Below are 125,561 nucleotides of genomic sequence, written 5' to 3' on the forward strand. Positions count from 1 at the left end.
TCAGCCAAAAATCAGTCAATATGCTCAGATATCTAATTTTTTGGAAGTCTTTTTGCTCCAAAACAAACAAACAAACAAATAAATAAACACCAGAGGAATGGGGCACATTAATAATAGGAATCAAAAGAGGATGAGAGACTCAGCTAGTGTAATCTTTTCATATTCTACACACTGCAAATGAAAACACAAGACCACGATGGCCAGTGGTCCAGAATTCCCAAACACCAGATTTTCCATCTAACATGTATCATCTCTGGTTTAGGTCCATAGACACAGGGGATTCTGCGTTAGTCAGCTAGATATAAAATCTTATAACCCTCTTTGTTTGGTCACTGAATGCCAGTTTTCTGCGTGGGAACTTCAGAACTTCTTTATGAGATCTATGTAAATGTTTATTTAGCTTTAGTATAATTGTCTCCAGCTGTGACTGGGCAGGAAAGGGTCTATAATAAAAAGGAGTAATATTTCCACTTGTGCATATACTCACTGCTCCCAGATATCAACAGTTTAGGTTTTCCTGACCCAAACAGTGGCTGCAACCAGGCAATCATGTTTAATCATCATCGCTGTTTCTATCCTCTAGTTATCCACCTAACCCTCTTTTTAACCTATTTACAGTTTTGTAAAAAAATTCCAGTAATAATGAATTTTGCAACTGAGTATATACAAAAAGTACACCCTTTCATTCATTTAAATCTGTTGCCTAACAGCTTAAGGAAATTCTAGTTTTCTGTTATGGGAAACAGTAAATGTTTGTGATCTGCATACCATCTTCACATCATGTTGTGCATTAACAGTCATATTTCCCCTCAAACATCTCCCTTTGTAGACTGAAGAATTATAGTCCAATTTGTATCTTCTTACTGACAAGCTTTCCAGAGCTTCTGACCATCAATGTTACACTTCTCCATGTATTTCCAGAGCTGGGTATATCATCATTGAGAGGGCAGAGCCACAAGCACACATTCAAGATGAGAACCAATGGGTGGTGTAATGATGTTCTTAGCTTTGCTATCATTTCCTTTACTCATAATGCTTCAAAATCTATTTTATTGCTAGAAATGGACTGATTCTTTAGATAGATATCCAGAATGACTCCAAGATTTCTTCCCCAAACAATAAGAGAGGGTTTAGAGTCCACTGTTATGTATCTATATTTCAGTTTATTTTTCCCATGGGCATTAATTTTTGAATCACTAAATTTTACATTATTTTTTCTTTCAGTTAACCACTGTTGTGTTTCTGTTTTATTATTTCTTTCTTCCACTCCCCCATTTTTTGTTAATATCTCTGACATACCTTCTAAATCTTTTATGTATTTCAAATATAACCATATCTCTATATTCTTGTGACATGCACCCTCAAGTTTTACCAGGGAAACTACATTACATAATTAAGATAGTGAAACTGGTTTGACATTACCAAGAAGATGTTAAACTGGTTGTAATACAGCGTATTTAAAGTCAGGTTGGTTGTGATAATTTTCCTATTTAACAATTAGATAACCCTGTCAGTGCTTTCATCTACACCATTCTGCACCTCAGGTCAGGGATTCTGTGTACCTCACAGATATATACAGTGTCTATGTCTTTACGTAATGGATATTTTGAAAATATTTCCTGAAGTCTATTGCTCATTATCAGCACCATGTGGAATTATCAAGATTATTTGTAATGTGATTAGAAGGTCTTAAATACTGTTTTGTGTGATGAAGTTACACTATGACAATGTTTGAGTGGGTCCGATGAGTCACCCAGATTTTGATTGCATGAAAGCAGGACCGCATAACAAAGTGTGAGGCAGCAGTCTCATTGACAGTACAGTCACACACTGCCTCCCTCATTGAAAACACAGTCACATGCCATTATGCTACTTTTTATACCATATGATATCAACCTATTCAAGCAGCGTGTTGAATGCAAGTGGAATAAAGTATGGCTTGACTGCCCCTTGTGCTCTTTTAGAAAAACACTGAGTGAAAGCCAGTGCTTTTACAGACAATATGTTCAGGCAAAAGCATATTACTTTAGGATTCAGGAGTACTCTAACCTAGGCTGCATAGTTACCTAACAACTGCAACAACTAGAGATGTGCTGCTCAGTAGTACACATTTTTACTAACAAATAAATAAGAAAAAATCTAATATTTAGATCTCCATTGCATTTATTTTTAGTGAGTTTTTGACTTCATGTTTTTCAAGACAGTTGACCATCCCAATACGGTTAAAAGAATTCTGCTAAGTCTCATCAAATCATGGGAAATAATATAACCAAACACAGGGTATTTCATAGACTTTGAACATAGAATCATCACCATTAAGATAAAAAAATATTTCTTAAAAGCAAACACTTGCCTATTTTACTAGAGTTACAGCTGACTATTAAAAGGAATCTGAGGAAAATAAGGTTTTTTTTTCTGTACTTCAGTCCTAATGGTAATAAAAAGTATATCAGAATTCTTCTCTCTTGTACTTCAATGGATTATCCACTGCCTTTATCTCCAAGGAGCTCCTATCTCCAACTACAGGAAAAAAATATGGATCTGATACTTTTTTAAGATTATAGAAGTTGAATGTGTTTACCCAGATATGAATATAAAAGAAATGATAGGGCTGGAAGGGATAGTTGGGGGTCTCCTTGCCTCAAAGCAGGTTCAAATATCTCTATATCATAGAATCATAGAATCATAGAATCATAGAATCATAGAATATCCTGAGTTGGAAGGGACCCTTAAGGATCATCAAGTCCAACTCTTGACACCACACAGGTCTACCCAAAAGTTCAGACCATGTGACTAAGTGCACAGTCCAATCTCTTCTTAAATTCAGACAGGCTCGGTGCAGTGACCACTTCCCTGGGGAGCCTGTTCCAGTGTACAACCAACATATGACTCATGACAGATGCTTGTCTAGCATGTCCACAGATGAATATGGCATTAATTCTCCTGGAAATTTATTTCAGTTCTGGCACTTAAAATGTTTGTAGGGGAATGTTTTTGAGCTGAAGTAGAGAAAGTTGATAGGAGTGTAATATAGAGTTCAACATAACACTTCTCCTAGAAGCAAAGTCAGTACAGCTCTGTATCCTCCAGCAAAGCAGAAGACAAAAATCAAGAACATGCAAGTAAGAAGCATCAAAGCAGTTGTAACAAAGAAGACTTAAATTTGAGCCTAAGAATAAGCAACCAGAACAAATATATGCAGTTTGCTAAAGAAAGCTTAGAATGAATTTTGATAAGTAAATTAAACATATCAACAAGGAACAGAATCACTATGGATTCTAATTCCAGTCCTCAGAAACAAAAGAACGGTAAGTTTATACTACTCAGTTACCAGAAAGGTGACAATGACCATGAAGAGCATCTTCAAGGACAAAAAGCATAATTAATAATGGACAATTTCAACTACACTCAGGTAAACTGTATAGCTGGCAATATAGGTGATTCTGAGATAAAATTCTCAGCTAACAAAAACACCTGGTTTTCAGAGTAACTATCTGGGGACCCACAAGAAAAAAAAACTAACTCTTAAAACCCAGTTCTTGATTTCACACCTATGACCTTATTCAGAATATTGCTTTCAAAGGCTTAGCATTACAGAAGAGTCCCACAGTGTAGCAGGATATAACACAGAATAAAAGGAACCCAAAATTCCTTGTGCTGTGCTTAGTTTCAAAAAGGGAATTAAGAAGCAGCAGTCAAAACAGTTACATTTTTGAAAGTGGCAGATTATGCAACAGCATCAGCTGAAGCATGCAACCTATGGAAAAAAAAAAAAAAAAAAAAAAAAAAGCTTAAATAAGCTCAAAAAGGCCAATGTGGTTCAATAACTGCATCTATCAGAAACAAAAATACATGTTTCAAGTACTGCAAATGTTTCCAAGGACAGAAACAAGAAAAAGTATAACATCTAGCAAACTATATATAAATATGCTAAAAGGCAAACAAATGAAAAAGAAAAGATTTTGAGAACTTTTCTCAAGAAACAACTTGCAGAAGGCACTAAAACTAACAATAAATCTTTAAAGAATAGCCAAAGCATGTAGGCTATCAGTCTTTCTGCAGGACCAGCTGATAGCAGAGGCAAAAAGGGAGCATTCAGAGAGGATAATGCCATAGAAGAAAATCTAATAAAATACTATATCTGGGATATGTGCAGGCACTTCAACTCAACAGTGTTTGGATATATACTTTAGGGTTGGTTTTAAACTGTTGTGTTAAGAGAAGGGGACATCCAAAAATGGTGAAAGGATAAGACACGGAAGAGCTTTGTGAATCTTAAATATAATACTGCAGAACTGTTATACCAGCCACTTAAAATACTATTTGCACCAGAGGAGTGAAAGGTGGTAAATAGGAGCCAATAGGTGCCCAGTTTTTCAGAAAGTTTTGAGGGGATCTAGAAAATTACAGGTTGGTAAGTATATCTTCACCCAATCAAATCATATTATAATAATATAAGAAAATAGTAAATGCAGAATCGAATCTGTTATAATAAAAAAGAGACAACACTGATCTTGTACATGTAAACCACAGAAACTTGTTACAGTTCTCAGAAAGACAAGGACAAACCACTTAAATACTCTACTTGGATTTTCTAGAGGTTTTCGGTAGGAATTCTTAACAAAAGGTTCATAAAATGCCATGGGAATGTCTAGTTATGGATTAATAACAGATCAAAAGGAAAGGAAACTAAAGTAGGAATAAGTACTAAGATGACTGCCTTTAGGATTTTTTATAACTTATCTGGAGAAGTGCTAACAGGGATAGTAACATTTGTAAGTTATTGAAGGTAGTAAAAAGGCAAGCAAACTGCAAAGACTTGCAGAAGAGTTTCATGATATAGAATGATTAGTCAATAAACTTATAGACAAAATTAAGTGTCAATAAATGTAAAGTAACACATGGGGAAAAGTAGCCTTAACTATACATACTCCGTGACTGAGTCTAAATTAGCTTTTACCCCTCAAGAAAGTTATCTCAGAGTTATAACAGATAGCACTGTGAAAGCATCAGCTTGTTACTCAGAAGCATTTAAAAAGGTAAATAAAATGTTATGTATTATTAGAAAGGGAGAGAGAATAAAAGAAAAACACTATTATACCATTTTATAACTCCATAGAGATCCCCATGCTGCGTGAAATCTGATTAATCTTTCCCCATCTTGGAAAGCACCAAAGACGAGAGAAGGTACAGGGAGCTGCAGCGATGGTGATAAAGACTTTTCAGGATAGAGTCAACAATGGAGAGGAAATTCTGATATTTTGTGATTCCTATAAAGTAGAAAACCTAGGGGAGAGTAGAAATTCATTTTGGAAATGCCAGCATATGTTGATTCTGAAACACAATATGCTTCTTAGGATTCTGAGAGTCGTGACTGAAATTACAGTAAAACTGCTGTTCATGTGCTCTAGACATTTCAGAAAGGGGCAATGCCCCATCACTTAGTGCACCTCAATCCCTGAGTGTGCTAGCGAAGTCTCCACTCATGGGCTGCATGGAAGCCCTAGCCCTGACTACCCTGCACGGACGTGGTCTGCTCTGCTGCAGGAGCTTGAGCCTAAAAATTCCCACTGCAGTCTTGAACTGAGGTTCTGGAGAGCTCCATCTTACACAAGGATTTCCAGGGATCTCGCTCTCATGGCCCCAGACAGAAAAAATTAACTAAGGCTTTTACTTACTGTGCCTGTGCCTTTACATACTGTGTCTATGCCTTCATCCCTATCACGTATGCAGCCTCTGCTTGGAACTAACTCAGATTCATTTGTCAAACAATTCTCATAAAACAATTAAAATTTGAAAATCATTTTCCAGACAGCCTCTCTCTCCATATAGTTCAAAAGATATGGCCACAAAGAAAATATCTATTAGGACAGAAGAGCTCATATGTACATATAGATATGGACAAATTTAGAAAAGAAATTGAAGACCAACTTTAAATCCTTTTTAATCACCCAAGAAGCATGTTTAAAGTAGGTCATTATGTTACCTTGCTTAAGGTCAGAAACACCTGCAGTATTCGGTGAGATTAGATTAGCTTGGCAGCAGTTCAACAAAGGTTATTTAATATCTTTATTTCCCCATTTCCTGGAAGATATGCACTACTGCATAGAGAAATTAGTACTGTGACCTATGGTGTACAGGAGGTCAGACTGGACAATCAGAGTCCTCTTTTCTGCCTTTATAACCCGTGAACATATATATATATGTTGGGTGCTTCCTGGGTATAACCCGTCACAGGAAGCATCTCATATTTTTTAAACGAGTTCATTGAAAAAAATCCTCCTGTAGGAGACAGGAATTCCCATAGCTAATGCACCAGAACATAACTCTGAAAGCTTATAGCCTTTGCATCACTGTTTATGTATTTTTTTAAATACATTAAACTCATGACAGTGACCATTAGCTTAACAGACAAGACCACAAAGAGAGAAAACTATAATTTTCATTTTAAAAAGCTTGCACTTGATATGTTATAATTGTAAATGCTCTCATCTTCCTTACAAACATCTACTTCATTTCTCCTAATTCTATGATCTAAACTAAAGGTTAAAATGTGTTTCTTCTTTTTCTTAGGAGGAATGGAAAGTATCAGTGCTTGATTTACTTACCACATCCCATTTCTTTCTCTCACATATGCCTCTATCATACCCACACATTTTCATGCCTTTCCAAAACAATATGTTAGTCCTCACCATCTTGCCAATTTTGTTTCTAAAAAGAAAGCAAAACAACAGTACAAACTGTTATTAAAAAGCGGCCATTAACATACAACTTAATGAATGGAGACACTTCAGCTTGGAAAATTTAAGTCAAAATTGCATCCATTATCAGTTGGTAGCTGTCCTTTCTCTTACAGTTATATTTAGAGTTTGAACAAATCTCAGATTGGAACAGGAAGCTCAGCTGAAACCATCAAGTTTGAACAAAAACTTGATTTTGATCAAAGTGAGCTTGTGATTTCTGACCAAAATCCCAAACATCCTCGGCTTCTTGAAATTGCCTGAAATTCCTTCTTCTATTTCTACCCCATTTTAGGAAAATGAAACTAATCAGCCTCAAATTTCATAGATTTTATGAAATTCTCACACAGCTTTAATAGAAATAGTGGCAAAAAATTGAAGCCCAGACTAACACAGCACCTCCCTAGACTGATCCATAACCCAGTGTATGGTGTGGAATCCATTTGGAAATCTAAAATTTCTAGTTGATAAATAACATACTGCAGGTGAAACTCCAGCTCATTTGAAAGCAATGAGAATGTTGCCACAGGCTCAATTTGGACCAGAATATTTTTACATTTGTAAAAATAAAAATAAAAATGTTTGTTTTTTTTTTTTTTTAATTTCCTGTATATGTGAATTAAAACCATCCTATTAAACATTTTACAAATGCAAAACCAAAATAGCAACTTTATCATGGACATAGTAAACCTTCCTTTTATATATAGTTTGCAGCTACATTTCTCTAAGGTTCACTCCGTTAATGAGTAATTATTTCAACACGTTATAATCACTGGAGGTAGAGGGAAGCCTTAAAAGTGAGGTTGTGCTTCCTCTCACTTCACTGGATTCAATCAGCAGCTATCCTTTGAATTTGATACAGTTGGGTCAGACTCTGCCCGAACAATTGTAAGTATATATAGGTATACTTCAGAACAATATATACAGGCATACAGAACATGAATAACCTGCCCCTTACTCATGGGAATGACAGCTCTTCTCTCAGCTGAGCCAGACACATGAAATAGACTTAATCAGTTTCCTTCTTATCTCTCAATTTACAGAAATAACCTAAAGTTTCATGAATTAATGATCATATATCCATCAATGACAAATTGTGGTTAGCTACCTCATTAACTTTAATGTACCACCTATCTGGAAATCTCTAGTCAGAAAGGGTCAAAAACTGTTTTTTTACTAATGGACTTTTTTCTCTTTAGTAGTATGGCAAATTTAATAACTATTTTATTGTTGTTGCTATTGATGGGCATGATTTCAAGGAGTCCACAGGTAAGCTAACCATTTGTTTCAACATAAAATTAGACATATAGATATGCTATTATATTTCTTGAAAGAAAAGATGAATAAGGAAAATCATAGAAGAGTCTAGACAAATATTGGAAGTAAATATACTAGGAATAATCCTATTTGAGATACGTCAGGTATATATATAAAAGTATAAGTGCCATCAGAAGTAATTTAAAGTTGCATCATCAACAATGATTTCTTAAGCAATGCATAGCTCCATGGCCACAGGGACTAACAGGTTTCATCAATCCCATGACAACTGTCTTGCCTATCCTATGAGTGAACTTTCTGCTGTGCCAGCAGTAATCAGGGCATATAATTACAACATCTTTGAGAAAACTCATCCAAGGAACAGATAAGCTTGTTTAAAATAAATAAATAAATAAATAAGAAAGAAAAAGAAAACAACCTTCATATTGCCTTGACTTATAAATCTATGGTGCACTTAATTAAATTCAATAGGCAATTTTATGGAGAGAGAAACAAATTAAAGAAACTCTACTAAATGACAGGGAAAATTTCAAATAAATGTAATCCATTTTGAATTTTAATTCTAGCGTTGCTTGTCCTTGATAGGGCTGATACCTGCCTTACTCATCTTTTTTCTTCTTGAAAACAGTTCTCACATAATGATATTAAGGAAATATACTACAAATATATGTTGTTGGTGTTTTGTTGTTGGTGCTGTTTTTTGTTGTTTGTTTGTTGTTTTTTTTTTCTTTCTTTTTAAGTAGGTAATCCACCCTTCTTCCATGGGCCCATTGGAGAAGGCTGAAAAAGACAATCAGAATTTTTATTATGCCAAGGAGTTTTTCTTTAATGATTCTTCTCCTCCTAACCTCTCTGGAGAAGAGCAATTAGCATGCTGCTTGTCCAAATCCATCAAGAACGGCACATATAAAGCTGTAAATATGTCATGCATGTGTGAGATTTATTATGGTATCTTCTGGTCTGACAGATTTATACATTGTCTTTTTTCTTGTAAGGGGGAGAACTGTTATGTGAAATAAAGAACATAATTTTCAAGCAGCAGTCCTCAGCTGTGTGTAAGAGGCCATCGGAGTCTATCCAGATTCTCATGCTATCCCCATCACCTTGAAGTCCAAGTTTCCTACAATCAACCCCTAGAGAAGGCCATTTCTTCCTGTTGCTGTTGTGTCTCATCATATGTGTTCATCATTTTCCATATTTAACACAACTGGGGAATAAAAAACAATTAAAGCACAGGTTATGAATCCTGCTCAGGAGAGATCTTTCCCATGGGCTTTGCATCTGTGTGTCATGGAAAGTTTTCTCTGCACAGACTGAACCACTCCTCAAGTCTCTCAAGCCTGAGAAATAGCAGACACACTTCCCACCTCGCCTCTTCTCATGCCCACATTCTTCTTCACAGATTGTTCTCCCGAGCACCGAAAAGCCATGTTTTCCGCCACTCCTGCCCCTACTGCCCTGTTGAGTGCCGTGCAGAGTAAGCACAGTCCACAGGCAGGCAGGCAGGGGGATTTCTGTCACTGACAGCCCAGGGCTGCAACAACACACTGTGGCTGCTGGGGGGAGGCTGGAGGAGAGCAGAGAGAGCTAGCGACAAATAACAGAAAACATTTGCCTCCCACAACTGAAAAAGCAAAGGCGAAGAAATCTAAAGAAGCTGTCAGGTGGTAAATCATGAAATGTTTCATATGCATTTCTTTAAGATATAGGAAACCACCATGTGGTTCCCCCACGCACTGTTGTATAATAAATGCGTCTATCAGTGAAACAGGGAGCAAAGGATTTTATGTGTACTGCAGAAAAGTTATGCTAGTGCTTTTCAGCTCCTTGTCATTGGGCTTCTCTCACTCCACCCACTGAACCTGGAATAGCACCCTTGTTTCTCGAAGTCTGGCATCTTCTCTTCTCTCTCCTTTTTTCAGCTCGCAGTCAAGCACTCACCTCATCTCTCAGCTGTTTGCTCTTCTCCTCCCCGGGCCTCTGCCTCCTCTATAGACTCGTGGTAATATAAGACCTAATTAAACCGTGCAGCAAGTCATTCTTTCACAGCATCTTTCACCTTTTTTTTCTTTATCTTCCTAGTTTGTCTAAATTCTGCACCGATTAAGAGTACTTTCTTGAGGCTTCTGACATGACAGATGTCTGAAAAGGGCAAAGATATAAATATTTATAAATAAAAGTTGTGCTGAATATGGGCAGGGCCTGCAATGTTTAACAGGGAAGTCTATTTCTTCTTTAGATCATGCATTTTCCAAGGCCCATAAAACTTTTAAAAATGGGGCTGTAATTTCTTTTGCTTGACTCTGTATTTTGAACCTACAAAACATCTTAGAGTCTCCAAACACAAAAATGCAGCCTACTGATATGCATTATGAACAGGAAGCTTGTATGGATATGGAAAAGGCTGGATATTTTCTTATGAGACCAAAAGGGAGTAAGTCTGGAAGGGAAATAGCTATTCAGCCTTAAAGATATGAGAAATTTTGGTGCTGTTTTGAGCATGGGATGTTTTTGAGCCTGACCACAGAGCCAGACAAGCAATTTCAAGTAAATTACCAGTGCAATTTTTATCCTTTCTCCTTTTTCTACAAGTGTGTAACTAAAATACAGGAGGAAAAAAAAAAAAAAAAAAAAAAGTATAACATTAAGGAGAAACAAATGATTAATGCCTGCAAAAAGTATAAAATATACCAGCACTACTTTGGGTAGCATTGGTTCTGCTAAGTTGAGGTACAACATGTAGCTGGAGTGATACCTTGGATTTGATTCTTCCTGCATCACGAAGAGTTAATCTAGATCCTGGAGTGTTAATAGGAAACCTGACTGTTATTCAGTAGACAAGATTTTGCACTGTCACTCAAGTGGAGCTTTTGCAAGATCAGCTGAGCTACTGAAATTGCTCCCAGCCAGGATGCTGTGGCCATTTTCACTTCATGGAGAGCAGGCTTTCACAAGTTTAGATGCCAGCACAGTTGGGTTTTTGTCTAATAGGACCTCAGGCCCTATGGACCCATAGACCCCTATGGGAAGGATTCCAATGACTGTGAGATGCAAGGCTCAAATGTAATATATATATATTTTTATATATATATATATATATATATATATATATATATTTATATTTATATATTTATATATATATACATATGTATATATATATATGTATATATATATATACATATGTATATATATATATATCACATATAATATTTATTAGAGGCAGCAATGGAAAAGGTTGCAGCTACCTTATGTAAAATTACTTCTGAACTGAATAGAAAGCATCACAGTTCCCAGTGGTGGGATATTCAGCAGTTTCATAGTATAAAATTATTAATAAAATCCTTAAAATATAAGAAAGACCTCCATTTTAACCAGCCAGCCCCTAAGGCTATGGCTGAGTGAAATTCCAAAGGTCTGAAGAGCAGGAACGACTGCAGACTGTTATCTGAAGATACAGATAAACACAGGAGCGTGCAGTGCAGCAAAACATTTGTAAGAGCATGCTCTGAGATGCTACCTAGTGCTTCCTGGTTCACAGACCAGGAATATCAGATCTGCAGTCTCTTTCACTGTATTCTGAACTAGAGAAAAACTCTAAGGTAGGGCAGTCACTGTAAGTAACAGTTAAATGTCAGCACAGAGTACCTAAGTTTTTTAAATGACCTGCTTAACCCCACTGAGAAACCTCCTGCAATAATGCAACTGCATTAGGGCTGTGCAAACAGACCCAACATCACATAGCTGTTATACATTCCCTGGAAGCGTTCAGAAATCTTGAATATGTTTGGGAGAAAGTGCATTATGATTACACCTAAAGAATGTTAAATCACTGTCTGAATTAACCTTCAGAGAAATTGTGCAAGTGTTTTTTCACAAAATATCCCGATCAGCAAACTGGACCCACTCTTTGAGTGTTTCTCATCTGGAGTCAAAATCTACATTTGTGGTAGTGGTGTCTGACTCAGACAAATACATCTAAATTTTACCCTGAAATATTGAAGGGCTGAGATTTTAAATTCCAGCCAAATCCACCCGTTTGCTACCTATCCTTACTGTTTTGTGGAAAATTACTTTGAATCCTACAGCTCTCTGCCTTCTGTTCCTTAGAATAATTTCCTCCATATGATATTCGCTCTATGTGTGAAGAACAAATTTATCACCCAAAAGCATATATTTCCAATGGTCTCAAAGAACAGTGATTCAAACAGTGATTCAAATTTTCAGTAGCAGTAATACTACAGAGATTGGGGAAAAATATAAAAGAAAAAAAGAAAAAAGAAAAAAAAAAAAAGAAAACTCTAGAAATCGGAAGACTAACTGCAAACAATCCTTCATATGTGAAGCATGCAAAAAACTATTAGTGATGGAGACAAGTCTGCCATCCATTTAGACAGCTTAATTTACAAAGCTTGCCAAAATAATTAAAAGGAGTCCTACAATTTTTTCAACCCAAGTGGAAACCTCTTATTTAATGAGTTAAACAAATGACAAATGTCTTGATGAATGTGAATTTTAAATCCCTAGACACAACAACCTATTAAGACTCTTGCCCACACACAGTCTCGCACATGCACCATACAGTCTACTCCTTGCGCAAAGCAGGGACCTCTTCTTGTTCCTGGCTCTCAAATTCTAAGTATGGCACTCTTGTCACCATGGTAATTGATGGACCACCAAAATTTCAAATAGAAAACAAACCACAAACTCCTACTTGCCTCATTATGGACTGAGAAAGATAATTTTTCTTACTACTTTATGATGGTATTCTGAGAAAGCTAATGTGAAACATAGCCACTGCCATGTCAAAGTGGTAAAGAAATTCAAGACAACTGAGATCACTCATCCCTGGCAGCAAGCATTGCAACAGGTGACAATGGAGATAAAATGACATCTGGGAACACTGTAGCTAGGGCTGTGACACCAGGAGCTTCCAGGAATATTTTTGTCTACATTTGGGGACCTGAACCAAGAGCACAAAAGGATCAGGAGGCACCCCTGACTGATGTGGCTGTAGCATGGGTTACTTGTTAGAGGTTTGCTATCCACAGGCTCTCATCCTTTGGCCCTTTACAGTTGCAGGCAGTATCTTTCTCACTGGAGGCAATCCAACATATGTGCCAGAAGTGCAGCTGGCAGCTGAGAAGGAAACATAAGGTGTAGTTGCCATACATGTGCTGCACCAAAAGGCTTTTTCTCTAAGGAGTCAACACTTATGCAAAATGAGATAAAAGATTATACAACACTCATGACAGCTCCAAAGGCAGCAATGTAGCTGCCACTTGCAGGTCTCTGCTTCTCTTCATGGGGAGGGATCAGACCTTTAAATCAGTTCACTCCTGAGGGGGTCTCAGCAGCACGGCAGGGTTCACTGTATTAACAAGTGTGTACACATTTCTCTACTGTCCAAAGCTAAGAGATATTCACTGGGTAACCTGCTCGGCCAAGATATAGCCATATCCCAGCCTGAAGACCAGCAATGATGCCTGAATGTAGCAAATAGAGTAAAGCTCTTATCAACAGCCCTAAATCGATTTATATTCCCTCTTGTTCATGACTTATGTTGGTTTCAGTGGGTGGCAATTCTACTTCTCTGACAGTATTTTATAATAAGAGATCTATCTTAAGTAAAGAGGAAAATACATTCTGATTCCAACAGTGCACTCACAATGGAAACAGACCCCCAGCTGAAGACATTCTTGCAGATGTATTTTATTGGTTTGATAGAGCATTAGCAGTAAAAAAAATAAATACGTGGAATTTATCAATTAAGTGACATCAGCCTAAGACAAATCTTTAGCACCTCCTGACTTAGCCTGCAGCTGTAGCCTCCATCTGCAGTGCTGCTGGATGCACTCTGCTACCTATGCACTAGCTCTTTTCAAGCAGTTCTCATTGTTGTGAATGTAAATAATTTTATTCTCAATTCTTACTCACAAAGGTATTTAAGTGAGCAAAAGAAAAATATACAACATGCCAGGATGTACCTGCTTTATATTTCTATTTTTATGGCTTTTCCTTGTAATGCCAAAGTGCCATGTGTTCATTTGGTTTGACCCAATTAAGCAATACATGAAACCTACTTCTCTAAAGTTCACTGATGCCAGCCACTGCTGCTGCTGCAAATGACAAACACAAGGAGTTATGGGATTACTGCTGTACTCTGAAATGTAATCAAAGGCTGAAATGTGAAAACATATACTGAAAAATGCAGCTGTCCTTCAAAGAGAGCTTTCTTCTCTCTTTCCTAGCTCCTTCCCACTACTTCTTGCTAGTAGGCTAGCAAGTGGAAAAAACATTGATGTCACTTGAATGTTTTTTTCTGCAGAGTTCACAGGGACCATGAGGCTACTGCCCAAAGAGCAAACACATCTGCATTTACCTGCAGTTGTAAAACTGAAGCCTCCAAATGGCAAACTGTTTACTTTCACAAACAACAACAACAAAGTCTCCTCTAGGTGTCCTGTCCTGTGCCAGCCCATGCAAATCTCCATACTCCTCATTAATTTACCTCCAACCCTTTACTGTTAAGCTCCAAGGACTGTACCAGATGTGAACATGGCTGGTGATGTGACACACAAAGACTCACCACAGATCAATGCTGAACAGCACTAAATAAAAAGGAAGTTAGCTTGAAACAAAACTGCTGCAAGACAGCCGGTCTAAAGAGCAGCAACATATGCTTTGGCCTTAGCTATGCTTGTGCTGGGAGCAAACCTAAGTGTCCTCTCTTAAGAGATAGCGAAATTTTCCTGCTTTTTGAGCAGAGTGGTAGTGAAGGGAGAATGTGACTGGGGTACTGCAACTTGTACCTCACCTCTCAGTTTAGCCAGTGTAATGAATACAACCAAAAGATTAGGAGCATCCCAGAGCCTGGGATGCCAGAGCAGTGTGCCAGAGCTGTGGCATGCCACAGAGTACTGCATCATCTACCTGTGCTGCAGCTGTAAGCAAGCGGTAACTCTAGTGTTTCACACAGATTACACCCACAACAGTAAAAACATTATCCCCAGAGAAATAAGAGAGACACATTGCATCATTGCAGCAGAAACATGTTATTAAGCAGTGCAGTTTGCTGTTCCTTGCCTTTAAAACACTTAATGGTAAACTGTTTCAGTAAAACTAGGGCTCCTATCATCTGCTTCATTTGAAATTCTTTGTAGGAGGCATGAATCATGCAAGATATGACAACCAACATAGCTGGAGGAGTAGCTCTTGTCTTTCCAGCACTGAAAGTAATGATAAGATTATTGGCAAAGGCTACAAGCAGGCTTTTGGGACTATCTAAACTTGAAATGGGATTAGTGCCTGGCTGGTCTGTTCTCTCCTTTGTGTACATGTGGATTCATCACTTCAGAGACCATCCCCATTACCTGGCTGCTCCTGTTATTGATGTCAGAGTGGAAGCCAATCAAGAAGAATGCCTCAAAAGCCCTCCACAAATCAGTGGGGATCTCCCAGGGGATAAAACAGCATTATTGGTTTAAAGCACCAGGGATGTGCTTTCTGTTCCCCAAAGGGCACAGTCAAAGCAGATTGCAGATAAGGCAAGCGCTAAGCCATCTTAGGACTGCTCCATACACTGCTTTGTGAGTTTTGATTCAATGAAGGTGAACTGGATGCTATCTTTTGGCTAACAGCAATGCTGCGGCCAACACATGCCGGTATGCCTTGTGTGTGTGACCTGAAATCCCCCTGCTTCCCAAAGAGTCCTCAGGCACTCCTGCTGGCTGTTTTTTCTTCCACTGGTCCTGTGACTTGCTTATCAGCTGCTTTTCCAAGCAGCTCTAGAGACTGCTGACATGAACCACTGCTCCTGGACAGCAGCAAGAACAACCAACCCAAAGCCTTCAGGGAGGCTCAGCACCCACAGCTGCCACATCTATGGGGTTCCAAGGATCCTGCCAGCAACCCATCAGGTCTTGTGATCCATGCAAAAGGATCTTGCAGGGGGAGTGGAGAGGAGACATTTTAGTAAAATTATGTATTGCTGGAAATTGAGGAGAAAATCCTGGATAGATTTTTTTCATTATTTATTTAATTTTGTTAAAGTATTAATGTCCAGGGCATTTTACTTCTGAGAAAAGTTTGGTCCCACTATACTTTTATAACTTTACCTTGTAATGTCACAGTACTAAGCATTTATTTGGTTTGATCTAATTAAAAAAATATATGAAAGCTGACTTGTGTCATTTTAATTTGGGGTAGTTAAAAAAAATGCAAATAGAGATTCTTGTTTATCTGAAAATATTTAAATCTTATATTGCATGTTGCCACCAAAGCAAAAACTATGATCTGTGAACAGTATTTTCCTTTTTCTCCATCTTTATTTTTTTTTTGTACTGGCTTTCCAAGTAGTAAATGTACAATATTATGCCCCTGTCTTCAGTTGATAATGAACAATCTAGTAGATAGATATATAGCTGTCACTTTGCTTCTAGTATTCATGTCATATATTGAAAGGACATTACGGGGTTCCAGAATTGTGAGTTTGATATATGTAAATGTTTTTAAAGTTTTACTGACAATGAAAATTCATTCTGCGAGCTATACATCACTAGACTGATGTCAGAGAACATGATATTAACTTTCAGTCATTTTGGCATGCTGTTCTCCTAGTGATGTAGGAAAGAATTTGATAAGCAGTCAAGCAACTTCTAATTTAATTTGCAGCAGGTCCTTTGACAAAACAGCAAACTGAGCATATCCCAGTTAGAAATAGCAAATGAAAGTTCATTTCCCAGTTATTCTGGTGGCATACAGGAATATCATATAACAGGTTTCCTGATTCTGCTCTGGAATATATGTATCAATGTACTTCAACAGAAAAAAAAAAAAAGAAAAAAAGAAAAAAAAAAAAAAAAAAAAAAAAAGAAAGAAATTCAAAATCATATATTCATGATCTACTCTAAGATTCATCACAAATGCAAGTCTTAACTTATTAACCTTTATATCACAGCATATCTTGGTATCTTGGTGTTCTCCAGAATAATCCTGTCAGCTGTGCAAATTTGAATGACTTTATTTTCAAATGGCACTTATATCAAAATTTGCTAATTTCATCATCAAAAATAAAAGTCAGTAATTTCAGTCAGTCTTTGCTTTGTTCAAAATCACACTGACCAACTCTACGGCAAGGCTTTGTCTAGTGCTGATTATAACTTTGTGCAAAAAGAATCATACAATAGTAATCAGTCTCAGACTTTTCTGCTCCCCTAAACCTCTCCTGAAGAGCGTTAGGCAATTACCCTGCTATCACACTTGCTTTGTCTAACAGTAAAGCACAGCTTTCACTGGGAAAAAATGACAAAAACATCGCTGCCTGGACCAGACTCACAACTCTTGACAAATGGCCATGCAGCTTGAATTGCTGTAACCCAGAAGTGGAGCTGCTCTTGCCTGCTCATACAGCACTGCAGACAATACTGCGCACCATTCCACAGCTTGGGGTGCAGCAGCTGGGATAAGAGACTTCCTCTCCCCTCCTCAAGCCTCATCAATGTCCTGGGAAGAGCTTTAGGCACTGAGATGTACAATGAAAAAAGACCAGTTTCACAGCAGGATTTACACTGCTAACAGTATCCTAACTTGGACAATCAGCAACAACACAGATTTCAAGGAAGAGAAATGCCAGATGCTGCACCTGGGTGGAGTAACATCAGACGTGTAGAGGATGGGAGATGAGGGGCTGGAGAGCAGATCAGCAGAAAAGGCTCTAGGGATGCTGGTGACAGCAGGCTCGACATGAGCCAGCCCTAGCAGCCAAGAGAGGAAACTGCATTTTGAGGTGTATCAAACACAGCATAGCCAGCCAGTCAAAGGAGTTAATTCTCACACTATACTTAGTATAGTGTACTTACTAGTATAGTATACTTATACCTTGAATATTTTCTGCAGTGCTGGGCTCCACAAAATAAAAAGGATGTTAAGGTCCTTGAATGTGTCCAGAGGAGGGCAACAAAGCTGGTAAACGGGCTAGAAGGCCTGTCCTACCTACATGGTGAGGCTGAGGACTCCTGGGTTGTCTAGTCTGGAGGAAAGGAGGTTGAGAGGCTACCTCATGCTCTCTGCAGCTTCCTGAGGAGGTGAAGATATGGAAGTGCCAGTCGCTTCCCTCTGGTAACCAAGAACAAGACACGTGGGAATAGCAAAAAGCTTCGGGGTCAGACTGGACATTAAGAAATATTTCTTTACTGTGAGGGTAGTTAGATACTGGATCAGGCTTCCTAAAGAGATGGTTGATGCCCCCTGCCTGCCAGTGTTTCAGAAGCATTTGGACAATGCCCTGAATAATATGTTTTAACTTTTGGTTAGCCTTGAGGTGGTCAGGCTCTTGGATTTGATGATATTTGTGTGTCCCATCCAACTGAACTACTTCTATTCTATTCTATTCTATTCTATTCTATTCTATTCTATTCTATTCTATTCTATTCTATTCTATTCTATTCTATTCTATTCTATTCGGTTCCGTTCCGTTCCGTTCCGTTCCGTTCCGTTCCGTTCCGTTCCGTTCTGTTCCACTCTATTCTATTCTAAAAATAAAAGCAGCTTTAGGACAGGAGTTATCCGTAGTTTAAAATCACTGTTTGGAAAACCAGACCCAAGGCAAAACAGTCTGAGTTTCAGTGAGATCTTTAGCAAAAAAATCAGTAAATTGGAGCTAGGACATAAACCTATTAGCGGTGTAGATTCACATTCACTTGGATTTTAGGCTGTAAATGTCACAAAGCTCATGCAGTCATTAGTCATCCCTATGCACAGTACATACATACAGACAGACAGAAATGAATGTGGTTGCCAGCTTAAAGCAAAGAGCTCTTGTGAACACCTATCTTGAACATTAGCATGGATACAAGTATCATTAATAATATGGGATAGCAGCGTAAATTGGACCCAATATATATAGGAACCTCTCAAACCTATTTTTGTACAGCTGGGCTAGAACCTCTACTGACATTTATATAAATTCAATTATTATTTTTTAAATCTTGGTGGCTTTACTCTGTACTTGAGGACTCCAGATAAACAGCGACTGAATGCTGAGATGCTTTAAGAAAAGCAATTGAGTTAAGATTACCAGCCACAGGCTGAAGAATGAAAAGGGCTGGAACACCAGACAAGCATTCAGAAGTTAACTCACTGCCTGCATACACAGCTCCACTGGGCACAGAATTTGCCCACCAGTCCTGTGACTGCTGATCCGAATTGAACCATCCCCCTATGGTCTACTGCAGAAATTGTACTTTGTCGTTGCTTTTGCAAGCTCTTAGCTAAAAGTGAGATAAAAGCTCACACCAGACATCTTCACATTCCAGTTTATCTTCACAGCCAAAGCTGCACTGTTAGCTACTCCCTCTATCTGCCATGTCACATCTTCTTCCATAGCCTTTGCATATTAGCTGCCCCTTAAGTGACTAAAATACATCTCCATCTTGAAAGAACATATCCTTCTTTGTATTCATTCAAGGAGGATTAATAAACTGCCTGAGTCATTAGCATTTTTCACATGGTCTGGTCTTAATTTTTCAATACTCCAGTTTAGACAATATCCACTTGGAGGAGTTCTTTGCTCAGCAGAGGGAAAGAAAATAACTTGACTCCCTAATGAAAACCTCGAAAACATCCCAAGTACTAAAGGGTAATGAGACATGGCCTTGATGGATTGCCTAATAACCTTTATCTAGATACTAATGAATGTAATAAATTGTGGGATTTACGTGTAGCCCCTGCTCAGAGACCATCTTTTAAAGCACCTTCTTGGAGAACAGTAAGTTGTGATGTGACTTCGAGTTTCAGTTTCACCAGCAAAAAAAGGCTTTTTTAATGTGTAGACTTGAACTGATAATCAATCAGCTGAGATGTTACAGTGAAGCAGTCTAGGGGAATACATTTGCATTAAATAAGATTTGAGTATTATTGGGAGAAAACACATATTTAAAAGTTCGGGCATACTTTGGAAGTCACAAAAGCCAGCAAGAATGCCCTGTGATTTTATCATTACAATTATTTATTATAATATTTGGTAATTTATTAGTATCTTAAAATCAAGTCCCAGGCAGAAAATCTTTCTAGCATGTCAGAAGTAAGCGTAACATTTGCAACAAACAACAAACACACACATACACACACACACACACAGAAGAAAAAAAACAACACCTCAGTCAACTTGGAATAGTAAATCTGAGCTCCACAAGTTACAATTTCTTCAGTCCATGTTTCCAAAGGTATTTACATTACTTACATGCCAGCTTCCATGTAAATCAAAGTTCTGACTATGAGACCTTAAATCTGAAGTGTTTCTGATCTCACTCAGGCTTCCCAGATTTGGAAAGCAGGACTTTCAGGCTCACTGATCTTTGGTTGCCATTTAAACTCTTACCCTAATACTTTTGTTGTAGAAGAAAAATTGTCAGGGGGTCTGGGATAAAAGCAGGGTAAGCTATACTGAAACTTATAGTTGGATTGTCAGTGCCCATATTTAAGGGGAGAAACTGAGTTCTTACAATTTTTTGTGTTATTTGACATCTCCATGGCTATTTTGTTCCTACACTTCTATACTTCTATATACACTTCTATAATTTGTGGCCAGCCTAAAGATGCTTTTGTAGCTAAAGAGGACTTCTACACAAGGTGTGACGTATGCATTTCTCCAGTCCAGGTAAAACAGCCCAGCCCCAGTGTCAAACTGCAGATGATCACCATGCACATGCCAGGAAAGTGCAATGTAATCTCCCCTTGCTCAGGGACACCAGCCATTTCAGAGGAGTACCTGGAAGCTCCCTAAAGCGATGGGCTTGGATCCAGCCTCGTTAAGAAAGCCAGTGGGCAGGATGAATCCAGGGACAAAACTGGGTCCGAAATGCCTGGGGGTACTCTGATGGTGGCAAAGCAGTTCATGAGACAGTACAACCCACAGCTCTTGACGTGATATGCTAAGAGTGAGTGTAAACCCGTGATTGCTGTGGAAAGATTCATGGTATTTGGGGAACAGCTTTAACATCAGTGACTTCCAACTGATACCAGATATCACTTTCAGGATGCCCACTGCAAAAACAATTTTCCCATACTCTACAAACCTGAAACAAATCCTAAACAGCTCCCAGAAAACTGAAACATCTAAGATGAAGACAAGAACAGTGACATCTATAAGCCTATTTACTGCAGCACTTATGAATCATGAGGGCCTAATGCTCATTTTGATAGGGTGAATATTAATGGCCTCATTTCTTTTTATGTTAGTACTGGTTGCCACCCAAAATCAATGTCAATACTAATGAGAAATGAACAAGAGAAATTTGCCCATCAATGGGCAAATAATCAATGCCCATGATTATTAATATTAATAGACACAGGAAGAAAAAGAGCTTTAGTTTTACAAGGAAAATTGATCTTCCTGCAGAATTTACTAATCTGTATTATAGATCATCCAGTTTTTATTCTTAAAGAGAGAACATTTAACAAATCTTACCACATGATGCTCTCTGCTTGACCGCCCAGTGTTGGGAAGAACAGTTTCAGGTGCTTCGTGGGGTGCCAACAAACAATGCTGGCTCCAGACTGTAGAGGAAACAGCAACTGCTCTGTAGCAATGATTTATGAACCAAGTGGAGTCATGCAGTCTCACCAGAAAGCATCTCTCAATGTGCAATTCTGACGGTCTTTTAAAAAAGTATGCTGCTTGCACCATTTTTCCTGGTCACTAGAGAAGTTAACCTATGACTAATGCTGGGTTTGAATGCTGCCACTGCATGAAATGCTGCATGAAAATAACAGATGTGCCTCCAAGACAGGTCTCACCAGTGCAGCTGGAACAGGCAATATGTGAGAAAACCCAAAGCTAGTTTGTATCAGCAGAGTTACAAAAGAGACCTTGCTTAGGAAAGCAAAGCTCATCCATCACTTCTTTTAGCAAGCTGCACGCAAAGGCCCAATTTCTCCAATTTCCTTTCTCTTTTGAAACCCCTGAATAGAAAATAATCTTTGCAAGCTATGAAAATGTTTCCAAGAAGGAATCTCAGATATTGGTCCTAGTGAATAGCATTATTAATATTACTTCTAAAAATCCCATATAAACTGCTATTTCCATAACTGGCAACCTCAAGTTTTTTACTGGTCTATTCTCTGGAGGCATACATAATATACAAATTAAACAAATATACAAATTATAAACACTTGTTTACAGGTAAAAATAGAGCTAAGTTTCAAGTAATATTTGAGATGCAAATACTGTCTTCTCAGGACTACATCATTCCAAACCACAAAATGATCTTGTTTATATTTTCCTCAGTATGCAACATAGGGAGGAATAAGAAACACAGTGTAAACACAAATGTGCCACACGCTACAACTTCAATTTTATTATAACTTTGTTAAGCAATAGAACATTAAAATAGTTACACTAACTACTAGAATATGCCATAACTAGATCACCACATAATGCTACCAGAATAAATACCAACTCCTTCATCTTCACTCACCCTGTTTATGTTGCTATAGTCAAAATATATTCCACAATATCACCTTCCAATCTGAGGACTTTGCCTTTCTTTTATTTTCTATTAGCTCACTGGCTAGGAAATAAAAATGATAATAAAAATATACAAAGATATCATATTAAAAAATTAGATGTCCAATCAATTTTTAGTAAAGGGCATGGTAAACTTATTTTTATGCCATTGCTAAGTATTAGCATAAACAGGACATCTAAACTTCTCTGCATTCCTATTAAGTAATGTTCTATGTAAATGAAAGGAATTAAGGAAGCTATCCTGGTTTGTGTATTAAACTGAGATTCAGTCTTCTTGCTTCATCATATCTAAAATGATTGATTTAACCTTAACAGCAACCATTAACCATTAGGAAAGCGTTACTTTAACAATGGAGATGCACACGGGTGCCAGCTGCTCAGTGGCAGTATGTGCCCTGTGCAGATAACAGGTTCAGAGCTAGATTCATCAAAGGGAGACCCAGGAAGTTGTCTTGAAAGGGAGAGAGAAAATGAATTCAAGGAATCATGTAAGTGGCAGCCTACATCTTGAGGCAACAGTTCTGCATACTATAATCACTAACATGCTACATGTGGAGTTTCATCAGCAGGTGCAGAAGATGAGAAAGGAGCTCAGAAAGAGCTCATTGGTGGGCTCTCCACCTGGCAGGTCCAACTCAAGGCCCAGGAACTATTCCGAACCAGGCTGGGACAGCCCCATTGCAGGACTGTGAGTAAGGCACCACTGGGGGAAGGAAGGAAATACAGGACTGCAGGTAACACTTTATAAGGGTCACCATGTTACCACAAAACTGTTATTGAACCTCCCAAATTAATTTAGAGAATTCCTGTCACACGGTATTTGTGAAAAAATATGGTACTAGTCCAGCTAACACTGTTCACCTCTTCCTTCCTCTCTTTGAGGGACAGGGGCAAGCAGAAGAATTGGTCTCTGCCACCCATCTTACAGCACAGATTCCTTCATCATCCAGGCTGGGAGTCCTACCAGGATCACAGAATCACCGAATCATCTAGGTTGTAGGAGACCTCCAAGATCACCAAGTCCAACCTCTGACCTAACGCTAACAAGTCCTCCACTAAACCATATCACTAAGCTCTACATCTAAATGTCTTTAAAAGACCTCCAGGGATGGTGACTCAACCACTGGGCAGCCCATTCCAATGACTAACAACCCTTTCCGTAAAGAGATTCTTCTTAATATCCAACCTAAAACACCCCTGGCACAACTTTAGCCCATTTCCCCTTGTCCTGTCGCCAGGCACGTGGCAGAATAGACCAACCCCCACACCGTTATAGCCTCCTTTAAGGTACCTGTAGAGAGCGATAAGGTCGCCCCTAAACCTTCTCTTCTCCAGGCTCAACAAGCCCAGCTCCCTCAGACGCTCCTCGTAGGACTTGTTCTCCAGACCAGTCACCAGCTTCGTTGTCCTTTTCTGGACTTGCTCAAGCACCTCGATGTCCTTCTTGTAGCGAGGGGCCCAAAACTGAACACAGTACTCGAGGTGCAGCCTCACCAGAGCCGAGTACAGGCAATCACTTTCCTAGACCTACTGGCCACACTGTTTCTGATACAAGCCAGGATGCTCTTGGCCTTCTTGGCCACCTGAGCACACTGCTGGCTCATATTCAGCCAGCATTCAACCCAGGTCCTTCTCTGCCAGGCAGCTCTCCAACCACTCATCTCCCAGCCTGTAGCACTGCTTGGGGTTGTTGTGCCAAAGGTGCAGGACCTGGCACTTGGCCTTGTTGAACTTCATACAGTTGGCCTCAGCCCATCGGTGCAGCCTATCCAGATCCTCCTGCAGAGCCTTCCTACCCTCGAGCAGATTGACTAACTTTGTATTGTCTACAAACTTACTGAGGGTGCACTCGATCCCCTCATCCAGATCATCGATAAAGATATTAAAGAGGACCAGCCCCAGTACTGAGCCCTGGGGGACTCCAGTAGTGACCGGCCTCCAACTGGATTTGACTCCATTCACCATGACTCTTTGGGCCCAGCTACCCAGCCAGTTTCTAACCCAATGAAGTGTATGGCAGTCCAAGCCAAGAGCAGCCAGTTTCTTGAGGAGAATGCTGTGGGAAACAGTGCCAAAAGCCTTACTGAAGTCAAGGTAGACCACATCCACAGCCCTTCCCTTGTCCACCCAGCATGTCACTTTGTCATAGAAGGAGATTAGGTTCGTCAAGCAGGATCTGCCTTTCATAAACCCATGCGGACTGGGCCTGATCACCTGGTGGCCCTGCAAGTGCCGTGTGATGACACTCAAGATAATTTGCTCCATGAGCTTCCCTGGCACTGAGGCCAAACTAACAGGCCTATAGTTCCCCGGGTCAACCTTCTGGCCCTTCTTGTCAATGGGCATTTGCTAGCCACCAATCAAGTGGGACCTCCCCTGATAGCCAGGACTGCTGATAAATGATGGAAAGTGGCTTGGCCAGCTCCTCTGCCAGTTCTCTCAGTACCCTTGGGTGGATCCCATGCGGCCCCATCTACTTGTGCACATCCAAGTGCCATAGCAGGTCACCAACCATTTCTTCGTGGATAGTGAGGGCCACATCCTGCTCCCCATCCCCTTCCACCAGCTCAGGGTACTGGGTATCCAGAGAACAACTGCTCTTGCCACTAAAGACTGAGGCAAAGAAGGTATTAAGCACCTCAGCCTTCTCCTCATCTCTCATCACTGTTTCCCCTCGCATCCAGTAAAGGATGGAGATTCTCCTTAGTCCTCCTTTTCCAGTTAACGTATTTATAAAAACATTTTCTGTTGTCTTTAACAGCAGTAGCCAGACTGAGATCCAGATGAGCTTTGGCCTTTCTAATTTTGTCCCTACACATCCTTACAACATCCTCATAATCCTTCTGAGTGGCCTGCCCTCTTTTCCAACGATCATAAGCCCTATTTTTTTTTATTTTTTTTTTCCTTAAGCTCTAGCCAGAGGTTCAGCCAGCCTGGTCTTCTTCCATGCCAGCTGGTCTTTGGGCACATGGGGACAGACTGCTCCTGAGCTTTTAAGATTTCCCTCTTGAGGGGCGCCCAGACTTCCTGGACTCCTCTGCCCTTCAGAACTGCCTCCCAAGGGACTCTGCCAACCAGTGTCCTGAGCAGCACAAACTCTGCCCTCCAGAAGTCCAATACAGCAGTTTTACTGGTCCCCCTCCTGGCCTCGCCAAGAATAGAGAACTCTACCATTTTGTGGTCACTGTGCCTAAGACAGCTCTTGACCACCACATCTCCCACCAGTCCTTCTCTGTTTGTGAACAGAAGGTCCAGCAGAGCATCTCCCCTGCTCCCCTGGTAGGCTCATTAACCAGCTGCGTCAGGAAACTATCTTCCACACTCCCCAGAAACCTCCTAGTCTGCTTCCTCTGAGCTGTATTGCACGTCCAGAATATGTCTGGGAAGTTGAAGTCCCCCACAAGGACAAGAGCTGACGATTTCACAACTTTTGCCAGCTGCCTGTAGAATTCCTCATCCATCTCCTCATCCTGGTTTGGCAGTCTGTAACAGACCCACACCAGGATGTCTGCCTTGTTGGCCTTCCTACTGATCCTAACCCACAGGGACTCAACCTTATTCCCAGACTCAGCCTCAGGTTCCACAACATCAAAACACTCTCTAATGTAGAAAGCCACACCACCACCCCTTCTGTGCTTCCTGTCCCTTCTGAAGAGCCTATAGGCAGTCATTGCAGCACTCTGGTCATGGGAGTGGTCCCACCACATTTCAGTGATGGCCACCAAGTCATAGCTAGCCTTCTGCATGATGGCTTCCAGCTCCTCCTGTTTGTTGCCCATGCTGCATGCATAAGTGTAGATGCACTCAACTGGGCCATTGCTTGCTCCCCCAGCTCTGACATTGTTCCTCCTGGCACACCTCTAACAAACCTTATTCCCTCCCCATCCCCATCCCCCGTCCCCCTTCTAACATTCACTCACAGAACCCCCCAGCCCAAAACTAACCTGTGGGTTCTCACAGTAAGATAGGTATTTGGAGGCTCAAGTGTCACTGAGATAGCACGGCAATATTATCACATCACTGCTGGGGCCAATTGTGTCACACAAACAGCAAACACAGAGTGAATCCCCACTGCAGCTTCATGGATGATAATTTAGAAGCTACTCACACACTGAGTTATAATTACAAATGGCATTCACTGAATACATTCAAATTAATGAATGTGTTCATGAGTGCTTAAAGCTCTTTTACAGATCATTCACACACAGAAAGGGCTTCAGAAGCACCACAAGAACTTTTGGGAAATAGACTTGTACCATGAGTGCATTTCATAGTTCAAATTCTCATTGATACTTTGCGAAATTGAGAAGGGAATTTTCTCATGCAGATTTATATTATACACTAGGTCAGATTATCAGAGAGCCTAAATGAAGAGTGTGCTGTTGAAATGAATGGAAGAACACTGTGTTAGGTAAGTTTACCTTCTGGATCACTAGTGTGGTGACACTCTTAAGACAAAGCCTCAGATACAGGGGAAAAGGGTTTGCAACAGCCTCCCTCCACAAAACCTGGTTTAAGCAGCAGCAACTGTCTGTTTGGGGAAATTAGGTTCCATTCTGTTCTAATACTTTGAGATTCTGCAGCTGAAAATGAGTTGGGACAAAACTGTTTTCCAATGTAATGTCTAAATAGTATTGGTGGAGCAGACTTTGATATTGCAACCATCTTAGATTCTCGGTGGGGTAGAAATTTTAATTCATAAGGGATTCAAAGGTATACAACCTTTGGCACTACCAGGCATTTCATCCTGTTGTGCGCCTGGGAGGCTATGCACCATTCTGAGATATACACTCGCTCATAGAAATCCAGCATACTTTCTGGAATTGATTATGGTGAAGTATTGCACTGAGAACTAAATCAGAAAAGCTAAAGTAGCTGTAGCTGGTGCCAAGACAGAAAATGGAATCTCCCTCATCCTCGCATTTCCTTCTCTCCTCCTGCTACCCACAGGAAAGCAAGAACAATCAGAGGTCTTAGCATTTTCAAAGCTCTTCCAGGTGTATCTAAAGGCCAACTCTGCTTCAAATCATGAAGCAGAAGTATGCAGGATTAGAAAGGACCTTCTAGGTTATGAATTTCAGTTCCTCGCTCTTGCAAGAAATCTTGTCACCATAACACTCTCCCTTACATGATTTCAACAGCCAGGCTCACGTATGGAGGAGCTGGAGACAAGCCTGCACAGCTGGCTGTGCAATATTCTTCCACAGAAACCAAATGCAACCAAAAAGCTTCCTGCCCACAAAACTGTGTCAATGCTGACAGAAAGGCAATGCATACAGCTCACCTGAAAAAAAGAAAGTCACCTCTCAGAGACAATAGAATATATAACTATGCTAATATAGAAGATGCTAAGATAATCAAAAAATGAGATCAGTGGAAGTAAATTAGCATTATGGAAACTGAAAGATGCATGATTTTCTGATACAGATTTCAACAAAAACAAAACTGTAACTGTTCACACCCCTCCACCGCCAATCTGTCACTTCCTGATTGTTAAGGAACAATAAGAGCCATGCAAATTCATGGACCATGAGATATCAGCAAGTATATTTTACAAGAACCACATGACAGGAAATGGGATCACCTTCATTTGGAATGTGACTTCTTCACTCCCAACACAGAAAATTCTCATACATAAATTCCCATGAATTTTACAGCTCAATTTCTAATTATTGATATTTCATGCTAGCCTGCACAGTACTCTTGAAAGTTTAACAGATCGCAGAGACTTTCCACAGGCAAAGCAGTTGCTGCTGGACCCACAAATACAGAAGCTTTAATTTTAAACCATACGTTTGTCTTTTTAACTTAAACATCCCCTTTAGAGCAAAACAAAAGGGCTGTACAATATAGCTGACCTAGTTTTATTAAACTTCAGTGGGACATCTAGCCAGCCTGACTAGCTGATTTGACACTGGTTTGAACATAAAAGTATGTGGATGTATTGTATCTGGATCTAAAGGTGACTGTTTACTGTCACTGCCACAGAGATGAGAATGGACTGCCAGGGGGAGAATACATTATCTTGCAAACAATGTAATGACAAAAGCATTGCTGAAAAATATAGTGGACCATTTAGGTTACATTTAGGATGTTTGGTGAACCTACTGTTGAGTAAAATGGGCAAATTAGCAAAACAAAATTAAAAATGAAACACTGTGTCATCACGTGTTCAATTTTGGCATCTAAAACTGATTTAGCCAGTACTTATGAATGAGTCAGAACCGTTCTTCTCCAGGTTTCACAGGAATTGCAAGCTGATCCAATGCCATCTCAGATGCCTACAAAGGTCTGACATGAAATTCCTTATGCAAATAGAAGTATATTGCTAAAACTGGCCTAACTTTACATTACAAGGAAACCCATGAGAACTGCAGCACAAATTAGTGACAGGAAATGCAAATAGGGAAAAAAAAAAAAAAATCCATTTATCACCACTTCTAAAAATATTCATGAAAGAGAAGAGACAGTGAGTATTTTCACGTTCTTTCATTATTTTTTGAAGCTATTAACCCATCCCAGACCAGAAGACAACAATCAAGACCTCAAAAAAAGTACAAAGAGTACAAGATCATCTAGCACTATTATGCAGACACTTCTGCATTTATCAGATGATAATACAGTTCCACCAAACTGGAACTTCTCCCCAGGAGAGGCAAAGCAAGGGCAGCAGCACACCGAGGTGGCGGTAGCCTTCCCACTGCTCTGCCACATGACTCAGAGCAGGCACCAAGGGAGAAATGCTAACAAGGTGAGGTATCTTTGTCTCCTTCAGAAATCTGCTCTTGAGATTGAACTGAAATGTTTCTCAGGCCTGAAGAATTTGAAATATTAGAGAATGGTTTGCATATATCCACAAGTAATCACTGACCTGTAGGACAGAACATCAGATCCTTTTAGAGTGTAATTTAAAAATAGGTTTAACTGAAGAGAGAGGTATTACTGGGAAAAACAAGAGGGGAAAAAAAAAGAGAGAGAATCTAGATGGATAAGTGAATTTTGACTGTAAAGCACTGCAATTTTACAAGGATTCTGAGATTAAGATTTGGTTTAATCTGAGCTCTAAACAATAATAAATTACTCATGGATGTATAGTTAATTTCTGAGATTATTCTACCACACCGCTCTAGCTCTCTGCATACTCATGAGTATGATGACTGATCTTCCTCACTGATGCCAGTATGCATACTGTCCCTGGCAGTATGCATATGGGCCCAGGCAGTACATACTCATAGAGTACTACCAGTCAATGACCTTTCAATATCACAGAAATAACTGAGAGGAAACAAGCAATCATCTTTTCAACTGAAAGTTCCTCTGCAAGCTGTAATTTTGATATGAAAAAACACACATTTTTGGAAACCAGGAATAAGGAAGAACAACACCTACGGCATGGAAGCCATGATAACTACTTTTCAATTATTTGGTAAACACATTCCCAAGAACACTTACTATCATCTTTTTCCTCTTCATTTTACTGATGTTACAGAGTGTGGTAAAAGAAACACCTGTGAAAACAAAATCAAGAGTGATTGAATATTCAGTCAGAAAAAAGTTACATTTTGCCATCCTGCAAAATCAACTGCAATGAAAATTTAAACCAGAGTGTCATTATGGAATGACAGCTATTGCTGTTTGATTGGCAGAGCAACTATCTGTGTCAAATCACATAGTACATATCTCAGCCCACAGGTGACCACATCCTACAAATCTACCACCTAATTTGACAAGTTTGATGCTTTTCTCAACTTCAGATGCCTTGAAAAGATAGACTTAGAGCACCTTCACATATTTCTGTGTAGATTTACACATCTGTGTACCCTCCATCCTTTTCAAATCACCTCTTATGGACAATTTATTGATGACGATGAGGGGATGGTTTAGTAACATCTCTCAATCTTTGCAGACAGTCAGATGGGTAGGTATAGTGGCCAACCAGTTCTCAGCTCCTGCTCTTAAGTGAGCCCTTGACATGTCAAGAGTAAAGATCTGGAGAAAGAAAGCCTGTTATCTTTTCCCTCATATAGGATACCTCATCTCAGGATCTGAAAACATTGGATCATGATGGAAAATTCTATCAAAAATAAGATGTAGAAAACAATCAAATAAGGACAGTAATTTTCCAAAGGTCACGTCCAATTCTATCATGTCTTTCTAGATTAAATGGCAATATTTGTGCAAACCCTGAATTTAAATCCTGCCTTCTTCTTGGAGGAAATCATGACTACATGCAAAACTTCCCATGTTTTACCAGGAAGACAAAGACAAAAGTTGACCAGCATCTAAATGTTCCTTTATGTAAGAAAATCTGTGTATATACATTATGTCTGTTCCTTCATAGTTCTATTTTTTAACATTTAAAGCAAGTCCTTTCCAAGCCTTTGCCTTTTTGCTTTGCATTAGCTGAATTTAATTGTAGGTGCTAACTGAAAACTCTCAGAGTCTCTAAGCTCATCAGTGAAACATGCACCAAAAGAGTTAAGTAGGCAACTGACATGTTATCATCATCTTGTACCTTTAAGCTTATTTTAATGAGAACAGATCCACTTTTTTAGTAAATTCATAAATAATTTTCTTCATAATGAATTGACTCTCCATTAAATTTTAAGATGGATTTGAATTTGCCAGGAACAGGCTGATTTCCTTTGTAATTAACAAATGTATGTAATGTATGAAAAGGGATCATTTATAATGTCTGTGGTCAACATCAGTCAGAACTGTTAGAGGGCAGCACAGTAGGGCATGACTAATGAATACATGATGGAATCAAAACTGACAGACAGAAAAGTCATAAATCTTTAATTTGCATCCTGAATTTCACATTTGAAATTGACAGTTTGCATCAAAACAATGTGATTTGCAGACAAGCTACAAGCTCAAAGTCAATGTCAAATCTGAAACATGCAGACAACCATTTCCCTTTTCAGAAGGTGGCTGGAGAATTGAGCACTGATTCCCATAGTCTCCTTAGGTACCTATGTGAGCAGAAACGTGCACGCACCAGCACCTATTCCACTTCAATCAGCAGCTTCTCTAAAATGCCATGCTTCTCATGAGTGCCCCTGAAAATGGAAGTATCGATTACATAATATACTATAGTGCTGGGTGCTCTATAAATACCTAAGATCAATAGCATTCTTACCCTGCTTATCCTGGACAACAACAGTAGTCTGCACCTCCACTCCAAATATTGACTCTGCTCTTGTCTTAGCTCCTCTGCCTGACTCAATTTATTCCACCCCAGTAACTCTCTTACACTGTCCTCCATGCAACCACTCTCTAAGGCTGCTCAAGCATCTGTCACTCTTATTGCAAGTCCTAGCAACTCTCTTCAAAGTCTCCTAATTCCTCTATGAACGATTATGAACAGATTGTATTATCTCTTGGAAAATGAACATTAGCATTCACTCAACTCTGCTACTCCAGTTCAAGGAGGTTTTGTTCACAGAAGGTCTGTGGCCAGTACTCTGGAGGAAGTCAATCTGAAAGGCCACATCTGCCTTTGTAATGTTCCAGCACCAAAAGGGCTGAATCGTGCTGTAGCAGACATGAGATGACTGTGCAGTCACAGAGCGATGCCTATGTCACTTGGCCACATTGCTCTATTAAGCATTGGCTTAGTAGAGAAAAAGGAGCTGTAAATCTCCTGCTCTCTTCTTCAATTATCATCATGTTTTAAAAAAGTGATGGTTATTAGGCTGTGCATCTATTCCTTACTAATCAGCATGCAATAATAGCAGATGTATAAAGTTGCTGAGGTCCTTATATCCGTGCTATGCATATTCTAGGATGTTTCATCTGCTTCAGACTAGTTTTAGTCTGGTCCCCTGGACTGAAAACTCATTTGCACCTGGAGTACTCAGACACGGTTCCAGAGTATGTCTTCTAAGTTTTGATCCATCCAGAAGGTAAACAGTTCATGTGCTTCAAGACTGCATCCTGACACCAAAGTTCAGATAGAGGGATCACCAAAAAAGCTTCACTAGCTTTAAAACATTCTCCTGATCCAAATTAAAACCTCCAGTACATGCACATCAGCACATACTTGCCTCTCACCCAAAGATGCCATCAAAAGAGCAAGACAGGAACAATTTCACCTCCCCACAAGTAATGCCACCTAATGCAGTGGATATCAAATGGCCCAAGATCTGACATCAGTGCTAACATGGATGTTTGAATGCATTAAGCCCTGCCACGTGCATGGCCATTCCTTTGTCCAACAGAAGCCAAGAGACACGTTGCTGTGTTCATCCACGCTCTGACTTGCAGAGTGCAGCTCCCTAGTTCAGCAGCCATGGAGGCACACCCTGCAAACTCCTGCATCCAGAGTTGCAGACACAGCTTTAGGGGAAGGACAATGGGCATTAGAGATATGGATACACGTAATGGTAGGAAAAAAGGGGGACAAATATGGCCTCATCTTAACATCAGACCCCATAATTTTTATAGGTCCAATTACTCACTTGGATTTTAAGTATTTTAATACATATATTGTAGAAAAGTCCCTGCAACAATTCTTTTTGCTTTTAATACTTCTTACCCGTTATCCAACCTGATGATACATTCCTGTTTTTTCAGAATTTTGGCACAATGCAACCTTATTATCATAGTCAATATTACTATTAATAGCAGACCTGAGTAATATCTTTCTGGCATAAAAGTTGTTTCTAGGACCACATGGTGCTAGGCCTAGCCTACAAGCAGCTACAGAGCCTGGACAGAGATGTTTGGAGTTTACGCACCATATGGAATGAACAAAAATTATTCAGGAAGCACACAAAGGGGCTAGGAATGCTGCCAGTACTTAGAGAAGGCATTCCCTCAAGTTTGGGCCATGCAGCAAATGAAGGAGAAAGGATTTTTGTATCAGAGTCTTTTGTGTTATATAGAAAGGGCTTGTTTTGACTCTGCTTGTCTTAGAGGTAAAATTTTGGTTATGAGCAGACACTTCCTATTTAAAAAACAATTGTTCAAACACGGTCAAAAGGAAGGTGATTTCTACATATGGGTAGCAAAGCTCTCCCAACATAAGAATATATATATATGTAATATGTCAATGATATGACAATTCCACTGTGTCAATATCAACAAACTACCTTCAATATTAAGCAAAATTTACTCCTAATGATAGCAGCTTGTATACATGGCAGCATGCTGTATTTGCAAAGCTCTTTTACAAATATCCTCAATGGTTCCAAGCTGTGAGCAACCTAATAGAAATGTATTCTATGATCTACATGCTAAATCATCCTTCTGAAGGTCATGTTTTTCCACCTCATTGTGTTTGAGTCAGCTTCTGGTAGATGGCCATATTTCCTGAGACACAGTGCCACGGAGTGAAATAAGGGAATATTTTGGGCTATACTCAGAATATTTTTGCTTCCAGGGGTTTAAATGCTTTAGCATCTTCTTTGAATTTTGCATAGGGCAAGTAATAATGAGGCTTGTAAGGAGCATTCAAAAAATAAAAATATAACCAAAAAATAAAATATAATCAGAAATATTTGCTGCATTATTCTTCAGTAGGAGACCTTTTTACATCCTGTTATCAGTAATTCGAAGACTAGATCATTGTCAAGAAACTCAGCAACACTTTTGAAAAAAAGGGTGCATCTCTGCTCTTTTTTATCTCATTGTTATGAGCAGTCCCCTGCTGAGGGACAAAGAGAAAGAAAGGATTTTACGTTCCTGTATTTTATACTCATTTCATGGCACAGTACCTAAAACATTCTGTACTTCAAACTCAAATATATGTCATCTTAGGTTTAAGATAACAGATTTTCATTTGCAGTGTCTGTATTACTCATTGTATATCTTTATAATCTGTTTACCCTCATCTCCAAGAGTACATGATACATTGTGCGTAAGACCTAAGAGACATACTGATTCTTTTTTTTATTTTTTTAATATTTTCACCTTTTCAGCTTTAAAGAAAACAGAATGTTCCATTAAGGCTCTAACTCTAAGCCTCTGAGAGTCAATTAAAAAAAAAAAAAAAAAAAAAAAGCTCCATCTACAACTTGGAACAAAGAAACCTATTTGAAAAGTCAAGCTGAGTTAATCTAATTGTTTCAGTCCAAAAAGTGTTTTCATTTTTTTAAACTAGAAATATTTTTTCTAATGGTTCTTATGGTTTCAAAAAAATTGTCACGTGTACCAAAATTAAGCTTACATTTAATTGTAGGTGTTTGTTTTTTTTTTTTTTTTTTTAATTGTTTGTTTGTTTGCTTGCTTGCTTTCTATTAATGTTTTCCTGTATTTCAATCATTTTGCAAGCCAAAATAACAGTTTCTCATGTAGCTCAGGTTACATCTATCCTGAAGACACCCAAAAGAAAGATGTCTCCTTAGGAAAGAAGTCTCCTCACAAAACCATAATTAAATACTCACATGGCTGTCTGTGTGATCACTAAATCTAATACAATTTGATTTAATCAATTCTGACAGTAATTAATACCTCTTTCTTCACTCTCCAAAAAACAGTTCTTCAAACTGTACATTAGAAAATGTGCTCTAAGAATCGTAGAAACCTTGACTGGATTGTGTGAGAAACACTCCGTAGCCAATAACTTAGGCTCAGGCGAGGATCTCAGTGAAGTAGTAATTTATTCGCGATTGCAATGGCGGGCGCCCCACAAGCAGGAGAGAGCGCATCTACTAGTTCCAAAACACAGTTTATATACCTTCTGATGGCAGGACCCTCCCCTGTTTCCCCACTGAGTGGGTAATCCAGATTCACAATCTATCTGATGCTTCACAAACAATGCATGGCCTTCAGTTGCCGGCCTGTTAAATTTCAAATTTCTTTTGACATTTTTACTGCTTGAAGTGGTAATGTTTCTTCACTTATCTGACTTGACTTGACACCGTGATTTTCACCTAATTGTCCTAAGGAGTCTGATTGTCTGCATTTTACAAGGTCGCCTGCTAAACTTTCTTATCACTGTAAGCATATCTCAGTACCACATTCCCTCCTTCTAAACAATGTAACTCTGCAAAAACAACATTTCTATTCCCACAATTCCCCCCTTTTCTTTTTTTATAAACTGTTGATTTTTGCAAAAACTCTTTTTATTTTTATTTATTTATTTATTTTAAGTGTAATTTGGTAAATATCTTCCTCTTCTTCACTTTCTTTGCTCTCCATTTCCTCTAATATCATTTTATCTGAGTAGGGTGGTGGATCTATGGTCATTTGTTTCAATAATGTGGTTTCAATTAACCGCTGGACAAGTCCCCTTACACAGGGGATAATGCAACAGCCAATAGCTGTCAAAACTCCTGCTACTATAATTGAGGATGTAAATATGGACATTACCATCCCTTTCCATTTACCAAACCAAGATTTCAACCATCCTGTGATGGAAGTGTCTGCTCCCGAATTTTCTGCCAATTCATTGGCAAGGGTGGTAAGCCCTTGCAATGCTCTTGTTACTGTGCCATCCGGGGCAGTATTGTTACGGATAGAAGTACAATGGTTGCCCAGCATCACGCATACACCACCCTTCTCCACAAGCATCATATCTAATGCTATCCTGTTTTCCCAAGCCATTTTGCTGATGGCATCTAGTTGTTCAGCGATTCCTCTCATCGCATCCTTGGTATAATTGATGAATCTCTGCTGATTATAATAGAAATAATTAATCCAATCCACATTTTTATTGATTGTTACCCACCAGAACAGTAACTCAAACCCTGCAGCAATTTAATTTCTGGCTTTATGTTCATCCGGAACTCCTCTAGGTACCCCAATAGAATCTATGTATACTCTATCATCAAATGATATTCCTAAGCCTCCTTTACTTCTTCTGGGTATTTGTGATGTTTCTCTTTCAAATGCCAGGGTGAAGGGTATAGCTGATTGAACAAGTGCACAAGTGCCTTCCCAATTAGATGGTAGGGTGGACCGTAAGATCTTCCCTCCACCGTACTACCAGAGATCTGCCCTGGGGATCTCTAGTCTTGAGCAGTTTCCCATCAAGTCCTTGGTAGCACAAGGCAAATTCTCCCAGATGCCAGGTAGCACTCACACCCTGCTGTGAGAGGCAAGCTGTATGGTTACCTATAGCTGTAGAGAATGCAGGGGGAACTGTGATATTGTTATCATGCAAGAAACAGCAAAGAGAGACTTACAGGCCTCATTTCCCCAGGCAGTCTCCTCTTGGTACAATGCAATCATACATCGCATCCCTTGGGAGTCTTTGGCCCACCCCCATGGGAAGGGCACTATCTGGGCAATCGGTCATCCCGAGGCACAAGCATAGCAGTAGCTACAGTTGAGACTCTGGACAGTATATTTGACCCATTCTATCCAGGCATTCACATCCCCATACCCTGTTTCAATCTCAAATGTTTGAACTGCCACATTTCAGAGGGCCTCCTGTTTACTCTCCTGTTTTCTCCTTGAGTTTCTCCCTTTCTCTGATGGCAATAGAGGATTGTTTCCATACAGCTATTCTCAATCTGGCTGTTGTGTCTCTGCCAGTTATTTGTTCTTTCTGCTCAATTGTCATTGGGCATTTAAATCTCCACAAGCTAACACCTCGCAAGCATCAAACGTGACAGCTTGTGGTACATAACCCTCTATCACAGTCACTCATATTTTGATGGGGTATCCCGTTTTTGCTATTATCTGGTCATGCCTTTTCCAAGTTACCAATTGACCGAGGCCTTCTCTGAGGCCTAGAATCACTAAAAACAAAATTAGTAATCAATTTTTCCCTGTCATTATTTTTAAACCTTAGGTTTCCAAATAATTATCGATACAAAAAAAATAAGATGTACACTACTACTATAACAACCCCCCCTTGGGAGCACTGCAGTTCGCTATAGGTCTGTCCTTTCTCTCAATCACAAGTCACACTCGTTAGTTACCTGTGAAAATAAAAGGTTAGTTTACAATTGTAAGCTCTTATCCTGCTCAGAGTCCACTATGAGATTTTGCTCTTCAATTTCAACTTCCAACAAGTCTTTTGTAGGAACAGCTTCCCAGGTACTTAGCGTCGATGGATGCCTTCACTCGAGTATAGTGAGTCCAACCTTTTTCCGCAGTTCTTACGGCTGTTTCAGTGGTCAGTAATTGTCCTTCCCATTCAGGCCGGAGTTGACTCTTTCCAGGTCCGAATCAGGACCCAGTTTCCTGGGTGATGGTGGTGAATGGGGAATTCCAAAGGTGGGGTTTGAGCCAACAACCCACAGGTCCTGAGAGATGACAAAGAAGAAGACAACCCCAGAATACAGTTCTTAAGGAAACTCTCTTATTTTGAATTGTGGTATCTCATCCCTTCTGCCCAGATAGGGCAATCTGAACAGCATCTCATATGGTGAAATTCCTATATCCTTTCTTGGTGCTGTTTAAACCTGTAGGAGTAAGCATCTTACCCAAGGAAGTCGGGTTTCTAACACTAGTTTAGTTAATTGCTTCTTTAATGTCTGATTCATTCGCTCCACCTTCCCAGAAGAGGAGGGGTGCCAGGGGCTGTGAAAATCCCACTCAATCTCTAAGGCCTGCTTTAACCCTTGCAGTAAAGCTTACACCCATCTAGTCACGTGGTCAATTAGGACAAACAAGTAACTCAGTAAAGTTTACCTGTATACTTTGGAAAGGTCAAACCACTGGCTCCCGTCCCCCTCTAGATGGGTTACAGAACACCTTTTTATTTACCTTTTGACATATGGTACATCCTCTACATATGTGCTTCCCTAAAGTGTATATTCCTACACAGACATACTTTCTTAGCACAACATCACACATTGCTTGCACCTCCTAATGACTCTTCTGATGTAAAACAGTTAATATTTGCCTCATTATCCCTTTATTCAGCATTTCTCTCCCATCAGGGAGTATCGATTTTCCTTCAGACTTCATGGCTCCTGATTCCTTAAAAAAATCTTTCTTTTAAAACTTTTTAGTTCTTTCTTAATTTTCAACAATTCCCTGAATCCTCTCTGCATTTATTCTGTTTTCCTTCAGACATTAGATGCCTTAAATACCTGACTTCTCTTTCTCCATATTGTAATTTATTTATTTATTTATTTATTAATACTCCCAAGCCCTGCTTTCCCAGAAAGTTGAATAGCTTGTTAGTAGCTTCCTTCACAACTCTTTTCTCCTGTCCTGACAATAGAAAACGATCCACATATTTGTTAACATTAATACCTCCTTGGGAGGTTGTAATTGCTCCAAAATCTCTTTTTTTTTTTTTTTTTTTTTTTTTTTTAGATCTTACCCAAATAGATAGGTGTCCCTGTAAACCCCTGAGGTAAAATTGTCCACCTATATTGTTGCTTCCGCCCCCATTTCAGGGTCTTTCCAGTCAGAGGTGAATATACATATATGTTTGCTCTCAGGGCCAGAGAGCACTCCATTAATAACACTGTTATTCCAGTCTAACAATTTACTATTTGAATGCCCAATTTAATCATCAAATCCCTTCCCAACAACTTAGTCCTTGCCTTGGGTACATACAATAATTACCCAGTGATCATTTTATCCCCTAGTCTCAGCTTGGTATCCCCCCCAAAGTGGCACTGTTATCCCAGCCCCATCACTTTTTAGGGTTTCATTAGTTAATTTAATCCCTGATACTTTACAGGTCAGTAATGACCTAGCTGTTCCCCAGTGTATTGGGTTTGATGGCAAGGTTCGGGGGCTGTGAGTAGGGGGGTGGGAAACTGCAGTGGCAGCCCCCGTGAGAAAAAAACCCGGAAGCCTCCCCGTGGTAGATAAGGGACAATTTCATCTGGCCCTAAGGGGCCCACTGCTGCCCAGAGCCAAGCCATGAGCAATACAGTCCGTGCCTCTGTGAGAGCACATCCACGAAAACAAACAAACAAAGAAACAAACAAAAACCTGCTGCTCAACAGCAGTTGGGAGAGCGAGAAACCCCCCCGCAGACACCAAAGTCAGTGCAGAAGGAGGGGGAGGAGGCGCTCCAGGCGCTGGAGCCGAAGCCCCCCTGCGGCCGCTGGAGAGGCTCCTGGTGGAGCAGGCTGTTCCCCCCTCCCCGATGCTTGGGAAACTGACCAAACACCACAGCAAATATGCAAATATACCATAACTTCTAGACTGTTACTTAGATAATGCCTACATCCTCTTTCCCTGCTCATTCAACTTCAAACAGCTCTGTTAAATATTACATGCCACACCTTTAACACCTTCAGCAACTCTTTTAACACTTCCTTTATCTTTCTCCAGCCTGTACTTTTCTAATACCAGCACCAAAGGCTCAGTCAGGGTCCAACTTAATTCCATACCTTTTCCCTCCAAGATACTGAAACAACATATCAATATAGCATATTTCATCCCATATTCCTTCTTTCCTCCTTCTTCCACTCCAGATATTCCCATTCGAAGTGGCCAGCCTGGCCACGCTTAAAACATCTTATCAAAGCCTGTCTCTGCTAGGACTCGGGCCACAACACAGGCAGCCTTCTTTGCCTGCCATTCCTTCATCTCTCTTCCTCTCCTTTCCATCCTGGCCCTGACTCCCCCTGAAGATTTTCTTCATCTTTCTCCAACCCTCTGCCTCACTACCCGCTGCACTGTCAATACTATTAGTTTCGATCTCTTTTTTTTTTTTTTTTCCCTTCTTATCTCCCCTCCAGACACACCCCTCCAGGGCCTCCCGCAGGAGGGTCCCCCAGTGACTGTTTACTACATTCCCCCCACCTTCTGAAGCATTTTCTGCATATTTTGCCAGGCTTTAATCACACAATGAACTTTCAAGAGCCCTTGGGATACTGGGTCCTCAGGTCTCATCCCCAAGTACTTTCTCATTCTGACACTAAGTCTCTCATATAATTTCTGTGTTGCACACTATTATTATTCCAGCCAGGATTGGCAAGTGGGTATTTCTGCCCTGCCGGTATTACCCCTGGTCCTGGAGGATGAGCTCTTTCCCATTCTTGGATAGCAGCTCTCCTCCTGATCATTCCCATTTCTTTCCCTGTAAACAACATACTTATAGACATAATTCCCTCCCCCAAGAGTATAAATCAGGTCGTAGGAACTGGTCTAATTGTTCAGCTAGGCTGTTGGGGTCCTTGAATAAAGACTTCCTCTCCTTCTTAAAAAGTCCTAACCTCTCTGCTGGTAAGGAGGAGGGGGTAGTTCACCTAAGAGGATACACAGTTAGTGTTAGTACTGTTAGTATCAGGGAAGGCAAAATTCTCAACGTATCTTCTACCTTGTTCTAATTCTTGCCAGAGCCTAGAGTACAATCCTTCTTTAGGGACAGTGTTAATTACAGTCCCTGTCTCCCTTCCCGGAGTGACTGCTGCTGCCACCAGTTCAATATTAAGATTATAGGGAGCATAACTTGGCTCCTTCTCTGAAAAAGAAATCTTATTGTTTACACATAAATTTAAAGCCTGAATTTTCATCAGACCCATATTTTGGCCAAAATACTGCTGTTTCCTTAATTGATTCTTTTGTCCAGACTGATACATAATGTTTAACCTGTGGTTTTTTTTGTTTTTTTTTTTAATTACTTTTCTTTTACAATCCCTCTAATTTTGGGATTATGTTTCCAATTTCTTATCATTTTTCAGGAAGAACTATTAGTAGGCACTCCCCCAGGGATATCTCCCTGTCCCCTGGAACTCATATTTTCCCATTTTTCCTAACCCTCGCCAGTATGTGCTACAGAAATTTCCCTTCTGCAGTGTACCACACACCAACGTACTGAAAAATGGGGGTGTACCGCCAAGCACTTCCCCGTGCAAGCATTACCGCACACCTATGAGTTTACCAGATTCCCTGGAACTCGTACTTCCCATCTTTCCTAACCCTCGCCAGTATGTGCTACAGAAATTTTCCCTTCTGCAGTGTACCACACACCAACGTACTGAAAGATGGGGGTGTACCGCCAAGCACTTCCCCGTGCCAGCGTTACCGCACACCTGAGTTTACCAGATTCCCTGGTGTACTTCCAAGCACTTCCCCGTGCAAGGGCTTACCATACACCAGATCACCCGACCCCCAAGGCAATACTTAATATTTCTTACCTTGGTCTGTGCACAGAGTTACCGGATCGATTCTTAAAAACCCGGAGTGCCTACCTTCTTCCTTTCCCCACTACTTCACGGATCCTGCCTCTTTAACCAGTCTCAGGCCCTCTGTCAGCTTTCCGCAGAACCGCCACCGTCGATGCACAGGACCGCTGAAATCAGCGGGGCATGCCTTCCTGCTGCTGCGGCGGTGGGGCTCCCCAGTAGGTGACTGGATCCCAGACGAGCCCCCAAATTGTGAGAAACACTCCATAGCCAATAACTTAGGCTCAGGCGAGGATCTCAGTGAAGTAGTAATTTATTCGCGATTGCAATGGCGGGCGCCCCACAAGCAGGAGAGAGCGCATCTACTAGTTCCAAAACACAGTTTATATACCTTTTGATGGCAGGACCCTCCCCTGTTTCCCCACTGAGTGGGTAATCCAGATTCACAATCTATCTGATGCTTCACAAACAATGCATGGCCTTCAGTCGCCGGCCTGTTAAATTTCAAATTTCTTTTGACATTTTTACTGCTTGAAGTGGTAATGTTTCTTCACTTATCTGACTTGACTTGACACCGTGATTTTCACCTAATTGTCCTAAGGAGTCTGATTGTCTGCGTTTTACAAGGTCGGCTGCTAAACTTTCTTATCACTGTAAGCATATCTCAGTACCACATTCCCTCCTTCTAAACAATGTAACTCTGCAAAAACAACATGTCTATTCCCACAATTGGACCTCCAGAGGGCTCCTTGTCTATGCCAGAAGCCTGATGCTCTCTGCCAAGCATGGGGCTGCTCATTGCAATGAGCTGTTCATGGGTGATATTACAGACAACAACAAACAAAATGAGGTTAAGTTGCTAGAGAAGGCTACTAGAAAAACACAGCAGTGAATGCAACCTTCAGGAGATGAGCTTGTCTTACTATGGAACACCTGAAGGTGCATTTACATCTCTGTCCATTTTGCAGTTATGATTATGGTATCAGTGTGCTGTAGATATATACCAGGTTGTAGCTAGCTCAGGTAGCAATATCAGTCAGCCTCTCTGGCAGGTTTTGTGTGGTTGGTACCAAAGCATGGTCTTCCCTGCTCTGGAAAAACATGGCATCTCATTTGAAGCTACCTCAGGTATGCCTACAAATACTCAGGCCCACATGCACCCCACTTTTCTACAGATTTACGTACGTGATCAGTTAATAATAAATTAATAACTCTGATGCTTTTCATGCAGTTCCAAAGGTTATTACCCATTTACCATCTGTGATTCATTTTGCTTCTTAATTCAATAATCTATTTTTAAAATCCAACAAAAAACTCTGCAATCACAAGCACCACAGGTAGACTACATTTTGAGTAGAAGCCTACAACCTGTTATTGCTATTAAATTTGCTACTTTTTCATTTCAAGAACTATCATACACATTTAAGAGAAAAACGCCTCCTAAAATCCATAAACAAATAATGAGATTTTGCACTTATCTCAAAAGTAATTTTGAGATTGTACTGCTAAGCTCTTTAATTGTGATTATGTCTAATTTTCCTCAAGTATTTAATCCTAGTGTTCAGCTCAGTTACTCTATTCTGACTGACCTTTACTACATGACATGCAACATTTGTTGCTGAAATTGAACAAAATTGGTTTCCTCTTTTGAATGTTTTGAAAGATTAAGTGTGAAATTACAGATTGAATATCAACCAGAGTAATACCAAAGTCATGCAAACTCAGAATGCAATCAGGAAGTGGATGCATTAAAGGCTTTTACTGTGTTTTCATTAATCCGTGAAGCACTTGACTTTTATTAAGAAATGTAATAAGCACAGGGAAAGCAAAAACAACTCCTTAAAGCTGTTGAGGAAACTCACTAACCACAAACTGCCAAACACCCATGCCTTGGATTAAAATCTAGTTAAAGGAAAATTGACAGCTGTTGTGCCCAAACTGCCAGTTTTAATTCAATAAATAAATGAATTAATTAATTAATTAATTAAATCACTTAGCAACAGCCTTAACAATACCAATAGCAAGAACCAAAACTTACAATCCCAAGGCAAAGGCAAAGAAGCTACAGTAGGACACAGGAAAACCTGGGCAATTAAAGGATTAACATAGGGAGAAATAACCTTTATTGAGATGTAGAAATAACCAAGGAATCTGTAAATCAACTAGTTGCACCAGACAAGCAATCTGTTGCAACAGCACAGATCCTAGTGCAGGATGCTTCGCTCTGCCTTGTCAGACCATAAAAGACTCAGCACAGACAATGGACAGACAGTGCAGAACCCAAGGAATTCCTGACACTGCTACAACCCCTTTCTTGGACATGGTTCTCCTGTCAAGAACTTTGTCCTAGTATAACTGGCACCACATTGGTTTCTTTTCCTTGCATGCTGAGTAAATCAAGGCTGACTGCCTGTGAACCACCAGGCAATGCTGCTGTGTATGTCCTACATCCAGTCCCCACTAAAACAAGTTACCCAGAAGTCTTTCAAGCCTCATTAACAAAATGTAGAGGTACAAAATAAAAAAATCTCCAAGGTGTCACCTCTTTCTTTCACCTTTCCTGAACACTGATCCCTGACCAGCTGCATACTTTACAGGCTTTCTGCAGGCTGCTGTCATACTTTGTTTTAGGGAACTTCGTGAGAAGGATCCTGAGTGGTAGGACCAAGGCTTCTCAGCTGCTATGCCAACTAGCTTCCAAGCCCCAGCCTTAGAGAAGCACCTGCAGCCTTTGGAGAGAAATCTAACTTGGCTTCACCTTTTCTCTCTTCCTTTCTCTTCTTTTCTCTTTCCTCAACAAGAATCAGCCTCTAGTCTTGCAGGGGGTAAGGATCTGAGGGCAGGCAGAGCTGTCACTTCCATGCAGCTCTCTGGAGGACAGGGACTGCCCCATGTCCCCTCAGCTTCCCTCTGCCTTCTGGAAGGCCTTGCTGAATTCCCCCAGGTCAGTGTCCAAGCTAATAGATTCAAAATGCTAAATCTGTGGACAGTATAACATAACACAAAGCAGAGATGTATTTTGATCACAGATGAAGCTTCTGCATTATCTGGATCAATACAATCAATGCTAAATAGTATAACAAATCTGTGCACGTCTCTGCTGTCAAGTTTTATTTCCCATTATTTTTTTTCTCGTTTCTGACAGTCTTCTATCTTTCTCCCATCAGTGCTATAATGCAAAGCTCTTTGGTTACTAACCCCGATGTTAAAGAACAAAGCTGGAAACCTTGTTGCCAAAAAACATTTGTTAAGGAATGGTAATCTTTCTTAAAAGCACTATGCATAGAGTGCAGCCCTCAAATTCTTTAAGATTCTACAGTTATTATAGCAAAGTCTTATTACATTCAATTTTCACTATAGACCTTCCTGCATGGCGCAGTGAACATTCAGCCAGCAGGCCATCATTACATTTTTGTAAAAAAAATAAGTCTTTTGATTCAGTCTCACGCCCTTAAAATCCTTCAGCTGAAGCAATTCTACTCTAAAAATGAAGTGCAGGGTATGCTTTTAAAATCAGAGACTACCAAGATCTGCAGATGAACAACAAATGCCTATTTTTCCATATCACCCAGCTGATAAGTTCATACAACAGACCATGTTTCCCAGCCGCTGGACATTGTCACTGGCAATTATATGACCTTTGCCAGCAGAGCTCCTGAATTGCTCGCTATCTTTCACATATCCTCGCAGCATCCGTGGCAGTTAGCAATACACTCTGTAGTCCCAGGGCCCTCATTTGCATCAGTGCAACTTCATTGACTTAACTGAGCACCATCAGAAGAATTCAGTACAGATTTGCCATGTATGAAGTTTGGCTGAGTTTTCAGTGCCAGTTTAGTCTGTTCAAATAATACCAGCAGTGTCACTAGGAACTGATAAGTATGAAATGAGAGGGGGGGAAAAAAAAAAAGAAAAAAAAAAATACGTTCACTTTGTAGAACAAAGGGAGTCCCAAAAGACAGCAAAATGATTTGCAGGAAGCCAGGCTTTGCTTGCAGTATTTACCTTATAAACATTATTTCCTCTCTACCTTGTCAGAATTCCAATAGAAACAGGTTTATGAGCAACTCTTTCGTAACAAAGTGTCTACTACAAAGAGTTAATATACAGAAAGTGAAAAGAACTTTTTCTTTCTATTAATTGAAAAAATAACAGCATAGAAATATGTATTTTCAAGGTAAATCAATTACTTAAAATACAAATGAAGAGTGTTTTACACACACACACACACACACACATATATATACATATATATAAAAATCCAGCAATTGGGCATTGAAACAGGCTCCGCAGGGCAGTGGTCACAGCACTGAGCCTGCCAGAGTTCAAGAAGTGTTTGGACAGTGCTCTCAGACACAGCGGTCCTGTGTGGAGCCAGAGGTTGGGCTCAATGATCCTTACATGTCCTTTCCAACTTGGGATATTGTGTGAGTCTACAAAATTGAAAAAAAAAATATTATAGAATGCAGCCTTTGATGAAATTTGAAAAAATAAATGAAATAATGAAGAAAACTGGCAATTCATGTTTACTTGCATGTACATATACTTGTTTTCGCATTATAATTTAACTTTTTATTAAAACCAGTTGAAATATGGAAAAAAGGAAAATTCTTTTTTTTTTTTTTTTTAAATTCCCAGTAATGCTTTCCTTATTGGCATGTTTCTATGTTAAAGTTTACAAATGACTAGTAATTTCATTCTTGATCTCTTTAATTCAGCATGAGAAATGTTCAATTTCTGAAAAGACACTTTGACTCTAATTTATGTGAAATAGATTCTGTTTACTGATTGGTGGTTTTTATTTCATATCATTTATACACTAATTTGATTTCCTTCCCCTTTTGAATAGGGCTTATGAATTCATCATGAGGACCATGAACAGTTGTGAAAACCACCTTAAGATAGACATAGGTTAATCACCATTAAGGACAGGTGAGTAAATATCAGCTTATTTTCTACATACATCATGCTTGCTGGGAATTCAGATTTTATCAGATTTGCCTTGTACCTATGAAATATTAGGAAAAACAGGGGCAGAGAGCTAGAAAGCCAAACATGAAAGAAAGCTTTCATGAAAAAATAACTAACAGCATACTGTGATCTGTCCTGCTTCCGGCTTCAGTAGCTTTTTGCAAGATTAAGAAGTTCAGGACTTCATCCATAATTAGAAAAACTGTTCATGGATAATTATTGGAGTAAGCCAACTACTTCTGTTGGCTCTCAATGGTTTTATTTTTTTCCCCCAACTTCAGTAAATAGTAAACCACTTTTAACTCTCTTCTGCACCCTTTAGAACACTACAAGCTTTTTTTTTTTTTTATCTCCCTATTACTTTGTCATTTTATGATATTTAAAAAAGGTGCAATATTCACTGCATGTTTTCTAGGCTCATCATTTTATTATCTTTAAGAAAAGGATCCATACTAAAAGCTTACACTGACAGACCACATACTGGGCTTTCCTCCTTCCTAAACACTCACATTTAACCCTGACAAAATTTCAGGAGGAAAAGAAAGGATCTTTCTGTCTCAGCTTGCCCTATAGGAAAAAAAGTGGAAATAGCAAAACTACTGCTGCTACAACCGAGTGCACTGTTTGTTCCACATCACTGCAGTGTGTTAAATAAGTGAACTTCCATTAAGCTGACTTAAACAAGTGTAACAGCTGAAATCAATGATATTAATTCCTGATTTCTATCAGGTAGTGGCCAGAGGGAAATCAGCCTCATAGCTGAGAAGTGGAACATAAATCTGATTTGCAAAACTTTGCACTTGATGGACTACCTTGGGGGCAAAAATTAGGTGGGTAGATCCATGGTGTTTCCATTGCAAATTCCCATTGACTTTAGCAGTTCCACACACAAAACATATGCACAGGTATTAATCACAAATACAGATGTCATAAATTAAACTCCCTCAGAGTATTAGACAGTGAGTGATTTTTGCAGTGTTCTTCAATAAAGCTGTAATTAGGGGGTATATATTCCAAAAGTTTTCAATGACATGCCAAATAATCTTACAATGTGAAAGCTAGTTGTTCCAAAACATGACAAATAGTATTTTTTTTTTAGTAAAATCTTTTACTAACTCCAAAAAAATTTTCCATCCTATATATTCCAAATTGTTTGCGTTGGTATGGATGACTAAAGAGAACTACAGCGTAAGAAATCACCAAGATTAGTGAAACCTTCACCCTGTTTTGTGGTCATTTAATGAAAGGAGCTGTTGCAATTCTTCTCTTTTACTGGTTCTCACATTTATGGATGTGTATGGAAGTTTTTCACATAAAAGGAATGGTCTGTTAAGGAAAGAATGAATAAAATAACCCTTTCCTTCACAGCTAGAGGGGAAAAAAGAATTGGAGGATTTGGAATACTGGAAGAAAAATTTTCCCCTGACAACCATATTTGGAATCGGCCAGTCCTTACAAGGACAGTTGTTGCATCCAACTAGTGAGACACACACACCACAATTAACTATTTTACTCAATCAGACAGAATTGGATTGAAAACTAATATGTTGGTTAAAATCCAAGTTCATTTCTCAGCACCAGAAGAATGATTTACAACTATGAATAAATTTGAACATTTTCCTTCAACATTTTCTAACTGAAATTCAGCATTTTAATCCAAAACAATTTTTCTCTGAATTGTTCAAAAATTAAAATGATTTTTTTTCTTTTGCATGAAAAACAAAAAACAAACAAACAAACAAACAAACAAAAAACAGATTGATATATTTTACTTTTAAATACATCCAAAGTGTTGGATGCTTTTGGTTTTAGTTCAACTCAAGGTTGCATTTGCCCTATTTTGTTGAGTTGTTGATGACTTGAAGATTTCAAGTAGTCATCAGCCAAGTAGCTTTAACACAAGTATTGGAGCTTAAAACAGAAATCCAGTAACACTATCTGTCGATATTAGTCAAGAACATGAGTACAAGCTAAAATGTTTGGATGAATAAAGTTTCTTCTTAAATGTTTTGCTGACTCAAAGCTTTACTAGTGAAAGCATAACTAAAAGAGAAAGAGAAGTCTTTTTCCCCTAGTCTGCACTGCATTGGACAGTATTACAATGCAGGTATTACTTCCTTGATATTTGGCACTGTAAATAAGAACATACACAGATTAATTTACTGGTACGTGAAATGGAAATCAAAAGGATTTTATGTTCTTTTTATAAAAAGTAAAATGCAGTAAAAGAACTGTGTCACTCTGAATGGTGCAGTATTGGCATTCAGTGCATTTATTGTTAATGGCATTACACAATAACACTAACGTAACCAGGCATGGCAGGCCAAGTTCACTCTGGAGACTGAAAAAAAATGTAATTGGGAGTGTAGATTTTCAGCAATACATGATCTCAGCGTGAGAAACCAACTGCGTGCTCCATCACTTCAACCTTTAGAAAAGGAAAGATTTGGAAAGCATATGGGAACAGCCCTGGGTCTACTATTTAACTCCTCTGAACACATTCTTGTTAAGCCATGACATCTTAAATAAATTCATAGCAGGACGCCCTAGTTTATAGTACTACTTTTTCGTTTCTTCTGTCTTGTTTTTCTCTCTGTTATCATTTGGTGCAGTACTCATCTGAATAATGATAGAGCTCTCTGCTGAGGCATGAGGAGGCAGTGACAGCAGCACATGGTTCCATGGCACAGTCTGTCGCCTAAGCATAGGAATAAGGAAAGGTGAAGAAAAAATGCCTGCATGCATCCCATTGCTCCATTCAAGAGGTGTTACATCTGTGATGAATTTTATGGATGAATACTCTCAAGGAATACCTACAAATTCTTGCCACTGTTAAAGAGCAGGGCAAATTTCACACAGGTTTCTGTTGCTAGGACTGCATCCAACAGGATAATAAAGGAGTATGAAGCTCTGCAAAGCCTCACGTGCGTTAAGCGTAGGCTCTTGTCTCGGTGCTTTTGGGCTTAACACTGTCTGAAACATTATCTCTACTTTGTTTTTTCCCTCATTTCACAGTTCGGGTTAAGGCAGCAGAATATTTAAGAACAACTGCCTGTGTGTTGAAGCACTGCCACCTACATCAGGCTGTTCCTTCCTGTGGCTTAAGGGCCTCGAGAAAGGTACACACCAAAGAGAAATTGTTGCTTTGCTTTTTCTTTCTAGTCTTCTGTTTGATTTTTTCCTTTTTATAGCTTTCAGTAGCATAACCTTGAAGAGTCTCTTCATCTTTAAGCTGATTAAAAATATTTTTCACACACAGTAAGAAAGATGTGACTCCATGCTATGTGTACTTAATGGAAGAAATATGCTTTACATGCTTCATTAAGTTATTTATGAAATTGCATTAGTGCCATTCCATTAGTATACCTCTCTCAGCTACATCTGTGACCCGTTTTTGACAGGCAAATTACCAGTTTCATAAGTCTATTTTGAGTTGGTAATGATCTTCTAATGTGTTGAAAAATATCTATCTTAATAAAAATTGGAAAAGAGAATAATAATGTATTTTTCAATGTAACGGTAGCAAAATTACCTGCCATGGGGCAAGATAATTATCAGATTTCTAAAAAGAAGAAACTAAGAATTATTTTGGATACTTCACCACAACCTTATACCATACAGAAACACTAATCTTGAAATAAGATGTCATAGTGAAGTCAATATTGCTTAGAATAAGTGAAAGGAAAGCATTTACTACATTAAAATCTTTTAAGACTCCAGGAAAGATATTAAAATGATAAAAATGATGATAGGGTGACTATGCCGAAATTATGAGAAAATTTTAATACCTTTTTACTCTGCACAGTAAGAATTACTTTAAAAGAAGTGAAACATTACTGATCCCAATGTGCACACTAATAAAATGCTGAGATTTAACATAATAGTATTTATATATATATATATATTTTTTTTTACTTTCTAGCCACTGTTTCATACTGAGACCATAATTTAAATCATACCAAGATAGATGTCTAAGGCATGATGTGCTATTTTCCATCTTCCTTCTAGGATTAGTGATAATGTACAGTTTGTGTTAGTTAGCTCTTCACAATTTAGTTAGGATCTAGGCCTCATTATGTTAAGCATCATATATATATGACCCTATAAATATATTCTCCTCTGACCTGGAGAAACTACAGTCAAAGGCTCCAGAGGAGAAGTCATCTATGCTGCACTCATCAGCTGTGCTGACACAGAAGTAACCACACACGATACATATTTCAGAATTGTGATTAAATACAATGCATGTGGCAAAAATTTTCCAGAGTGAGTGGGGAAAAGAGGAGGAGGGCAGCAGGCAAATTCATTTGAAGTATCTTTTGACAGCTCTTTATCGTCTGAAAAGATAGTTTTAAATGAAAAAACAAATATGTACACACATTGTTTCTCTAACTAAGCTGGTGACCATTCCTGTCCTTTCTTCGGCTTGTCTGCTGACCTTCAAAAATGAGAGGCCTTTTGTCAGGCTTTACTTCAGTTACATTAGGTGTGTTAAGATATCAAGTAAACAGTAGCTGTTTTCACTAGACAAACAAACATTACCTGAAGGGGAAAAGAAGTACTGAAAATAATAATACCTGCAATCAGTAAAGCTCATGGTTGTATAATAATCCTGTGTGACAAAAACACAGTTTAGAAGCATGTTGAGGGATTTTTTGAAAAATCCCATGGCTTGCTGCAGCTGAGCAAACCAAGCTACCAGGGCAACTATGAGAAGTTCCCATGACAGTGTTCCCACTTTGCCCAATTGAGGAATTTAGAAAAATATTGTTACCAGCATCTGGCTTCAAGGACGAGGTCGATGTGACTGCTAACCACAAGGGGGTTGTTTTCTTGCAGGTGGGGTTGTTTTCTTGTAGTTGTTTGTCTGAGTGCTTTTGACCAATAATCTTGTGTGAGACACTATCCACCCCTGTTAAGTTCACTATAAAAGTTAGGCTATTCAGGCAATAAGATGGAGCATGATCTGACCATACTGGTGTCTGTTGTGCTTTCGGCCGTGCTTCCTGCAACAGAAGCAGAAGTATTCTTGAGAGTTTTCTGATGTTAAGGGAATAGAGATTGAATGGAAAACATACTAGACATGAAGTATCAATAACTGAGACAGTAATACAGCATCACTAAAAGGCAGCTGCCTCAAATCATTCTGAGTATTAGAGTAAAAACTCTAAAATGAAAGACCCTTAGAAGGATTCTGTCAATGACAAAAACATCCAAATTAGATGGCTTGTTTAGAGCACTAAATAACAAAGCAGGACAATTAACCACTCCACCATTAAAACTGAACAGTAAATAGTTCAGGTTAGACTCACAGTTTCTCTGGACACTTCAGTGCTGCCTTTCCATGTCTAAAAGTACATGAAGTTGACAAGTCCTTCAAAGTTCCTCAGTCCACAATACTGACACTTTATTTCTTGAATCTTCTTGTCCATCATAGAAGAACATAAGGCATCTTATGTTCTTAAAAATATCCCATACTTAAAAATATCCCATCCATTTTTATCTCAAAAATCTGACATCTAGGCCAACCATATTTGGTATCATGGGGTTTCCAAACTCTGATATGTAATCTTGCACCAAAAGCATAGAAAGTTTTAGCTTTTCAATATTTTTAAGATACATAGTACTTATATGCATAACAAAAAGAAGCAGACTGTTTGCACTTGTCACAAAATCTCACTGTCCCTCATATACCTTGAGGTTACTTCATACATATTGTCTTTCAGCCTTTGTACCTGGGGTTCAGTGCACCAAAAAACAAGAGAAGCAGTGCTAATAAAGATAGGGGTTTTGAATTACTGTCATTCTCTAGCTTTCCACCTTAAACATTTTGTAACTTTCAATGTCTTGCTTACTCTGGGCAGACTATCACTTACTTTTACTCATAAAATTAAAGAGGGACGTCTGAAATTATGTATATAAAATATCTCACTTATTTACAAGCATGAGCCATGCCCAAAGATTCATGCAGTTTGAGCAGCTTTAAAGGACTGCAGCTAAAATCAAGGGCAATGCCACTGAGAATTTTCTCACGTAATGCCATATGTCAGGTTCATTAGTATATTTGCTTCTGCTGTTTACAAGCACAACTGTAAATTGCACTATTCCTACCCTAGCAGATTTCAGAGAATATTGACACAGGGGAGTGTCTGGCCCCAATTACAGCTCACAAAAGCCAAAGCTACAAGATATAAACACCTAGAACAAATGAACTACAGGGAAAGAAAAGCACAGTTCAAGAAAGCTAAGAAATAAGGACTATTAATAACTATGGACCCACAGGACCAGGAGAGCAGCACACATGGGTAGACAACAGTGCTCTACATTCACAAAAAAGTTACAGAGAACACAAGCAGACCATGTATCACACTTGTAAATAGAAGGGCTGCTCCACAAATAAGTTTTCTTAACTTTCTTGTGATAAAAATGAGTGCTTTTTTTTTTTTTTTTTTTTTTTTCAAAAAAACCTCTTCCTCTATTGAACCTAAATATGCTAAGAGTTGTCTCAGAGACAAAAACACAGGAACTTAGAACCACAGGCTCAACCTGACTGTTTTTCATATAGAAACTATATAAAAATCAATATATGACACTGATTTACAGACTGCAGATAATTTTTCATTCATATCTTGAATTACATGGTAGCCCCATGAAAACTGCTCATATATATGATGAGGATTAAGGATTTATATAGGATATTTTTATGATTCTAAGATTCAGTAAGCATTGCTTATTCTGTACAGAAAGGAAGTCCATACTTGTCCATACAATGTTTTTACTATATATAAGGCCGCTGCTAACTCTTTATTCCATGCTTTAAAGGATAGACACACAAGTTAACCAAACATTACTCGGGTCACATCATGCTCAGGTTGTGAACAGACAAAAAGACACATTAAGATGAAGAGGCAAGATTTGGCTAGGCAGCATGGTGGTGGCTCCCAGCAACAGCAATGCAGCTCCTTGCCTCCATTCTCTGCAGCCCTGAACTACTCTTGATGTAACCACCATAAATAGCCTTTAAAAAAGCCTTCCTAAAGGCATTAGGAGCTAAAGGCTGATTTTTTTACAGTAGTAAATCTTGAAATTAGGTTGGTTTTAAGTTTTGTGGATTGTTTTTTCCCTCCTAAGACTGAAGCAGACTGGTGTCAGAGAAGCTTGAATTACTGAAACCGTATGTAAACTGCAATGTAAAGTACATTTTAATGTTTCAGCTCCATTCAGGTGCTAGATTAGATGTATTTATGGAAGCTCTTTCAGGGACCAAAGATTTGGATTTTGGCATATGTGATCAAAGTAATTCTATAAAGATGTGCTAAGGCCAGAATTTGTTGACTTTTATATTTGTGAAAGCTGTTGGTTCAATAAAGGTCAAGATGTGTGACAAAATTCAAGTCTGTCTGAGCCAATTAATGACAAGTAACCAGACCATTAAGAATCTCATTTATGCTGAGCAGTCAAGTGGGTTATATGAGAGCAGTCTGTTCCTTAGGCAGCCTATGCACTTGGTTACAGGCTTGTAATAGAAAGAATGCAGAATGAAAGAATGATTAGTTTTAAGAGGAATAAGAAAATATTTCCAGGTTTACCAGCAGAGGCAGAAATATCCAAAGAAATATATACATATATCTTAATGAAACAGTAGTATTTATTTAATTGTAAATATTGGTCTTTCAAAAAGGAAAATTAGGAAAATATTGAAAATTAAGAATTCATGGATATATTGGAATACAATCATTGATAAAACTCATGGGAATAAACTCTTCAACATGGCCATATGCAGATCATTAAATATGAGTGATACACAGCAATAAAACATTAAATAGTTTGGAAGTACCAAACAGTTCAGGGATCTCCTTCAAAACTTTGAGAAACTGAAGAAATAAAACAAATTATGGCAGTGATCATGAGGAAAAAAAGGAAAATTAAAACATTGAAGTATACTATTAGTGTCTACTCAATCTAATATTAGTCCCTAAAAATACTTGTTTTGTTTTTGTTTTTGTTTTTGTTTTTGTTTTTTGTTTTTGTTTTTGTGTGTGTGTAGGTTTGTTTTAATGGTGGGAAAAATAAAATGTTGGTATTAAGCCTTTCTCTGCTTCAAGGTCTTAAATGTTTGTATTTAAGGTCCATTGAAACCAAAGGACAAAAGAGCCAGCAGATTTCTTTTATTCAGACACCTTGGATTTTATGATAATAGCAAAAAGATTTCACTGTTTCAGATTTCAGTTTCTCCTGATAGTAGCAGTAATCTTTAGTTCATAAAAATGTAAGAAATTGTGCTTTGTTAGTGTAGTGGGTTTACATGGCAAGGTTTTGGTAGCAGGGAGCCATAGAGGTGGTTTCTGTGAGAAAGATCTAGAAGCTGCCCCATGTTTGGGAAGGGCCCCATTGTTTTCCAGAGCTGAGCCAATAAGCGATGTTGTTTTGCACCTCTGTGAGAGCATATTTAAGACAGGGAAAACAACGCTGTGCCACACAGCAGCCAGGAGAGTCAAGGGAGTGAGAAACAGCCTTGCAGGTGCCAAGGTCAGTGTAGAAGGAGGGGGAGAGGTGCTCCAGGCGCCAGAGCAGAAGTCCCCTGCGGCCTGTGGTGAGGACCATGGTGAAGCAGGATGTCCCCCTGCAGCCCATGGAGTACCACGGTGGAGCAGGGTTCCACGCTGCAGCGCATGGAGGAGACCATGGTGGAGCAGGTGGCCCTGCACCGACGGAGGCTGCCGCCTGTGGAAGACCCCTGCCGGGGCAGATTCCAGGCCGAACCTGTAGCCCGTGGAGAGGAGCCCACGCAGGAGCAGGTGACCTGGCAGGAGCTGCTGCCCGTGGGGGAGCCAGGTTGGAACAGTTTTCTCCTGAGGGATGGACCCCGTGGTACGGACCCATATCTGGAGCAGTTCTGAAAGAGCTGCTGCCTGTGGGAAGCCCACGTCGGATCAGTTCATCAAGGACTGCATCCCGTGGGTGGGACCCCACAGCACAGGGGACGAGAGCGACCGAGAAGGAGCGGCAGAGAAGAAGTGCTGTAGACTGACCATAACCCCCATTCCCCCGTTCCCCTGCGCCGCACAGGGGGAGGAGATGGAAGAGGGTGGATGGGGGGGGAAGGTGCTTTTGGTTTCTTTCCTTTGTTTCTCACTTCTCTAGCTTGTTAGTAATGAGCAATAAAGCTTACTATCTTCTTATGCCGAGTCTGTTTTGCCCATTACAATAATTATTGCGTGATTTTCTCATCCTTATATCAACCCTTGAGCCCTTTTCACATATTTTCTCCCCATTCCTCTTTGAGGAGGCGGAGTGAGAGAGCGGCTGTGGTGGAGCTCAGCTGCCCACTCGAGTGGAACCACGACAGTTAGATAAGGTGTGATGCCAGTGAAAGGTATATGTCCAAATATAAAAGCAGCTTGTATGTATTTTCTGTTAAATAAGGACATATAAACTATAGGTTTTATTTCAACTTGAACATAACTCTTTGTTAAAACTGGCACTAAATATTGCAAAGTATCAGTTGTATTTCTAGTAAAATTGTGTTCCCAATGGGCACAACAAAAATTATATCTACCACCATCTCTGCAGCTGAAAACCCTGCACTGGGTTTAACTTACTGACTCCAGTGCCTGCACTGCCCACATGGATGTTGGCTTAAACATCAGCAGAAGACAGCTTCTGCCAGGGACCTGCAAACTGGAGCTGGAAAGGAAGGTGAGGCATGTCCCAGCACCGTGGGGGAACGGACCAGCACAGCTTGGAGTTGCAGAAGCTTCAGCACAAGGATCTGCAGCCCCAAGATCAGCCCCAGCCTGAGCGCCATACAGTGTAGGCAGCTACCCCATGATTGGGGTGTGGGAATGAGATCAATAGAACAAAGTTGGTGTTTTGGGGCCATATGTGTGAGGCAAAGGGGCAAAAGGGAAGATGCTGTGGTGCGGGATTGATAAAACAGCAAAAAACACCTCAGGGTTGCTGTGTAGATCAACTGTCCTCTCCCACAGCAGCCAGGAGCACCAGCCTCAGTGGTGCTGCACTGGCAGCTGCGGTCCTGGTGGCAGGAAAATGGCCCCTGTCCTCACACCCCCTGAGAGGCACAAAGAAAAAAAGCATTTGCAGCATCTTTTCTCAGAGTTGCTTAAATTATCTGACAGTGCCCTTTCTCCTAAAGGCTCATCAAAATTCCCCTGAAGGCATTTTGCTAGTTTGGTAAATTCTAATTTGCAGTGTGATGTTTTTTAAAGTCTGACAGACACCTTCACAGATTACACATAAGAATCAGCAGCTTTCAGTTTTTATGCAGCATAGAAGTTATACTTTCTTAATTGGACACTGCAAATCACATACAACATGAATCTGCTACCACATGAGGCAAGGCTAACTGTGTTGTTCCCATGCCTGGTGGCCTTCTTCAGACAGAAAATAGATTCTGGTACTGTCACAGACCTTCTGCAAGGTCTTATACTTTGCATCCAGGTGGTTTCTACTTCTCATGCACATAAACCTAAGGACATATTAGTCTCTAATAATGCAAATATATGACACTGAATGCCCTAAAAAGCAGCTACCAAGATCAGGACCTGGGACCCATATCACAAGGTCCAGCTTTGTCACTTTCTGGAAAAGCCTTTTAAGGAGAACTCAAAGTCATCTACAAGGGCAACATTTACCTCATGATTTATTTCTTCCTGTCACCACATGTCTCCAGAGCTGTTTTAGTCCTAATTCAGCAACTCTTCTCCCTTCTCAGTGTGTGCCCAAGATAACAAACACCTAGGAGTATTCCTAGCCTGCCTCCTTGCAGCCTTTCCTCATCACAGGTGGGCTCTCTGTCCTGGAGCCCCTTCCCTTTCCTTTTGTCCACGTGCCTCTCAAGCAAATTTGGCCACCTGCTGTTCTGCCAGCCCTCTGGGGAGGCTACCTCACTTTGTCCCAGCCCCAGAGCTCTGGGCTTGGGAGAGACAAGGAGGACACCAATGCCTCATTCAGCTCAAGGAGGAAAAGCCTTTTGCTTTGCTTCCCTCCACATCGCTTCCCCCGTTGCCAAGACTCATGCAGTGGCCTTTTGGCACCACCTTGTTTATTCCAGACCCTGCTTTTTACTGCACTTGAATCAATACAGGTTACTGGTGCTGTGAGGAGGAAATCTTTTTTCTGTTTTGAAAAAGCACAAAGATGCTAAAAAAAAATAATAACATGTAAAGATTAACCCTTTAGGTTTTTGTTGCATGACATGTGACAGAGCAGAGCACTACTCCACAACAAACGTGAGACCCAACAGTCACAACACCTACTCTTCAAAGACACACACGTAATCTGGCACTGAGAAACCAGATGTTTTCATCAAAGTACCAGCAATGCCCAGTCACACCTTAAATTCATAATAAAAACATGATAGCTTTTGTTTTCATAATTTTCTTTCTCATAATGCCAGGTGATAGGAGATCTGGTGGAAGCCTCAGTGCAAGCTCGCTGTTGAGTTTCCTTTCTTATTTTAACTTTTATTCAGATAAACACCCTTATTTTACTAAGCAAGCATATAAGCTTTCATTTTAATAAGAATGTCTGAAAAACATACATTTCTATGCATAAAAAATATTTGTATAGTTTGCTGAGTTACCATTTTAACCTTTGCACCTAAGACCTTTCATTAATGAAGTGAGGAGTATCTTAACATTTTCCCACTTTGAGTGAGATTTAATTTCCCATTCAAAATTTGCCAATATTCATTTGACTTATGATTTTAAAATAGTGCAAACATTTTTGATTTTATGATGGATGCAATAATATTGTATTCTGCATTCCATCTGTGACAGCAAAGCATGTCCCAAGAAAAACATGTTCATCCAAAATGAAGGAATTTGAAGCAAGCACATGAAATGCTTGTTTCCTTCACAACCCTTATTTTTGTGAGTATTGCTGGAGATGAGATAGACCTTAACGGAATGTCTTCTCATAGCCTTCTGCTAGCCTGCAGATCTTTAAATAAGACCAAGCACAGGAGTATATATAAATACATCCAAGAATAAGATGCAACAATGGAGTAAACTACTTTACTTCTACTTCAGCCTTTACCAGGACAAGTCCCAGTAAATTATGAGCCTAAACAACTTAGTGTTTTCATTTGTTTGTTGTTTTTGAGTGTGTTGTGTGTCTTTTTTTAATAATGTGTGGCAGAAATTGCACTTTGAATTTGGGGGATCTACAAATTATATTTATGAAAACTTACATGTTTGTTTTGTGCAATGCTAGGTCACCCAAAATGTTCATGAACTTATTTATAGCAATGAAATGTTATCAGAATTGAACATCTGAATAATTAAATATTTAGAATGTACTCCACATTCCCCACAAAACCCAGCCATTGCATCCTATTAACATGCAAAAATCTGTCCTCCCAGGACTCAGACAGGCATAAATCTATTGTATGGGAATGCCCTTGAAAATTTCAAACTTTAAATAACACATATAAAATTTGGATTTTATTTTTTTTTTATTTTGGAGCATCTCATTTATGATGCAACTGTGCAGGATTTCTTTTTAATTCTTTTTTTCTTTTTTTCTTTTTTTCTTTTTTTTTTTAACAACCAGAAATCGTGTTGACTACTGGGGAATCTGCAACATCCAAAATGGAAATTCTGCAGAAAGCCAATCCTTTTAAAAAGACTTGGTCTGTACATTCTCAGCATTTATCTTCCTCCAAATACCATGATTAAAAAACCTGAAAGCTCTCTATTAGTATTTCTGTAATGCAATTTAAAACTTGATTCCTCTCTGCATTTTACAGGTATTAGATAGTACAGTTGCCTTTCACACCACATGGAGTTGAAGCGCTAGCTTTACAAATAGACACAAAGCTTGAGCATCAGAAAACGAAGTTAATAATGTATTTTTCCTAGCCTAATTATTCTAACCATTTATCTTCAGAATAACTGATGAACTTATTTGCTGCAGGTAAACTAGCAGGTTTTCAATTTATTAGTACATTGCAGGTTCTGTATACTTTATCTTAGCCAGCATTTTATTTTGCTGACAGCATCCTTTAACAGAATGCAGCTTAACTGTGCTCAGCAGGACTTTACTTCTGTGAAACTCTGATTTTAAACCACTAAATGTATGAATTAAATCTAAACATAGCTAACTCTACTATTTCCAGTGCTTAATTTAATAGCCTATGTTACATTATGGTTATATTCAAAAAGAAATGTAATCACAAAATGATTTATAGATGGTCACAGTTGTCTTCATAATGAGCATCCAAATAACTAGCAAAAATTGGTCGTTCAGTTTCCATGCCTTGGGAACCAGTGCACAATATATGAACTCTTCGTAAATCTGTGTCAGTCTGCAAACTATGTTTTGACGGCACAGCTCATCTTTGCCATCTCCCATCCTGAACTACAGTTTACAAGGGTGACAGAAGAGGATTAACAGCACAGAGATGACAGAATTAGGTAACTTTCTATTTTAAAGGACACACACTTGGATGTCTCTTATCATAGGCAATTCTGTTTGCTGATTTTTTTTTTTGTTTGTTTGTTTCAAATTTAAGTTCTGTGTGTGTGGCAACCAAACCAAAAACCAGCTGGCCAAACAAATGATGAGAAGGCAGGAGGAACAAAAAATGACACACGAGAAAAGAAATTCAGCATTATAAAGCAAGGAGTCTCTTCGTAGAAAGGTAAGCTGACCTGCAGCTAAAGCAGCCAGGCAAGACTCCAGATGTCTGGGGAAAAGGGAAAAGGGAGGAAAAACGCCACAAATTGGAAAAGTCCTTGGCCTTTCAGGGGCCTTCACCCTCAGCCCATGTACATATGAGTTGTGTGAAGGTCAAGGTAGCTCAATGTCTTGTATTGTCTCTAGCACTGTCTCTCTAGAGACCCCAACAAGGAGTAATTTGCTGCAGAATCTGTTTTTGAATAGCTCTGCTTTAAAGCAGGCAAGAGATTATTCCTGGAGCATGGATTTGACCAGACTGTCCAATACAGGCTAGCATTCTGCTAAAGGCATGGCCTGAGCTCTGTTATCAACTCTCCCAGAGACTGGGCACAGACTCACAAAGGAGTTGTGAAGGTCAGAGCCTCCCTGTCCCCTCCCCAGGAACACAGTAGCCAGAGCACTCACCCAGGAGATAGTGAATTGTATCCAGCTCCAGCTCCTGATGCCAACTCAGACATATATTCCTCCCAGAAAGGACCCTAGGTGTAAGGTGGGACCTAAAGAAGTCCTGAACTTTGCAGTCAGTCTTGTCATTTTGGCCTTTCTCCTATGCTCTAAATAATCTATCACCTTTATTTTGCAAGCACACATTCCAACTGTGAGGCCATAACATCCAATGATGACATTTGCTCTCTGTTTCTTCTCTCAGAGCTGTTCTACTTCTTAGACTAGAAATGTTCACAGAGCCTGAGAGAACAGCATGGAGCACAGCTCTGCAGGCTGACATCACTAAGTGCAGAAGGTTGTAGTTTCTAGGCCCTGTTCCAAGGTCATTGACAAATGTCACATTAAATGCTATTTGGACAAAATAACATTCTTGTTATATCTTGTTGGAAAAAAAAATCCATATAATGTGCTCCAAAACTTTATTAAGTCCTCCAGATCCTAACTAGAATACCAGTTATAATAAAAAAGTCAACAGTGGAACAACTGCTTTAGAATAGGCATCAGACCAGGCACATTATGGTTTATGTAGTATCCTCTGTCTTATTCCAGAGTCTAGCTCATTAGATCCAGTCTAGGTTGCTTTCAACATCTTTTAAATTCCCATGCAGTATTTAAGTTACAACCACAGAAAACACAAATTAAAGTTTAGGACACTTTGAAACACACTCTTTAAGGGGCACAGCTATTCCAAACCATAACAAAATATTCTGTAGAATGTCCTGAGCTGGTACTACCTCCTTAGGCACAACAATGAAACAGAACAAATCAGAGATTGTATGAGCACTCATCTTTGAAGTGCAGACTATCAGCTTTCTTCACAAGGTGCTACAAGCCTCCATTAGCCATCCCAAGAGGAGCTAGGAATAAAAAAGACCTGGATCTGGGTTTGCATTTTCACTGTCTCTAGGGTTCAGGACTCTAGGGATGCCCAGGATGGGTGCTAAAACAGCATTCCATAAGAAGCTCTAAAATGATGAAAAATCTATATTATTTATTGAAACAATTAATTAGGTTTTGGCTACACACCTTCCAATTCAGGCAAACATACACTTATAACTTCCCAATGTTGTTCTGAGGATTTCAGCTCTAGTGTACAACTATTCAATGGTAGAGAGGATTTTGCTGGGTGCTTAATTCCAGATTCTGTATTAATAAGATCTGGGTATGGTGTTTTACTCTTCTTGGGCACAGGTGTGTCCTGGGAGTAGGGGCATCCAGGCTGCACTAATGCTCTTGATACCGTGCTAATCTACCTCAAAGGATACATGTACATAATACCACTGACTTTACTACATTTAAATTAAAACAAAAAAAATTAGGCACCTACTTATGGCCCCGATTCAAGAAAGCTCTCCCAATTAATCTTTCATCCTAAGTGCAGACTCAAGGCCTAACTATGGTAATGCTTAAGTGATCTTCAGCATCTTTGAGCACTGCTGTCTTCCACAGGAATTGTTTTTCAGAACTTATGTGCATACTCAGGGGGATAGTGGCAGGTATAACAGAAATCAGCCAACCTTTCCACATGTCGCCTGCCTTTTTCCATGTGCAAAAGCTGAAAAACACATCTGCCTCACTCTGAGTATAATTGCTACAAATTGAAAATAACAGTGTGTCCTTTCTACATTGTTTCAGCCTCAATAGCTGTACAGACACCAAAGATTGAAATCAGGAGTTGTAGATGAGAAATTTAGATATAATTGAGTGTGAAGCATCTCATTTCAGATGAATTGTTTCACTGTAATATGTACGGGTAAAGGATGTTTTGAATTGCAAAATCCAATCAATGAAAGTGTAAAAGAAATTAGTTACATTTTGCAAAACACAGGAAAAAATGTTTTCAATTGAAGTAAAAAGAATGTTTCCTTTCTCATGAAATAGGAGGTTTTTTAGTAACCATTCTATGGTACATAAATCACATTCAGCCTAAATGTACATGTATTAAAGAATCTCAGTAGCAGCTAGAGCTCAATTTCTTACCTTTGCTGAATAGCTAATTACAGCAGCCATTTATCATTCCAAAAAAAGGTTTACAAAAGATAAAAAGAGAAGAAAATAAAAGAGACAACAAATACATATGGTGGCCAGACAACTGAATAAGCTATGTCCTCAAATGAATTTAGAGGGACTCAGATTTTCTGTTGACAGAAATAAAGTGAAAATACGATTGCTGGGAGATTCTGCTGTATGGCAAAGGTGGTTCAAGCAGCCTCTTGGGAGCTCATAAGCAGCCTTTGTGCAAAGCCATACTCATATTACTGATTTTTCCATCTACCGTATTAGGACTAGCGCAAATTTGTGGTAAGCTGATGAAATTAATGGTCTGTTTTACCTAGGGCTCATTTCTTCTTAGACAACTAACCATAAACGAAAATCTCTGTGAATCAGAGTTTGTAATGACAGGGTTTTACAGAACTTCCTTATCTGGATGCTGTATTCCTTTCCAGTATTTCACTGAAGACCTATGGAGTTCCTAACCCTAAAGTACAACAACAAACACAATAGAAAGCATTTATTGGCTTGAACCACCGATTTCCTCACCTTGCTTTCTACTTTCTTTTATATAAGCAACATTATCCAATGCATCTTTCGGGACAGCTTGTGTACAAGCTCCTTCAACTTAGATACACAGTCAGATCACAATCAGTTCTTAAAAGCTATCTTTGAGGTACTCAAAAACCTCATCTACCTGTAAAAGTCTCTGTGTAGAAGAACAAGGTCAGAGGAGGCAGGAGGGAAGTGGTCAATATGGGAAGCACTGGAAAAAAAATCAGAGTGCTAAAGCAAGTAAATGAAATGGAAATGAGCTGAAGAGCTGAAAAAGAAAGACAAAGTTCAGATAATTCAACAAGGACAGTGCCCTATTTTGTTTTTAACACAAGACAAAATCAGCCTGTCCTCATCCCCATTTCTAACAAACTGTTCTGGTGGTGACACCAGAGGAGAGCACTGATCAGGATTTGCATTGCATTGTGTTAAGTTGTTCTCCATAATGGAATCCATTATAAAAATACGTGCAGCTCTGATGATAAAATTCTGACTATGTCCAACAGTCCCTTACAGGAAAAGGTAAGGATAAGCATTTTTATTAACTAAAATCAGTCATGTACACAACTGAAACTTGTTACAACTACAAAACTGATTGCATTGCAACTGGAGAAAAGACAAGAAGTTATATGTTCTCTGAAGCCATACACCAAAAAAATGGAAAGCCAGACATTTGTATGGTATCATCATACTAAAATGAGGACTGACTGCTTTTTGAAATCCTTATTATATAGAAAAGGACATTTACCTGGTATGCAAGTAACAAATCAATGTAGCATCAAGTATAAAACTAAAAATGTGTTTTGCAAAATTTACTGCATGACAGTATAATTCTGAGACATGCTTACCATACTTTTTCTGATGTGAAAATTAGACAATGATAAGATGATTTTGTGAATACAAAGTCTTATGAGGCCTACCAGGTTTTATCTATTTTTCCTTGAAATAGACCAGATAACTTGTTAGCCTCATCTCTAGGGGGAAAGCTCTTGCTTCATAAAACTTCTACTCATAACTTGACACCATTTAGCAATTTCTGCTTATAGAAGCTGAATTAATCCACAAAGTATGTGAATTACAACACTTGTTATTTGAACAGAAAATGTGCTTACATGATTGCTGTTGAGATCAGTGAAGGGGCACTAGAAGTGCCTATAATATGTTAGTTTGTACAGAAGAGTTTCCAGCTCTGTTTCCTTAACTCCTGGAGCATAAGCATCTGAAATGCATGGAAATAAAAGATGAAACCTGAAACAAAAACTAAAACCTGAAATAAAAGAATCAAGGTAAGGTGTTTTCAACTTTCAAGAAATGAGAAGACAGCTGTTTTTGATAGAGTATGGAATTATTTTAGGCTAGATAATATTATTCACTATGGATGTCATTAATTTTGGGATGCAAGACTAACCCATGACTAGCATGGACAGATCATTTGTTCAAGTGCTCAAGTGCATATTTCTAAACTATGAAGTTCTCATCACCTACAAGTGTAGGTGATACTTTTTTTTTTTTTTTTTTTTCTTTTTACTTCTCCATTTAGTATAAACTCTGCAGCAGTACATGAGGCTGCTCTTTCCTCATACATGAAGTGGTGATCCACTAGGAATTTATTCCTCTTTTCCATTATGTTTCTGATGGCACTGAGTGGACCCCACATGTCCATTTTCATTTCATAGCTGTTGAGCACAAACCTGAACCACAAACCATTACTACACTACAGAATTATAAATTCCAGGTCTGCTTGAGCATGGGAAAATCCCTCTCTGTTGATACATTTATTCCTATCTTCTTTAACAAAAGCCTGATTCTGAATCACAATATTCACGGAAAAATCATGTACTTGATGAAGGTGTTATCTTTGTATAACAATAGGATATGTCAGAGAACAATAGCAACCCCTTAGCAAATGCCACTTAAGCACAAATTCCTCTTCCTTTCTACATGTTTTTAAATTATTTTTTTCCTGCTAAAATCTCAGTGGAAGAGATCCAATATTGCTTTTAATTATTTTAAATGTTGTTTAAATGCAACATTTTTATTCATTTATTTATTTATTTAGGATGAAATAAACAGCTACACTACTAAAAAAAAAAAAAAAAAACCTTCATGAACTGAACAGATTTTTGTTAGTGTATACAGATAATTCTTCCATCTGTAATACGTTGTCCCTACATGTATAGATTAGTACCCACATAGCTGACATGCCAGCCAGACTGAAAGAACAAGGAAAGGAGCACAATAGATGAAGGTATATTGACAGCTAAGAGACAATGCCACAAAAAGGGGCAACAGGATGCTCTCTTCCCAAGTGAGAGCTCAGGCAAGATCAATCTGCTTCTTGCGCTGCTGAAGCCTTTTATACAAATGAAAAAAAATACTGTTAACACACATCCTGGGAAAAATCCAAATAAAACCTATCTACAGCACAGCATTGCTTAACTCATACTCAATTGAAACAACTGCTGCATCATATCCCTGAGGCAATAGGAAGTCAGTGAAGATAAAACAATTCTTTTGTACAGTGTATATTTTTGCCATGGGCTTGAGGAACCTTCTGCCTACAAGGTGTTTGAGGAATTAAAGCTGTTATCTTGATTGTAATTATTAAGAATGCTTTTGATCAAACAACAACCCTTTAATCAACAAACATGGTTACTACTCTACAGATATGGCCCAATAACTATTCTATGCTTTTGAAATGAATTTAAAATAAATATGAAAACGAAAGGAGATCCAAGTTTCTCTGGTACTGCAAAATCCCTGATTTCAGATTCAAATGTATCATTTTGGTGCAGCAGGCACAAACTGCCCTTTCTGTAACAACAGCATGAGCAGCAAAAACATGAGCAGCATCTTTAAGCCTGGGGTGTTACAACTCAACAGCAAGCAATATCCTTGGGCTGGTACTATCACAAGAGGTCTTGTACAGGGAAGAATATTTAAAATAAAATAAAAATAATAAAATTAAAAAACAAGCAAGCAAACAAACAAATGTCCAGGTGGTTCTGGGAAAGTATAAAGGAAGTAATATAAAACCTTTAAAGTCTTCTAGATCTGTAATATTTGTGCAGTGGACTGAAAGGACAGGAGGGTAGATTACTAGACAGAGAAGGGGAGTTTTAATTGGTTAAGAACCAAAATACTCACTATGAAAAGGATTGTGATCCTCGACCAAGGAGAGAAAAAAAAAAAAAAAAAAAAAAAGGAAGCATGATTTGATTTTAAGACTGAGATTCTCACACAGTGAAAGGCAAGCAAGCCACCACTGGACAATAAATGCAGTCATGAGAATGGATGTTTAAGTAATTCTAACAATTTGATGGGAATTCAAAGATGCCACAACTGGGTTCCAACATTGTGCACCCCACTATTAGTAGGCACAGCAATACTGCAATTTCTGTGTCTTTCAGAAACAGCTGTGCTATCAGACACTGAGGACAAATAAGCTGGTACTTACACTTTCATTTCCCTTCCTTCAGTGTATTTAAATTATGCTACACCTGTTTGTTTTGTTGTCAGTTTGCTTTTGTTTTTACTCTTTTCTGTCTAGTTTTTGTATGAATGAGGATCCCTGTATCTGGAAAGATTCCCAAATGTTTTAATCAGCATTAATTGAATCCTATCCTACATCGGAAGCATTCCCAGTCCTCATGTTATTCATGTTGTGCACCTCCACCTGGGTATCCTTCTCCCTCTACTCCAGGTAGCTGCTGACAAATAGGACATCTTAGAGTTACTGCAATGGCCACAGATCAGTATGCTTATTATACAGCTCAGAACCTGTTACATAGCCCAAAACCTGTTACATAGCCCAAAATCTTGTGTAAAATCTTCCTGAGATTTTACAAGACAAAAGTACCTGGGGAATCTTCACTGGTCTTGATGCAATTCCTGCTACACTATTTTCTTTCTTTATTTAAGAGAATACCTAGGGGGCAAAGGATATTAAACTTCTTCCAGAATCAACTCTGACACTTGGGCCATCAGAAACAAGAGAGTCAATACTGAAAGGCTCCCCCTCCATCTTTGATGCATGCTTTTTCTTTGTATTGACTGTAGCTCTTGAACTAATGCACTATATCAGGTTACATGATGATCACAATCCCCTGCACCACACAGGTACCATGCAGTAAGTCAGGAATAAGAAAAATTCTTAAAAAAATTCCCTATTATTTCCCAGAACTATTTTTTCATTGTATTCATTCTTTTAACCCCAAACCAAGTTTTCAATTTGCATGCCAAGTTTAGAAGCATGTGGCTCATCCTGACTGCTTAATAAACCCTAGTAAAGCCCAACTGCTTTAGTGCAAAAAGATCTATACAGGCTTCAAAGCACGTTTTTCTGAGCTTGTTTAATGACAATGAGCACAGAGTAATGGGTTACATCTAATCTGCATTCCCTCTTTCTTTAGGCAGCATTTTACCCTTGGGTTTTGAATTTTGAAATCCTCACCACGCTGAAAGGAAAGCACAAAAATATTAGGGAAAAGTTGCCTTTAGTGTAGCTCATCATTCACACGTTTTTAAAGACCCAAACACAGCCTCATTTTGACCAGAATGAGGCCTCCAGCAAGAGAAGCATGAGGTTATGATCCTCTTCATCTACCTCTTGTGCCATTCCTACATGTTATGAAGTAAGGGTTGCTCTGAATATTCCACTCAGTTTTTACTATAAGCCATCTCTCCCCTTTCAGGAAAGGGTTTCAGCATGTTGATTATATTTCAGTGCTGAGTTTCTTGAAATCTTTAATCTAAAGTGACAATTTGACTAAATACAGTAGCTGCCGTTTTACATTGCCAGCAGGAGAGGTGAGGAAGTCAGCCTGCTGCTTCACTGTTCATGAAATGGATAATATAACTCAGAGAACAGACGTATAATATTTTCTGTCCATCACTGCTTTCATTTTACAGTTTTATCTGCTATCTAAAAGCTGCTTGCTTACCCAGTCACTCTTATCTTCCCTCTTTGTGAAACTTCTTTGCAATAAATAAAATGTCTTGTGTGTTTGCTGTGCCTTCAGATCATTTTGATTTCAAATACACTCAAGTTTTCATTTCAATTGCCCTTCTGAAAATGGTATTTCATATTATTCCACAGCATCAAAATGGACCAATGTAAGATACCATTTCTGACCTTTTCCCCCACATTTGTTTGCCACATAAAAATAAATACATACAGACTCTATACATATAGAAAATGATTCTTCATATTTAGTTTATATATATATAAAGATGAGCATAAGCTAAGTTGAATAGTAATAACTTCCTATAAGAAAGAGAAACTATAGTACTGATTAATCTACTAGTGAAACAGGTCTTAACAAGATTGTTTTCACTGTTCATTGAACTTCATAAAATATTTAGATGATCTCAGAACTTCATCTGACAAACATACGGATGGCAATAAGAAGAGTTCTAGCCTGATGCAATGATGCTAGAAACAAAAATGAAGTTCCCCTATTGATAGTGTTAGAAATTAGCTTCTTTGCGTGAACCTAGGAATATAATTTTGCTTTTTCCATTCATATGCAAATGCACCATGCCAAGTGCACAAAAGATAGTCCAAGGAAGAAATTAAAACATTATAGATTCTAATACTATGGTTATTACATGCCAAACAAGTTTCATGCTATGCTTTGTTTCGGGTTATGTATGACATGACAGCTGTTTCCATTCAGATGGTATTTTAAAGGAAACATTTTCTGTAATTTCAGCTGACTCATATTCAGACTAGCAATACTCCATTTTAAAATACCATTGAGAACATGCAAAATGTTTCTTCACTGAAGACAGCATTTACCGTTGTAATCTAATGCAAATGTTAGTTAGAATCAACAAGCCTGCACAAATGCCAATACCACTTGTCCCCCCCTTAAGATGATTTCACACCTAGCACAGCAACAGACAATTTGCCAGAAAACACATTAAAAAGCAGTTTAAAATGTATTACTGTATTATCTCTATGGTAAACAACACAGTAGGTCCCAGATGGCTTCCACGGACCTTACATTCTAAATAAAGAAAAAAAAAAAACAAACACAAAAGCAATCCCAAAACACATCAAAATCTGTGATATAAATTCAGGTTGGGGCTATTATTGCAATCCTTACATGGCCACTACCTGGATATTAACAAAAGCTTCTTTCTACTAAGAGACAGTCAACAGGTCATCGAGTTAACATTTTATTTTGAAGGCAGAAATGTTAATTTAAAAAAGTAAACCCAGCTTTTCCTCATTTGTTGACAAGCCCCATCCCATTTCACTAAGAGGATAGATGTATGGACTAATAAAATGCTTATTTATGTGAAGATGAAGCATGCAGAAGTCTCAGGGAAGGGCACAACACCGAGCTCACTTTGTCGTATAAGAAGTCACACAAACAATGGCCACAAACAGCCCTGAATCTGTGAGAAACATTAGGCAGCAAAGCTTGTTGGCTAGGCGATATGAGAGCACTGTACAATCCACTGAGGGATAAACCATATGGTAATAAGAAAATGGCAGCCATTTAGGTGGTCAGAAGAGGACCATTTGTTTTGTGGGCTGTGATCAAAACTAAAAGGAAAAAAAGCAGGAAGACTGGGGAAAGCACCTGGTGCTGCCAACTGGAACGGCTGAAGAAATAAAGCAGGTTGGAGATTATACAGATGTAATCCTTCATAAATCTGTCACAGCATATGGTGAACAGGGGAATAAAGGTGGCCAAAACACCGAAGCATGCTTCCTACCAGGGGCTGCTGAAGGTATCTACAGGGTATAAGAATATGGCCAGACATGACTCTAAGACTGGAGAACACGTATGTGTGCTCAAGAGGAGGATGATAAAGCCCAATACTGAGACTCTGAATCTGTTTTAAAATGTCAGTCTGAGCACCAACAGATTTGTTTCCAGCTCCTTTATAGCCAGGATAACCACTCTTGAAGTGTTGTGTGTTTCTCACCATTTGTACGCAGCTGAGAGCCACAAGCCAAGGTTGTGCAAAACAGACAAATACTGACATATCCATCTTGTGATGGAGCTTGCATCAAGCCAAGCTTCAGTACACCTCCTGTCTCAGCACTCTCCAAACAGTTTATTTTAACAAGACTATTTCTTCTGGAAGTGATTGTCCCCCTGTACTCGGCTCTGATGAGGCTGCACCCCAAAGTACTGTGTTCAGTTTTGGGCCCCTCACTACAAGAAGGACATGGAGGTGCTCGAGAGAGTCCAGAGAAGGGCAACGAAGCTGGTGAGGGGTCTGGAGAACAAGTCTTACGAGGAGCAGCTGAGGAAGCTGGGCTTGTTCAGCCTGGAGAAAAGGAGGCTCAGGGGCAACATTATCACTTTCAACAGGTACCTTAAAGGAGGCTGTAGCGAGGTGGGGGTTGGTCTATTTTACCACATGCCTGGCAACAGGACAAGGGGGAATGGGCTAAAGTTGCTCCAGGAAGGTTTAGGTTGGATATTAGGAAGAACTTCTTTACCGAAAGGGTTGTGAGGCATTGGAATGGGCTCCCCAGGGAAGTGTTGGAGTCACCATCCCTGGGTCTTTAAAAGACGTTTAGATGTAGAGCTTAGTGATATGGTTTAGTGGAGGACTGGTTAGTGTTAGGTCAGAGGTTGGACTAGGTGATCTTGGAGGTCTTTTCCAACCTAGATGATTCTGTGATTCCTTACTCTTTCCTCACTCCTGACTGTTTACAAGAGCATGACCTCAGCTGAGAATCCTCAGTCTTGCACTGTGCACTGCTACTATCTCCCCTTCAATGAATCATATAATTTATTCATCTTGGGGCTCATGACAGGCCCCTACTGCCCTCTCAGTGAGAAAGGCAAATGTGATGGGGTCAGTGGTAGGGAAGTGAATCACTGACACACCTGGGATGCCAAGTCCTGACCAACACCAGTGTTGGCACTTGCTCCATTTAGCAGCAGGGGTGCTATATCTTACACTGGGAAATACTGATCACATTAATTAAAGCAGCACTCCCCCAAACCATCATTTGGTTACCAACCAGCACTTACACAGTACTGAACTGAAGACTCTCTACTTGGTAAATGTTGCCTGGGTGAAGGTTTGACAAGGTTTGCTTCTACTTGAGATGTTTACCTAATATACTATGCATAATTGTGCCTCCTGAAAGCATCAGGCTTTGCCCTCCATCCTTCCCAGAATAAAGGAAATACTACCTACCCAATAGGAAAAAATTGTACTGTAAATTCAACTTCTATATCCCCCAACATCCTGTGGAGCTGATCATCATCAGTACGCACAGAAGATCGCATCCTTCAGGACACAGACACTCCCAAGGCTGTGTCAAATCCATCAGCAGTTTTGCTAACTGATAAAAGAATGTCTGAGGATGGAAAGCAGCTCAGGTACGTGTCACGTCCCCCTCCCAGACAGTGCTGAAATTTCATGTTGATGCTGAAAGTAGCAACAACAGGGTTCTCCTCAAAGACCTGTTGCCATCTGTTGGCAAACCACATGAGAAGGGGATGACAAGAGTCTTCAGCCCATCTCATTCTCATGTGCTAAGTAGAGAAACAGGAGGCAGCAGAGACATTTGGATGCTGTTAAGCATTTCAGCAATGGATTAATTGAAAGTGGCAGATAGAAATGGGCTGATATGGCTTAACCAGAGTGAAATTACTGAATATTTGGCCAATTCAAGTATATGTAATTTTTATGGAATTTTTGTGAGAATGTTTCATTCAGCTTTAATTATCATCAAATAGGTGACGCATGGGAATCGGGGGCCAAATGGAAAAGGTGTATGCACAGCATAGGCATCATGTTTTCATGGCAGATTCCAAAGCAGAAGCCAGGACCCTCAGGTCTGCGTCTTTTGCTCTAGATTGGGAACTTCAAAAGGAGCAGATCCTTTATAAAGTGAACTCAGTGGCTCTAACACATTTCAAAGGGAAACACATCTACTATGGATTGCCCTGCATTGACAATGAAATTAGTTCATTCCATATTCTCATTATATTTGCTTTCGGGTCATTTGAATTTATTTTGTCATATTTTCAGCTCTTATTAGAGCATAGAAGATATAACTGGGTGCTAGTTCAAAATTATTTCTATTCTATTCTAAATTTTATCAGCCAAAAGACACAAAGTAGTAAGAATGAAAACAGGTAGTATTAAAGCATAGGATAAGTCATTATATTATAAAGCTTGCAAAAATAACCAGGTATTAAATTACTCTTGACATCTGTTTGTCCTGTTGGTCAACACGGTTCCTTGAAAGTCCTGCATCTGTAACCAGCACAAATTAAAGTGAGAAATACAATTTATTGAATTGTATGGGAAGAAGTGTTTATAACTTCAGATCATGGCTGGACAAGAGCAGACACACTCACAGTACTCTCAGTCATGTGACACTGAAAACTGATTACCAGAGCCATTACTGCACTGCACAGTGCCCGTTAAATTGAAAGCAAAAGCCAAAATGTAAAATCTTTATCTGAACTTATTAAATGGCTATTAAACAATAGAAATGCACCAGCAAGTATTCCAGAATGGCATTTGCAAGCAATAAAGCACAACAAACAAAGCAGACAATTTTCTCCCAAGTGCATTACCGTAACACAGAGACACTTTTTAGACAGGTGCCAAGGGGCATCAGCAGGTCACTACAAGGATTCTGGTTTTGTGCCATTTCTAACATCTCTATTTCATGCAGTTTCTCTTCATGTGTGTTGCCACTGCAGACCTTGGCCATACTGCTGTGGCATTCCCTGCTGCCATGGATGAGGCTGCAGCAAGAAATTTCTGTGCTCTGCTGAGTTCTGGCTGCTGCATGGCTTTGTAATCAAGCTTGTCATGAATGACTCTTACTAAAACAATGGGATACTCTCTTTTGTAATAGTAGCATAATTGCTATGGAGGAATACAAGAAACAATAAAACAATACCAAAGTGGCAGAGGAAGCAAGCAGATGTTTCACAGCACCACTACACAGGCTTCCTGCCCATTTGTAAGTGTTTTTATTTACATTACGTTTACAGCTGCAGCTGACAGCAAGGAGAGCTCGAGGTGTTACTGCCTTGCAAGACAAACCAAGACCCTTCTTCTTTGCCTTAGGTAGAAAAACTCCTAGCTTGGTGAGATCTCTGGAATTGCTCCCTCACTCAGCACCTCCAACTGTATTTTCTAAGCTAACATTGCATTGTCTTCCTTGCAGCTTTATCCAGTGGTAATAAAGCTTAACAGAACAGTAGGCATACCGTCCCACAGACAAACCTTCTGCAATGACACAATCCACTATTCTAGTTCCCACCTCATATTTGTAGGTCCAATTTCCTTCCCTATCCTCCAGGACAGCTCCAGGACAGTGTGGACATCCCACAGAGGCAAGGATCTGCACATCCCTACCAACTCTGCCCTCTTTGCTGAGAGCTGTTCAACAATCTGCATGCAATAGAGAGAGCTGCTGTTTAAATAATTTAGCAATTAACAAACCAAAAGACACTCACTGTCCAATGTGCTGTGTATACAGATACTTTCCACAGATTATTGTTGCTGTCTTGTGTTGGAAGAAATGTGTCACAAAATGAGCATTGTTTCCTTTCTCACCGTGGTGTTGCCATGATTTTATATTTGTATGAACAAGCAATGCAAATACTTCATAAAAGCCTTTAATAGTGTTATTCAGCTAATAGTGGCAACAGTAATCAGCATCTTGCATTCAGACACAGAACAATCTGACAGCTTTGTCTGATTGCATCTCAATATTTTGCTAAAAGCAAAGATTGCTATAAATGGGTGGATTAAAGAAGAAAAAGTATGATTAAACAGGTGTGTATGGGGGACAATCACAGTCACTACGAACTATTTATGTTGTGCAAGGGAAAATAAACTGGAAAGGTGAAGAAAAATGGGCATCTTCAAATTTTATCTACAATAAATTAATATCAATTGTATCCACTTCAAATGAATTATAAGTACTGCCACCGAGCAGACTTATGTATGCTTTGACAAGGTACTGAATAACCTTCTCATTAACAAAAATAGTTCAAACATGACAGATGTAAGAAATGTGCTTTGGCAGGGGGGTTGGGCCCGATGATCTTTTGAGGTCTTTTCCAACCCCTACAATTCTGTGATTCTTTGATTCTTTAATCTCCTTTTAATGCATGCCAGGAACACACTGGCCCTCTTGGAGGCCTGTCATACACCAGGACCCCCAGGTCCTTCTCCTCAGAGCTCCTCTCCAGCAGGTCGTCCCCCAGCCTGTACTGATACATGTGGTTGTTCCTTCCCAGGTGCAGGACTCTACACTTGCTCTTATCAAACCTCATTTGGTTTCTTGCTACTTATCTCATCATCACAGCCTTCTGAGTGTCAGCCACTCCTCCCAGCTTTGTGTCATTGGCGTACTTGCTGAGGGCAAACACTATTCCCTCATCAAGGTTGTTGATGAAGATGTTGAACAAGACTGGGCCCAGCACCAACCCCTGGGTAACACTGCTAGTCACAGGCCTCCAGCCAGACTCTGCGTCGCTGATCACCACCCTCTGAGCTCAGCCAGTCAGCCAGTGCTCAACCCACCTTACTGTCCACTCCTCTATCCCACACTTTCTCAGCTTTGCTACCAGGATGTCATGGGAGATAGTATCAAAAGCCTTGCTAAAGTCAAGGTAGATTACATCCACTGCTCTCTCCTCATCCACCCAAATGATGATGCCATCACAGAAGGCAACAAGGTCGGTCAAACATGACTTGCCCTTGGTGAATCCATCCTGACTACTCCTCATTACATTCTTCTCTTCCAATTGCTTGGAGATGGCATCCAGAACAAGCTGTTCCAACACCTTTCCAGGAAAGAGATGAGACTGACAGGCCTGTAGCTTCCCAGATCCTCCTTCTTGCCCTTCTTGAAGACCAGAGTTGGGTATCTTCCAATCTTCAGGCACCTCTCCTGTTCTCCAGGACCTTTCAAAGATGATAGAGAGCGGTTTGGTGATCACCTCTGCCAACTCCCTTAGCAGACATGGACACATCCCATCAGGACCCATGGATTTGTGTGCACTAAGCTTACTCAGACACTCCCAAACCACTCTCTCATCAACCAGGGGGGAGTCCTCCATTTCCCAGACCTTTCTCCTCCCACCAGGGTCGAGGAGTCCCAGGGGGGGAGTCCTTGAAACAAAGACTGAAGCAAAGAAAGCATTCAGTATCTCCGCCTTCTCAGTGTCTCCTGTTACCAGGACACCCCCCCCATTCAGCAAGGGACCCACATTATCCTTAGTCATCCTTTTACTGTTTACATACTTAAAAAAAAAAAAAAAAAACACACACACACAAAAAAAAAAAAAAAAGCTTCTTATTATCTTTTATTTCTTTTGCAAATCTCATCTTTAGGTGGGCTTTAGCCTTCCTCGTCATGCCCCTGCAAGCCCTGACAACATTTCTATACTCCTCCCAAGAGGACAGGCCTTTTTTCCATATTTCGTAGACCTTTCTCTCCCTTTTGATCTTATCGATGAGCTCCTTGACCATCCACACAGGTTTCCTGTCCCCCATCCCCCATTTCCTACTATTAGGGATGCACAGATCCTGAGCTTGGAAGAAGTGATGTTTAAATGTTACCCAGCTCTCACAAGCACCCTTGTCTTCCAGCAACCTAGCCCATGAGACACTCTGAGATTTCTGAAGAAATTCTGATATAGGTGCAACTAATTATGTATATTTTGGGGAGAGTGGATAGTCTCATATATTCTGGCTCTAGCAGAGGTGGATATTTCAAAAATCAAGTGAACAAAGTGAGCAGCATTATTTATTCATTCATTTTTTAAGAGGTGAAATGCCCAAACCAATTGGTAAGTTGTTTCTTATTTAGTTACGTCTCCTCTATATTTACAAGGCATAAGCCTAAAATGTGTTCACAAAATATCTCCTGTGTTTTCTTAACCTTATGCTTCACTAGTTCTGTGACACCCTTTAACTGTAATTATACTTCCTTTGGAGTTGTACCCTAAATAGAAATTGAACTATTCATGCTGCAAATTGAAGTTCTTCAATACAAAGCCATATAAATATCATGCATTAGCATTAACCTCCTCCAAAAATTTGATAAGATCGCTCCTGTTTATCAGAAAGATGATACTAATTGCTGTTATTTTATCAAGTCCAGGCAGACACATTCAAACAAGCAAAGGCTTGAATGACCTGGAAAAATTTCCCTTTAACCTTCGGAATATGTGAATGACCTCATGCAAAGACCCACTGACCAGCCAGCCATGTTCAGAGCCACTGTCAGCACATGGGAGGTAATGGAGTGACAGCTGGTAGCACTTCACCCATTAAAATCAGATGTTGTGGCACTGTGCACTCAAAATAAAAGCACTTCTGGAATTACGTAGCAACTGGGGGAGAGGTGACACAAGAAAATCCTCACAAGGATTGTTAGACTGAGGTCCAAGCAACCCATGAACTTTGGTGGTACCCATTTGTGTTCCTGCTACCCTACTCCAGCCCTTCCTGAGCACCCCACACAAACTCCCAAGCCACAGCTCTCCAGAAAGTACCCAACAAGCACTTGCCCCAGCCCCCACAGTACCTTGGCACATGTTAAATGAAAGGACACTTACTTATTGTTTTATCACCACCATTCATTTCATCCCTTCCTTTATCCTCCCTCCTTCTTCCCTGTGAGCTTGGGTCACTGTAACTCATGAAGCCTCATGCCTCAGTTAAGGCACAGGCATTCATCATCCCAGACTCTGGGAGAGCAAAACCAACAGAAACCAAAAGAAACCAACAGAAAACAGAAAACAAACAAAAATAGTGTCCTGGTTTCAGTTAGAACAGAATTAATTTTCTTCCTAGTAGCTGGTGGAATGCTGTGTTTTGGCTTAGGATGAGAAGAGTGCTGATAACACCCCGATATTTTAATTGTTGCAGAGCAGTGCTTATACCAAGCCAAGGACATCTCAGACTTTTGCTCTGTCCTGCCAACAGGCAGGCTGGGGGTGCAGTAAGAGCTGGGAGGGGACAGACCCAGGACAGGTGACCCAAACTAGCCAAAGGGGTATTCCATACCATCTGACGTCATGCTAAACAATATATAGGGGTGGCTAGCCGGGGGAGGGGGCCGGACTGCTCGGGGTTAAGCTGGGCATCGGTCAGCGGGTGGTGAGCAATTGCATTGTGCATCACTTGTTTGTACATATTATTAGTAGTAGTACTATTATCATCATTGTATTATTATTATTATTATTATTATTATTATTTTCCTGTCTTATTAAACTGTCTTTATCTCAACTCACGGCTTCACTTTCCATTTCTCTCCCCCGTCCCAGAGAGGGAGGGGGGAGGGTGAGCGAACGGCTGCGTGGTGTTTAGCTGCCAGCCGGGTTAAACCACGACAAATAGTATTTTTGAGCAATCCTCTATTCCATTGTTCATCTAGGAAATATGATTAGTAAATATTATTTTTTGTTTGGTTGTTTTTTTTTTAAGCACTGATATTGAGAGCAGATTCTGTGGCTCAGAGGATCGACTTATTGCCATGGATGTTACAACAGCAGGACACACAGACATCAAATTGTACTGCATTTCCACACCTAGAGGAATTTCCACTGGAAAGATCTGATCATCCATCCCACTGCATCACTAAGCCAAAGTAAGGAGAATTTCCAGTTCTTCTGCTTGCCACACTTAACAGTAGAGTTGATATCTGTTATATGAAATCATCACTCAATAAAAACAAAAGTTCTGATTTCAGTAATATTGGAAATTAATCCATTGTGTGTAACTCCCAGGGGGAGGCTATTCTGTAGTATACAAAATCAGCATGTATTCTAGGGGAACCAACTCTGTGAAGGAAAAGGACTGGGCTGCAGGAATAAACACATCATTTTCACCTCTAATTTCTACAATTTCATAATGGAAGAGTTTGGAATATTTACTTGGAGTAAATGAATGACTTGTTTATGAACTAGAGGGGCTGGAATTGAGTTATTTCAATAGAAAAAAAAATGTATTAACATTTGTTCTTGAAATGAAGCATTAAGTTAACACACTTTACACTGGGAACATTTCTGCAAATGCTCTTCTTTTTTTTTTTAATGGATAATGCCAGTTGTTCTTGTGCTGAACAGACCATAAATATCCTCAGGTAATTAATTAGTAAGAGAGTCCAAGTAATTACTTACTGTGGGCCTAGTTATACATCATTACATTTGTTAAAGGGATACAGTCATGATTAACGTTCACTGACCAAATTCATGATATTCATCTACAGAATGCACAAGATTTGATACAGAACCAACTCCACCATGTAAAAGGAAATTCAAAGTCACCTACATGGCCTTGCCTCTGGGATATAGATTACTGCCTAAGCTCAGAGAGCAGCTGTCCTACATTGCTTCAAGGGTAAATGGAAAGACACCTGCCCCTGAGAGCAATGCAGGGTGTGTTCCTGAGCACCCAACCCTGAATGCCCACCTTCCACCAACCCTCATATTATCTGTGTATGTAACATGGCCTGACTTTTACAAAACTCAGCGACCCTTCTTCCAGCCCATTTTTGGTCTTTCCTACTTTGCCAGGGTGAGCAGGGGAAGGTGACTCCTGGAACCAGCCCCAGGCAAGCGAGGGAGGCAGCCAGTAGCTGTGTTGGTTGAGGAATTACACTTCGTTTTGTGTTGCCTTGTGAGTTTCTTTTTTGTTGTTGTTGTTTGAATTAATAAACAGTGCCCTGAGGAAGAGCCTGAAAGTGATCTGAATTTGTCGTTTAATCCTTACTGCCTGCTTCTATGCTAATCATGCCCATCACCATCTGAAAACTGAAACACACAGCTGCCTTGCTGCCTTCATTATATTTATTAGATAAAAGTCGTCTGCAAAAAGATAATAATAAAGAAAAAATCTTCTATCTTAACATTACTGCAGATAAACCCTGGAAATAGATGTATGTTGTACTTGTACAGACATTTTCAGGTTAGATTTGTGCTCTTTAATTAAGCAAAACAAGAACAAAAGAGAGCAGAATCAAATGCCTGTGGAAGTCAGCTCATGATACCTTTCCTGTCGGCTGTAAAACTGAATTTTAATAGTTCGCTCTGCTATTCTCTTCACTCCAGTTTCCAAATCACATTATAGACAACTACTATGCAAGTTTAGCATCTTCAAGAGTCCTTTGCAATTTGTCTTTCTAGAAACAGCATCTGTGAATCTGATTGTCATCTGAACCCTTATGTTACTTTACATCAGCCATGAAACTTCTTATGCTAACGGGGTAACAGAACATTTCCCTGTGGATTTGAGAGCCTAAACGCCACCTGCTGTCTATGGACACTTTGCACCTGGTCTCCTTTGTGAGCCATTACATATCAAGTCATGAGAGCAACAAGAGGAAAATAAAATAAATACATTTAAATCTTAAATTCTGCATAAATCCCTATGCAGCTAACACTGGGAAACCTTGCTCATTGAAGTGCATTATAAACATGATTCAGAAAGAGAAAAATATGTAAAATATTCCTAAAGAGGCTAACATATTCACCTGCTCAGAGATAGAAGGTATGGAAATAATCATTTTCACTTATAACTATCACAGAATCACAGAATTTCTAGGTTGGAAGAGACCTCAAGATCATCGAGTCCAACCTCTGACCTAACACTAACAGTCCCCACTAAACCATATCCTTAAGCTCTACATCTAAACGTCTTTTAAAGATTTCCAGGGATGGTGACTCAACTATGTTGCAAGAATTAAAATTTGAATGCAAGCCCTGGGAAGAGTACATGTCCAATGCAGAAGAACATTAAAAAGTGATCATTTTCAGACCTTCAGGAAGTCCACTTGAGAAAAGAAGAATGTTTTTGTTACCTTCTGGATGTTCTTTTTCCTGGCTGTGGGCAGCAACACTACATATCAGCCAGCATCCACCACTGCACAACTACCATTCCACAGCAGCAGGAAGATTTGCCATCATGCACGTCTATCATCCTAAACCTCTTAAGGGATGTTCCCTATCTCAGCAAGACAATAAATACTATGAAGAAAAGATGCTTCAACTCAAAAAGGCTGAAAATAGGTGGAACAATTCAGAGACCGGGCACACACAACAAAACACCAGATACAGCTGCTAAAAAATGGGAAAAAAGACAAGCATCTCTACAGAAGCTGCCTGACTTCAGTCACCCTGCAGATAATAGCAATCAAGACTGAACTTTAATGGTGGACAGATTTTTCTCACCTACTTACAAAAGGGCAGCTCCTGGCCCAAATGAAGTGGACAAACACAGGTTTCTCTGAGGCTGGAGAGCAGTCACAGCCTCCTGGCTCCCTCCAGCCTCCCCAGGGAGTGTGAGGCCCTGACCCAGTTTTTCAGACCTACCCCCTGTCCCACTTGTGCTTCCAGCCCTCAGGCTTGGATCAGAAAATACAATTTTGTCTGCTCTGCTGAGAAGCCTTGAACCAGTCCAAGAAGCACTGCAGAGTTGTTACAGCTTCCACTGAAATTTCTGGGCTATTTGCTAAGTTTACATATGTATGAGCAAAACATAAGAGCAACACATGGCAGAAACCTAAGGACAGTGTAATTCCCTCATTAGCTGGGCTAGGAATGGCATCACGAGCTAAGAATATTGCCTCTAAATAATATTTTTTGTTTCTTCTTTCCTTGCTTTTCAATCCATCTTCAATAAATTTATAAGGATACCATGTTTCCAAAACACACCTAGAAAAAACAAGACCTCAGCAACAAAGAGTCCAGCGACCACCACAGCATGAACAAGTAACCAAACAGGTAACACATAAGCAAGTGATGGTAAAACCCAGAACGACCCTGAGGAGAGCCTAGTGTGCCACCAAGACTCCCATCTGGTCCTTACCTGCTCCCTGAGTGCATGGGACAGAAACCCACTGGAAAACCCAAAAAGCGGAAGTCACCAAGGACAAAATTTGCCATCCAAATTCACCAATAAATGGTTCTCATGCCTAATTATGTTTTAATAATAAACAACTTTCTACCATATAATCCTAACACACATTTCAGCCAAGGTAATATTAGCCTTGTCTCAGGAATAAAAGCCATTATTGTCAATCATAACAAGTAGTTTAACTCAGCTATAGTATTTACTAGCCTCTTTGAATGGTGTATTATACCATCTCATTTTTTCTTTTTGATTAAAAGAAATTATTTTCTTTCCTTGTGGGTTTATAAGAAATAGGAATTGATTATTCAACATTATCAGAGAATCCATTCATCAGTAATGATATGGTCTTCCAAAGAAACAACCAAAAAGTTGCAACTAGTAAATTCAGTCTTTTACCTTTTCTCTTTCCCCAGATTTCATGTGGACAATATTATGGTTTTCTTCTCTTGATTACCATTGCAGCCAATCCATCTGAAAATAGAATATAGATTTTCTGAAAAGTCTGATTAGACTTTTTAACAGACATAATCTATGATTTAAGTAATAATTTAAACCTACTAGCAAGTTTGTTTTTTTAATATAATTTAATTCAGTTGTGACAATAACATATGTAGAGATATGTTGCCAATGAACATTACAGAATCACAGAATTTCTAGGTTGGAAGAGACCTCAAGATCATCGAGTCCAACCTCTGACCTAACACTAACAGTCCCCACTAAACCATATCCCTAAGCTCAACATCTAAACGTCTTTTAAAGACTTCCAGGGATGGTGACTCCACCACTTCCCTGGGCAGCCTGTTCCAATGCCTCACAATCCTTTCTGAAGTCTTCTTTAGAAAGAAGTTCTTCCTAACATCCAGCCTAAAACTCTCCTGGCGCAACTTAAGCCCATTCCCCCTCATCCTGTCACCAGGCACATGGGAGAACAGACCAACCCCCACCTCGCTACAGCCTCCTTTAAGGTATCTGTAAAGAGCAATAAGGTCACCCCTGAGCCTCCTCTTCTCCAGGCTGAACAAGCCCAGCTCCCTCAGCCGCTCCTCGTAGCACTTGTTCTCCAGGCCCCTCACCAGCTTCGTCGCCCTTCTCTGGGGCGACATTTTAGCTACATTTTGTGTCTCTTTATTATCTTGTATTTTACCAGGTTGTCAAGAAACATATTCACAATAGAAAGCTAAATATGAATGTCTTTAGAGTCCAAACATAACTGGATGGTACATTCTCTAGCATTTGTATGAAATTTTTAGTAGTTTGCATATACAAGGCTCAGTTTATAGCAACCAAGCCTATATAAGAATTCACTTGCACCAAAAGCCCATTTTACTATTTTGTGCAAGGAGAACAGTTTCTCAACTGACAATGCTTGGCTTTAATGAGTCCTGTATTCCATAAAATGCATGGTCTGAGTTTCACAGAAAGAAGACATTACAGGATATAAATGCATCAATCAGAATACATTGTTGTAAATTGTTCTTAAAACAACTTTTTGTCTTCAGTCAGGAACAGCAAAAAGGATCTCTAGCAGCACACTTGCAAGTTGAACACTTAGCATCATACATCATGCCTGGAGGCTGATGGTCATCATGAGTCCCCAGGCAAGTGAGTTCATTGCTGGATGTACCACTTTGTCACTAGGAAAACATCACTGTCGGTTTGATTTTACTTTTATTGGATTTGTGCTGATATACAGTGTTTCCTATGTCTGAACTCTTTGTCTTGTGCTTGGTTTCTTTTCCATGAACAGTTTCTGATTCGATTACAGATACCACTCTCTGAAATAACTGATTTTAATTAGGACATTAACCCATTGCCAGTCCTCAAGCTACCATGACGACACATGATAACATAGAGAAAGGGACAACTTGTTGACTTCATACACTGTTTCTCGTTTTCTAGAAACTCAAGTAAAATTTTGACAAAATCATAAGTAAGAATCTATTTTTAACAAAGATTCTACTTCTGTTTTCTCTATTACAAAATGAGAATGACAAAGATGTATGTGCTAAAGGGGGGAAAATTGGGAACAGAAAGGCAAATACCTCTTAGGTCAGGACCGAGTCTCTGGTCTCATTAATACTATTCAATTATAAATTACTGCCACATACAATAAAGTGTTTATAAGGCAGTAATTAGGTATTAGTATTTGTTTTCATGAAGCATCTGGGAACACTACAAACATTACATCTTCTTTGAAATATCTAACGAAAATAAATACAACACAGCAGAAAATCACCTTTTCTTTGTGTTATTATTATGTGCACATCAAACATTTATTGGCTATTGAGGCAAAATTAATGTGCACAGGAAAAGACCAGATATCTGTTATTAGGGGGTTCTACTGAAAGGAACAGAGCTATATATGGAATTTGTTCTGGAAATCTGAGAGATATACTGTGTTAAAATAAAATGCTTGCCTATAGTAACGTTGGGTTTTACAATACAGAGCAGAAACATGATCTAAAAGTTCTCTTCTGTGTCTGCATAAGCAGATGATCAGGTAGAAAAGTAATTCACTCTTTTGGCAGGCCAAGAACTGACAATGAAAAACTGAAAAGTGATCTTGAGACTGCTGAATATGCGGATGAAATGCTAGGAAATACAAAGCACAAATTCTAGAACAGCCCAACAGTGCTTAGAAAACCAATTTATAAACAGCTTTTGCTGGCTCTCCATTACTTCACACAATAAATGTAGGGTGACCTTGCATCCTAGAATAACTGATGAAATAATATCATGTATGTTATACATAACTACATCAGTATAACTGATGTAGAAATGTGACCTTACATCCTAGCATCTATGTCCAAGATTCCTCAAAGAGCTCAGAAAAGCTTACAGTAAATAAGCATGGCAAAAGACAGATCTCCCCTACCATTGAGAAAACATCTAGAGGTGCAGGTTCCAGTGCCCAAAATGACAAACTATTTCATTTTAAACATCTCTTTTACCTACTTTTCTAAACTCTGATGGGATTACATCACCATGAAGTATTTTCTGAGTCAATTCTTTCCCAGGTACTTTCTCAATGTAAGGAAATGAGCTCAAGACAGCAGGTGGGTGTAAGAAGAACAGTTCAGGGCAACATGACCCATAACATGCTCTGCAAGAAAAGAAATCAAAGTGCTTCACATAACACTTCACAGCAGTCTCTCTAAAAGTCTGATCTTCCCATATGCTAAAAAATCTTACCTCCTGAAGCCTACAGGGCAGGAAAACACTAATAACTATGTAGAGCCCCTCGATATTTACAGCTCTGCAGAATGGCAAAAATAAATCCAGGTCTCCTAAACATGGTTTCAAAGAGAAGAAGAGGGAAGAAGAGGGCCATGCCTCACATCAGACCTCAACACAGCAAAGCTATGAATACCTGAGGAGCCTGGTGTCAGGTGATGTGACCAAAGATCTGGCACGGTGAATTCTGGCTGGGGTCGGCTGGTTCAGATCAGAGCACGCAGGAGCTGGTCTGCAGTGCCTCAGCTTCAGTGCTATTTCCAGGGAAACAGGCATGGCCATCTCAGTGACTGAGAAAGAGAGGAGCATACTGCTGCTGCTAGAAAAAAATGGCAGGGAGAAAGATCAGAGATGAACAAAGCTCCTATGCGCAGTTTCAGTCAGAGGTTCCTGTTAATGGAAGGTTCTGCAAGGTCATCCTTTACACCCTCAGCTGGGTCTCCTGAAGAATTCTGCCCTGCTTTTTAGTTCTCTTCCCATCAGAAAATAACTGCATTTAACACAGCACAACAAAAGATTAACAAAACCGTACTAACCACTAGAGAAAGGCATCCTAGAAAAGTAGTTCGGCATAAATCAAAGGAAATTCTTTCTATGTATGAATAAGGCTCAGCTCTGGAAAATCTCTGAAAAACAAAAACAAAAAACAAAAAACAGTTCTTTCCATTAAGGCATTTGATTAACAACTAAATATTCCCTTTACGCTATCATATTTTTAGCAACCAAGAGGACACATTACATACACAAACAGTAACACATGTAAGCAGCTTGACACATGGACAGCAGAGCCCTTGGGACAATATTGGGAATATTTGAATGGAAATTGGAACCTGGTTCTTTTTCTAATCTCTTCTCCAGCCTCTCCTGCTGGAAGATAGGTCATGTGCAGTCAGGCTGAAGCATGCTTTTCGATGGAAACCACAGAAACAGGAATGGGAAGGGAGACAAAAAGAGACCTGGCCCACTTTGGTGGGACAGAGAGCTGGAGCCAGAGGGTTTTCTGCATCCCCCAGCCTTTGCTCCAAGCCAGAGCTGGCAGTCACACATTTTCCAGGTTTGCTGGATACAGAGCACTCCTCAGCATCAGCTGTTTCCAGGAATCCATGGATGAGGTGTCTCAAACTACATCTGGATATCCTAAACTAAATCACATGCAGAAACCACAAACTCTTCAGCATCTTCTTGCTGACAAAACAGCACTCAGTAGAACCATATACAAAAGCATTATATTCAGCTTACTGTATAGAGATTTCACACACAGATTTTGTACAGACTCCCATAAGCATTGTACAAGCATCTGATGTTTCTCATAGCTGGTTCACATCTGAAGATTGGTATTTCACTTTCAGTTATTTAGTGCACAAAATCCCCTCCTTTTGGGCTTGCATCTGCTCCACAGCTTTCCCTGGCTGTAGGCTCAGAGAGAAATGAGACACAAATTGCTCACAGCATTTTTCTCAGTGCGTTCTGTTTTTTCTCGCAACATCTCATCAACTGCTGCACACGTTTTATTGTCAAAGGCAGATGGTCAAATTGGTGACATGAAAAATCTCCCAACTGTCATTGCCTGAGAGTGTCCCTGACACACTGGGGACAATTTAAGTGAAATTTCAAATCAAGCCAGGGAAGCCTCTAAATTCACCCAACTGGAAATTGTTTACACAGACCTCTGCAAACAGAGGCCAGTAATGCTTCCAGCTTTGTTCAAAGTCACTATGATGCCTCCAGGCCTATTTTATCCTCCAAGTATTCTTTAAAATGCTGAGAAGTTTTTCAGCTGTTCCACTTTCTTCTTGCCCTCATTAGCCTTCGGGGGAAAACCAAATTTGTTTCTCCTCAGGGAGAGCAAAACTTAGGTGGGGGGAATCAGAGTACTAAATTGATTTCTTTTCTTCTGCATCCCTAACAGATGGGAAGCTATTCTTCTCCTGATGAATCTCCTGTCTCAACAAAGAAATATGAGCCAAAACCCCGAGGGAAATGGGCTTGATTTTTTTTTTCCTAGTTTTGGGCAAGCTCAGTTAGATAGAAAATAAACTTATCTCCCTGTGCATTCAACCTGGTTGCATTCAGCCACAGCACTTGATGCAAACGCCCTGATAATAACTTCAGAAGTAAGTGCTGAAATTAATCTCCTCCCAGTGCAGCAGCACAGGATCAACCAGCACTAAGACATGGATCTCTCTGGGCTTGCTGCCTTTCTTGCACGAAGGCCACTGCAAACTGTGCTGGCACCTCCAGCCTGACAGTTTTTTATAAGTTAAAACTTCGACCTATATTTCCTCCCATTTCTCAAGTCTGTGTTGTGGGACACCATGGAGGCTGAGTTGAATGCTCGGGGGAAATAAATGGGACTCCTTGCCCCACAGCATCCATATCCACCCACACACCACACTGCTGCTCTTTGGGGCCAAAGGCTGAGATATTGCAGATGACTCCTGTTTCCTGCCTGCCACAGCTGGAAAAAATGATAAGGGATGAGCTCAGAAATTCCCTCAGGCTGTAGGAACAGTCCAGTCCACAAGTTTAGCTCTCCATCTGTCAGACTCCAGGATCAGCCAAAAGGACAAAGAAATAATTTACTAGATCAAGCCCTAATCATCCATGTCTCTTACCACTTCCATTTTGACTGCAGAAAGACAGAAGCTGGGAACCTTACACTGAGATATTACAAGAGAACAGCACTTCAATATTAAAGCCTTTCTTCAACCAGGGCTACTAATTGCAGTAGGTCAGGAGCTGCTGTTCATGCAAGTGCACAGTTTCTGCCATCAACGTTTCTATTAGGCGGAAGGGAACAAATGTGATTCTTCTTTCAAAAAGATACATGCCAAGGTCAAAGCTTGTGTCATCACAAACGCAAAACATGAGAAGCCTACACATTGCTTTCAGCAAGAGTTCATTTCGCTGACGTGCAGTTTTCTGTTCATTTAGGACATTTCTAAGATTAAAAGCCAGAGGGTACACTTTGTGCTGACCTTCCTCCAACAATTGAAAAGAACACAAAATCTTCAGGATTCAGAGGGAAAAAAAGTTGATGCCAATTTAGTCTTAGATAATGCAGCATCAATGAGCCCAATCGATATCACACACAACAGTCAGCAATTTAAGCATCTTGTTACATTTCTTTTTTGGGGGTATGCATACTAGCAAAAGAAAAAAAATATGCTCTAAGGATCAAAGCTTTGTAGAGAAAAGCTGATAATTTACTACAATTGCAACTCAGTATTATGCTTCCGAAAAGGTGTTACTCGAGTAATTTGCAGCATTTGCTGAGACTCATTTCATCCACCAAGATCTCAAACAAATATTCTTCATTTTTGGTTAGCTATTAATTGGACTGGAAACTTTTATTTATCCTGAAGGATAGCAAAGCCAGCACAAGAAGAGTTTAATAAATATTTTCATCTGAATAAGAAGCATGGTTCTGTCTGGGAGCAGAGCTAGGCTGGCTGCATTTTGTTATTCTCAAATCCAAGTTCAACCGATCAGTTTTCCAAGACTGCACAGAATTAAAGGGACAGAAATTGGAAGTATATTTAAGGCCATATAAATCATGATGTGTAAGGCAAATTCACATGATTACTCTGCATTAGAGGCATTTTATTTTATTATGTTTCAATTTCAGTAGATTTGGATTTTTTTCCCTCTTCAGAAAGAGAAGTTGTGATTCATCACGTTTAACAGGACTGTATTCTGACCGCTGTTTTGCAGCTGCCTGACCGATCAGCATTGGCCAGAAAGTCAGCCCATTCCTAGAACCTGTCTCTTTTCATTCTTTTATGCAGAGGGCCCCCAAAGTCAAGAAAATTCAGAGACAGAGCACAGAGGGAGCATCCAGAACAACTCTCTCCTTGCATCTCTGAGCGACCTTTTGTAGACCTCTGTCTGGCAAAATTTTCAAATGCTGGTTTGTCTGTTCTCAAAATGCTGGCCTCCAGCAAGTTCCTTTTTAACTAACTGGAAGTTATCATACCAGGCCTTGAGCTACACTTTATTTTAAAATAACACATTTAAAGAGCAGCCTTTCATGGCCAGGATGATGTGACAAGCCCCTCTCAAATGAAGGATAGCAGTAGCTCTACAGAATATACATTGCTTCATACCTGAAAAACTTCTTATACTTGCAGAAAGTGGTGAGCTATAATGAATGGCTCAAAATGACCTGTTTAACGGGGAGAATACAGCAGCAGTCCTAGTTCCCACAACTGGAATCTGTCAAATGAGATCTAATGCAGGACACAGTCAATACAAGTCAGGTACTCCAGTTTTAACCATTTAGACTCTTTTAGACTGCCAGGATTAAAACTCACACTTAGAGTTCAGCATCTTAGGGATGCGCTAGCACTATACAGTATTATATGTATAAGTTTACACACTCAATCCAAAAGAGATACACTCCTTAGGATATGCATCTATAAACAGTTTTTGAAAGGAATTCTCAAAATGCAACCACCAGTGCAGAAGATATCATCTATATTTGATATCACAGCAAATACCTCTACAACCTGCCAGTGGTCTGTATTGTGCATGTCCTCGCTCAATGTCTTGTGGCATTCCAGCCCTCTCTGACATAAAATTATTATCTAACTGGGCACACACCAACCATTACTACCTGTTCCTGGCTCTTCTGCTGCCTGTTCTCTCATTACTCCACTTAAATAGAGGCAAGCCTGGTCAAAAAAGAAGAGAGACGAGTCATTTGATGATCTCTGTTGTCCTGCACACAGCAGGATCTGGACATAAAGTGAGCCAGGTTACATATTAATAGCAAAGGACAGCCCAGACTCTACAAGAAGTGATGTTTTAACATCAAAGTAGCTACCTCATCCTCTCTCATGAAATGAGAGACTTCACCTTTGAGATACATTTTTTGTAATTGAAAAGTGCAATCCCCCACAAATTAGATGTTGACAAAACACAGCAAATAGCAACATAACTGATGGACGTGTTGCTTGGTTGTGTACCTCTGATGTTTAATAAAAATGCTGTTTGCATCGTGTGCACATACAAGACTAGTTCATCTGTCAAATAGTCACTGCCATGGAATTAAATTAGGGAAAGTTACTAATTAAGAGACATGGGGATTGCCTAGTAAAATAAACTGAAACTTTCTTTCTAAAAGCTAGCACCAACACAAAAATAAGCTTTCAATGTTATGCAGACCAATGGCATATTAAGAAGCTAATTAACACTGAACAACACAAATTTATGACCTTCATTTACAATAAATAAATAAATAAAAGACACCAGTATCTCTGATTGCCTACTTGAGAAACAATTGAGAACTGGATTGCTAACAGCAGACTTCCACCGTGTGTTTCAAGTAAACATTGATTGGAGATGTCAAAGAATCAAAATCTCATTAACAGGAATTTGCCCTGTATTGATCTGACCCTCTGTCCAGTCAGCAGAAGTGGTGTATTGTGTCTCTGCAGAGGAGAAACAGCATGAATGGATGGTTAGGCAAAGAGGAAAACACATTAGGCAGAGAGACAGACATATAAAAACCTTCAGGTGATCCCACTGATTTATGATTACTTCATTACTGAACATTTTATGATCCAAACAAGTTTGTGGTGGTGTGTCGAGCTTTTTTTTGTTTGTTTTCTTTAAGCTATGACCATGACTTATTACTGCTACACAGTTCCTATCACAAACAGAGGAGATATTGAGCCTCAGACTGCCCCTACTCAGACAAGTCTACGACATTGCCTTGGTATGAAACTGAGGTGAACGTGAGGAGAATCAGGCTCCTGGGTTACACCACGACACATACTTTCTCTCAGTGAGAATTTTATATTTTAAAAACACAGAAGCATCTTCAAGCACTTGACAAATAAAAAGTGGCTCATGCAAATTCATGCAACTCCTCTGGTAGCACTTCATGCCGACAGAAATGTCACTATTTTTTCCCAAAAAGAAACATATGTTGAATAGCCAATGAGAAATTGCAGACTGCAGATGAAAGGAAACTTTCAATTCCCAAAAAAAACACACGAATAAAATCAAATCATTTGATGATGTGAAAAACAACTGAAGCACAGAGCTTCTCAACTCTTTGTCCAGGCACAGTCCCAGCAATAGGCTTTTGTTCCTGCCATTCCCTCCTCTGCCTTAAAAAGCAATCTCTCATTTTCTTCCCCCATTCTCCAACTGACAGACTCGAGCCTTCCCAAAGACTTCCATTTGCTTCTGCTTAAAGAAGTCATCTGCACTGACCTCGCTCTGAGACTGCCTCTTTCCTGCATGCCTCCAGATGCTACTTTTTTTTTCCACTGCCACATCACCACCACTCCCATTCCCATCCCTGTTGGTACAACTCACACTTTTCATCCTAGACCTTGCCTCAGAAGCCTGGGCATCCATGCTCCCTTGTAACATTCTCTTACCCATTCCTCTGCTCCAGAGTAGGAGGTAATCTTCATCTCCAAAAACCAACTATCATACAGCTTTTAGTGCATGGTGTGCACCTGAGCTGAAGCCATTCAGCTGCACTAGTGGAAAACCACTCAGGTACCCCAAGCTCCCTAACACTGATGAATTATAAATGTTAGATGCAAAATCACTATTTATTAGGTTAGTGGTACCCATTTTTTTTAAGTACTTACAGTAAAATTCTACTACTCACGTTTCTAAAGTGTCTCCTGTAATCTCCTTTTAGAGACCATTTTATAGTCTGACCTTTCCTAATTTTATCCTTCATTCCATCCTGAGTTATTATTCCTTGCTTGCTGCTCATACTCTTAACATAGTTGTCTGATTATGTCAGACCTTTCATTGTCACTTAGTTAAATTATACATCTCAGACTCTTCCTCCTTCCAAGTATGAATTTTATTCCCAAATGGGTTTGATTTTTAGACTGTCACTGTCTAGGAATGAATGCCACAAAAAGATTTTAACTGCAGGTAATAATAGTGTTGTCCACCAAAAAAAAATCTGACACTACTTCAAGCTTTCAAAAAATGACACATGAGAAAGCTAGCTTTTTTTTTTCCCTTTGTCTGAAGACAAAGGTAAGCAGGTGTCTAATTAACATTGTGCAACCCAAATTTGTGACCTCTGCAAAGATGAGAAACAAACATTTGCACTGTCTCTACCTGCTGCTCTCTGGAATTCCTGCTCATGTTTGTTGTCATGCACCAGCTGACTGCTGATCTTTGTCAACTGTTTCCTTGGATCATCAGTGCCTCAAGTCAGAAACCTTGTAAAACATTCAAATGTATGGTAATGTGTCAGAAATTTTACAGCAATAAATCAGAAAGCACACAGAGTGAGATAAAACCTGCATCCCCATCCTTAGAAACAGAGATGGAGTCTCATCTTGCAGAAGACACTACAACATAACCAGGGGTCGAGCAACTTGTTTAGTAACATGACAACAGATTTTATCACAGACTTCTCATGCAATCACAGACAAGTCAACAAGACTTGCTGCGATTGGGTTTGCTGGTTACAAACAGAAAGATAATAGGACTTCCCTCTGTCATATGGGTGTTGCAAGTATAACTACATTAAAGATTACTGGGTGCTCAAAAACTATTGCAGCGGGCCAATATAAAATCTGAAAATAATGATACAACATAAGGGGTAATACATAGCATATTCATTTTGAAAATGTGACCTTTTGCTGTCAATCCTTCCTAAGCTAGAAAGGGCAGATGTGGATTTTTCAATTTACAAGCCTGAAAATAGCAAATTGAAAAGAATTCACTTCTGCCCTCTACTGTAAGATAGCTAAAGCACAAGTGACAAGCAGACATACTCTAAATAAAACAACTTTAATTTCTTTTGAAAACCATTTGCAAAAATTTCTGTTTTCTCCAATTCTTCTCCAAAGTGACAAGTTCTCGATAGCAATAAGATGATGAGCAGACCTGTGTTTCCATCAGATACGCTCTTTGAATGTGGTGTTTTGTAACAAAGGAATCATTTAGTGATTTTGCAAGTCAATGAGCCAAAATAGAATAATTAATGTCAATGGTAGATGAGGAACCCTTAGTGGTAGTCAGAAGATAATTGCCATTAACACACAGTACTGTATCTAATGATTCTGGTTTAAAATAGCTCCTGTAAAGAAAGTGCACAGTTGTGTGGAATTATTTGCATACTTTACATGGCAATAAACAATTGATGACAGGACCTTTGTTCTGATGTATTTGATTTGTGACAGAATTAATGCTGTGGAATTGACGTCCAGCTGTTGAGTTTCCATTTCCTCTTGGTTCAATATTAAAGCTCCCAAACATTACCGCATTTCATTTTATGGCTGTATACAACTGTATCTGAAAGCTCAGGTTTAAATACTACAGGAAATATCAAATGGTTCTCCACTAATATTTTATATTTTGTCTTTTAACTAGGATCCTGTAGAACAATGTAAATTTGCTCACAGAAAAGGGGAAATAATCTTGCCTTGGGCTCTACACTACCTAGTGTGATCTAAACTTTGCAGTAAATCATGCTTTAGTGGATAAAGTGAGCTTTACTTGGAAGACTGACATAGAAGTCCTCGAAGTGAAATCAAGGTGTGGAGCTACAAGGTTCCCCACTGTCTGCTACCCTTCCCTACTCAACCAATACCAGCTCCTTTTTTGGTACTCCTACCGAGTATTCAAGATCAAGCACGCATGCACCTGCAGAACTGTTATCCTACAATGATTTCAGTCAGACTCCACATTGTCCTGAACAGAGGATAAAACAGAAATATCCTTCATGCTGCCAACCAGGCATGCAAATTCCTGAGTGTTTTGGCACTATTTGGTTACCTGCATGTGGTAAGTCATATTTTTATTACAAGACTGCACACAGCACTTGCACAGAGATACCCAAGCTACCTCTCAAAAGCTAAATTAAGTCCTAGAATCCATATAGCCATGCCAGAATCCCCTCTTGGCTATTCAGTGTCATGTCAGGTACTACCAAACCTACAAATCAGCCATCACAAATGTAGTAAATTTCACTCAGCAGACAAAAGGACCATACTGAGACACACATAACAAGGCTACCACAAAACCCAGCTTTGGTGCTGCTCACATCAAAGAAAGCTAGCAAAGAGAGAATTTTGTTCACAAAGCATAGAGAAAATGGAGCTTCTGATCATTCTTGGAAGGTGCAAAACAAGCGATACATGTTTGCTCGGTTATGTGCATCAGACAGAATAAAAATCATATGCACACTAAATGGTTCATCACACTACATTTAATAATTTTAAGTGTTCATGTCCCTAGCGTGCATGTTTCTAGAGAAACAGCAGCTGTTTGACTGCAATTAAACACAGGACTTTCAACAAACTGAAGAATGAGAAGTGCAAGGGCAAACAGAACAGATTTTCTGCAGGTCATTAGCAAGATCAAACACAGAACCTTCAGCATTTACACACTTCGGGTTTGCAATGAAAAATAACAAAGTACAGCAAATGGCAGCATTATCATCTTTAAGGTCAGTTGGTGGAAAAGAAATCCTCACAGAAACCCAGGTAAGTGCTACATGGACCAGATTAATATAGCTGCAGTAAGACAGGTGCTTACTGCTCCTCCACCACCTTTCCACCCTTCTCACCCACATTACTGCACAGGGCAGGCAAGTCTCCCAGCCTTGCTGCAGGGAATTCCTAGCAGACTCCAAGTAACAGGTAACAGCAGACCACAGCCTGCACTTCCAGGTAACCCATGGCCACCCAAATCAGATTTGAAGCTTTGCTTCTCTCTTTCAGACTCTCCAAGTCAAGTTACATAGGACTTGACAGTGACTCACTCAAATGAAGCGAGGACACAGGCCCTGAATTCACACAACGTGACCTTCTGGAACTTGAAGCAGAGCAGTTCCTTGACAGCAGCCACAGTGACCACCAGAGGCAGGTCCCAGGTCCAGCCAAGAAGTCAGCCAAACGAGGTCAAGACCAGCAAGGCAGGGGTCTACCTACTGCACAGCTCAGGCAAGGGCCAAAGGAGAGGTGTTTGAGCTTACAAAGACCTCATGGACCAAGGGGCAGGGGCTCTGGGTGGATGAGGTTTCTCTCAGCTCTTCTGAGCAGTCAGAAGGGTCAGACTTCAGCTTCAGCAGCCAAACCCCCAGGTAGGGTGGGACATGCAACCCCTATTGATATACTGGGGCCCTGACAGATCTCACCCTTGCAGAAAGAATTTCTCAACCACTTGAATCCACATAGAGCTGGCAGCTTAGTGCCTACCTTCCCTTCCACTGCATTTTGACTCAGTAACAGCCCCCCCGGCCCCACAGATTAGCCCATGTTTAGCATTCAGTGCATCATTTGGCCATCACCAAGGCTCATGCTTCTTGAGAGGGAAAGAATTCCCATTTTCATTTCATCAGCCTCACAAAATGGTAGGGGTCAGTAAAGCATGCAAAGCTTTGACCTCTGGGTAGGTACACAGCGCCATGGCAGTGCTCAGAGCAGTGGTACCCACCACAGGGAACCTCAGGAACTTCCTTGCAGCTGCTTCTCATTCTGCAGTCTCAGTGACACTACCACACCTTTGCATTCTGCAAGTGTCTTGGCACACCTATATCCAAAGCGTTCTTATTCTATATTCTTCATCTTTCCAAAGAACAAATATCCTCCTGATACATTTTTCGTTTATTCAACTCATTAATCTTCCTACTTGTCAAGAGCACTCAGAACTGAGCCAAAAACATCCATCCTTTTGTCATGAACCACCTCCTGGGATCAACATAAACACCCATTCGTAGCAAATCGGTGTTTGCAGAGAGCTGACCTGTGCCCTCACAACTCACCTGATACTTCCAACCTTTCTCTCACATGTACAACAGGGAATTTGGCATAAGGGATGCCCTCCGTATATGCAATGCATTCGGGGAAAAAGTAGGTTATTTTCCCTTCTCCATTCATATCCTTCTGTTCTTTGAAATTTATAGAGGCAGTTAATCTTTCTTCAGTGGGAATTGTAGCCATGTCTTATTTTTATGCTATCAATCACTACAATGTCTGTATGGAACAGTAATGTAATGTAATTCAGTCATGAAAATTACGAAGTCTGCCACAGACATGAAAGCCTCTAAATGTTTGGAGAAGAACCCAGTCCCACCAAAAAAAAAAAAAATTTATATATATATATATAAAAAAAAAAGAGAGAGAGAGAGAGAGAGAGAGAGAGAGAGAGAGAACTGAGGGAAGAATACTAAGGATTTTCAAATATCCATTCCAATTGCTTCCCAAAAACCTTGCAGAAGGCCAGGAGAGATGGAAGCAATAAATAACATGCAGGAAAAGCCTTGCTAACAAAACTGTCTCCTTACTGAGACATGTGACAGGAATCTGGGATCCAGGTGACAGAAGCTATGTCCTCACTAATGATCTCCCACATGGTTTTAAACAACTCTCTTTACCTCAGTTCTTCTTCCCATCTTTGCCTGCTCTTTTATTTCAAAATTAAAGCTTTCTTAAAAAGCTTTGGGAGACAAGACTCATTCATTCCTGTTCATGTATTGCAGACTCAGTGGTAGCCCCAGCAAGTTACCAAGATGTATTTATTTTTTATATGGCACCTAAGGCATCTCTACTTGTGATAACACATCCAACCTGGGAAAGCAGCCACAGCAGCATGGGAGCCTGTGTAACTGTGGTTTAATATTAGATTCAATACACTTGTTGCCAATAAAAAATTAAAAAATAAAAAATAAAAACTACTATAAAAACATAGTGAATAGGGCTTTTTTGAGGATTTTTTTTTCCCACTTCCTTCCTGGGTTCAAGAATAGCCTAAAAATATTCTTAAAAATTGTTTCAAGACTGATTAAACCTGACAAGAGATTTGAAGCAAAGGAAATCCTCCTAAACTCTTGGAGTTTATCAAAGTCCGTGTACACTGAATTTGAAATCAATAATCCTGCATGATCTACAGCATAACTGCCTGCTTCCTCTCTCACAGCAACAAAATCACATTTGGGAGGATGCTGTCTAGATCTATCTAGCATAAACAATAATAGTAGTAGAGCCATTAGACATCTCCAGCTTTAGTATATGCTTGCAAGCAGTACATACCAAAACTATAAGCAACTAATACTGAATAGCCACTAGTGCAGCTAAAACTGGGTGTTCCACTTAAGAACAAATTATCCCCAACCAGTAGTCTAGAGAAGAGCCTATGCAACTTTAACTATGCCTATAAAGCCATTATTCTGCCTTCTCTAGTCTTGAAAATTTGCTATCTTTCCCACCACTTCTGACCATAAGAGTGACAACTAAGAATCTCATGCCCAGCCCTAATCTATACAAAATGAACCTTGAGGTTTCCCGTCAGAAGACATCAATCAGATTAAACATCTACAGACTGAGTTACTTCTGCTAAGTCAAGGTGTGAAACTACTCTTCCTCTTCTTGCTTAAGTGTTCCCACTGAATTACCCAGTCCAGCATGACAAAGTCCATAGGACAATAGCAAGTTTAAGTTTTGATGGCATTAGTGCTTAATCATGGCAGCTGATAAACTCTACAGCTCCCTAAAGTGCTATAGAGTTTATTATTGGTAGCAAAAATAACTTGCTAGAGGTGAATTGAGCTTGCCTGAGCGCCTCAGTTCATGCATCAGACACTAAAACCCTTGGAACAAAAAAGCACTCTTCATAAACACTGAATAGACAAGCAGAGACACCAGACAATGCCCCTTACAGCTCCTTAGTGCAGTATCAGTGTAAGTGATAAACTTGTTTCTAGTCTCCTAAATAAACCATTTCCAGACACACGTTCATCATGAGATATGAAACTTCATTTATTTTCCATTTGTTACTATATTAAGGAAAGGAAGATGTTGTTTAAATCCATATTGTTGCAACAGTAACCTTAAGTACTTTTATTTTTTTTTTTTCATTTTAGACTTCTTATTTGACTAACTTGCTTCTAGCAGCTTCTGATTAAAGCTTTTTGTCAGTTTTTGTGAGAGCAATAATGAAGGCTATGAAAGCCCTATCAGCTGAAATTTGCATCCACATGTGGACATATTCAACTTCCAGCCTCAGGAATCAGTGATGACAGATATTAAAGTTTACCTGATTAGGAAAATATAATTAAGTAGATGAATGCAAACTTGTCCTAAAATGTTCCTCAACTAAACTGATTTTAATTGGGATCAATTCAGGATTAAGATAGAAAGTGGCAATATAGAGATGGACATTAGGTCAAAAGTAATGATGTTTTCTATCTGGCTACAAAGCCATTTAACAACATATTTGCATTGTTATCAGCAAAATGACCTACCATTTATTTGTCATTTGTTTCACCAGGTCATAAAAGAAATGGTTGTATTAACTGTGATGCATATAATTTAGTAGGAGCCCTTGTATGTTTCTCTCTCAATAACTCATGTTTGAATTTATGGTGGGCATAAAATTCCTGTGGTAAGTGCCTGTAAGAGAAATACATCTTGCATGACGGTTATTGACAGCAAAAAGAACTCAACTTGCAGCAAGGCCTACTTAATTGATACCTTTGATCTCAAAGAAGACATTGAATAAATGTTTTTGAATCAGGGGGGTTGGCCTTGATGATCTTTCCAGGTCGCTTCCAACCCCTACAGTTCTGTGATTTCTCTTTGTTTGAAGTACATGGTGAAATTCACAGTGGTCTCATTTGGACTTTATCATAAGATTTTTATAAGAGATTACTTCAATCTTAATTGGCAGATTGGACTGGGCCTTGAGAAGAGATTAATTTACAAAGTACCATCTTTAGTCTTTAAGAGAACGGGGTCATTCTGTTAGAAATGAAGTCTCAACTCAATCTGAATTTTGTAATATTTATAGTTATAAAAGGTATAAAAGGCAAGTAAACAGCGCTGGGTGTGCAGGGAGTCTACGCTCCACCAACACGCACACACGAACATCAAACATTCTAAATATACAGAACATTGCTTTTACATACTAAACCTGAGTATGGCTATACATACGTACAATCAGGAAATGCAACAAACAATCCTTTAAGTTCCATGACTTAAAAGTCTCCATTTTTCATTCCTTTTGAACAATATGTCTCACTTTAAGTTGTCAAGCAACTCGGTCTTCAGGCCTTACATATCCCATTCTTCCTGGATCGAAGAAAAACATTCCCATCTCCTTTTCAAGGCCAATAGGCCTGGGTCAAAAGGCATGTCCAGGTCAGCAGGAGACATAGCAGCAAAAGCCTTCGATGGCTGTAGCAGCAGAGGGGTCCATGGCGTAGCAGTCGGATCAGTAAAGGAGCCCGCAGCTCCCTCACTGTCTGGCAAACCACACATTTCTCACTGTGGTCCCACATGGCTCTTTAAGGCCTCAGAGACTGCTCGCCAGGTGCCGAGCAATTCCACTGCAACCTTGTCGTTTTTAGTTGCAGAGTCCCACACCTTGACCTCAGTTTGGTCCCATATTTCAGGCTCATAAACTGTCCGATTGTTAAGAAGGAGAATAAACTGTAAGGTTACCAGGACAGTCTTTATTTCTAAGGATGTATGATTCTCCATAATGCGCAACTGCTTACCAGTGAGAGGCAGTTCTGTGCATGGCTCCGCTTCTCTCAGCTCGAGCTTCTTTCCAGGTCCAGTGCGCCTAATTCCAGCCACTTCCTGTACAAGCTTCTCTGAGCGATTTGCTGAGTCTGATCACCTCATGAAGATAGGTTCAGCTTATGTGCGGCTTATGTGCCTGTTCCAGTCGTGGTCTCCATTCTGCCAGCCTGTTCCTTTTCATTCCTTTTTTCTGCTTCTTTATTGATGACATAACTTCATCACATCGCTTTTTTTTTTTTTTTTTTTTTTTTGAGGGCAGGCTCCCCTCTTATACCCTTCTCCCCAAAGCAGTTCTTTTCAAAACAACTTTTCATTGGTCAAACAACTTCGAATATAACAACAACAGCAAACACCCAGAAACTTCCATGCCTTAATGGCTGGAGAACAAGAAAACAGCTGGAGAACAAGGAACCTGAGACTGCATGGAGTCTCCTGAATCACCCTTCTTTGTTCCCTCTAAACTCTTTTACATTCCTGATGGCTTCATCGTTAAGAGTCTCATGTTATCTCAACCATGGGGCTTTCCAACCCCCATGGCCACATTCCCAAATCTCCCCCTTCTTTATTAATATCAACCATTTTCTCGACACAAATTACCACTCCATATATAACAATTCCAAAATCAAATCTCAGCACGTACAGAGTATGGGTTGAAGGTAGCCTCTTTTGTACATCTGCATACTGAAATATGAAGCTATAGCAAAAATAATTTAGTGATGAGAGTAGGGCCCTAGCAAAGAAACCTGTAAGAACAAACAAAAAAAAAAAACACTGCTGTGACTTAGACTAACAATGTGTGTGTGTGTGTGTGGGGGGGGGGGGAATATTTTCCTCCACTGAATTTCTTTAGCTCTTTTTACTTATAAATGAAAACACGCACAAACGCAAACCTGAATGACAAAATCATAGCCATCTCCCACCTGCATGCATACGTGCATTTATTCAACTCCATAAAGACAGAGAAGACACCCACCACAAATAGTTAAACACATACAAAAGTATTAGCAGAATCTGGACTTGGGATTCATTTTAAGTGTATCAATATTTTATTGTAGTAAAACTCAGTATTGATTTTATCAGGGACAGCACACACCTGAAAAAGCCTCAAAGACAGTGACAAACCTCAGCATGCTACAACAGACATAGGGGAGGACAGCAGAGCACAGAGCTGAATATAAGAACAAAGGGAGCCCAAAGAGATGCCCAAGACCTTGCTACTGTTCTCAGTGCTCAGCTATGAGAAGAGCCAAACTACTCCAGTCAGCAACTCTTCAGATAATGTAGGTATAAAACAGTTCTTTGAGGTCCATGAACCATCCAAGCAAGGGGACTTGCTTCTACTGTAGTTGTTCCTATGCCATGAAGGGATGGGGTGGGATTGACAGACCCAATTGACAAAGCTGCAACAATTTAAAAAAAAAAAAAAAAAGAAAAAGAAAAAAAAAAAAAGAAACAAGCCTTAGAAGAGCGTGTGGACTCTACACCTTTCCTCATCTACTTGTGCACCAGAAAAAAATGAAAGTGTGAAATAGTCAGAGAAGTTGGATATCCTACTTAACAGAGCAAATCCCATACAGTGATCTCAAATACCATCCTGGATAAGGGGCATACAGGACAACGACTCAGTCTCCTTCCCACCACATAGCCCCTTGAGGTTGTGTGTGTTCTTCCCTTGCTACGGGACATGGGGTTCACACACCTCAGGGGGGAGAGGGCAGATGACATCTCACACAGAGAATTTTAAAACTGGCAAGAGAAGATGCAAGATCTTGACCTAATAAAGACTCCCCCTCTGAGCTGAGTCTCTCAGTCACTCAGGTGGATGTTAAAGACCACACAGTGTGTGTCTGAAAAAAGGACAAAATTAAAAATAACAGCATGATGTTTCTGCCAAAGACCAGAAGAATATGTGGTTCTGAGTACAGAAAGGGCTCAGTTGTTGAGGACACATATTATTACATTGCTATAACATGCATTACAGGATAGTGCCTGCTATGCAAGGGTGAATGATATCTGATCTGGCATAAAATGAAGAGAGCAGAAGATACAAAACTTGAGCCTGCACAAAGCTGATCACTCTCAGATAACCCACCAAAACACCTGGAACACCTCTGAAGTGGCCAAGCCACTGTAGATTAATGCCACACACCACAAATCCATGGAGCTTCTCAAAGGCTTCTCAGAAGTGGAATTTACTGTCTTATAAACTGTGCCATATTAAATACTTATATAATGCCTTTGGTACCAAAGATTTATCATTAATTAGTTAACTCTAGAAGACCTTGGATTAATATTTAAATTGAGAGCAGTAATAACCACCCCAGGCCATTTCTGTCCATAAGATGGTAGCCCCATATTACTCACATCTTCAGGACAATCACACTGAGTCATCCCTTCCTTTTCTTTATGATCTATGCTGCCAGAGCTCTTCCACTCTTAACTTATGGTCAACAAACATGCTGATTTTCAAGAGTTCTCTCACTACACATATAATTTTGATAGTCTCTTGTGCAAATTAAAAGAAAAAAAAAGCTTTGCAAAAGGACTAAGTCACTTCTAGTGGGAATACGTCAGAAATCTAAGCAACTATTCATGGCACTTTTGTCTTCTATGTTTTGTTCATGTGAATAAGAATTAGCTCAATCAGATGCTTGCAAATAAGTGATTAAAATCGCATGTAATATCAACAAATCAAATCAGCAGGTTTTATTCACAAGAACATTCTCAAATACTTCATTATTGCATTCATTCAACTCCAATCAGAGCTCCTTTAGCTCTACTTCTTTCTTGCAGCAACCTCTCCTCCTCTTGGCAGCTTTTACCAGATTTCTTGAAGTTTCAGTCCTGCTGCAAGTCTGTTATGTTTTGTATTAAATCTGGTTTTGTGTTAATCACACACTTAACATATCAACAGAGTAACAGCTAGAGGAAGTTAAACTGCATTTCTCTTTTTCTAATAATCTTCACTGCAAAGCACCACCAAGGAGTAGGGAGAATTCACATCTTGAAACCATCAAAGAACAAGAGTGCAAATATGAATCCAATAAGAATTTCCAATAACATTCCATTACACCTTGAGATTCAAGTCTATGTTAAGCACTCCTGACCTTTTGTAGCAGAAAAGTGAAAGTTCTGTACCCTACTTTTAATTTTTCTTTTTCCTAGTATCATATTTGTTCAAACAAACCTAGCTTCAGAAAAGGGGTGGGGAGGTGGAACTGTACAAAGCATTGCCAAGACAGAACAGCAATGCCTTCTTCTCTGTATGCATCATCTAACAAAATAAAAGCAAGGACGCTGATTAGGCTTTAAGTGATGGGAAGCAGGATGAATTTCTGCACGCTACAGCTAATGAGGCCTATTAGAAATAGAAATTAGAATTTCACAATAGACCTATTCTTTCCTCAGCACCAGTATTACAGGTCAGGTGCTCAGTGTGGGAGTTGCTAACTTTCTCGCACAAAAAAAAATCAATGAAAAAGCATAAGGTAGTGACTATGTAATGCTGCAGTGCACTACTGGCAATGCCCCAAAATTCACTTCCTTGTATTTGTGGGATAAAAATCTCATTTCTGTCCCTGCCCCTTGAATAAGGAGAGATGACTCTCTGGCTTCTTTGTTCCCAGAAGAGAAGCTCATGCTCTGCTCCCCAAACCTCTTCTTTTACCACTTTGTTTTAGGATTTAACTATTGTCTCATCTTAAGTCTTCAGCAGTAACCTAAAGGCTGTTATTGCTTTAGCTTTTTACATCCCTATGGCTCAAGGGTGTTTTCAGTTTTCTTTCTTTAAAAGAGAGGAAAAAATGAGAAAATTTCTTCCAAGCTACAGCATTTCTATATCATATCAACATTTTCTACAGGAGCATAATCCAAAAAAGAGTATAAGGATAAGATAACATCGAAAGGAATGAGAAAAAAATCTCCATTTTTACTACAGACCCTTAATGCACTGATGGAGTATTTGGAATCAAGAATCAGGATCTTGCTCACAGCTAATTTGTAGTACCAATATATTGCAAGACCACAGGAATAGTGAATTAGATGCTTGCAAGATGCTATACCTCAAATGACATAACTTGTCAGAATGTCCTGAGTACCTTTTATTCTTTAAAAGGCAAAATCTTTTATAAAGATTTTGTTTGTAGTTTAAAGTTCAGAAACACTGGAAATTAATGATTTGTAACCAAAATGAAATCTATGTCTCCTATTGATTTTGTTTTAGTTACTTGGAAGCAATATTGATTCCCAAGAGATGCATCTAAACACCTAGTCTGAAGCCTAAAGAATTTCCATATCATTGATTAATAGATGCTATCTATCACATTCAGTTTTAATGAGTCATTTTCTCTTCAATGAGGTACTCTATTCTATTGAAAGGTCAAATGTAGATTCCATACAAGAAAGGAACATTAACACACAACTTCAAAGCATCTGATTTCTTCGCAGCTTTAATTAAATCATGAACATTTGTTTTCCTTCTTGTTCCTCAAAAGGTATTTTATTAACATGACTTTTACTTTTTATTTTTTTTTTAATAGTCAGCTTTGCTGACATTTGACCTATGCTTTGGTTGGATATTCTTTAGAACTGAAAATGTTTTTGCCCTGTGGTTTTATAGGGCACAATGGAAACCTGATTCACGATCAGGTCAGTGCATTACAGATAATAATGATCCTCATTAAAGAAACCTCCATTACTCTGAGCCATCTGAGGCAAAAGCCATTATCTGTGCAACACTCAAACAAAACCAGCAAAATTAAAACTGACAGTCAACACAAAGCCATTCATAAAGCAAGCTGATTGGCAACAATATTCACCAACCCATTGGGAAATACATGGGTATTTCCCATATCATTAAGAATTCAGCAAGTGATGCAAGTGCTTATTATACATACAGCTTGGTAAACAATGAGAAATTTTCCTTCAAGCCTCAGAGAGAATAGTTTTAAATAAATCCTTATGCATTAATAATACTTTCAGCATAACTCAACAGCACGTAGAGAGAATATACGTTGCCACAACAGAAAGATTGAAAAATATGGATTATGCACCTATAGAAGTTCAGGGTGGCATGGCAGGAGGGCACAGCACCATCAGCCAGTTGCAAGGTCACAGCTGGAGAAAGCAAAGCCCTCGTGCAAGACCCCGAAAGGTTGAAATAATAATAATTCAGGTTGAAAGGGCCCTTAAGGCTCTGCCTTAAGTGTCTGCTGCCTCTTGCCCTTTCATGGAGCACCTCCAAGAAGAGCCTGTCTCAAACCCCCTGCACCATCCCTTTTGGTGGCCAAATTTAAGATTCCCACCCAGTTCCTGGGATGTCCAATGCCTCTCAGCCGATTGTTGCTCTATTCTGTGCCCTACTGATAGCTGTTCCCAGATCACCAACATAGAAAGCAATAACTTCAGAAAACATCAGTTCTGCAGTACAGCAGAGCACGCGGGCACCCACTATATATGCACATAAATACCCTTTTTTAAGGGAGAGCAGGGCATCTTGATGCCCTGGAGCTAAGCAAATCATGACTGGTATTTGGTGATCTAATGATTGGAACTTACTGATTCAAGAGATTTTGTTTCATCTTTTTCAACAGTTAATAAGCACTGGTTATATTCAAAATAGTTTAAATTTCAAGCATGCATTTTTCTGTATAGACATCAGTTTCAATGTATTATGAAAATATTCATCAATGTCTAAAGTTACTGGGTCCCTACTGAAACAAATAAAATTAACACATTAAGTGCTAATCTTTGCAATTATATGTTATCGACAAAGTTTCTGAAAAAATGAGGTGAGAGGGTCACATTTGAGCTGGAGTCTTATTATGTAACAAACCAAGCCTTGACATTTTAACTACCTCTCCAATAGATTTCAAGAATATATCCTCTTTAGTTTTGCTTTTTTCTTTCCTTCAATCTGGTTCAGTTCAATAATTTTTTTCCCCAAAGTAAAAGAACAGCTAGGTTTCAAACATTCATATTTTTTCCCTTTTATAATCTATTAATAAAAGCTAGCTTGGACAATCCAAAATCAAGAGAAAAATATTTTTGACCAGAAATCAGTTCACTTCACCAAGTGCTGAAAACATTTCACTTTATAAATCTGTGCTAGATGACACTTCAAATGAAAATAGGAAATATATTTTGATTACATTTTTATTCATTACTCAGCAAATTTACTGTTAATTTATTTTAAAGCACCATTTTTCTGCCTAAGTTTAATTCCAGCTTCTATTCAAGAGTCACAGCAAAGAAGAGTCAAAATGAGTCTAGTAAATGAATAGTTACTACAACCTGGACAGCAGAACCAACTGTAAAATTTAGGAGCCAACCTAATGTGTGTTAAAGCTATGCATCTTTTCATGTGATACAGCAGATACATCATTTGACTGTAAAACCAAGTGCCAGATCTTGGATAATGACTTTACTCCGTTGAAAATCCACATTTTAATTGATTACCAGTTAATCAGTACAAACCTCTCTTCAGAAAAATAATCTTTAAGAATACAAATAAAAGACAAGAATACTACTGGCACAATGTGGCAAGGTGTTTGACTGCTGATTGAGATCACCCATTTCCACCAATGCTCTCTAGACTTAACTGATGAGCACCAAAATGCACCAGTACAACCTCCTTAAACCTGAGCTCCCTTTCCCATTGACTGTCATGAGTTCTGGTCAGACCCTCCCTACTTTGGCATGCCCACAGAAGATAACAACAAGAGAATTTTATCCCCTGAGCAGACATAGGGCGGGGGTGGAAGAACTACATGGAAGAACCACCACTTTTCCCAGCAAAGCCAGTGCTCATGCCCAAAAGCTGTGTGAAGTTTGAGCCTTTCTGGAGCACAGCAGAGCTGCAGTTAGCAATTCTGCTTTCGAAAACTCTAGGCACAACAGCAGAATCCTGCAGACTAGTGCCACACATCACCTACATTAAATGCAACCATACTAACAGCAGCCAAGTGTAATTCTCTCAATCTATCCATTAGTCTTCAGGGACTAGAGGACAAAATGCTGACCATATACCACACTGCACAAGATCTGCTTTATTGCTAAAAAATTTGGCACTTTCTTATCACATCATAAATCAGCACTGAGAGAATAAGCACATACGTTTTCCAAACAGTACATTAAATCAATTGTCACCAAGAAAATAAGTGTGGTAATGACATGAACAATCGTATCCTGCCTAGGAGACAGAGAATATAAGCTGTTTCTTTAATTGTATTTTGGCAGTTCAATTCAGACTGATATAATCAGGTTGCATCAGCAATTCTGTCACCATCTCCCTTCAGAGATTTACGACCCCCCTCAGGAAAGGCTTCTTAAGGCCAAATCTTGGTATCTGAGGTCCATATTATGACCTTGTGTGTGTGCACATCAAGAAGAAACACTGAGTGTCCAAACCCAGGTTCTCCTCTTGCTAAAACATGATGGCATGTTTGTTGGCGTTGTGTTTGTTGTTTTGTTTTTTTTTTCTTATGCAGCTCTTTTACAGTATCACAGACTCCAAGAAATAGCTGTAAAGGGAAAATCATTAACTGGAACAGTGACAGCTAATCCATCTGCAAACACCAGCTCGCTCCCACCCCTGCAGCCATAGGGAAGCAGGGCTCCACCACACCAGCTGAGGCTCCTCATCCCAGGTGTTTGTAGGTGAGAGCTTTGCTAACAGCAGCCCAGACAAATCCAATTACTCCCAAACTCTTAGGATGGGAATGATCACTTTTTTTTTTTTTTTTTAATAGTTATTACGGTTTTAGGGTAACTGTTAATCTAAATAAAGTCGTACTGATCAAAATAGTTTTCCAGGTACTGGTGTTAAATAAATAAATGTTTTAATAAAATTCTCCTTGAAAGCAGTTTACCCTTAAAGGCTCTTTCCTGTTAAACCCCTCCTTACTTCTTCCACCTGCCTGCATATCCCAGGGCTTGTTCTGCTGCCTCATACAGTCCCTAAAACCAAATCCTGCAAAATACAGGGATACATACAAAACCAGTTAGGAGGTATTCATAAAAGTCATCATGGATAAATACCAGCTACGAAAAAAAAAAGATACTCTCATTATATATGAGCACATGAGCTGTTCTTGTCTTATCACAGAATCACAGAATTTCTAGGTTGGAAGAGACCTCAAGATCATCGAGTCCAACCTCTGACCTAACGCTAACAATCCCCACTAAACCATATCCCTAAGCTCTATATCTAAACGTCTTTTAAAGACTTCCAGGGATGGTGACTCCACCACTTCCCTGGGCAGCCCGTTTCAATGTCTAACAACCCTTTCGGTAAAGAAGTTCTTCCTAACATCCAACCTAAAACTCCCCTGGCACAACTTTAGCCCATTCCCCCTCGTGCTGTCACCAGGCACGTGGGAGAACAGACCAACCCCCACCTCACTACAGCCTCCTTTAAGGTACCTGTAGAGAACAATAAGGTCGCCCCTGAGACTCCTTTTCTCCAGGCTGAACAAGCCCAGCTCCCTCAGCCGCTCCTCGTAGGACTTGTTCTCCAGGCCCCTCACCAGCTTCGTCGCCCTTCTCTGGACCCGCTCAAGCACCTCAATGTTCTTCTTGTAGCGAGGGGCCCAAAACTGAACACAGTACTCGAGGTGCAGCATCACCAGAGCCGAGTACAGGCAATCACTTCCCTAGCCCTGCTGGTCACACTGCTTCTTATACAAGCCAGGATGCTGTTGGCCTTCTTGGCCACCTGAGCACACTGCTGGCTCATATTCAGCCGACTATCAACCAATACTCCCAGGTCCTTCTCTGCCTGGCAGCTTTCCAACCAGCATGTTAATGGCAAAATGCTCATCTGACTCTGCAACAGATGAAGCAGTTGAGATTAGCCAACCAAAAATCCTTATGCACTACTAGAAAGGTAATTAAAGCTGAAGTTCTGTCTCTGCACTGGGGAAACCTACAATTGAAGAAACCGCCTGGAACTGGGGAACCAACCAGGAACATTCCAGGCACACGTACTTGGAAGGAAAACAGAATAAATGAGGTAACTCATAAAGAATATACTTGCTTTTGCTTCATGTTTTGAGATACAAATATTCAAAATCTGTCCTTTTGAAGCACATACTTTAGGAGCAGAACTGTACAGGAAAGCAAATCTGTTGAAGAGCAACAATTATCCAGTTTTAGAAAGATGTGAATTTCAGAAGTGTTAAAAGAATACCAGTGGTATAGTCTTTATTTTTCCCCAGAAATTCACAAACTCCAATGAAACTTCTAAGCCATTTATGTGCTATAAGGCACAGCCCTGTGCAGAAGAATTGCAGCTCAGTGGCCAGTGTCAGGCAGAGAAACACCTGCACATAGACAGGACCATGCATATTGGACCAGGAGGTCCCTGCAAGGCTCTGCCAGGGCACCATGCAGGCTGCTCTACTCACAACAAACTCACTGCAGTGATTCAGCAGAAACCACTCAGCCCTTCCTCGCAACCTAGCACTCAGGTCCAGCTTGCTGTGAACACGAGTGCCTGGATGGAGGGCACATCATCACCTCTCACTGCTTCCCCTGAGTTGTCTGCTGGGCATGAGTTGTGCTACAACACCAAACTGGGCCAATGCTTCTGAATTCCCATCTAAAGAAATAACTTTTTTTCCTAGGGATGAAGATGTCCATAATGCTGACTCTGCTAACAGGAAAAAAAAATGTAAAGAGATGCTCTGATGAAGGGTGTTTGAATATAAGCACTTCCTGAAGTTCCTCTGTAGTCCCTGTACCTCTAATGGAAGTCTGAAGAAGTCAGTAAATTCCCACTGACTTTGATGGGATTTGAGTTTGGTCTTTGATGAAAAAACATAGCCAGAATATTTAAAAGAGCTCTAGTATATGTAGTTATTGCTGTATTACAGGGCTAGTAAACAAAATCATTACCTGTAATAAGTTCTTTCCCAAGGGAATTTGTCTTTAAGAGTGTACAGATCTGAGACAGAATTTTATCATCCTTTTTATCCCAGATCCTGGGAGAAGAAAATATGCCAGAAAAAAGACAATAGGAAATTGATTACCATCAGAAGAATGAAAGAATGAGTCATCAGATGGCTCCTTGAATAAAAAGTACACATTCACAGGCAAGTGGAGAACTCCTACCTTGGACTTAGGTGTTACACAGGGAGGGAGAAAGGATTTCAAGTGATACCTAATAAACTGATTTGATACATCAGAGGAATGAAATCCTGATCAAAGCTTTAAGTGAAAACAGATTTGGGAACAGATTTCACATTAAGGACTTTCATTTGACTTTTAAATGCTTTTATACTTTTTAATACCTCCCCCCCCCAAAAAAAAAAATAAAATAAAATAAATAAATAAATAAATAAAAATCTCTTGTCACGATTAAAACCTGAAAAAATTCCCTTTGCAGAAAAGCAGTGTCCTTGAGGTGCCTGGCACCAAGATATAATTTGAACACTGCACCTGTTTCCACCTGCACGAAGCAGAGATCTAGACACACCCTAAACACAAATGGTTTTTATAGAAATGAAGAATAAGAAAGGAGACATGTAAATATTGCTAGAATAACATCTCATTGGTTTTGTCTTCCTAAACAGTGCTCTGACATGATGGATGTGCTGCTGACACCCAGTGTTATATTGGTTGCCACTTTTAAAGATCATGTTTAACTCTAAAATGCAGAAACAGCTACACTGTAAGCACTAATAAATAATGGTTTTTGACAGCCACAGAAAGGTGAGAAGTTAGACACATTCGGACGAGTTATATTAAACCCAAAACTGGGGTTTATAAAAAGCTTTAGCAAAAGCTAAGACAATCAAAATGTTCCCAGGGTATTATTTCTTTTCATTTTAATAAAATCAATGAACAAGTGCCTCTCTCAACATGTAATTCCTGGATCTCTAGTCCACCAAGGACACTAATAAAAATGGTGATGCACTAACAAGTAATTTCTACCATACAGCAGGTACTGGTAGCGGACTGGGTGTATGATGGCATTAACCACAGCCAGAATAAACCAAAGCTCCAATATTTCCACAGAAGTACCCCACTTCCTTATTTCCAGCACTATGTACAGTCCTCATGTTGTCACTGCTCTGGGCCAGATTCAAAGACGTTTTTCAGGTACTGGATTCCAAACATCATAAACACACACTGACTCGTATTAGGTTTCTGCATTACAGTAATTTACCATCCATGCTCCGAAGTGAATTGAATGGAGTTTATGGATTGGGACAGAAAGAGGGAAGAGAGGAGGAGGAATGCCTGTAATACCTCCTAGGGTTACACATTCATACCAAAAATTGAAAAGCACCAGAAAAACTTTTCAGTTGAACAATATTTTGTGATACTGCACATTTGATGGAAAACATTCAGATACTTATCTAGTAATAGTCATGGGTTGTTTAGATGGATGGAAAATAAAAAGAGCATGAGCTAAGGCCATAAGCCTTCTGCTTTATAAAGAGATGTCACTGTATTAGTAAAAAGGTGATTCAGGTGTGATCCAGGAAGCCTTGAAGTAAATGGGACTTACAACTAAATAAGAACAAACAGATTGTGAATTTTCATATGCTCTGCCACCAAGCAGTCATACCATAAAACATCCATTCCTGTAAATGATCCGATATTCACAATAAATTTGGAATGAGTATTTCAGACACAGATCGCAAACGCGTTTTGCTAAATACTAGTATCTTCACTTCACTAGTCACTTCACGCAGTGACTAAGCGTTTCATCTTTCTTCATTGTAAACAATCACCCCGTGGGTACCTGCAAATACATGTAACGCTGGGCGCTCACTGTGTGTAGCCCAGAGAGAGCAGCAGTTGGCTCACGGGATAGATGCAACAGAGGAATATGGAAATGCACAAGTAAGGAAAGTAAGCACTTGTCACAAGCAGAAGCTTCATAAATCTTTACAATTCACGGAAAGTGCAGAGGCACCTCAACGCATGCAGTTAAGCTACACCAACATGATTTCACGTGATTATCCATCATCAAGACATTCCTGGATTCCTTGCAGGATACAAGATTTCCCAGTGCTCTTCAATTAACTTGCATCTTTAATCTCACTTCACTGGAGTAAAGGAGAACCGATAAGAACAGAGCTTGCTGCTCCTTTATCCCTGCCCCTTCTCCCTCAAATTCCTTCCCACACAAAGGCAGGCAGAGCTGTGCTCATGGCAGGAGGTACTGAAGCCACCATCACTGTGGCTTCCCAGGGCCTGATCCTGTCTCTATCACAACAGGGACTTCTGGGACTGAAAAAAACAATGAAGGCACGTCACCTGGAGCCAAGGAGAAAGAAGATGCAGGCCCATGCACTGCTCAGAAGTATAACAGAGCAACGCTGCTTCTCCCCCAACATGGGACTTTATGCCCTGAGAGTGCCCCACAGCGATCTAGGACCAAGCATCACCACCAAGACACAAGCCCTAGCCACAGCTGGGATTAATGCTCCGAGGATCTCATGGGTAACACAGCATTACCCACAGAGATTAGTGGGATTCATTCTGTGGGGGATCTCATCCCATTCCTCTGCATTAATATATTTCTACTTCACAGACCACAACATCAGCTTTTCAATGTGTCTCTAAAGAATGCTTACAGAAGTATGCCTGTTAGCCTCTTTTAGCAGTTACAGCGTGTCTGAGTGTCTGCAGCAAAAAGCAACATTGAAGATCCATCTGACATCAATAGCTTTGGAGCTGCTCATAATTTGTTTAGAACTGTTTACTAAAACCTGGAGTCCAAAACACTGGACAGGGTTAGAAGGACTGAGGGTAACTACAGCACAAGCTCTGTGAGAAGAAGCTGGTTTGACGACTCTTTTTTAAATGGCCTTTGCAAGCCTCTGAAATGTCACTTCATTCTAAACCATTACTAATCATTTTGGGAATCAAACTAAGTTTCTAGAAATAAATAGAAAACTGGAATGGGCCAAAACATTTTGCCTGCAACCTGTAGTACAAGGGTATTACTAAAGTAGATATTAAAGAGAACAACAGTTTTACCATGATATGGCAAATCATGCTTTTGATATTCATGTTGGATAAAGTAATTCTTGGCATATTACCAATGTTTTGAAAGAATACAAATAAAATTCTAACCTTATTGTTTGTTTTTAAAAAGTAAACCCCATTGTTTCCTCAAGTTGAGACACCATCACCGGAAACTTTGTGGATAAGAACCAGACTGCTCAGCTCTCTCATCACTAAGCTTCTTGCTTATGACCACTACTTACAGATATTGGACAGCCTGCAAATACAGAAAGCAGTAAGAACAGCAGCAGTCAACAACCTTCTACTTTAGACCTTTTAAGCTGAATTAAGATCACCCATATGCAAGAAAACCTGTTATTCTCCTGCTAGGTAATTACTGCCTCATTATCTTGCACACCTGGGATTCCAGCAGCTCTTTGTAGAGCCTCTTTTTTATTATTTATTATTTTTTTTAGAGCCTTTCATTTCCCATTAGGGCCATACAGCTCCTGCCAACAGAGGACCTCTTCTCTTCCTAGGAAGGGAACAGCTAAGGGAGTAATGTGGGTTACTACTTTTCTGTTTGTTTGTTTGTTTTTTTTTCACTCTTTCAGCTGATTCCCACGGGTAGCTTGTATTATCTGACAGTGGTGCCATAGGTGCTAATTTGCCTGAAGGCAAGAGCCAAGCCATACCTTTCCAAGGGGGAAAAGCAGCACTCAGAGACTGCTGGTATCTAGTCAGCTGACTTTTCTTTTTAGCTATTTTTATAGTCAGTAATGGAAGTCAGAGTGCTGCTGCTTTTCCAGTATGTACATACATCCTTTTCCCCAAATAACTGGGACAAATGTGAACCCAACATTTTTCCTTTCAATTGCATCCTATTTGGAGAAAGGAGATTACACAAGCTATTGCTAAAGGTTTTCCTGTCATTGTACTCGTTCACAAATAAATAAATAAATAAATAAATAAATAAAAACCTTTCAACTTCACAAAACTCAACCCTTTACTCTGAACATTTTCAGACATCTGGTATAATGGTACCTGCTCCTCCTCATTACGCACCTGGAAACTTTTACATGGGAGCCCAATTACCAGTCTCTCACCAGCTGCATGAATACAAAAAAGCAGCTGTAGCTCCCAAAATAGCCATAATTTAAGGCCTTCTGAAATCAGCCTGCTTGAAGAGACATCTTGCTGTTTTGGTCAGCTGATTGACTAATCCAAAAGCCCTTGAAACACTGGCATGCAGATATCCAGTGTAACATTTTTCCGCTGTCACCAAAGAAGAATTACACTGCACCAAGTCCCATCTTCTTCCCGTGCCTGAGGTGGAAAGTGAGTGCTAAGAATCAGTTAAAACATGCAGGGATATTTTGCAGATATACATACAGATACTACCTCTAGCTTCGGAAGCCCACAAGCTGCTGGAGACTGACAGCATGACTTGGGACACCTGTTCCCTTCATTGTCACAAGTGTTCACTTCTATTGCTCTGTTTGCAAGCAGCCCGCAGGATCGGGCTCCCATCCAGCCCTGGTGGTGCAAGAGCAGCTTAGCCTGGGAGTCATGAGCCTACAGAAAGAGCTTTGTTCAAGCTGCCTGCAAACAATACTCTTTTACTCAGATAGTCCATTTATTTGTTTTTTATGAAAGATAAAATAATTTGCTGTTGAAATCTTTTTCTATAAAAACCTGCTCAGCAGATATTAAATTAATTTGATGCTATAACCAAACATTTTGAGAAACTGTAGGAAGAGACAAGTGTGAAAATTGCAGTTATTTATATGCAGACAAATAGCTGACAAGACTGCACAACAGCACAATAGCACAACAGCAACAGCTCGGAGTGAAACAAATTAGCCTGGCATTTTTTAATTAAAAATTTTTCAGCTTCCTGGACTGCACTGATTTTCACCACTTTCTCCATGCCAGATTAACAGAATATCCTTGAACTGTTTTTACATAACAAAGCACTCCTATATTAAATATAGAAAATATTAAAATGAGGAGGTTTGTTCTTTAGAGGCTTTCCCTTGACATACATGCTGGAGTTGAACTTGGTTTTAGTGATATATCCTAGAAGAAATTGGAGGTTGGTGAAACTAGAAGCAGCTTTTGACTGCTAAATGAAGTGCACAGTTGTTTGTTTCATTATTTTTAAGAGTTTGGATAATCTAGCTCACTCAGATCACACTGCTGAGTTCAGATAACATCACATGATTCCCAGACCAAAGAAAATTCATAGAATATCCCGAGTTGGAAGGGACCCATGAGGATCATCAAGTCCAACTCCTGGCACCGCACAGGTCCACCCAAAAGTTTAGACCATGTGCACAGTCCAAACGCGTTTTAAATTCAGACAGGCTTGGTGCAGTGACTGATTCACTGGGGAGCCTGTTCCAGCGTGCAACCACCCTCTCGGTGAAGAACCTCTTCCTGATGTCAAGCCTAAACTTCCCCTGCCTCAGCTTAACACCGTTCCCGTGGGTCCTAGCACTGGTATTTACAGAGAATAGGTCACCTGCCTCTCCACTCCCCCTCGCGAGGAAGTTGTAGACCACGATGAGGTCCCCGCTCAGCCTCCTCTTCTCCAGGCTGAACAGGCCCAGTGCCCTCAGCCGCTCCTCATACGTCTTCCCCTCTAGGCCCTGACACCATCTTCATCACCCTCCTCTGGACACTCTCCAACAGTTTAACGTCCTTCTTGTGCTGTGCTGCCCAGAACTGCACACAGTACTTGAGGTGAGGCCAGACCAGCGCAGAGCAGAGCAGGACAATCACCTCCCTCGACCGACTAGCAATGCCGTGTTTGATGCACCCCAGGACACGGTTGGCCCTCCTGGCTGCCAGGGCACATTGCTGGCTCATATTCAACTTGCTGTCTACCACGACCCCCAGATCCCTCTCTGCGGGGCTGCTCTCCAGCATCTCGTCATCTAGTCTGTACAAAAAGCCAGGGTTGCCCTGTCCCAGGTGCAGGACCCAGCACTAGGTTTTGTTAAACTTCATGTTGTTGGTGATCGCCCAGCTCTCCAATTTGTCCAGATCCCTCTGCAAGGCCTTTCCACCCTCATCCAAATCCACAACTCCTCCAAGTTTGGTGTCCTTGGCAATTTGCTTAAAACACCTTCTAGTCCTACATCCAAATCATTTATAAAAACAATGAAGAGGACTGCCCTAAGATGGAGCCTTGAGGGACCCCACTGGTGACCGTCCGCCAGCCAGATGTGGTCCCATTTACCACAACCCTTTGAGCCCTGCCTGTCAGCCAATTGCTCACCCATTGTATGATGTTTTTGTTAAGTTGTATGCTGGACATTTTTTCCAATAGGATCCTATGGGAAACCATGTCAAAAACCTTGCTGAAGTCCAAAAAGATCACATCAGCTGGTTTCCCTTCATTGACTAGATGGGTGATCTTATCATAAAAGGAAATCAAATTTGTTAGGCAGGACCTACCCCTCAATTTAGTTAGTTGTTTTAGTGCTGAACAATGAGATGCTTACATTTAGGATGACACTTTAACTTGTGGCATTTTATGTTTTCTCCTTGCTCAAGCTCCTGAGAGATTCTTAAGTTTCAGTGGTTGTTTTCTGTGTTTTGTTTTGTTTTGTTTTGTTTGTTGTTGTTGTTGTTGTTGTTTGGTTGGTTTTTTACGGGTCCTTTTAACTTCTTCCTATAAAGCCACTAAAGATAACCACTAAGCCATTCAAGATTGAAAATAATTTAAAAATAAATAACATTCACATAAAGCCTAAGCAAATGATGTGATTCTTTTGGGCATGATGCAGGACTGCTGCAACAGTTGGATTTGGCAGTATTTTTACAAGTATTAACACCTGTGAGAGTCCAGTGACTTCCCAAGCTTACCACAAATGCTTGTATCTCAGTGAATCTGCATAGGTCTAGGAGCAAACTTCTGCACTTCCCTGAATGAAAGTGGGGGCAATGAGAAGACTTGTCCAACCTTTTATTAAGGAAATCAACCCTGAAGTTCCTATTTACTCCTTTATCCACAAAATGATAGGAAAAAAAAAAAAAAAAAAAAAAAAGCCAAGAAACAAGACAGAAATAAGTGCTCTCCCAGCCTGTGCCCAGACCACTGTGGCAGCAGTGCCAAACCCATTATGCTCCTCAAGAGGCATCCAGCAGGGTGCTGGTTTTGCTTCCCATGGGATGCATGACTTCTGAGCATGTGGGAGAGGGAAGAGGATCGTTTTTTTCTCCTGTCTTCTTGAACAATGCAAGTAAGCATTAGAAAGTCTCATTCTGTACTAAATTGTAATTGTCAGGTAGCCACCATTCCCCTGCCACAAATTAGGCATTTATTTCTCCATTTAGGGAAATGCTCACTTGCCGATTCTGTCCTTTTGTTTGTTTGTTTGTTTGTTTAAATACAGGCCTCAAGAGTCTCAACAAATTGAGGTAGTTCATGATCATTGCCAGGACATGAAACGTGTTTATTTTTCAGCACATGTTGAAACAGGAAGGAAGGGAATGAATAAACTGTATAACTCTGTGCTGGGAAGTCAAATAGGTTTTCTAGATATAAATCAATTTGTCCTGAAAAACATTACAAATAGGCTGGTATTTCTTATAGCTTATCAAAACAAAAAACACAACCCAAAGAAATAGTGTATTCTGCTCCTTCCTCTCTATTTTAATAAGAATATAAGCTTTTACAGGTATGAGAAGTATAGCGCATGTCTGGGGAGGAGAGGCTTACATGATCTGAGACCATAAGTAAAACTATTAGTTAAACTGAATTAAATTACTCAAGTTTAATTTTAAATTGTAATTTAATTTTAATTTTTAATTTTATTTGTGGTAATTAAAGAAATTTAGCATGTGTTGGACTTTTCTATATTTCAATAAATAAGAGATGCTTATAATCATCATCAAAATTCATTAAAATGTCGTGTATATTATGTCCAAGTATAGAATGATGCAGGGCTGGAAGGGACCTCACAGTCATTCTGCCCAGTATATTCCTGACGGGCTGTATGACAAGAAGCTTGCAGACATTAGCAGAGAAACTACGTGTCTCTGTGCTCATGGGCAAGCATACAAAACAGGTATGATGACAGGGAGGAGGAAACAGAATCAAAAAATAAAGATACATGAAAATTATTTTTAAATGGATTCGGAACACAAATTCACCAACATTACACAAGACAGTCTGGGGTGCATTGGGCTTCTTCCCAGAAAATTTAGACATGTAATGCTTAAATGAATAACCCTTTGTAGCTAGTCTATCCTGCTGCAACTTGGTAGAACACGTGATGTTACAGTTATCTGCCCCAGCACTGACAAGGTAAGTTTTATTGTTGGTTGGCTGTTCTTGGCTCAGCTGAGACTGCCTTCTGAAGATTCAGAAGCTGCTGATTACTTGAGGAACTAGGCACTGGAAGACTTTGGCATTCTGTACACTAGCAAATCTGTCTACTAAATGTTTTGATGTAGCTGCACCAACCCTGCTGTCTGATCCACTTGCACCCCTACTAATCCATCTCCATCTTGATAGATAGAGATGATAGAGACATATCAATAAGTTAATATTGTTCCTTACCAAGGCTTAATATATTAAACTATCCCATGCCAATGGGATAGTATAAACATCTCAAACACATTTACACACAAAGTTAACAATGCTCGTGTCCTGGTTTCAGTTAGGACAGAGTTAATTTTCTTCCTAGTAGCTGGTAGAATGCTATGTTTTGGCTTAGGATGAGAAGAGTGCTGATAACACCCCAATGTTTTAATTGTTGCAGAGCAGTACTTACACCAAGCCAAGGACATCTCAGCTTCTTGCTCTGTCCTGCCAACGGGCAGGCTGGGGGTGAAGCAGGAGCTGGGAGGGGACAGACCCAGGACAGCTGACCCAAACTAGCCAAAGGGGTATTCTATAGCATCTGACGTCATGCTAAACAATATATAGGGGTGGCTAGCCAGGGGAGGGGGGCCAGACTGCTTGGGGTTAGGCTGGGCATCGGTCAGCGGGTGGTGAGCAATTGCATTGTGCATCACTTGTTTGTACACGTTATTAGTAGTAGTACTATTATCATCGTTATTGTTATTATTATTATTGTTATTATTATTTTCCTGTTTTAATAAACTGTCTTTATGTCAACTCATGGGCTTCACTTTCCTGTTTTTCTCACCCCATCCCAGAGAGGCCGGTGGAAGGGTGCACGAATGGCTATGTGGTGTTTAGCTGCCGGCCGGGTTAAACCACAACAGCTCACTAGCTCAAGAATATAGCAATTCATTTCTTAAATCAAGTGCTTTTTTCCAAGACAAGAAGAGAGAAACGAATATAAAAAGGTTCTCACTTTTTCTAAAGCCTAATTTGATGCCAAATACTTCTATTGAAAATCAGTTTTACTACTGAGCAGATTTATTATTGTCACAATGTTACTTGGGTCTTTATATTTCTATGTTTTGAAATATTAAGATTTACTTTAATGGTAAATTATGACTTTTCTGATGTGTTTTACTTGTTTGGGGGAAAGCTAATACCCTCTGTCATGATTTTTTGGTCTCAGATGATTACAAGCATGTCATCCTTAATTCTGTCTCACCACAGGGGTTTGTCTAGCATCACAAGCAAAGCAATGATGAGTGAAATCCTGTATTCAAATTTTTCCTAGTAGAGTTATTTTGATGAGCATTATTTTGATGAGGGGTATTGTAACTGAATGGAAAAGGAATATACAAAATAGAGACATACAAAATAAATGTAGTGAACACATAAGATTGTAACGCTACAATATTAAGCTTCCCCCTCACTATGAACTTGTATTGCTTGATGATAACCTCCTGCAAACCTTGCTTCTCATCATCCAACAAAGTAGAAATCTTAGCTAACTTTTTCTTATAAAGAATTTGCATTTACAAGAACTTGGCTACCATTCATATGGTGAGGTCTGCATCGTGATTTCCATGCAAGACTTGTAGGAACAGCATAACCTAGCTCTGGATGTCATTTTATCTCATGAATCCAGCCTTCAACTTAACTCATGCTAGATGAAAACAAATCTTAAAATATTCTATCCGGCGCCAGCACAGCATCTTTAAGCAGCACCACCTTTCTATCACACTTTATTTCTCTTTGCATTTAAGGCAGCACTGTCAGTAATCATTCAACATTTTTCCTTACTCCAGCCTCTTCCTGAAAAACACAAACCCAGCAAATTAAACAGAAATGGAGTTGCCAAGAGTGAAGCAATCAAACTAGTGGGCTTGCCAAATAAACCACTACATATTTAATCAAATGAAAACCACTTAAACAACTAACTGTGATTGAGCCTACATGTTATGTGGGCTATATTACATTATGGCAAATGAAAATCTTTACAAGGCAGCATTAATGCAGTTGCATCTGTGTTGAAGATAAAAGAAGTGACAGCTATAGAAATTAGAGATTGTTAAGTTTGTGGGTTTGTTTTTTGTTTTGTTTTATTTTGTTTGGTTTTAAAGAAAAAGGCATTTATATAGAGCTCTCCAAAATGCATTCACAGACCTCTGGGAGCACAACATCTTGATCTTTCCAGTGCTTCATTCCAAACAGTCTGAAAACAGCACCAGAGACAGGTTGTACACAGAGATGGGCCCAGATGGCAAGTTTCCAGTTTGAATGTGGGTGTATTTAAATTTGTAACTTTGGCTTATGTTAATAAGCATTTTAACACTTATGCCTCCTATCACAGGGGGAAAAAAACAGTAGGCTGAGTTACTGCATGATAAATAGGAACAAAGGAGAAAGAACAGCAAAACTAAGTGAATTTCAAAGAACTTCCTGGCCAACCTCAGCTTGGCTACAGATGGGGATGATAATTCTTGTTACCATAATACAGATCATCTTCATGCAGAACTTAATGATGCCTTTACCAATTTCAGAAAGACTGCTTAACTGAGTGAGACCTAAAAACTAATAAAACTCCCTCTTCATAAGCAGACTGGTAGCTACCTTGCAGAACAAATGTTTGTTGGTGTTTTGTTTTTTGTTTTTTGTTTTTTTTCCAGTTTATTTTAAATTTTGTATTTGCAACAGTAAATTAAGGTTTAAAATATTGAAAAGTGTTCCCTCACACACAACTGTGCATCATGGCAAACTGAGAAGCAAAAAGATTGTATATTACTTTCCAAAATCCGATGAGGATTGATGGCACCTTTGATTCTAACAAGTCTTAGGAAAGGCAGTTGTTGAGAATGTTAAATGTTAAAATGACTTTCCACACAGTTAAGTGGCAGCAGCACAAATACTCAGGAGCAGCATGTCACAGTTTGATTAATATGCAACCCTTCAGATCTTCTTTAGTTTATCCAAGGTTTCGGATCACTCTGGGGTGGTTTCTATTAATTTATCTCCATTCTATGTAAAATCATCTTTCATACATTGACAGAACTTTGCCTTTGAAAATGATAGTTCAGCAAGAGATGCAAATATATGTAAGCACTACCTGTACAATCAAGAAGTGACTCATTTGTAATTGGTGTTAATTATATACCACTTGTAGATGCATTTAAAATGTCTAGTCCATCTGTCTTTCCTTCCTCTCCTCCTGCTCATTCCTAATATTCTTTCAACTGCTTCTAGTTGCATTAGCTGTACTTGTCCAACACATGACAGGGTGGGAAAAAATGTATCATGGATCAAAGTATTGACTTGAAAAACTCCACATCACTGACAATATTCTGCTTACGAGTTAGGCTAAGGGTTTAATGAAAGGCTACAAATGCAGTACGAGACAAATAGCCGTTTCTTACAAGCCTCTTTACCGTGCAAGGTCCCCATTATCATTCTCCAGCAGCAATAAATTTCTGTGGGAATTAAAGATCTCTCAAACCACCCCATCAATCAAAATAACATTGTTAGATACCACTACATACTGCCTCAAGGGAAGATGCTGCATTTCCAAAGTCCTGTTAACACTGGGAACTGGAGAAACCCTCTGTTTCCAAGGAAGAGCAAGCTTTCGGCAGAACTGCTCTGTCTCAGTGCTGTTATTTTACACTATATAAAAAGCAGCAACAGTTGATCTTCTCTCAGTACCTCCCCATCACCACTACCACCTCCTTTATGCTCTTCACTTCATTCTATTAAACATTATCAGTTAACAGCCCAAGAGTGGTTATAGGCTATTACCACTCAGATATCCAAAAATCCAGAAGCAATCTTTCAGTATGGCATCTTCTCTCTGTTTTAGTATCCTGAATCCACTAACTGTGTCATTAGGGATCATTAAGACCCCTTGGCTTTGCTCATCACTATCCTCAAAATTCCATCTCTTTTCTGAAAGACAAGAGGGGTGAGCCCAGCATGGGATTTCTGCTACCCACATTTCACTTCAGTTTTTGCCATTGTAGACCACAAAGTCATCTTGGCAAACACTTCCTAAGCACAACTGGATTTTCCTCACAGTTTTTAATTTAGCTGTTCTGAACTGTTGTAGTCAGATATTCTCATTTCAAAGACTAGCAGCACAGATCATTAAAGAAAGGGTCATTTACTCCTAAGAATCTTGCAGAAAACCTTCCCAGTATGTGGCCTTCCTCTAGTCTTCTTTCTTTCTTCCATAATCACTATCTGCAATTTATTATATTTGCCTAATTAAATGTGGCATACAACTGATCTTAAGTCTCAAATTTCAACTTATCCTGGTCCTTGTACAAGATGTTCTCATTTATAAATTAATTGACCTGAAGCATGGAAAAGATACTAAATCTTCTCCTGGTTACTATAGCCGCCGTAGTATTATTCCCTGTTTTGTAACAGTATTTTCATTTCACAGCCCTATTTCCAACATATACAATACAAGGAAACAAAGTGAGAGAAAGGAACTGAGGTGTTTGCCTCCTCAGAAGCCAGGTAAGTGTAAAGTTAAAAGAATTAGAATGAAAACAAACAACAACAACAAAAAAAGATAGCAAATTCCATTTAGATAAGAAACAGTATATCAGTGGCCACTTCGTATGTTGGATCTTGCCTGCAGGGTGTGAAGACAGGGCAAGAAAAACAGTATTTTTCCCATCTTCTCTCTTCTTTATGACTTCTCTGTATCATTTGTTATACACAAAGGCTTTGTATATGAAAGGTTGTTTACCCAAATTCCAACACTTGGTTAAATGGAAAGAAAAAGCCAAATAAAGATACTTAGTATTAGGAAATAACTTGAAAGGTTCCCTTTAGAAAACACATGCCTGTGAAATCAAGGAAAAGAGGGACAGTTCCCTTAAAACCTCCACATCTTCTGCTTCAAAGTTATCATTCTATTTGATTACTTTTCATTAAGCATGCCAAGATTTGCAACATGGGATTTCTGGAGCACGGTACCTTTAGCAGCCAAGGGTTCAGGGATTTGTTTTTCTCATGTGTTTGCTTTTAAGGTGAGGAAATAGCACTGGTGAAGGAGGCACTGGAAGCTAGGCCTCATCCCAACAGGCGAGTGCCCTGCAGAGCCACAGCTTCACTGTGCCCTCCCAGGCCAGCAGGCTCTGCACCCACTAGCACCACAGAAAACATCAAGAAAATGGCAAAGTTCACATGCTCCTGGAAGACATGGGATGTGGGTTCAAGGGTCCAGGACCCAGAGCTCCTGATCCTCAGAAGGTGCTTTAACCAGCAAGTGAGAGGTGGTAAGCAATCCCACATGCAAGACCCGAGCTGCCACACAGCAGTGCACAGGGTGCCTTGTGCTGAACACTACATTGATGAGTTATAAGAGGCCACAGCATGCTTGTGACATCCAGGCCCTTTATCTTTATCTCACCTGCACATTCCAGAGAGATGTTCCTAGTTACAGACTACAGACGTGCTGCTGCAGCCGTGCACAGAAACACAATGTTAGGCCTAAAGCAACACCTGACAGACCAGGAGCAGCTGGTGGGCTGTTAAACACTTGAGCAACTAGTTTCTGTTTTGCAGATCACTCCAATAGAGTTTGGCACCTATACTTGGTTTAAAGGAAAGAAAGTGGAGTTTGGGATTTATTTATTTTTTTAGAATCTGGCCTCTAGTTCTGGAGGTGAAAAATCCAACTTAGAGAGTGTGTTATGCCTGTGGTGATGGCCTGGAAGTGAAACTGAGCACAAAGAAAGCATCTGTCACCCCACTGAGATAGTCATAGCTGGTCTGGTGTTATGGCAGACCCTGCTGGAAAAAAAAAAAAAAAAAAAGGGGGGGGGGGGGGTGAAGAAACCAAGCCAGACAAGGAAGGAAAATAAAAAAGTACAGAAATACTCTCTCTGAGCTGATAAGCTGGCTGGTTTAGGAAGGGCAGTAATTATTCATTGGCTGTTCCTGAACGCATCCTCAGAGTGTGTGTGGTCTGCTGTCTGGCCAGATAAGGGAAAGAATCCTTCATCCTGCCGTGTAAATGTCAGGACTGCATGCTACCTGCCATTTAGTCACACGCTATTGTTTTATCAGATGCAAGGTTATTTCATCAGGGCAAAGGTGTGTAAATGTGGCAGCCTGGAGCTTTTTCTGCACTGGCTGATAAATCAGTGAGAAGCCCCAGAGCCCATGCTGGAGATGAGCAGCAGGTGTAATGTGTCACTGGCCAGCTCTACCCAGCTATACAGTCCAGGTTACACAAGGGTCGGGAGTATTAAGTAAGGAAAAAACATCTGAAACACTTCAGTCTTACAAGGGTATACTGCCGGGAGACAAATGGAATTAAAAATAGACTTTTCCTCAATCTCCAGCCAAAATAGTTGAAATAATTTTGAAGTGATTCACACACATTTTTGCTTTTGAATTGTGTACTACAGAATATCCAGAGTTCCTCCTAAAGCTGGATTTAACCACACTCCATGGTGACAGGTGTGATACAAATAGATGGTAATATGGGAAATAACACACCTACTTTTTAGTAATATGTTAATATTTTTATATTCATTTGTGGGTTTTTTGTTTGTTTTGGTTTGGCTTGTTGTGTGTTTTTTTTTTTAGGATGCAGAGGGTCTCACAGGCTGCAATAATAGATGAAAGAATTGTAAGTAAAAGCTGTAATTGTTTCACACTTCAATATGTAACCTTGAAGGCTACTCAGAAGCTTTAACAAATAAACAAAGTGGCTGGCTGCTTATTTTGTAGAGTCATAAGAATTATTACACTAATTCCCTGACGTTTCCTCTTCCTTACAACTTTCCAGGTTCTATTCAGAGATGGTTTTTACATTTATAATTTTCATCCTTAAAATTCCATCCAATTTTAGTAGGCTCCTGTGGAACAGAAATGAATCTAATATATCTTGCTATAAGAAAATGTATTTAGAGATGCTATTGATCCTGTTCCTTTCTGACTTTGTTTCTGACTGTGACTTTGTTTTTTTCCTTCTTACATATTAAGGCAGGAAGATATTAAGACAGGAATTAACACTGGGTCTTGTCCAGCCTGAAAACAACCTTGAAATTCTATTCAGTCTCTCTCACATTGAAATCCAGTATCTGGAAATGGATTAAACTATAGGCAAGCTTTGACTCTTGGTCTAAGGAAATAGAGAAAGGGAGAAAAAAATAAAATACTGTGTGCTCCTGCCCTAACCTTTTATTATCTTCTGTGTAAGCACAAGAGAAACATTCTTTGCGATTTGCATATGCTAGCTTTTAACAGGCAGCCAATGGTTATCCAACATGAAGTTATTTTTGTGGGAAAAGCTTACAGAAAAGAACTATTCACACAGTATATATTGAAACTGGCAGAGGAGCTGGTGAACACTGTTGATTCAACAGAATTTCAGCAGAATCTCTTCCCTGTTTGTAGCTGTCAAACATCATCTCTACTGTCTCAGCCAATTTACTTCTTTTGAACCCATCTGATGTGGAAACTTCAAGTGACCATTTTATTCATTACCCCCCTGCCCTGACAGCACAGATTGAGCAGAGTTAGAACAGGAGTAGTGTTACATGGGACTAAATCAGGACTGTAGGACAAAAAGTGGTCAATTTTGGTTTCATCTTTCTCTCGTAATCTGTGAAAAAGACAAGCTATCTTTATGATTGAAATCTACTTTTCCCCTCTAAAAGTGATGCCACCAGTTTCAGCTAGCTAGAAAAGCTATATGCCTGTTAATACTGGTTCAAAGGAAATAAATCAGCTCTATGTTTAAGTAATTGCCCCAACATAGCCCCACTGAAGTGCCACCACCAAATAGTCCACTCGTAATCACTCTAAAGAAATAACTCTTGCCTGGACGCTTTTCCATTTGGATTCTGCTTCTGTCTGTATTGTTTCTCTTCCATCTACCGCCCACAGCATAAACCAGCAGTAGCTATATATAAGGCAAGTACAGTTATAGAGGGAATCAGGCTACCCCCCTAAACCTTCTCTCAGGACTGCTCGAAAATTCAGTTGCTGAGAAGAATGTATTCCAATATTGATTCCCAAACAAAGACATGGCTCATTACTGTGGTGTTACAAGAGAAAAGATAAATAAGATCATGTGTCAGACTGGAGAAACACAACCTCTTTCTATCCATGGTGTTTCAAATTAGAAATGTCTTTGCAGCTGCTTTTAAGAACTGCAGCAGAACAGTTCTTAACAGCAGAACAAAGAGGCACTTGAATAGAAGTTGCATCTGTTCTGTTTAAAAATTAGAGGAGAGAACTAATTTAAGCAGCCTTATAACTATGTGAAAGATCTTAAATTTGTTAGTAGTTAAGATACATTCAGTCAACTCTTCCCCTGCTGTCAAGGAAAGAAATGCATTTTGATTTTGCTTTCCTGGATGCAGTGAACACCAATGAGCACTGTCC

At 39.6% G+C, this 125,561-nt stretch overlaps 1 long non-coding RNA gene across 1 annotated transcript; it reads right to left on the reverse strand.

Annotated features, from left to right (window-relative positions):
* Positions 1-31,324: 31,324 nt before the first annotated feature.
* On the reverse strand, positions 31,325-112,141 carry LOC311443690. The gene is made up of 4 exons (XR_014697429.1): positions 112,060-112,141; positions 84,454-84,636; positions 81,480-81,554; positions 31,325-31,604 (listed from the first exon to the last, which is right to left on the reverse strand). It is a non-coding gene; the product is annotated as an uncharacterized lncRNA (long non-coding RNA).
* Between the last annotated feature and the right edge of the window lie 13,420 nt (positions 112,142-125,561).

The sequence above is a fragment of the Aythya ferina genome (genome assembly GCF_964211825.1).
Source record: "Aythya ferina genome assembly, chromosome: 13".
Classification (NCBI taxonomy): domain Eukaryota; kingdom Metazoa; phylum Chordata; class Aves; order Anseriformes; family Anatidae; genus Aythya; species Aythya ferina.